Genomic DNA, 121,896 nt, shown 5'->3' with positions numbered 1-121,896 from the left:
TTCAAGATTATGATATCTGGGAATAGGCTGGCCAAGTGTTTTGGCTTTGTTTTTACACCAGGATATATTTTGCTTCCCAGTATATAGATTGAGTTGAGATCAACCTGCACGTAAGTGATATGTTCTGGAGAGTTGTATCACTACTGATTTTCATTTGAGAAGCACAGAAAAACTAGATTTTATATAATGTATCTGTGCGTATATGTATTATATATGTGTGTTTTTAAACATATGGTATATGTATATGTAAGTGTATCGATAGTATATATCACACATATATATACACATAGTTTATATACATATATTATAAATGTAAGTACATACATAGTATATACACATATATACGATTCAAATGTATACTTATGACATGTGTATACATATTAATATATGTACATTTTGTGTGTATATATATTATACCATAACACTACTTTATTAAACATCCCCTTTAAAGATATTTCTTGTACTCACAATCATGGCTTCTCCTCTTGCCACAGCCATTTTTTGCCTTATTTTTGGAGCATGTTCCTTCACTCCTGCTTAGTACCGGTCCCAGCTGCATAAAACAGCTTTTCACAGTGAGGACCTGATGTTTTTTATGGTCGCCTGAGACAGGGAACTTTCCCCATGAACTCGCCCCTCTGAACAGGTTTTGTAAGACTCTGTCGGTGTTGTTCAATCAGCTGTGGAGCCCAGCATGCAGGCAAAGCCCTGGTGAAGCAGAACAGGCCTGACGACACCTCGGCAGCATGTGGTGGGCGCAGGGTGGACGTTGGGCTGCTGGAAGGCCAGCGCTGGTGTCCAGCACAGACCTGAACGTGCACAGCTCTGCGGGTCAGGGCCTGGCCAGGGGGACGTTCGGGAAGGCCGCGGCCACACGTTGTGCACTGTTTGGGCCGAGAGTTGGGTAGAAAAGGCCATTTTTTCTCTACAATGAAGAGCAAGGAAAAGCTGAGAGTAGCTCCAGCTTCAGGCCGGTGCTGTTACGGAGCCCGCTGGGGGCAGGATTGGCTGTCCTGTTTCGGGGCGCCAGCGCAAGTACACGGGCAGAACAGGTGATATCTAGGAAAGCAAACAAGATCTGGTAACTTCTGCGCGTCTCTCCAAGATAGGTATGCAGATAGCTGTTGGTTTGCTTTGGGTGACTTCCTGGCTGCCTTACAGCTGTTCCTGCTCCAGCAGGCTCCCAGCGCTGGTGGAGAGCCGGAGGGAGCTCCTCCATCCTCCTGCTCCCCGGGCCCTCCTGCTCCAAATATGGCCCCGGAGAGCACCCGTATCTAGCAGGCTGGTGAATCACAGTCTCACCCACAACATGACCATCTGAGCGTAGTGTATGAGCTCTTTGATTCTAGCAAGGCAACAAAGCAGGGAAAGGCATGGGGGAGATGTATGCGTGGCCAGCTCGGCTTGTCGTGCAGCATGGAGGTGAGCCTTCAACACCTCAGGACATCCACGGAGACATCGCCAGTGCCTACGCTCATTTCCCTCTCACACCATTGTAGGATGGCAAATGCAGGGGACCTAAGCAGCCATTTATCTTGACGGTAGATCTTTCACGTGCTAAACACTGAGAAAGCCGAGCTGCTGCGAGCTGCCTCTCTTGTAATTTAAATGTCTCTGACCTCTGGCGTGCCTGCGCTTTCTCCCTCTGTGCAGGGCACAGCCATCTCCTTCCTGCTGCCCTTCCCCTGCCCATGTAACTGGATGTTAATCATTTACCTGCCGTGAGCAGGTCAACCATTATTCCTGTCCTCCCGACCCAATGCTTAGGATTACCTTTGCTCCTCACCGAAGGCGAGGCCGCTTGCTCTCGTTATCAGGCCCTGAAGAGAGCAGTAGCAGCAGTTGTTCCTAACACTGCTGGCATCAAAAGTGCCGGAGCTTCTTGTTTGCATCTGGTAATTGCTGTCAATATATTATTATTATTTTTTTTTTCCATTAATGGCAGCAACCTTGTATCTGGAAGTCTCCAGGTGACCTACTTACTTTTTATTATTGTGTACCACAGTGTCCCATTTTGCCACAGCCAGGGCAGCCCTATCAGGCATGGGAAAATAGATATTACAACACATGAGGAATATTAGTTGCTTGCTGAGCCATATAGCCGCATCCCTCTGGACAAGTCAAGACTTATTAGTCATAACGCACCCAAAAGCTCTGCCTGAGCTGGGACATACTGGTTCCTAAGGTCTGTTTGTAGTTTTTCTTGGCTGATGTCTTAGAAAAGAAAAAGTTTTGAACCAAAAAATCAAAGAAATCTTTCCAAGTTCTGAACATTAAGGGATGGAGGAGGGGGGCTGTTTAATTTGGTTTTGAGATTTTCCCCTCCTAGGTGAGACATGTAGTATTGCTCAATGGACTGTCATATTTCTACATAACCCTTTTAGCCAAACCCAACGAACTTATTATGATGCCCTCTCAAAAGTGCCAGGATTTCCTCACTCGTCATAATCTTAACAATTCCAATAGGAGCATGAAGTAAACCCAAAACCTCAAGGTCTTCCTCTTAATCTCCAGCCTAATCAACTGCTCAGCAATGCAAAGCTCTCGTAGGATCTGTTACGAGCTGTTTCTCCATCTCCACATCAGCACCTGGTTTTAGCCTTAGTGTTTCCACAATTGCAAAAGGCTTCCTATGCTGGTTCTGCTTTTTGCTGCCTCAGACGTCTAGTTTTGAATTGTTTGGCGTCCCCCAACTCAGAGGCCACTTCTGCACTTATAGACTGTACTAGTTTCACACCATCAACTCTCAGCCCCTTCCTTTTATGCTTTTCCACAAGTTGCAAAAGGTGTTTGCCTCTTTTCTTCAATTTCGCCTTTATATCCTCTCCTTCCTCCTTGATTTTGCTTCTTCTTTTCACTCAAGCTATTACATCCTTGCTAACCACCTCGAAACCTGTCGTTTACAGGTTTCTGTGGGCTGAATGACAGAAAAAAAAAAAAAAGAGGATCACCTACTTACACCCTGGAAATTCCTCATCACCTCCCATTTTGCCCTTTACATCTGCGGATGGAAGTCATCGGGGAGCATCATCTTCATCCTAAATAGGTCCTGAGAGAGGAAAATCTCTGTGTACCACAATATTTTGGGGGATGAAGATGTGGCTTGAGGTATCAGGCTGAAGCTGGGCAGTTTGTCTTAATTATTATTATTATTGTTATTTTTAATGCTCTGTCTTCCCAGACTTCCTACTGGTCTCTCGACATCCCGCTGCTTGCAGAAACGGGGGGGTCCGGGGCGGCCGGGGCCGAGGGAGGGGGCGCGGGGCGTGACCTGGGCGTGGCCTGGGCGTGGCCTGGGCGTGTCCGGGGCGTGCCCGGGGCGTGCCCCCGCCGCGCGCCCTGTGGCGGCCCGTGTCCCGCGGCGCCCCGCAGTCCCGTCCGGCGGTGCGGGGACAGGTGGGGCCGCGCCGCTGCCGGGTGAGTGCGGGGGGCTCGGGGGTTTTGGGGGGTGGGTTTGGAGGGCTTGAGGGGAGCCCCTCCGGCTCCGTGCTGGGGGCGGGGCGGGACACGGGGTGGCTCCTACCCGCCCCAAAGTCACTGCCCCCAAATCACTGCTCGCTTCTCTCCCTCCCTCCGTCTGTCCGTCCCGGCTCCCCCAAGCCTTCCCCGAGCCTCTCCCCACGCTGTGCCTTCCCCTCCTGCCTCCCCCCCGCGGTGCCTGTGCCCCCTGAGGCTCATCCTCACCCCCAGCCCCCCAGATTTCCCGGCCGTGCCCCCCGCTCCGAGCTCTTCGCCCCGTCTTGAGGAAGGAGCCGCGCCGGAGGTGAGACAGGAGCACGGCCTCCGCCTCGCTCAGGAGGCTGCTCCGGGGCTGTTTTCCCCCCAAAGTGGCCTTTTCCTACCCACCCCCCGAGCCACGAGCGGTGCCGGGCATCAAGGAATTGAGGACCCCCGCTCCGCAGGAGCAGCCCCGGGGGAGAGGTGTGCTCCACGTGCTCGGGAGGATCCCAAAATGTAGGGCTGGGAGGACGGCGTCCAGCCGCTTGGGAGTGGGGCGGCTCTGTCTGTCTGTCCTTCTGTCCCGCTGCCTTCCCCCCGCGGAGGGGGCTCTCCGGGAGGTGAGGGAGCGGGGCAGGGGGCTGCCGCCTCTCGGGCTGTGGGGTGGGCGACGTTTCGGCCCGGTTTCGGGCCCCCCCAGCCGCGGGGATGGAGCCGGGCGGCGGTGGAAAAAGCGCGGAGAGGCAGCGGAGCGGCTCTTGCTGTGCGGGAGGGGGGTCGAGACGAGTCGGCTGAGGCTGTTTGGGCAAACCGGGAACCTTCCTCCCCGCTTGGCGCCCCAGACCCGCGAGCGGCTCTCCCCGTGGGGCAGCCCGGGCGGGTTTTTCTGGCTGCCGGCGCACGGCCGCCGCTCGTTTTCGTGTGCGAGGTGCTCCCGGGGAGCGGGAGCGCCCTGCACTTGCTTGTTGGCTCGGAGAAAGTGCGAGGAAAGACCCGAGGTGAGAAAACCCGGCTTAAAGTCCTCCTGGGCAGCCCCTCTGCCGCCCGGGCGGGGAACAGCAGGCCTTTTTGCGGCGTTTCGTTGCGGGGTGCCCGCCAGCTTCCCACTAGGGGCTCGTTTTCGGGAGGAGGGAGGCAGGTTAGGGTGCGGGAAGAGATACTCATACTCGCGGGATGTGCCGGGGGAGCTGCCGCGGCGTTAGCCAAGGAAAACGCGTGACAAATAGGATTTGACTCGTTAACGCAGCTCCCCGAATGCCACGAAATGTCTATCAACTAATTGCATACCGGCAAAATTGCTAATCAGGTACGTTTCTCTATCCTGACGTGACTCGGCTGCCTTTGCTGACTGTGCCGTGCCCTTCCTGGCTTTGTTTCGCTCAGCCGCAGCAAACCAGGAAACTGGGAAACTTTTTGTCTCTCTCTCTCTTTTTTTTTTTTTTTTTTTCCTCCTACCCTGTACTTTTGCTGCGCCGCTCCCACGCCCGGCGGCGGGGAGGCGAAGGGAGCCGGATCCTGCCCTGCACCTTCCCCATCTCCCCTTCCCCATCTGCCGGCCAAATCCCCAAATCCCGGCCGTGCCAGGGCAGGGTCTGTGCCAGCTCCCCGCCGGCTTGTCCCGGAGCGGACAGAGGACAGGACCTCTCGTAAAACACGTATGGCGAGTGCCTGTGGCAGGCGGGGATGAATGGAAGGGCTGGCGTCGTCCTCAGGGGCGCAGCCTGATTCTGCAAAGATAATTTCACAGCCTGGCGTTAGTATCGGTTTCAGGCTAGTAGATGTCTGCAGCACTGAGCCGCTTCCCAGATCCTATGCAGCTGGGAAGGGAGACGTGCCCCTTCCCTCTTGCTACCCCCTTGTCCCTCGCAGCAGCTTTTGTCCTGCTCTTCTCTCCTGAACTCACAGCAGGTGATATGCACAGGTGCACTTTCTCATTTCTTTCCCCATTGCCCAAAAACACTTTGAGTTTGAAGGGCTGATAGGCTTGGTTACCTTTTTCTCTGTTACAATTTATACTTCAAAAAGCAGTTCTGAATATAAGGAGGAAGCTGATCTGTTTGGGAGCCCCGCACCGAGAGACTTGCAGAGAACCTATACCTTAAAAAGAGTTAAAGTATATAAGAAAAGGAAAAGCTTCATGGTTTGCTTTGAGATTTAATGTTCAGCGCTTTCTGCTCACTTGATTTTACTTTAAATACTCTTTCAGAGGTTGGTGGTTGCTCTCAGTGGTTGTGCAGGGCCACGGAGCCCCTGCAGGTGCCCGGCGGCCTCCCCCTGGTACCCAGGCTAAGTGCTGCAGCTACAGAGGGCAAATGCAGCCTAAATGGTGAAAAGTGAACCTTTTCCTACTTGAAAATGTTGGAATGTTTGAACAAAAACATTAAGAAAATAAATAATTCATTTTTTAGGCTTGATTGTACTTTAAAAAAAAAAAGTAGTTCCTTTAAAAAGCAAGACAATGAAAGCTAAAAAGGGATACACAGTGCAATTTTCTGGAGCCTGTTCAATTGCCATGTTCAATTTACAGGAATTTTTGCAAAGTTGCAGGTGATGTAGCAATTACAAGTTTTTCTATCTTTCTGATACTTGGGTGAAATCCCAGAAGTAATCGGGATTACTTCAGCTGATATTAAATATGAAAGTCTAGCCTAATGACACACCAGAGGAACTCAGACGTCTCTCTTCTTTACCTGTCTTTGGTTTCAGTGTTAAATGCTGGTCATTGAACAGGAAACACTGAATAGTGCAGGGTTCCCCCCCACACTAAAATCATGTAGTAAAATGCTTACCATGTGTCTGTCGATGTGTCTTGATTTTTTTTTCGTGTCTTCTGCTACTTATGCTCTGTTTATGGTGGTTACAGAAAACGCTTTATTACTTAAGATGTTGACTAGAGGAGACCTGTAAGCAGTTCATAGATTGGATAATGTGAACAGAATACTGAATTTAGAGCAGCGCAGGTGTAAACAGGGCTTTGGTTGTTATCTTGGTACTGTGTGAGAATCAGAGGAACCAGATTTTTAGCTTTGAAATCCAGAGCTTACACACAAATCTCATCTCTTGTAAACTACCACTTATACAGCCTATCCAGCCCAAAGTAAGCTCCGGGTGCCACTCACGGAGTAGCACGGATGTCACAGGGAGGATGAATTCAGGTGGCAATAAATAAACTCATTGAGTCATCGTATTTGCCAGGAGCAATGGTATTTGGATTGCTCCTCTCCGCCGTGTCAGGGCCACGTTACTCATCACGGTAAAAGCAGCGAACCCTGACTCTTATCTCCCTTCACCTAACCATACCACCTCCGCCTCCTGCTGCAGTTCCACCATCCGTTCTCCTATCCTAAGTGCTTTTGCCCTTGTGCTGCTTTTTCTTCTTTTTTATTATTATTATTATTTTTTTTATTTTCTATTGTGCTGGTGTGGACCCTTGGAGAGGACCAGTGCTGAACTATTCTGATGATCTCTTCTGGGTTAAAAATACCTTTTTATTTTTTATTTTTTTTTCCTGTGGCCTTGTCCCCCCCCTGCCCTTGATGTGCTTCCCAGTCTGTTTTATTCAACAGTGAGAAAAACAGTTGTTCCAGCATGAGTAAAGGGTGAAGTGGGATTAGGAGTGAATAATGGGGGGAGAAGTTGATTAAGATGACATCGGTCCCATTAAAACCACTCTTTAATTGTAAACTTACCCTGTAAATAGCCAGAGTTGCTGTGCTCAAGAGAAGCTTCTTGTAGAAGCTTTGTGAATTCCTGTGTGTTCCCTGTGGGCGTTTAATTGTATTGTGAGTTCTTTGTAGTCCGGATTATCTTTTATATTGATACGGTGCCTTGCACATTGGGCCCTGTGCCTGGAGCCTCTATTCAAAATCTTTTTTTTTTAAAGCAGTACCTCACCAAAAGGGTGTGAATGTGGTTATAAATCTGTACAGTGTGCTTTTAAAACACATGCAGACAAATACCATGTACAGTGCAAAAAGTTAGTAACTTTCTCTAGGCTTCTCCTGGATGGAAGTTGAAGACGCCTGCTATCCCAGGGGCTGTATGCCGGACTTACGGGTATGTCTGAGATAAAAACATAGCTCACCAAGAATAACTCCGTTCCTTTTATTCTTTTGTCGCCCAACAAAAGAAGGGGACAACTTCTGCTGGGGTTTGAAACACAAAGATCTGTTTGTTGATTTGGAAATAATTTGTATTGTATCATCAATCCCAAAATGGCTTAAAACAAAGTCACAAAAGCCTGATTCAATGCTTCTCTGTATGCTCTTAGAGTATGGGTACATTTAACGTTGGTACTGTTCCCTTTCTTTCAGGAAAGTTATCTGAGGTGACAATTTTTTTTTTAATTTTTATTTTTTGATTGTTTTTGTGCCTGATCAGTTACAAAGTAAAGTGCCTGGAACGTGTTACTAGTGTTTGAAGCTGATGTTTTGTGATGTGTACCAGAGCAGAGTGCAAGGTGACCAGAAAGTAGAAAGTCCTTGATTTAGAGCTACTGCTGCTGCTGGAGGAGAAAATATCTTTTGGAGTGGGGAAACATGTTTCTGCTCCGTAAAGTTTTGAAATACAATCTTTTTTAATATATCTGTCTTTTTGTGGTAAGGACTTAACAGACAATATTTTCACTTGTTTTCTTTTGGTAAAATGTTTCCAGTTTTCTCTTTAATTAAAAGGTATTGGCTGAAGTGTCAAGAGTATCAGGGTTGTAGGTCAGATATGCTCATTTATTCTGTTAAGCAAATACTGTGGTATTTGTTTGCCATGTGGTGTTACGAATAGATAGGGATGGACTACATAGACACTACACAGATAATGTCTATTGTCTGTTCAAAGCAGTAGTATCTCATAATTTTGCCTTCTCCTGTAAAGGTGAAAATTACTTAAATCCAGATACACTGCAGTAGAATAGTGTATTTTACAGTGTTTGCATTTACATCATCCATGACAATCCCTTTTTTATTTGCTTGGATGTACAGTTGGAAATATCTGGATTGAATTACATTCTTTAATCGCTTTTGTACTCAGAGTTCTGTGGCTTGTCTTTCTGTACTGAAATAAAAGGCTCATTTTTGAGACTTTTAACTGTACAGAATGGGCCTGACAAGCTTTTAATTAAATTACTGTAATGCATTTAGGACGTGCCTTGTCCACCCTTATCACTCATGACAAGATGTATGAAAGACTATGTACAAAAGCCAAAAGACTGGTGTAGTAAGTGAGGTGTTGACCACCAACTTTGAAATTAAACCTTTCACAGAACTGTTTTTGAGCCATGTTTCATGGAACTTTATTATAGATGCTAATTTCTTCTGCCTCTTGTATTACTACTATGGTGCCAACAACTTTGTTTCTGTAGCACCTTTTGTTCTGCAATAAGCTAAGTTGTTAGAGGAGGCTGAGTTTGTTTTTTCATGAAGAAGTAATAAAACTGTAAAGAAAGGCTGTAAATTGTTTCACGCATAGCTCTGGCAGTCAAGAAGTCCGCTCATTTTAAGTTTTAACCAAGAACACAACTCCTACGTTTTGGAGAAGGGAGAAAGCTGGGAGGAGGGAGTGCAGAAGTTATAAGCTGTTAAAGGTCTCCTTGACTCCCTTCAACAACTTCTTTCATGAATGCTTGAAATGTCACAGAGTAAGAAGTTCCCCATCCAAGCTTCATGTTATCCTGAAACTGCTCCCCAAAATCTAATCAGTGCATTGGCCTGAGGGAGTTCTGGGTTGATCTGGAGTTCTTCCCGATTCATTGAAAGGAAGCTGCTACTCTGTTTTAAAACTAAACAGCTTAGGTGCTCCATTTGACCTACATTTAAAGTTATTGAATGGAAAACTGCCTCTGGACCTGTGGAAATTGTGCAGTATGGTGTTCTGTGGACACTTCATATGTGTCCTTGAGGAGCTTAATTTCATGTCATCCAAGGTGTCGGAGCATCAGACAAAACATAACTGAACCAAGACAGGCTTGTGATAAGAAAGGGAGCTGCTTTTACAGATGATGAAGTTGTATGACCTTGGCTCGTCTGTTGAGACAACAGTTGTGGGAAGAGGTCCAGTCCTCCACCCGTCAGAGGGAAAGCATCTTACTGTTTGGACCCAGTCAGCTGAATGAACCTGCAGCTGCATCGTGTGTGTGGAGGACAGTGAGCGTGGGTGAAAGCAAATTCCTTGGTCTGAGTGTGAACAGTGAAATCATCTGGAGGTGAGGTAGAAGAGACAAACCGCTGTGTTTAGAAACCTGCTTGGGTGACGAGGGTTGTGGTGTTGCTCTAGGTTCAGACAGTGGTGTGTGGCCTGGTAGTTTTGCATAGAAATTGGAATACTGAGCTGGCACCAACACTCTGGTTTTGTTCACAGCTTTGCTGTGCCGAGTGCGAAAAGTGCTGCTTTTTCTCTAGTGACCTGCCCTCTGCTCTGCACAGAGAATAAACCAAACATGCTGACCTCCTCCACAGAACGCTGAAACCTGTACCTGAAAAATGCCATCTCAGACTTTTTTTGGTAACAGAAATGTGTAGATATAAGCTCAGTCTTTCTACTGGAGACATTCCAGCTTTCCTCTCCTTTCCTGCTGTTGCATGCTGAGTGTTTCTCGTGTGCTGTTGTTTTACAGGAACGTCAGTATTAGTCTGAGTACTCTGCTTCTTGCCAAGCTTCTGCACTGAAAGTATTATCGTCTCCTGCGTTATTCTAATGTGGCACGTCCACTGCCTAATGCACTTTGTTGATGGATTTTTTTTATTTTATTTTTTTTTTTTCTTGAGCTATTTGTATTTGGCAATCTTTCAGGATCAGAAACGGGAAAAATAAGTGTGGTTGATATGGCCTGGTTCATCCCTACACACTGTCTAGCTGAGCTGATCTATTTTAAACTGGGGCCATGTGTTGTGGTCCTGGGTGGTCTCTGAGTGTTTGGGAAGACGATAAAAACTGCATTCTGCTGTGGTAGTGGAAAATGCTGATAGAAGGTGGAAAATATTCAGTATCTCTCCCAGGTGGAATTGTGCATTACAGCACACCTGTGATAAACCTGTCCGGTAACGTGGTGTGTTTCATTCTGTTCTTTTGTGAAGTTATTAATCAGTGTTAAACTAATTTAAAGACACCCCAGCCTGCACAATGGTGTTTCATACACTCTTCTTGAAAGTGCAATGTACTGAAGACTTTTTAAAATTCCTATTAGCACAGCAACTAAGATCTAAGTAACCAGATCTGGGGCAAAAGTCACCTGTCACAACTCTGTCATGTCATTAACATATTTTGTCCATAATATCAACCTCTACTTGACATTTGGTGTTGTGCAAACTACTGCATATTTTTTGCTCGGAAGTGGAACAAAAAGCTCATATCCATCCATGAACCTGAATTTTATTAATAAGGTCTGATTTCTAAAAATGTTTTAAGATTCCCTTAGCTAACAAAGCCAGTTAATATTCTTAGCTGATGGAGAGACTTGTTTCTGTGTAAACTTTTGAGGGTAGGTTGTCTTCTGGCTGCTGTCCCACACAGCATCGCTTTGCCCTTTTCCTTTTGTCTCCATAGGCTGTCCACTTCTCTGATTCATCTGGACTGGATGTTTCCTCTCTGTAATACTTGTAGGCAGCTGTGAATGTCTATGGTCCATACTTCTAATTGAGTCCTGACCAACAGCTCTTTCACAGGAACCCTTTGGATGCCCAACACATCTGTAGTCCTTTGAAAGGTACCTGCACAACAAGTGCAAAAGTTTTTCTGGAATTGCTCTTAATGCCAAGCCAAAGTGAAGGTGCTCCCTTTCTTTTATGCATGTCTCATGTCCAAGCTCTGGGAAACTGGACCACCTTACAAGGGGTGCAGTCACCTCAAAAGGGAAAGGTGCTGTGGAAAGCTATTGACCAAGCCGTACTGCAAGCAGCATCCAAGACTGCCTGGGTGGAACCCAGAAGCTTATTCAGATTTCAAATGGTATCAAGTGGGAGTTTATAAAATACTAGTTTCTGTCTTTTCACCCCTGGACTCAAAGTATAAACACAATGCTATCTTGACAGTGTATATCTTGACTATAGGGTGAGTCTGCAGGGTCACTTCCTCCAGCTGTCCCTGACATTTGGGCATCCCTTTGCCTTCTGTTCTCCACCCCTCTGTGATTCCTCCCTTGAGGACAGAATACAGCAAGCACTGGCTGGGAAACATCTGGCTTTTTTGTAAGGCATTTCCACGTCAACTCAATTTCTAAAGCTGCATTGGACTTATGCGTTAACTCTGGTCAAGTGTAAACCAATTCCTATTTTTTTTTTTTCCCCAAGTGGAGATCTTTGGGGTGTAGATGAAAAACAGGGCTGCTAGGAGAAATTAGAAGTCTATTCATGTTCTTATTACTTTGCTTGGTTATTCTGACTGAGAGGCCTGAATCTCCAAGCAACAGTATAATGTGTCTTCGTGGGTTGCCTGACACTAATACTCCTGATTGTTTTGTACTGATTAACTAGACCTTTCATCATGCTGAAGAATGTTGATTTAAAAAACAAATGAAAAAAACAGAAGGCCTTTATATCCAGCTGCACATCCCTTGATGATCTGGGACTGCATCCCTATAAATTATCACCTCTGCACTGGAAAGATTTAGGATGTGGCCATACAGCAACTTCCTGGAGCACTCCAGAAAGCACATTCACAACATCAGCCGATGTGCCAAGACTGAACTTGTGAGCAGCAGTTTTTTTTTTTAATGACAATGACAGCAGACTTCCGTGTTCCAATACTTTAGCTTAAAAACAATGCTGAGCACAGATTTCCTTTAAAGTGGCTCCTCCGAAAATGGCCCTAAAATCCCTGCCATCTCCTCTCAGTGCTCAGCAGCCTGTGTTGCACTTCCCAGGGCTGGCGGCTGTGCTGCGTGCATTGCAGCCGAAGGTTGTGGACACAGCTGGTCCCAGCTTTCTTTTGAAAGAGCCTGCTAGGGAGGATGCAGTTGCTGATGTTTACAGTGTGCAACAGCATGTCCGCTATGCACTATAGTATCTTAAAAAAAAAAAAAAAAAAAAAGGTGGGTGGATAGGGAGGGTGTCAGTTCTAGGTCATACGCCTTTAAAATTTATGCCTGCCTAGTGCAGTGCAAGCAACATTGGAGCAAAAGGAATGCATTATTTTGCTGCCGAGGATATCAGCTTAGGACCCGAGGGTGGGTAAGTTGAGCAAGTGTAAGGCGGCGGGAAACAATGGTAAAGGAAATTAGCCCATGTCAGCATGAGTGAGTGGTGTGGGAGCAGCTCAGCTTCTGAAAATTGCTGCATTAAAGGATGAGCAAAATAATGTGTTGCAATTCCACACCGGTGTTATCAGTGTTGCTGCTTACTAATATTTTGAACCCAGCAAGATTGCAGGCGGTGCAATAAAAGTTCCATAAATCGGCAGTGACTCTGCATCACGTCATCTGAGGTGACAGTAACTGAGCTGAGTGTGTGCTATAGGCAAGATATGACTGTAGAAAAATACTTCTTCATTCAGTATTGATGAATATTTTTCACTTTCTTTGCTCACTTCTTTCTTAAGTACTGTGCTCTTAAGGTAACTATATATATACAGGTATATATTTGTCTCCTCTTCCCATGAATCTCCTTTCTGCTGTATTTTCATATTACAAAAGACAGCACAGTGTCCCCATCTTTGCCTACCATGGATGGAAATTTATAGTCTTTTTTTTTTTTCCTCTATTGATTTTCAATTTCTGCATTGTTGAATAGCTACAGGTACATTGCCATTGATTATTTGGTTACAAAATGTCAATGGAAACAAGAAGTCTTGTTTGCTTTTATTTTCCATTGGTATTAGCTAGATTCACAGTATGTTACCTGTGTAACAAATCTCGTTCCCAGATGTTTTAAGGAGTCTGCTCTGCAAGATGAACTCTTGCTACACCTCTTATCTCTTTTTGTTCAGCTTCTGTGGAGTGCCCCCCGCAATGACTACTTAATGTCAATATACGCCATTGTTCTGTTAAATAATGGGTGAACGTAAACTAAGTTCTCTACCCATTCTTGGTAGCAAACTGTTTATATTTTAATTAATTGGATATATAAGATTCTCATGTGATTCACCTGTTAACTCTTAATGAGGATAGATGATGTGGTGGAGCCAACCCAGTGGCTCAGCTTGCAGCTGAAGGAAAGGGATGGTCTCACTCTTATCTCTCTTCATATTTTCACAAGTACCTTTAAGGTAGGTACAACCAATTTTGCTCATAACAGGAGCAAATTCTAAACCATCCTACATGGAGGTGTAAGAATGATGCAGACTTTGTGCAATGGTATCACACAGGAGAAGTAGGGAGAATTTTAGGCTGAACACAAATGTGACATCATTAGATGAGTCTGTTTTGCTTATGGCCTGCCCATTCTCGGGGTATACCAATAAAGGTATTGAGGACTGTTACGAGGATGCTTCTACCTACTTTGTCTATGCTTTTCCCTAAAAATAGGTGTCCTGTAGAAAGCTGAAAAGGTTCTTACCAAAGCAATCAAATAACTATGGTGTATACTTAAAACAAGGAATTTTTATCATCACAATGAGAGAAAATTAAATGCCATTAATTCTGTTTTGTGGATGCATCCACAAAGCCCTTTCATTCTTAGTCTTCTAAAATGTGAACTTTTGATGTCATGAGACATCATTTTCATTCTTGGTATTCAGCTAGCACTTCCACTCCCACTACCTTTATAGAACTCATCTGTGAATTGCTTATTGAAAGTAAAGTATTTCCTGTACAGGCTAAAAACAAACAAAAACCCACTGCAGCTTAAATATCACTTCTTAGCCCTCTAGATCAGCACAGTTTTACACTGTGGTTTGCTTGGTTGCTAACAATGTGTATACGCTTTAGAAATACCACACTTAAAAATACTTTCACATATCTGTCAGAATTATCCCTGCTCCAGAACAAAGAAGTCCAGAAGGGGTAAAAGCTGCGTGTTATGAAGACACTGACTTGTAGAGGAATGAATGGGTTGCACAGGGCGCATGCCTGTGATGCTCATCTGAACATACCAGATTGCCTTACTGCTGCCTTGTCCCCTGGTTCTCACTTTGTGAAAGCTTGCTCAAAGTGACACAAAGACTAGCTGATCTTGAAATAAAAATTAAGACACTGCAGAAAGTTTTCTGTTTGTATAGTTAGAAAGGAGGAAAAAGGAGGAGCTATTAAGTCTTTTGGATAAGCAGAAGATTAACCTGAGTCGGATATGGCCCAAATACTAAATGAATAATTTGCCAGAGGTTTTTGATAAGGGTAATGATGTGTCATAATCTAATGGAAATGCGGTTGCATTAATACAAATATTACATCATAGGCAAACCTTATTTTGACTTCTAGGTGAAAGTTGTCATGGGATGTGTGTCATGGGGCTCACTGTGCAGGCGGGATTAGGTGACTTTGTGAGCTGCTGTCACCCCACTGGCATGAAACCCAAGGGAGCCAAGTGCAAGTCATGCACTGGCAGACCAACGAGAAGAGCTCTTGCGGTAATCCAGGCTCAGGAGCCTCTCAGCAGCACACAGGTAGGCAGGTGAGGCTAGCTGAAGGCAGGGTGGCTGACATACCAGTGCTGAAGGGGGTTTGGTAAAGGCAGGGGAGTACTGATAACTAGTTAAAATTCTAGCAGCTTTACACCCAGTTTATGTTTTCGCCTTTCTCTGAAACAATGGGAATATGAGGATTAAAAAACGGGTAGGTATGTAGTTTATGGTGGTTGTTTCCGAAGTGAAACTGGGAATTCTTTCAGGGACCAGCCCAGTGTCTTTCTCATACTTGAGTTAAATTGATAATTGAGTTCAGACTTTTAAGGAAACTTCTTCCCAGGCTACGTTTGCATGGGCTCTTTGGTCCTGGAGGGCCTAGGATTAGTACCTAGGATTGCTTTCAGTTGCTTCACTAGGTAATTTAACGTATCGGTGATGCCCAATACTTTGCTGCCAGGTTGTAGCACAAAGGCGTTTTTGTGGCTTCGGTTCTTGTGTTGTGAAGTACTCCTCGTGCATGTGATGGACAGAGTGACGGCTTGCCGAGGCGCGGTGTGTGCACGTCTTAACTAACGATCTGGCACATGATTGTCTATGGCTACGCAGGCAGGACCAGACATGATGATTCTGTGTCCTCACTACATGATTTCATCATCAGCTTAAACGTCTATGACAGGGCTGCTACTCCCACCTTTCCACCTTCCTGCAGCATCCCAGCTCAGGTGTCTTGCTGCTTCCTTTGCATGAGCTCCCTCAGGTGCAGCCACTGTGCTGACTGAAAAAGGAACTCTTTCTGCAAGATTATTATTTCAGTTGGGTCATTGAGCTGCTGTGGCTTATCCTGCAGCTGCCTGAGGACCAGACCCATCAGTAGGGCTGCCATGGGACTACACGCTGGGGGTTCCCTATTCAGCAGTCACTGGTCATTGGATCAGTGTATGTGGACCAGGAGGATGCCTGTTTGACATCAGCTGGAAGCAGGGCAAAAGTGGGGCTGTACTCATGCTCAGTGAAGAACCTGAAACAGTTCCCATAGGGAGGAGCTTTTCTGTGCCCATTAGCAATCAGCCTTGCTTGAAGTCTGCAGTATCCATTCTTTTAACAAATTGTGTGTGAGCATGGAAGGAAATACAAATTGGTTTTTATTTTACCCAGCATCAGAATGGGAAATCTACTAGGCTGACAGGACAAAAAAAAAAAAAAAGTATGTAATGTGGTTGAAATGAATTGTTTTCACTAGTTCTGCTGCCTACAGACTACTTTACTTGTGTAGGTAAATGGTAGTTTTGGTGCTAGTTTAAAAAGCAAAGCATTAAATAATGAGGTGCCATACAACAAATTCAATAAAGGTGACAATACAGGGTAAGTATTAGGTCTCTTACTGAATACTGCTGGTGTGGGAATTTATAAGCAGACATTCTAATGCAGTTTCTAAACCTCCTTCATCTATTTTTAAGATGTCCACATTCTTTCCAAAGGGATTTACATTTATTTGGAAATGTGCTATTCCCTCACCAATGTCTACTGGAGGTGGTTGATGCACACTAAGGAGTAATTTTTATTTTAAAATTGGCTGGCTTCAGAGACAAAGTTTGAAATTTAATCAAGGTAACATTTAACTAATACATCTCTTAAAAACTTGGAAATTTCCTCAAATCCCTCTGTTACAGAGTTGTAACTCGAGCACTGACATCTGACAGGAACAGTGCTTACAAGCAATATTAACAACAGCAATAAAAAAGCCACCTAATGCTAAGCAGGATGTTGCCAGCCTACATGTGAGATGAAACTTCCCCAAAATGCACTGTTTAGTTGAGAGAAGACATACAGGATCAGGAAGGTCACAGAAACTTTTCTCAGGCAAACCTATAACACCAGGTGATATCCAACTTTGTGGCAGAATATAGGTGAGTAACCAATCTGATGTAATAGGCATTTTGTACTTGTTTGCAGCCTGGCATAAGGGAGTAAAGTAGTTAAAATAACTGCAATTATGTAACAACACAACCTTGGGAAATAGGAAGGGCAGAGCTGATATTTCCCAGGTAAAGCCAAAGATATGATCTGTGAAATGTTCTGATTTAATTACCCTGTGAACTTCAAAAGCAAAATTAACAATGGTATATTAAGTGATTCTGAAGCATTAATGTTTCATAATTGTGCCTGAATGTGTCACAAAGTATTACTGTCACTTCTCGTGCTATCGTTTTGAAATCAGACCGGCATGGGTCAATGTTCTTCCCATCTTCCTGCAGGATGGGGGGGGGGTCCTTCCCTCATAACCTGCTGGATATGTCAGAGGGGTAACATTCCAGAAACTTTGCTTCTGGCATCTGACTTGGGTGAAAATTACCCCACTGAAGCTTGTACGTTATCATATTTTACTGTCTTTTGCTAAGAGGTCCCTGTAAAACTAGGGCCCTTTTTACTGGAGCCTGTAGGACAAGGGACTTTAAACTAAAAGAGGGTAGGTTTAGATTAGATACAAGGAGGAAATTCTTCATTCAGAGGGTGGTGAGGCGCTGGCACAGGCTGCCCAGAGAAGCTGTGGATGCCCCATCCCTGGAGGTGCTCAAGGCCAGGCTGGATGGGGCTTTGGGCAACCTGGTCTGGTGGGAGGTGTCCCTGCCCATGGTGCAGGGTTGGAATAAGATGATCTTTAAGGTTCCTTCCAACCCAAATGATTCTGTGATTAGTATCTCCACCTTTCTAATAGCAAGCTTTTCTCTGTGAAGAGAAAGTCTTGCCTTAATATTAATTAATTACATTAATTAAGAAGTTGGTTTCTAGAGTGACAAAGCTGATGTTGGATTCCCAGTGGTATTGTTTCATTTTGCTTGGTTCTGTCACGCTCTTCTGCTTGCTTCCTTTGTTTAGTAGCCATCAATGTAAAACATTGCTTTTTAAATTACTATTTAAAAGCAGATTTCGATACGTTTTAATATTTAAAAACTACGTGGGGGGAATAAATAAGCACAAAGAATGGCAAATATCTTTCATGTGGGTTAAGCCAAGGAATGCTAGAAGCTTGTTGTTCTCATTTAAAGATAAAGAATGTGTGAGGCATACCAGTAATTCCTATTACAAGAATCACTAATGTTTTTTGCATAGTAACAGAACTTGTAACAGCTTAATACCTACCACTTGTCATCTTGTGGCATTCTCGTATAGTTTGCTGATGTGGCATTTTTGGGTGGAAAATGCACATTCTTGGCTGATGTAAATGATCTTATGTACCTCTCCCTCTCCGGTAAAGGTAATGGTCACATTTGAAATTGGTTCTGCAAAGCTGTGGGCCTTAGCTCAGCTGCAGCTATTTCAGCTGTCTGCTGAGCTGTAGGGAACCAGGGGCCAGCAAATGGCTTTACTCTTTTGACACAGCCCATTCTATCATTTGGCTCACTTACACCCCTATATTTACAATGACAGAGGTACATTTGTTTAAAGGTGTCTTTAGAAATGTTAGCGCAGCTGGCCTGAACAGAGGTACACAGGATGACTCCCATTGACATTTTTAAATAAAAAGAAAAATAGCGCTCATTTCTTTCTAAGAGCTGAGTACCTTGCCTCAGTTTTTCATAGGTGATTTCACAGGTTTCATAGACATAATTTCAGTTCTTGTTTTCCAAATGTATGTGCTTCAGGGGGCTGCATATATGTTCTTTAGAATTTTTTGGACTGGGCAGACTGAATGTAAATGACTTTTTTTTTAAATTTATGTTAATTGCTTCTCTTGCATCATTTAAAGTAACCCAATTTTGAAAATCAGTCTGCTAGTGTGCCTTCTGTAATTTTGGGAAAGTTTACTACAGTCTAGATGTCATTTTTAAAATAAATTTCCCTGTTGCTAGCACATTCTAGTTGCTTTTTGTAATACTGTTACAAGCAGAAAGTAGAACATTGGAAATAAAAGTGCTGATGTGCTGATTCTGTAAATATGTTAACATTTATGCAAATTAAATGTACATTATTCTGACTGAACTGTGGCTAAACAAATGCTTCATGTGTGGATGGCTTTATAGCATGAAGAACTGAAGCTGCGTGTTAACAAATGGCTTTCTCTGCCCACAGGTCTTTGCCCCTTCAGTCTAAACATTTCCAAATTCATGTTTAGAGGATAAGTTCTGTAGGCTTCAAAAGTGCCAAACACTATGGAAAACTGTATTAAGCCAGAGCATCTTTGGGTTTTTTCCCAATGATATGGTTGTACTCTGAAAGAGCAGTCCTTCAAAATGATTTTATTTATTTATTTTGCTGAAGCACAATCTAGTTGCTTATCTTGTGTGTGTTTTTTTTTTCAGTCTTGTATTAAAAACAAACTAAAGAAACCCACAAAATCAACAGTAACAAAACACAAGAGGCCTTGATCATATTTTTCCCTGTATGTGAGACCTTGTGTGTGAAGTAAATGTAATGGGATAAGACCAAATACCTCCCTTGCTGTCACTAATTCTACTTGGAGATAGTTAACAAAGGAACAAAAAAATCCTGACATAGTTATGTAAATGCAAAAAATTCTTCATAAAAGTAGACTTGCAAAGAAAAAACTAGGTAGCTAGTTAAGTTAAAAAAAAAAAAAGTAGAGCTGTAAAACACTTCGAAAATAAAGTATTTGTGTTGTATGCAAAAGTTGATATCAAGTCTTTTAACTGTAGAAAAGTTATAAATGGCTTTATCTTCTTTCCTGACATTACTCCCACTCTTAGAGTAATAAGTTTTGTCTATTGTGCTTTGCTTATTTTCAGATTAGGAGTAATTTCTCAGTCAGTATCTCTGTGTCCTTAGGCTGAGCTAAGCTGTCTGCTCTGACTGGCGCATCCTTCTCTCAAGGATGAAAGAACTGCAAAACTTAACTGCAAAACTTTCAAAATAAGTTTAGCAGCTGTTGTGGACTTGAACATAGAAACTCTGAAGACTAAGGGGCTCCGATGCATCAGTTCTTATCAAATCTTTTACATGGAGAAGAACTGTGAGTTCTGGGGTCAGGAGGGGTAGATAAGTGTTTTTCCAGCAGCATGGGAAAAGTGAGAACATGCCATTTTGTCTGCTGCATTTCTACCATGAGCAAAAGCAACGTATTGGAAGTAGTCTAGTTCCAGATACAATGATAGTGTTTGGTCCAAATGGCCAACTACCCTAAGAGTGCTTATTAAATACCAACAGCACATTTATCTGACTCCTAATACAAAACTGAACTGGTGTTGACATGTCAAATGGATAAATGCAAAGAACTGTGAATTTGTGAGGTTGCAATCTGCAGGCTGAGCAGTTCGCACCATAAGGAGGAGAAGTCAATCAACACCCCCAAACTTGTAATAAATGGCAATGCATTTTAAGCCAACTACCACAGCATTTCTGGTTTTTGGAAAGCACGTTTTGAAACAGTAGGCTGCTCATTTGACATGGGTCTTGGTCAGCGTGTTGAACTAGCCAGTCTGAGTTACATTAAGATCTTCATCAGGTTGAGAGAAGGAAGACTGACTGGCAGTGAATTCAATAAGCTATTTTTCTTTATTGAAGTGCTGATTAAATATCATGTGGTTATTTGTCTTCAGTGAATATATGTGTATGTATATATATATTTATATTTTATATTATTGAAATATTGAGCCTTTCTGTGCACAAGGTGTTTGTAGGTTTTAGTGGAATATTGTTAGAACTCTTGAACTAGGTATCTTGTTTGACATGCCTTGTCTCTTAATTTACTATTCTCAGGAGACGGAAATAGGAAGAATCCTGCATTTTAAGTATAACTTATTGTAATCAATCTATTTTAATAGTTATTTATACATAAAATACAGATTTATAATACTTCCCCCCACAGTGCCAGCTACCTTCAGTTGGGTTTCTCAGTTGTCACTGTTGTACAATCTGAAGTACGTGGTGTTCAAGACAGGGTGGGGTTTACTTCATTTGACATCATCCATGGTTTGGTTTATTGAGCAAGATGGCAGCAATACTTATCTGTTCCTAACCATTTTCAGCTAGTGTCAAAAAGAATAGGGCCACTCAGGTTTCCATTAGAATAGGAAGGAGATGTTCCCTGCATCTACTGTTTTTTCCTTTATAAACCTTTATAAACACGGAGTTTTATAACACATTGGTGTTCTTTGTAGCAAATGCTGCGATACTTCTGTAAGAATGGACATGGATTTCTTTCACATTGAGCTTTGTTAAAAGTGTGCATGTGCCTACATGTGCTCACTGAGCTCCAGCATGATTGTGTGTGTGCGGGGGGATGGGGGGGTGGGGTGGAGTAATGCAATTGCTATGGGCTTATGGCCACAGTTATTGCTGAGGAACGCGTGGACAATAGTTTGTTGGTTACAGTAAGTGCCCTTGATCTTCATCAAAGTGAGATAGTGAGATGGATAGAGCAAGGCACCACTGGATTTAATTAAAAAAAAAAAAAAAAGAAGAAGAAACTGAAGCTTCTACAGAAATCTAGCTCCTGATGTGTTATTCTAAGCTATATAGATTGAATTATGTTTGCTTGTTTAAATGGAAAAGGGGGCAGAAAGGGGGTATTCATACGTGATTTAGATTAAAAAGAAGTATTTGATCACTTGAAATTGGTCGCTGTACTGTGGACTTCATTGCTCATGTGTCTGAACCACACTCATGATGTTGGAATAGTACGGTTAGTAATTCAGAGCAATCAAATTAATCTATGTAGGTAGAAATTGGCTGTTGTGCAGTTACATATTAAAATCAGAAATACTCTGATGGCTTTCAGTAAGACTTTGAATGTCAATGAATGTTTAGAGCTGTCTCAGCAGCACCCTGTACCCACTGGGTATGTGGTAGAGAGTCCGACTTAGTAGGAAGAGTTCAATACAGCAAAATAACACTTCTGTGAAGTGAGCATTGCAGTTAGCAGATTGTGTGGAGGATGGGATTGTCCTCTCCTTTTTAGAGGCTTTGTGTATCTTTTTCTGCTGTTGAGCATTAGGGAGTAATTTTGCATTTATGTAAAATGTTTGTTAGCTTAATGTATTGCTTGTTACAATGATGTGTGTGATGGTTGCCTAGAAATCGTTTGGTGAAAGATGACAGGCTTGCTGGATCAATGTTGACTTTTTTTGGTATTCACAAAAATAGCTTTGCAGCATCTGTAGAGAGGAAGAAGTAGTTATGATGATATATCTTAAAAAAGATGGCTATGAAGAAATAAGAAGCCTGCCCTCTTTGTTGTACTGAAGATGCTTTGTGCAGCAATTTGAATTGATATGGTGCTGTCTAAATCAAGGTAGCAGTGGGCATGTGAGGGTGGTCAGCATAAAGGCACTGACATTGAGCTGGGAAGTGCTGATGCTGGAAAATTGTATTTCTGGAAGACGTGAGCAGAGGGAACACTTTCTGTACAAGAAATAGTTTCAGATGCACAGGTGCATATAGCAGAAGTGCAAGCAGGAAAAAGCGGGTAGGAAAATGAGAATTGGGAAGAGGTAAATCATGTGAAAACTAATAAAGGCAGGCTTGTCAGTGTTGCATTTTGTGATGAAGGGTGTGGGATATAGTGTTCTTTGAGGTGTCTAAATACTATGAAATGGCAGTGAACAGCTTTAGAACTAGAAATATGGGGGAAATTATTGTGTAGGCTTGCTAAGGTGAGCACAAATGAGAAGAAGACAGTGGGGAGATCTAGGGAGTGAGCAGAGATGCATTGCAGCATCATGGGGTGCAGAACTGGCTCCCAAAAGCTGCAGCTGGCTTAGACTGAAGGAGGCTGAGATGGCTCTCTGAGAAGGCCGTCTTCTCCTCCAGAAGAAAGGAGCTGATTGTCGAGGTGTGCAGCCTGGACTAAGAGGTGGATATTGTGTGAAGATTATGTGGAGGTATTGAGAGAAATCATATAGCACAGTGAAACGCCGAGTGGGAATAGGAGAAGCACCAGTCAAACATATATATATATATATATTTTTTTTTTTTTTTAAAAGAAACAATAGTATTTTCTGGGGGAAATGTGGTAAAGCAAAGGGCTGGTGAGTATTTGATGTTGGAGCAAAAATCAGTATTCATACAAGCATACTTCTTGGTTTTACGTATGCGGGTGGTGCTGCAGGCAAACTGGAAGTGCTGGAAATTTTTTGTGAGTTAATGGTATTACCGGTGGTACTATGATGCTTCATAATCCTGGTGTGGAAACAGTTGATTCATCAGTGTGTGATTTGCATACTAATTATAACATAGCTAATTATTGTATTTAAAACAAGTGTGCAGACATTGGCACCTCTTCTCCCTCCCACCTACCTTAGAAATACTTCTTAGTTAGAAAATTACTTTTTCAGCAGTAAATGCTGCAAAGCTGAACTTTACATTATCAGTGTGGACTTCTAAAGGAGATGACAATAAAACCGATTTTTAGCAGCTGCTCTTTATTTATATTTTTCCCTTAACTGTAACGGTTAACCACAGCATGGTTTCTTGAGATAACGCCTTATGGCATGGAAGCACCTTGTTTGGCATGGAGAGATTACAAAATCATTGTTTTGCATAACAGCTCAGCTATAAATCAACATCACGTGTAGTGTGATCTGTCCAGCTAACACTACCTGATCTGTATTTCACGTTGTGCTCTGTTAACCTCCTCCATTTCTTTCCATTCTGTTTGTTGATTTGTTTTTCCAAAACACTTTATTCACCTTTGTTTTATTAATTACTGAAATCCATATTTGTGTTTTTTATTTTTTTTTTTTCCCTGCAGGCAGCATCATAAAATCTTAATCAAGTGAAAATGGCCTTCAGCAATCTGACATCAAAGGCTGTGCTGCTGTATGATGAATGGATCAAAGATGCTGGTGAGTCATTAAAGTCTAAAACTTATTAACTTTCAATAAGTTTGAAAAGCAGCATGTAGCTAGTGTAGATGTACTAATATCAGCTTCAAGTAGCCTAGTCTTCCTGTATATGTTTAATAGACTTGCCAGGCTACCTACTGACATTTTTAACTATAAAGAACAAATTATTTTTTGAATTTAAAAAAAGGAAAAAAACAAAACTCAGGTAACTTCTGGCTATAACCTCAGACTAATAGAGTGCCAACAGTGATTACTTTGTAAGAGTCTCTGGCTCGCCTTGAATATATAGTTTAATTATTTTTTCTGTTCTACTGAATGTAAAGCTCTGTTTTTTCATTAACTAACAATGTTATGATATCAGTTGAGTTAGGTGTGCGGTGTTGCTCTATTTTCCCCTTGCAAAGTAAAAGGAAATACAAACCCTGGTGAGTTGTAGTGTATTGAAATTTGCCCTCAGAGTAATTCATTCTCACAGCCCTGTTCCAGAAAAGAATTGTAGTCTCTTGGTGCACCTCTTACAAGGAGGACATTGAGCACTGAACATTAACGTAATCTTAAAATGTTCCTCATCATGGTAGTCACGTAATGAACAGGATTAGTCGATTCCTGGGGAAAGCTTAAGAAGCAGTTAAGGTTTGATCACTACAATTAGTAACATCTTTTCCAGTATAGCTGAAAACCATTTCTCTTGTTCTGTAGCATCAGAGCATGCACGTGAAAAGGGAGCTTTGTGAGTATGACTCAGTGGATGAAGAGGATTGGGACGGGTGATGGAATATTGCTGCTGCCCTGTCCACGAATTCACAATTTCAGTTGCTCATCTCTCTGCCTACCAGTGCTTGCATTTGGCATAGCATATTGTACCGTTAGTGCCCGAACATGTTTTTTCTCAGAATCAAGCTGGGAGAACCAGCAGGAAGGTTTTGGTTGTATCAGTGCAAGGGGTGAATGCAAAAAAGCAGTCAGTTGTGGAGAGCGGGTTCTTCTCTTGCAGTGCTACACAGACAGATGTAATTTTTTTTAAATCTAATGTGCAGCGTTTCGCAATACTTGTTGGCCCATGGGCAGCAGCATGGGGCACCTAACAGGCTGCAAATGGCATTATAATTTGCTTTCCTCAACCTTTTTTAAAAAACAAACAAACAATAAAGATGGCTGTAAACAACACCAGAGTGCCTCAAGACATGTTGCTTGAATGCCATGGGTTGAACATCACTAACTTAAGACATTTGGCCATGATTTTAACACTTAACAAAAATTGCAATGATGTAATTTCAAGCCCAACATACAGCAGCAGACCATGAAAGCAGCCGTTTGCTGACTCAACAGGAAGGTTAGGGGTCCTTCAGAAACGAAACTTCCAAAAGTCAGGTTAGAAAAAAATTGTTCTATTTATCCTGGTTATGGAGAAATGTTGAAGTTTTTTGAGCTGAGACTTGGTGATGAATGACAAATGGGTGCAATGGGATCAAGGTGAAGTTTAAAGGGTAGGTCTGTCAGTCCCAGCTGTGAAGAGAGGTAACAGCAGCATGAGCAGGAGAAGGACTCTCTGCAATAGCTGAAATCAGTATGGGATAACTGGAGAGGAACTTGCAACATATTTGCTGTTTGGAGATCTGCAATATAAAATTATGAGTTTTAAGGTACTGTGAGTGGTGACGTGTCAGGACTTCTTAGGAACAATCTGTGAATGTCAACCAATGAGAGGGTGTTTTCTCAGTCTGAATTCCCCATGGTTATTACATCTAACACCATACTGCTTATAAGGCTTGAGGATCTTGAAAAGTGGGGCTACTGCCTGTCTGTGCCTTCACCTGTGAGACAAAACACATGCTTTTCCAGGGTAATGAAGTCTCACTTGGACATGCAGGCTCTGTGACCTGCTTGTGCATTGCTTTCCTATATGCCTTCTGAGCCACAGCAGTGTATGAAGATGCAGGCTTTTCATGGAGGAGGGCTCTGGACTGAAAATCCCATTTCCTGTGATTCTTTGTGTGAAGAATTAATGACTTATGAGGAACACCTGAAGGAACTGGGGCTGTTTAGTCTGGAGATGAGGAGCCTGAGGGCAGACCTCATTGCTATGTACGACTACCTGAAAGGAGATTGTAGTGAGGTGGGTGTCAGTCTCTTTTCTCAGGTGACAGGATGTGAGGACATGGCCTCAAGTTGTGCCAGTGGAAGTTTAGATCCTTTTTATCATGAAGAATTTCTTTATGGTGAGGGTGGTTAGGCATTGCAGCACACTGCTCAGGGAAGTGGTGGGGTCACCATCCCTGTGGATGTGTCGCTCAGGGACATGGTTTAGTGATGGGACCCCGTAGGTCAGGTCGATGGATGGACTTGGTGATCTTCTAGGTCTTTTCCAACCTAGATGATTCTATGATGCAGGAAGACGTAATCTGACAGGTGCTAAATCTTGTTATCCAGTCAGCGCAGATTTGAGGTAAATGTTTTCTTGATTAGTGAAAACAAAACCCAAACTGTTAGGAATTAAGTACTTTTCAGCAGCCTCTTTAGGATTTAATGAGTACTGGAAAGATCTGACTTATTTTTTTTTCTTCCCCTCCTCTAGATCCAAGACTGGAAGGCTGGCCACTAATGTCTTCACCTTTTCCAACGACCTTTATCATTGGAACCTACATCTATTTTGTCACTTCTCTGGGACCCAAACTCATGGAAAATAAAAAACCTTTTGAACTCAGGCAGATAATGGCATTTTATAACTTTAGTGTGGTAATCCTTTCTTTGTACATGACTTACGAAGTAAGTACTACTTTTATAGGCAGCACACATATATTTTATGTCTCTAAAAACCCTCATACATTTTAATAAATTTATTAATACAATTTCCACTTTTCAATTCTCAAAACTATTATTCTGATTGTTGTAATTATATTTCTGTGATCCATACAACAAAATTATTGAGCTGATACTCGATAAAAAAGGAGTAAGTCATACCTAGAGAGAACCATGGTAAAATACTTAATGTTCCGTTATATATAATGCACAAAATTAAAAATCTTTGTAACTTATTTAATTTCCCTGGGTTGTAGCAGGTAAAGTAGACTATATGTTTTTCTTAATCTGTTGTAATTGTTTTACCCTACTATTTGATAGTCAGCTCTGATGTTTCAAACACTGTATGTTTACTAAACAATAATCTTCAGTTAGGTCAGCCTTATAAATCGCAAATGTTAATGATATCTACTTAGGTGACCTTCATCTTCTAAAACACTTAAACAAACAAAAAAGTGAACAGTTTTAGCCTGTTTTTTCAGAAACAGGAAGTCTTTTTTTTTTGAGTGTTGAGATTTTGCTGTAGTCTGTAGCAAGTGTTTAAGCAAATGTTAGACTTTAAAACAGCAAAGCCTGGCATTGTGTAAGATTATGGGTTGATAGAGCAAAAAATCCGTAAGAATGAATGGTATAGACTATGTAGAAGTTTTAGAACCAGTTTTTAAACCTTAAGATACATGACGCCTGCTTCAATTAAAATATATGTGTGTGTGTGTGTGTAACAATAGTATTATGTGAGTGATAGCTGTCTACATTTGCCTGGTTAAATATCACTATGCCAGTACTGATGCTTTTCATATTAAGTCTGGTTATGTGGTTATGTTTGGCAAATTGGTAATGTTGCAATATAATCCCATAAAATTGGCAATGTTTCTGTTAGCTCAAATTGCATAAATTTCATCATGAGTTACAGTGAACTGCTTGACATTTCTTTTAACAGCACTTAAATGACAGTGCAGCAGCAGCTACTTCATGTAATAGCTGCGATGAATGTTGTAAGTGTTGGGACAAAATGCTTACATTTTTTTTGCTCTTTTTTTCTGAAAAATCACCAAACACATCTGTTTGTAATTTGGTGATAAGCTTAGTTTGATTATAAGCCCTCAGAAACTTAAATAAATTAAATTAAACTTCTAGCAGTGTCTCTTACTAACACAGTACTCAATCTGCTGTCATGACTTCTATCTTAAAATTTCATGAAAGGGTGCATAGATGCTGTATAACAGAGAGACAATAGCAGGGATTCAGACTCTCAGCAAAAAGCTGATTCTTTCCCTCTTTGGACCCAAGCCATTTTGTGGGTGTTTTAGTGTTAAGATATCTTGATGGCGTTTTAAATCTTGTTTTATTTAAGCAACTGATTCTTCAAGAAGTTAAAACATCTAATGCGCCATAGACTAAAAACCTTCATCTGTTAAGAGCTGAACCTCATATCATGCATGAGTGGGTTATGATCAATTGATGACAAGTTTTTTTTTTTTTAACTGATATAAGATACAGTTGTCCTAATGGCTGGTAGGAGAATGAGCCAAGTGCAATATTAACAATGTGGCTCTTGTCTTGAGTTCTAATATAGTCCAGGAGAAAAGATCAAAAGATCAAAAGAAATGATTAAATGATGATACATATAGTCCTGCCCTGTACATGTGCTCTTGATTGTAAAAACAGTAGCTTCTCATCCATCGTATTAGTGAAAGTCTCATTAAATCATGCAGTTCAACTAAGCAAGATTTTAGGAACTAGGATACTAAAAATATAGTGCATATTGATTTGTTTTTTGTCTTTAAAGTATTAAGGTCTACTTTTATGTTGTTATGTTGTGATGGTTTTCTTGAGTAGTAAGATATTTGGCTGTGATAACTTCCAAAAATTTCTAAAAGGTTCACTTGTTTTTGTGTTCTGATTTACACAATAAGTTGCTTAGCCAGCATGTGTGTTGAGATGCAGCTGTTTCTCCTCTTCATTTACTAATGCTGACATAATGGGTGTAGAAAGAAGCTTCTTGTCCATAGGTGTGGTCACGGAATTATAAATTAATCAATCTGTAGCAGCAAATGATCTTGTGGTAGCTAGTAGACACAGAGGTAGATGATTGACAAGGTTGCTGATCCAACAAGTTTATAATGTTGTTTTCCCCTCATGCTTAGTGATTGCAATAGTAATCTGAATTTAATGAATTTTTCATAAGACACAAAGTAATCCGTGCCCTTTTCTTTTTCTCTGCTCCAGTTTCTTATGTCGGGTTGGGCCACCGGGTACTCATTCCGGTGTGATATTGTTGACTACTCAAGGTCACCTACAGCTCTAAGAGTAAGTTGCCAAATGCATGGTCAAATTGTTATGCTACACTGACTTTATTTTTGGAAATTCTTTTTGAACAACCAAATGTATTGCTGTTGAGCGGAATGCTCTAAAGAAAAATGCCTTACTGTATAATATAAAGCATTCACATATTTAGGGGCTAACTGTAGGGGTTTACTGTTTGGAAAAAAAAAAAGGCAGCCTATTTGTTGGCTTGTTCCTCTTGGTTTTAAAATTCTCTAACAATTAAAGAATATCGTTTTTTTTATTTTTTTTAAGGAAAAAAAAACCACCACAACAACAAACTATACATCGTCAAGACACCACTTACTTCTCTCTCTATTTTCCTTTTATACTCTTACTTTTCTTGCAGCTTCTTAATTTTAATTATCACTATTAGGATTTAACAATGTCTGTTTTTCACTCTTGCAGATGGTACGAACTTGTTGGTTGTACTACTTTTCCAAGTTCATTGAACTATTAGACACTGTAAGTATTTGTAGCCTAATAAACAATGTAGTGATGTTTCCCTTTCACAGTAGAAGAACCACTGCTGTTGAGGGCTGACAGCATAAATTGCTTTTTCATTATTACTCCAGCCTTCACTATTAGAATACCACCAGGTCGTTTACCCTTACTATCTTATTCTACCCTTACACTGTCACTCCTTATTTATCAGGGAAAATATTAGAGAACATATCATAAAAAAAAATTGGAAGCCCTGATAACTTAGCTATTTATCAGCCAAATACACTAACCTGTTGTGCTGCAGCAATGCTTGTCTCAACATGGCAGGTTAAAAAAAAAAAATCAGTGTTGATTACATTGAATTTTTTTTCCATGTCATCTTCAGATTTTATCTTCCACTTTCGGAATATTTGCATCAACAGAACTGAATACAGCATAATTTATCATAACCACCTGCTCTAAACTCCTGTGAATACCTTGCTGGCCATAGATGTGTTTGGTACTTGGCCTGCACTCTGAACAGTTTTAAAGGAAGTCTGAGCTGCAGTGCATTAAAGCAGAATGCAGACCTTGCTCACCACCACCAGCCATCTGCCTTCCCCTTTTCCTGAGGCTGGCACCTACTAGGGATGGTGGAGCTGTGTCGGGCACAATAGTGGTGATTCAGGAGCTGACTCATGAGCAGCTGGGATGTTCTATACCCCGCAAGCAAAGTTAGACATCTAACTTTCATCTACAGTCATGATTCAACATCTTACTGACTGGGCCAAATGGAATGGTAATGTAAGTGCCAGGAATGCTAAAACTGGAAAAGCCTGACTGGCTTAGTCTTCTCTACTACCCTCTTGTTAGATTGCCCCTTTTTAATTAGCCCTGGGCTTGAAATTTTTGTTTATTATTATTTGTTTTATTTGAATCTATTCAATCAGGTACCTGGTTCTCAGCAGCTTTTTGGTATTATTGCAGAAGTTATTTATTAACTGTATTTAAGTCATCTGTTTCCAAATGTTTTCCATAGCATGCCAGACTTCTCTCTGTATTACTTTCTTTGCCATCTGATACCACCCTTCTCATGACCTGACTTCTTCTTATACAATTTTCTTGCTCTGTCTTCCCTTAACATTTCTCACAATATCTGTCCTTTTAAGTGTGGCCTGTCAATATCTGTTTAGAGTAGTTACATTTATACTTCCCAATGTTGCCTTTTTCCAAGGCTAGCTAAGTCAGTATTAATGAGAAAGGCTACTTCTCTAAATTAATATTTTCTCCTGTCTGTATCTTTTGTTAGTCCTTCACTTCGTTTTCTCAAATGTGTTTCCTTTAGAAGTTCAGGGGACTTAAAATCTGATGCTTCTAAATACTTCTCAGCCCAAGCAAGCCCATCTTACATTGTCCATTGCACCCATTGCTCAGCTGTGGGTATTTGCTTTTTGAAGCTTGCTTTGGCTTCACTCCACAGGTGGGTTTTAATACTGGTTTTATTTTTTTTCAAAAATCAGTCAGATGTTTCCCATCTTTTCTCTAGACTGCAGCTGTGAAGAATTTTTAAGTGTATAGTAGTGAGCAACCAGCATAGATGCATACAGTTTTCTTTTAGTATGTTGGGCTTGAGTGTTCTATAACATTCTGTTTGTTAAAATCTGTTTCAGATATTTTTTGTGCTACGTAAGAAAAACAACCAAGTTACATTCCTGCATGTCTTTCATCATTCCATCATGCCATGGACCTGGTGGTTTGGAGTCAAATTTGCTGCAGGTAGTGAAGAGACAGTTCAACTTTTACATATCTTCTGGTACCAAAAACATGCTAGACAAATACTTGAAGAACAGATTAAAAATTCCTGCAAACACCAACATTTTTAGATTTGTATGTCTTCAGAATTTTTTGTACCATCTGAGATCACCATACACGACAACTATCTAAATGGGTGGGGAGCACTAATTTTTCTTACTTGATGTCATTTTGTGCAGTGTTGAGGGAAAAAGGTGCACAGGAGAGAGACACAAACAAAGAGCAATATTACATGAAAAAGAAATGTGATTGCAAAATTAGAAGTGGTATGGAAGAAGTTTCAGAGTATCTACCTTATACTTCTTCAAAGACATTTTTTCTTCAATCCATAAGAATTGAATTGGAGGGGAGGACTACATTCTCATCGTTTTTTACTATCCTTAAAGTGCTGTTTTAGCAGTCATTTTTACTGTCTTTAAGCCACAGAACAAGTGGGGCTTACTTACACCTAATACTTTATTTAGCTTTCAGAAAACTACAGACATATTTTTTTGACCTTATGTGTTATAGAAAGTTAGGCTCTACCTGTATTTGTATTGTGATGAACTAAGAGTTTCTGTCCACTCCAGAATAGCTCCACTTGTCTCCTTCCCTGCTCTATGTGCATGCATCTTTCTATGCTACAGAACTAGTGTACAACACTAATAAATATAGCATGCCATGAGAATAGCCTGGTAAGCACAATGGAGAGTCCTTTAGTAGTACAGGGTATGTTTTGTAGGAGGGTACGTTTTTGTTTTTGTTTTTTCCCCATACATGTTTCTTCACCCATACTCTCTGGCATGTTATTTTTATAGCAAACTGAAGAATAGAACCATGGTAGTTACATCTGATCTATTAGTTTTTGTTTTATGAATGTGAAAATAAGCCCCAAAAGCAGTCCAGGATATCTGTAGATTGGGTCTTTTGAAGTCTAGTGTGCAGATTTTGCTCGTGTATGAAAGGCTATACTTCTGCTGCATTTGTTGAGTTTCTGTTATTAGGAAGCTTGATCGTGTCTTTCTCAAATGTTGATGAATAACTGGTATTTTAAGTTAATGAGGAAACTGAAAGTAGATTTTTCAGCATGCAGTTCAGTTTGTTTATAGATCTGCAAAGAATTCCAGCAACTAACACTCTCTCCTCTTCAACCTTGAAAAGTTTCCACTTATAGGTGATTAACTTTCTGCCTTTTATCTGGAGATTGGATCAGTATACCAGATACAGGCTTCTGATTTTGCATCAGATTCAAATTTCCCATGTAATAATTTGACATATATTTCAAAAAATTGTGCAAGGTCTGTTTTATCCTCTGCTCATAATAGTCATACTGAGCCTTGAAGAGCTATATCTATTCCTGCAGCTCTTTTGCTTATCTTTATACTGATCTTTCCAAATATTGTTCTGTTTGACAACTTATTTTTTTTCCAAGAATTTCAATCCTGCTGATGATTATCTTATATTCAGTTCCATCACTGCTTGTCCTTCCTTCTAAATAGTGGCACTACGGTCTCTACTGACCAAGCTTTGGAACCTGTGTTTAAAAAAAAATGGGTTTGTGAAAGGAGATGCTGATTTTTCTTCTGATAAATAGAGAACTGTAAGATGTTGTTTATATACGGTGTTGCTTTTTGAAGCATATTCTTGTACTGTTGCCTCTCTCTCTGCTTTAACTATTTATTTTTTCTTTTGAATATTCACTGTGCAGGCCAAAAAAAAGTATGTACTTTTGGACTGTGAGAACACTCAAATTATTTTCAAAAAGACAAGTAATTTTCAAAGAAAGTTTGCAATCACAGGTGGAAGAGTTATGATCTATCAAGCTGGAAGACTAGTGTGAGCTACTAAAATCACAAAATAAGCTTTATTTTTAACTTAAGTGATTCTTAATGGCAAATTGGCTTTTGGATAAGAAATATTTCTCACTAAGTGTCTGCTTTTCGTAACATTTTGTTTTCTTCCTGATGCTCAACATTTTCATGTTCATATTTATCTTCAAAATACTTTATCAGACACCTCTTGTATCATTTTTAACCTATAATTTATTATGTTCTTTAAAACAAAATTACCTTGAGCAACATCATCTAACTCCACTGTTGATCCGTGGAGGGGGAAAAAAAAACAACAAACGAACAAACAAACAAAAAATTTCCTCACTCACTCTGTTTAATATCTCACCAGTTTCAGTCATGAGTTTGTCCCAAAGAAGGTCATTAGTTGGCCTTAAATTTCCTTTCCATTGTACGTGTGCTTTTGAGATGGAACGTGGATTTTTGAGGCCTTCACTTACATCATGATTCCAGAAACTTACTGTCTGAAACTGCGATTCTTTCTCTGGAAATCTGTTGGGGAATTACTTATCCTCTAAAACTTTGCAAAGTTCGTCGTGATGCTCAGAAAATAGGTGTAAAACAGGAGGAATGCTGCTTCTACTAAATTCTTTCTGCCTCCTTCATGTATATATGTCACTTTGAGAAGTTATAGTGATTTTTTTTTTTAAGGTCATTAGATCAGACCAATTTACTGCTGTTTTGGGATAGCTAAGATAAACCTGTGTGATAAGATCCTTCAGAATCGGTGTCAACCCAATTCTGGTTAAATACTTTGATTAACCAAAATCTATAATTTTTGTCGTCTTTTTTGGTTGGTTGGTTGTTTTCCTCTGAATCAAAACAAACTACTAGGACCTCAGGTGGCTTTTAGATGACCTAAATAAACCTGATGCAATAATACTACCTTATTATCTTCCTTCTACAGGTGGTTTAGGGACGTTTCATGCTTTGTTGAACTGCATTGTACATGTTGTCATGTATACTTACTACGGCATCTGTTCTTTGGGACCAGCCTATCATAAATACTTGTGGTGGAAAAAATACATGACAACTATACAACTTGTGAGTAATTTTCTATTTGACTTGAACATCTCTCAGAAAGCTGATTGTGGCTAATGCAAACAGTGCAATAGATTTGTACTTTTTAATGTTGATCTATATGGTCAGTACAGTTGGTACAGTTTTTACTCATGTTTTAAATGAGTAAAACAAAAGTTGTGAGCCCCCATTGAGTTATTTACTTAAATCTGCTGACTTCAACATTCACCATAAAATCATAGACAACATTCACCATAAAATCATAGACACAAGCTTTTCAGTTAAATGTATTCACTGAATACTACATGCAAAACTCATTGGCTGTATAAAAATAATTAGAATATAAATTTACACCAAGAAAACATATCTAATGTACAGAGTCTACATGTAAATAGTAATGACTGCAGGGAAAAAGAAGTATTTCCTAATGTCATGTCCCTTCTTTCATAGAAATTGTGTGTAGAGAATTTACATTAAGTGTTTTATTAGCATTAGATCACTCTGAAATGGTTATTGCTCAGGGTGCTTTTTGATGCCCAGTTTCCTTAATAGAAATTTTAAAAATTCAGCTTCTGGCTACACAATCAGTTTGGCCTGTTCACAGATGAGCAAAAGAAGCAGAGAGAAGCAGCCATGGCTGTAACTGCTTGCACCAGGTCTGGTGTTCGTTTACGTAACCCTGTGTAACTAGGAATGACTTAGCTTGAATATTTATAAGTTTAGAGGCTTTTTGTCTTGGCGGTATTACCTGTCGATTATTAACTTAGAATTCATGTGGAATTTTTTTAAATCCTCCCTTAAATTGCTTTTTTGGGACTTGCAGACCTTTGTGTCACATGAATTTCCCCTCACCTCTGACCTGCATACTATCATGTTCACAGATCCTAATGTGTATTTTTTTTTGCAGGCTTTTTTTTTTTTCCAGAGCAATATCCCATTTGTCACTGGTCAAACGTGTCAAATTACTTCTTTCTTTACTGAACTGGCTAGTGCAGACTCCCTTTCTTCTAGTAGGGGTTCCTCATTGCTGCTTGTAATTCGTATTGTCCTTGGACAATATGTCTTTCTTTACTCTTTGGAAGTGCTTTTCAATGCAGTAACAATCTGGGAGAGGGTCAATAATGGTGACCCTATCTATAGCTGAAAAAGCCCGTGCCCTCAACTTTTTGTGAATGCAAGTTCTGCTAAATCTTTTAAAAGGTCTGTAGAAAGTTTGTCTTTCTTTTAAAATTAATAATTTTCCTTATCTTTTCCCTCCAGGTCCAGTTCATTATGATTACAGTCCATATAGGACAAATCTACATCATGGATGATTGTCCATACCAGTATCCAATTTTCATGTTTATTATTTGGCTATATGGTTCTATGTTTTTAGTCTTGTTTCTGCACTTCTGGTACCATGCTTACACAAAGGGACAACGACTACCAAAGACGACACGAAATGGCATCAGCAAAGATCAGTGAAACAAACTCTTGTCTACAAGAAAGAAGAAAAAAATGTATACATCAGAGTGAAAACTTGAGCTACTTGACAATCAAGATATTTAGGTGCACACGCTACACTGTGTATATTTTGTATGTTTTCTTCCAAAGCAGAACTTGTATTTTTACCATAAGTTATTTGGGTTTCAGAATTTGGGGGGTGGGGTAGAACAGCATGTATCTCTGAATTAAAAAGAAAAAAAAAGTGTTTTCAACAACTTCCTCATGTCTTTCCTGCAAGAAATGAATGGATAGATGATCTCTATCTAGAAGATGCAGGAAAATAAAGATACTTGTTGAGAAAATTAGTGTGTATGACAAGTACAAAGTACTTTGAACATTGAGGAAAAAAATGACCTTAATTGTTATAAGTTGTTGAGAATGTCAGCTACAATTTATTAAAAGAATGAATCTTCAATAAATACTATATTTGAATATAAATCTTATTCTTAATATAACTAATACATATAAGCATTATGTGTTTAAAAACAATATTACTTTAAAGAAAGGAATGTATGTTAATCTGTCGAAGTATGGCATTTAGTTTGAAGATAGACTTTTATATGTACCCTCTTTGATTGAGATAACTTAATTCATTTTACGTAGGAAACTTGTATTCATTTAAAAATTATCCTAAATGCAAGAAACCTACTAATTTGAGGGTCATCCAAACTGTCTTGTAGTGTAATGATCAAAACAGCCTAGTGATTTGTTCACCGAAGTGTTATAATAATCTTAATCTATGAGTGTGTTTTTATATATGTAGGATAGACTGCTTAGTGGGGATAAATATGTAATTCAGCAGTCAAAATCTTAGTCCTTATATATCTTTTAAAGAAACACATTTTTTGATTGAAGCCTAAATGTTAGATACCATGACTGTACTGTGCTCTGTTTTCTTCCATTCCCATTATCTATTGAAATACATGCCTCAAAAGACTTTCTGGGGTTTTCTTATTATTGTTTATTATTATTACTGTTTGTTTTTAACAACTCAAGTTTAAAGTTTTCTCTGTTAAGTAGCACTGGTTACCTTGTCTCTGTTCTGTCAAACTAGAGAAAAAGATACAAGACATTCTCTGAACTCCTGAGACTGGGGCTGGCCAAGGTGGTAGGGCATGTGTGGAGTCCATATCGGATTGACCAGTATGTTTTTTTCCATGTTAGGAAACATGGAAACATGGCAGATTGTTAAGGGCACACACGTAGAGAAATTAAAGAGCCTAGCTATTTGCACATAAGCTGCATTTGTATTGTATGAGGTTATTAAGGAAAAGATTCATGCATCAGACCTGTAACTGAGGAGGTAGAGGTGTTTAAATTAACATGTTACCTTTAAATGTACTGTTTTCTATTACGTTCGCTACTGACAGAGAAGAAGCTTGTCGTTTTTGCTTTGTGCTTGACCTGATCTGTGGGATTTTCAAATATCCAAAATGTTGGTGCAGGTTTCAATTGCTTCCCTGTTGTAAAATTCCAAGAAAATAAGTTTTGTTACCTCAATATATTTATAGGCATAGCAACATTTATGGTGTATTGTTAATGCTAAAAGAATTTAAACTTTATCATGGACATGTGTTGCATATAATTCTTATGAAATTGCATACAAGTCATCTTTATAAAACAAATAAAAAGTAATTTATGTTTTATCTTTCCCCTATTTTAATCCCCGCAGCTATCAACTCTCATGGCAGATTGAAATCCGATTATCATGACTGTTGCAGTTTTTAGGTTCTTAATCACGGAATCCTCTGTGCTGAGTTTCAGCTCCCTGGCAGTGCACAGGGAGGGAGAGAGGTGCTTTAGCACAGAACCCAGAACAGCCAGGATGCTGACTGGGGGTCACATGTATTTTCAGTGGGAAATCTGATCACTGACTCCAAGTCTCAAATCCTTCCAGCCTCCAACCTGTGTGTACACGCTTAGCTTCCAAAGGAGGGGGGGGGTCATTTCCTGACAGTAGGGGCCTAGTGCTGTGTTGTTTTTTTTTTTTTTTTTTCAAGCAGCTGAAAAGGGTTTGTCTCTTCTTAAAGCTTGAGTGGCACCTATTTTTGCATATTTTTTTAACTAGGTACTGATGAAGAAAGACTACTCTGTAGTTTTGCATTGCTGGTGCGGAAGTCCTAGTTTTGGCCCACTATTTTGTAGTTATTCCACCCACTGCAGCAATAGAAAATGCATAAATATGCAGAGGTCAGAACCACTTGGAAGTAAGAGAAAGGGTGTATGCAGCTGCATTGTAAAAGGAGTGCATCCTACTGCTGAGTGTGAGGGGCCAGACAGTAGTTTGTTGGTCTGCGACCTAGATCAGCACCTACTTCTTCAAACTCTCTGAAGCTTAAGTAGGGTCTGAGAATACACATGGTCAAAACTGAGCTGCTCAGGCCTCCTATAAGGAGCCAGGAAAAATGTCCAAGTCTGGCACTTGTGCAGCAGCCAACTGCTTCCATAATTTGAGATTAAGTTTTAATAAGCAGGAGCAGAAACTGGAGATGCTGATCAGTCTGTGGGCTGTCAGCAAGTACTACTTCACTGTCCTGCTACGTTTCTTGCACAATGGTTTAGTTTTCTCTGTGTTACGAAGCATTTGAAGAAAGAAAATGCGTTCTTTCAGTGTGGTGTACGGGTGTATCGTAAGAGGCTGCATATAGTAGTACAGTTACCTGAGTGGCTTCAATAGAAAAGATTTCTGTGATGTAGCCTGTGAGAATCATGCGGTGTGCACCTGGACAGTTACATTTTTTCCTACCTAAAAATTGTGTTATTACAGGGGAAAGTGGAGTGCATCATTCAATTAAACCACTAAGTTTACAGTGAACACTGAGAGATAATGAGGGGAAGTGGGTTGGGATGTTGTGTTCCTTAGGTTTGGTGGAGGACAAATGCTGGTATTACTAGCTACTCCTGAGAAACTGAGTCCTGAAATTATCACTTTTTCTTTTTCTGTGAATTAGTGAAAGGACTGTGGTACATTACAATTCTTTATCAAGGTGCTAATTAAACAGATGAACTGATGGATAAATCCATCTTCCATTGCTACCGTTTGAGCGTTTGCCAAGCCAACGCCTGGGCCCCTGTCCTGAACCATTTTCTGCTCAGCCACAGAAATGAAAACCGGCAGTTAATGCCCGTTTTGAGAAAAACAAGCCTCTCGTGGGAAGCCGAACCGCCCCACCGACGGGCGCTGTGAGAAGCCACCACTCCCAGCAACCGCCATTTCCCCTCCCTGTGCCTGTGTGTGGGGACGGACCCGTTACGCCCAGCCCCGCCCCCTCACCGGGCTCTACAAGGGGAGGGGGGGGGGGGCAAGGTAGGGTCCGCCTCCACCAATCCGAGGCGGCGGCGCTTTGGTCACGTGGACAAGTGGCTGCCCAATGGGAAAAGGCGGCTCCCGGCAGGCCGGGATTCAAACGGTCGGCGGGCGCGGCGCGTGCGGCCTTGGTTTCCCTGGGGACGGCGCTGCCCGGCCCGGCCGCCCCCATGTCGGCTCGGCTGGTGGGCCCCGGGCCCTACCGCGCCACGCAGCTGGTGAGTGCGGGAGTGCGGGAGTGCGGGAGTGAGGGCCCACCCGGGATCCACTCGGTGCTCGCTCCTCCGCTGGGGGCCCCGGGTTGCCTCTGAGGGGTCTACCTCCCCGCCCGGGGGTGTGTGGGGGGGTCTCCCGGTAGCGGCCGGGAGGAGATTTAAAGCCATAAGGGGGGGGATTTAAAGCATTAGCTGTGGCTGTGGGTAGCACAAGGCTGTAGATTCCCCTGTTCCCCATCTTATGTTCTCACATCTCAGCTATTTAAGCCATAGCTTCACGTTTCAGAGTGCTTGCCAGCACAGGTGATCCAAAAGTATGCGCCTCTGTATTCACATCCATCTGAATTTTCAGTTCCTTTCGTACAACCAAAATGTTTCCCGTGCAACATTCCCCTTAACGGTTTCCTTTGTTCCCCTTTCCCAGTGGAACGAGATAATTGAACTGTTTCGTGCCGCGATGCCTTTACGGAAGCATCGGTGCCGCTTCAAAAGCTACGAGCGTTGCTTCAAAGCCTCAGAGGCCGTGGACTGTTTACATGAACTACTCGGCTCCAATCAAAACTTTGGCCCTGAAGTGACTCGCAGTCAAACGGTTAAGCTGCTTAAAAAGTTCCTGAAAAATCATGTTATTGAAGATATTAAAGGAAGATGGGGTAAAGAGGACTTTCAAGATGACGGCCATTTGTATAGGTAAGTCTATATATGATGTCTCTGCAAAACTTAAGTTTTATGAATACACTAATAACTTTTGTTAGTCTTGCAAATATTTTTGTGAAATGCTGTTGGAATGGTATCAATGTTTTTTTTCCTTTTCCTTCCTGTTAAAGGCATTCGTCTTTCTAGTGATGACAAGGGTCGGGTTTAACGTTTGATTTTTATTTTTTAAATAGTTTTAGGGAACTTTTAACTTGACTTCAATTTGATGAATACTAGCAAAAGCTTTTACAGCTTTTAGAAGGTAGTGACTTCTGTTTGCTGTTGATAGACATCAGGTTTGTTGGTGACTGAAACTGTGTGAAAAAGGTGCTGCTTAAAGTCAGGATGGCACTGAGCACCCAACCCCACCCACTGCTACTCTGTTCTACATTTCCATTTCTTCTAAGAGAAGAGAAAGACATCTGCATTTAACAGTTATTCATAACAATGTTTTTTTTTTTATGCCTTGGGTCATCAATGTATCCTTTAGATAAGATATTTGTTGAAACTGAGAAATTTTTATTTGCTCATGTTCAAAGGAGATTGTTTAACCTTGTTACTTGTGGTTTGTCAACAGAGGAAAACAATTTTATTTGTGATGAAAGCTTAGCATTGGAGGCTGTTCTCTGACCTCTTACGACTTCAGTTAAGGCTTGGGTGTTAAGAAGTTACAGGTTCCAAATTTGTACCTTCTGGTGTTGTCCTGTTTAGTAGCGTTAAAATTAGCATTAGCCCGAGCATGGGTGTGTCACTTAAATTGTGATGAGTCTTCTTTTGAGGTAGTAGGAGCTCTATTCATGCAGATCTATAAGGAAAATAGGTAAGCAATAATGATACGCTTCTACTTGTTAGTCCTCTTCTTACAGAATTTTTGTATTGATATTTTGTAATGAATTTTTTATACCCATTTCTTTTAACCTAATACATGGAAAAACAAGTCTTTCATTTCATGTAAAGACAGATTCTTGTTTGATTTGCGATCTTAACTAATCTTTTCACAAAATGATGCCTAAGCTTTTTTGCTTTGCTGTACAGCTGTGCTGTGCCATTGTTCATGACATTGTTCATTTAGCTCCAAAAAGGGGAATTCAATGTAGTCAATAATAAAGGGAAATGTTAAATTCTGAAATTTGACATTCAATTTCTAAGGACCCGGTGACTTGTAAATGGAAAATATTTTAACAAGTTCATCCAAGAAAGTCTCTGCCTAAGTATCTACAAATGATACGCTGCTCATGAAGGTTATGAGCTGAGAATGACTGCAGGCTGGGTGAGGACTCTGTTAAGTACTGTGTGTTGTCCTCTTCTTAAACTCTCTTCTGGCCAGCTGTTTATGGCTCCTGTAGGAGGGATGGTGCAGGTAATCATTGACTAGTTGGGGTTGGAAGACAGGCATAGAGAACAAGCTGTAGAGACTCTTAGATCTGAACTTCAAGCTGGAGTCAAAGGTTAAATGTGAAGGTGTGGGCTTCTAGCTGGTTTAAATAGAAATGGAAAAACATCTGTCTCTTCTCTTAAGCTACAGATCATCTTCTGCTGGGAAGATGATCAGAGGGTAGTAGCATAAAAATGCTGAGAGTGACAGAGAACAGAGATTGATATCACATCTGTCAGCGTACTGGTTTGGTGGTTGTAGGGATTATGTTCATGAAATGGAATAGAAAGACTGCAAACTTGGTTCTAAGGATAATTTCAGGTGTCTGTTTGAGCAGCAGTGCTGAGGAAGGAGAGGGGGTTTTGAAGAAACACAGAAGAGGAGAGTAAGGGGAGGGCACAGGTTGCTGGTTGTACAAACTGTTGTTGCTTGTACAAACAATCCTTTGGTTGTTTGTACAAACAATTCTTATTGGTTGTACAAACAATCCTTTAGAAGAATGGAAAACTTTCATTTAAAGCCACATTTGATGTGGAAACAGTAGGACAAATGAATAATAATTGATGTCCTCTGGTGTTTTATATTGGTACTGGGCGATAGACTGATTCTAAGCTTATCTTAGATCTTATGAATTCGAGCTTTAGCTTTTATTTTCTCAGAGAGCTTTCACAAGCTTTGCTTTACTGGACTTGTCAGTCTCCTGTTACTTCTAACACTTGCTCCCAGGTAATGACATAATCTGTGAAGATGCACTCTAATCCTTTCAATGTCCTCCAGTCCATTCTACATAGGAGCCATATTGCTTCTGGATTTTATCCTACAGGTGAGGACTGTTGGTTAGCCACCAACACTCAAACTGTCCTCAAATTGGAAGAAGCTCAGGGAAAGCAGTGTACAAATAAAACTTTAACTTAAAACACTCAAATATAAGTCTGCTTGCAGATGAAGAAATAAAAGAACTACCTATTTATTCTGTTTATGCTAGTATTCTGGCAGGTTTCCTTCCAAGATTAGGTCTTTATGCAAGCTGTGCAGGGAAGATCTTTTCTCATGCAGTACAATGTACCTTCCATTTTTTCTGAAACTTTTGAGGGTTCTGTTCCTATTTGTTTTTGCTACCCTGAGTAAATTAGGAACAAGCAAATTGCGAGGAAGAAGTTTAGAGACTACTGTGAACCTATGGGTTGTACCATGTGGGGGGTGCAAATAGAGGTTTTGTAGACCTGGTGGCTTCTTTTGATCTTTTTACCACAGCATAGGTTTCATCTACTGATAGCTTATGTTTTGGTGTGAAGTGTGTTTTATTCTTCCTACCAGTGTTCTGTATCAGATTCTGTAAACTGATAAATGTGTGACACAAACAGAACATTCTCATACTTGTGTTGGACATTACTAGCTTTTCATTCAAAATTGAAAAGGTGGCAGTCTGACATTTTGAATATTAAGGTGTCCTGCAAACACAAACTCAGGGTTTTCACTGACCATCACTTCCTTTTCCTTCTACCATCCCCCAGTCTTTGAAGAACAGAAAAGCAGTGTGTTCTGAAATATTATTAAAATGATTAGTCACTGATAGAGCTCATTCTGATAAGTCTGGTACTGGTTTGGTGTACTTCCTAGCCTAGTCCTGCTCTCTGTTCTTTATCTGCACGGAGGTGTTGTGTTTTATCTTCTAAAAAAAAAAAATGATGCCATACATGTTGAATATTGTTTCCTTTCTTCCCGGACTTTGACTCCCTTTTGTCAAAAAAATCATTTTTTTCTGAATTTAATTATATTTATATATACAACTGTATTTTGCTACATATCTACATTCTGTATAATGGTTGGTGGTGTTTTTTGTAATATAATCATGACTTACTCAAATTTTGTTCATTTCTCCTTTGTATTTTCAGCCATGACTTCTATGAGCTGGCTGTAGGAGTTGGGTGAATTATCTCTATGCCTTTCATTTTATTTTATATTCTGCTATTAGACTAAACTCTATAGAGAGAGCTCTTTGGTGATAACTACCTTAACTTTTTTCTCCTCAGAAGGCAACTAAGTGACTAAATGAACAGTTAGATATTTTTAAAATAAATTTGTATACCTTTCATGCATTTTGAATAGAAGCCAGCTTTTTCTCCACTGTCCATGATGCATAAATAAAATACGTAGGATACTCATATTTTTGATCTTTGTGTGTTTAAGTATTAAAACGTGCTTTTTTCCTATTTTTGGAGCTAAACATCAGTCTTCCAGAATGCTTTTACTCATGTATTAAATGTCCTGGCAGCTCCCTCTGGTGGACATCCCCAATGTTAATTTTTTAAATGCATGTCTCACCATGTTCTAAGTAGAAATGCAAGGAGCTTTCAGTTCTGTTGGTAATCCTTACTCTTTAAAGCTTGATGTGCTCAGCATCTTTTCTATAAATTTCTATGGTAATTGACTGTAACTGCAATTGTACTCTGATGCAGAGTTGTCATTGGAAACAAGGTAGTTGAATCTGTCCTTAATTTCTTGTGTAACTGTAGTTGTCCTCTATTATTCACTCCATAGAAAACATAAAACAGATGTTGCCAAATGTTTGTTTGCGTGAGAATGTTAGAAAACTATTAGATTTGAGTGAGAAAAGTATTATGGCTTCTAAAATAAGTGAAGGCTGTCTGTGAGTCTGACCTACTGGCTCAGTGTAGTCTATAACAATGATATGTTACAGTTTTGGACGCTTTCAGGCTTTACATGTCTTGAAATCAGAGCAATTGTATTGAAATCAAAAGGGTCAGTACATGTGCACTACTAGTAAACCTCTGGGAATTCATCTGTGGCGTTTGTTACACCATCAATTCAAGGTTAGTTGACATTGCCTTTACTCTAGATTTAAACAAGTAGCTTTATTTCTTCCTTCTCTAGACTTACAAAACTACTATTGCTGGTTGAAAAACATGACAGTCTTGGAATGCTCCCCAGGTATTAGCTCTTATCTAATGTTCTTTTATTAAACATAAAACCAGAGGCTTTTCATTGGGCGTCCAAAAGCTTGGCTCTATCTGCACCTTGCTGTCATACCTGAAAAGGAGGAATGTACATACTTTTCTGGTTGTAAGAACTCGTTCCTTTACTGATGATTCTTTGAGGAATCGGAGTAGAAAGTGACAAAGCTAGAAGTTAAAATGAACTTGAAGGGAAAGTGGAAACTACTGAGAATACTGTAAAGCAAAAGATGAAGACAACAGATGTTATAGCCTTAAACTCTAACAAATAATTGTTGAAAAAATAGTTAACGCAGCTGAACATCTTCTGCAATGTACTTTTAAAAGACAAAGTAAATTTCCAGGATTGGCATAAGATGCTTCCTACCCTCCCTCAGGGTTTGTTGTAAGTGATACCTCCCTGTGATACAGAGATTTTCTTGAAGAGCTTAGTTGAACATAGCAAATGGGCTCAGTGTTGTGTAGTCAAAACCATGAAGAGTTTAACCCATGCAGTATATTGCTACTGGACTAATAAAACTACAAGACAAATCTAATTGGAAAACTAATAGAATGTTGGAACTGCCTTGAGAGGTGGGGTTAAACTTTAGAGAGAATTTGAGCATTTCTTGAGCATGGGAAGCTTTCTTTTAGGATATGAATGTATGCTACGCAGTGGTGTACAGTCTCTTGTTGCCTTAAGCATCCTTTACATTCTGATCAAGGGAATGAGGGAGGCAGAAGCAATTTGTTGAAGCACAAGGAAACTCAGGATCTAAAACGTATAAGTGCAGGTAAATGAGATCTGCTTATGAAGAATGTTATGAAACAGATTTTTCTTTCTGATGTGTTGCCATTTATTACTTTGTATGTGCTCTGGCCTAGTTTTGCAGGTAATTTAATTCTGGTCAAGTTCAAGATGTGCCTGAGTTTAATGTGATTTGGAGTTTTGTTTTCTAATATCTGCAAGAGCTAGCTTAGGTTTTTCTGCCAATTTCAAGGCATTTCTTGAATTGCCTTTAATGGTGAATGAGCTTCCTGCACAAACAGCTGGAAAAATACTCCAGAACTGCTGGATATGGTCGTTGCATAGAAAGCATGTAGACACAGAAGGACATGGTAATGTGGACAAAACTTTGTGTAGGCACTTGCATGCATTCTAATTAAATCAAAGTGTTAATCCGGTGACTTAATTATCACAAAATGGTTTGGGTTGGAAGGGACTTTAAAGACCATGTAATTTCAATCCCCCTGCCATGGGCAGGGACACCTCCCACTAGACCAGGTTGCACAAAGCCCCATCCAGCCTGGCCTTTACTTACGTGCGTTAGGACATGCATGCTAGCAGTGCACATGACATGAGGGAAATCTATCTACAGCTTTTTCAGCAGAATCAACAACTTCTAGTGAAGACCAGGGTCAGTTGTTGAGTATAGGCAGCTGGTGCTATTTGAGACACGCTGGGATATCAAATGTCCACCCAAGTCTTTCAGGTATGTCATGGGCTGTACAAAGGACTTGAACTACTCTGGAGCAGCACAAGGAGGCCAAATGAGACATCTTAAGATGTCTGAACTTTTATTCAACACCTGTCTTCAGGCAACTAAGTTGCATTGTGCATCTCTAAGGCTTTTGCTGTGTTTACTCATGTGAAGGTCTAGTACATGGTTTTGCATTAATAAATACTGAATAGTGTGGAGTTCAGAAGCTTTAAGAGTGTTCTCCAATTACAGATTTCCTCCTTCCTCACCTCTGAAGCCATACCCAAAGAAGCCTTCATTTGGAAAGGAAGTCATTAAATTTCCAGACTGGAATGAAACAAAGGTTGGCGTTTCCCAAGAACACATCCCGGTGAAATCTGTCACAATGGTAAGATATCCAGTTTTCATTTCCCCAGACATATGCATGTCTGGAAAGCAATTTCAACCAATGATTTCTTCATTGTGGCACAAAATATTTGCTTATAGATTTAAATGTAAAATGCTTTTATTTTAAATGTATGTGAAGTGAAGTTGTTCTTAATTATTTGCTGAGGATGTTGGTTTTAAGTTTTCTTTCAGCTACAGACTGTAATATCCTTGGCATCCTAAATTCAGCATGGTTCCATTTGCCAATGTGTTTACCTCTGTTTGCTCTAATTCCAGTAACACATCTAAGCATCTGTTATACTACAAGACAAAATAGTTCCTTTAATGTCACCTACAATGTAACTCCTATTCAAATTCTTCATGTAGCAGAATATATACAGTATTAATCCCTTTCTAGCTACTGTGAAGTTGTTGGTGATTCAATTTCCTTTTTTTTTTTTTCCAAGGAGTATATTGTGGCTATAAGGAGAAGTCGCCCTAGCTTTGTTGTCAGCCTTTTTTGAGCTTGGAGAATCATTGTACTCTGTATTCATTTAGTTTGATCCAGCTTTTGCAAAGTTATTGGAAAAAAATGTGCTTTTATAAGTAAAATAAAATTGTATCACTTCTTACTAATTTGACATCCTAAAAGTATAGGCCTCCTGAGTTACCTTTGCTCTGAACTTTTGTTCCAGTGTACATTGAGTATTCACATCCTTCTTGTAAACTGCTGGGACATCTTCGATAACTTTGGCCTTTTTATTAATGCTGTCCAGTGCAGGGCTTTAGCTTTGGTATTTTTCTTGGAGATCTGTTTGGAAAAGTAGTTCCTACCATTCTGCTGGACATCTAGAGGTCCTGAATAAACGTCTGTTCCCTGAAAAGGATTATTGCCCTGATAAGAGTTAGCAAAGGTCTGCCAATCTACATCTGTCTCGGATATGACAGCATGAAATCTGGCATAGCTCAAAAGCATATTCTTTGGCAGATTTGGTTAATACACAGGACTTTAAGAAATTGTGGCAAAGGAATAAGGTTGCTTCTGCTGGCTGCCTTATAAAAAAAGGTGTAGCTTCCAGTAGAAGGGTGAAGTGGACAGGTAATTGAAAGTGGTTTAAGCAAACCATAAATTGCTGCAGCATCGATCAGAGCACTTATTGTCTACGTGTGAATTGATAGATGCGGACCTGAGTACTGAAATACTGGTATGGAAAGCCAGATATTAATTTCAGAGGGTGTTCTTTCAAACTAGACAGACAAGAGACAGCTCTTGTCTGTTACTTCATGACATGACTAGTGGTTGGAGTAATTAGGCGTGTTCCTGGAGTGCATTTTGTGGCTTAGCTGTAATCACAAGGAATACTGTTAATGTGATCTAGGATGGTTGTGATGCAAGTCTAAGCACAGTAACTGGGAATGATCCAGAGCACTGCTTTAGAGTATGTTGCTGACACAACTTGTATTGTATGTGTACACATTGACACACCAATGACAATCTTCAAGCTGGGATCTGAATGCTGAATAAAGGACAAGTAGTCACACAGGCTTTCGTTCTTGTTTTTACATTCCTGTTATAATGGCGGAATGGTAGTTGAAAACAAGTGACTTGAACTAGTTTTAATCAGGGCCAGGTTCTGAAGAAAGGACTAGGTGCTATTGACTCCTGAGTTTTAATGGTCAGTGATGTGATTTTTCAGCTTTGGAGAAGTTATATAAAAGAGAAAAGACGTTGCACATCTATGAAACCTAAATACTTGCATTCTGGAGGTTTTGCTAGAACTTAAGAATAACTAGATCACTAGTAATAGGAAACATGCTCTACCACAAATGTTATACTGTTTAATATTTGAGAAATCATCAGCTAATGAGAAGTGTTTTTTTCTGATTGTAGAACTCTGAAATGTGGTACAAGCGTCACAGTATAGCTATAGGGGAAGTACCAGCATGCAAACTTGTTCTCCGCAGGGAGTTAACACAAGCAAATATAGAAGAGATATGGAAGTCCATGACTTTGTCACGGTGAGCATTTGTAGAGTAGGACTGTATAGTATGTGATAGTCTTGTCTGTCTTCTCTAGCAGTACTTATAATTTCATCCACTGACATTTCATTAATGCCATTAAAGTCACAGTGGCTAGACTAACTATACCACCTGTTATTTGTCTATCAAATTCAGCAGATAACTTCCGCAAGGAAACTGTTTAATACCTTCTGAATTTTTCTTTCCTGTTGTAGTATATGTCCTTTTACTGTGTGGGGTTGTTTTGTTTAATCACATTTTTGTTAATCTTTTTCTTTTCATGAAACTGAATCACTTTTGTATGGGTATGATACCATGACACCATTTAATGACAAGTATAATACTTAATATAAGAAACATAATATCTGAGTACAGAAGGCTTTGAGATATTTGTTACACTCTTCAGAACGAATATCTTATGCAAAATTGAGGGCTTTAATTTAGAATATTTTTTTCCTCCTACAAAAATATACATTAGCTATTTTTATACCACAGTTGAGTCTTTACTAATGTGTTCTTTTTATCTAGGCTTGGCACACCATCTCTGTAACAAACCTGATCTGGTGCAGTAGCATAGAAATTTAAATGATTGGAGAATAGATGTCTAAATTCTCTATCCTCTGTGTTTGGGACTAAGACAATTACTGGAAAGAATACCCTTTCAAAACTATATATTGTAATACTTCGTTTACCTCTTTCAGATCAGATGATGTACATACTGTGTGTTTATGTATTTTTGCAGACTACAAAAGGTCTTGGGTTTGAATTCTCTGGATGAAGTGTTGGACACAAAGCTTGTGAATTCAAAGCATATTGTCCAAAATGCATACAATGTCAATAAGCAAGGCATTGTCATTTTAGAAGATAAGTCAAGTGAGTATTTTAGAAATTTTCACCTTTTTTATATTGTAGCTTATTGGTTTAAGGAAAGAAACAACATTCATTCTACTCTATACTAACATGTAGCATCTTTAGATGTGGTCATACAAACATACTAGAGTTTTTACTGACTATGCTATTGTCCAAATAACAAGGATCAGTGTTTATTCTTCCATATTTACTCCTGAACATATCCCTGCTTTAGTAATTGTATTAGATTTATGTGGCAATGCATTGGTAGCAGAGGAGCTACCAGGGTGGCCGGTGAGAGCACAGCCCAGCAGCTGCCCCATGTTAGACAAGAGCTGGCTCCAAAAGGTTCCTGCTGCCGGCCAGAGCCGATCCAGTGAGTGACACCGGTTGGGCCTCTGGGAGAACAGATTTAGGAAAGAAAAAATTTAGGAGAGGAAAAAAAAACACTGCTGTGCTACAGCAGCTTGGAGAGTGGAGTGAGAACCAGTAAAACAACCCCACAGACACCAAGGAGAAGGCGTAGTTGCTCCAGGTTCTGTAGCAGAATTTCTCTGGCAGCCTGTTGTGGAGAGGCCCACGGTGGAGCAGGCTGTCCTCCTGCCCACCATGGTGTACCACAGTGGAAGAGATTTCCACCCTGCAGCCCATGGAGGTGGCCTTGGTGGAGCATGAGGTCTAGTGGGAGCGGCTGCCTATGGGGGACCCATGCTGTAGTAGTCCATTACTGAAAGATGGACCCTGTGGCACAGCCCGTATTGAAACAGTTCTTTAAGAGCTGCTGCTTGTGGGAAGCCCACATTGGATCAGTCTGGGTAGGACAGCATGCCTTGTGAGGGACCCCATGGTGGAGCAGAAGGAGAGTCAGGGGCAAGGAGCGGCAGAGACAAAGCACGATGGACTGACTGTTGTCCCTGTTCCCCTGCCCCGCTGTGTGTGTGGGGGGGGGGGAGAAGAGGTACGAAAAGGTAGGTGGATGGGGAGAAAAGTGTTTTTGACTTTTCACTGCTCTAGTCTGTTATTAGCAATAGACAATAAATCACATTAATCTCCCTTACTCTGAGTCTGTTTTGCCTGTGATGGTAATCCATGAGCAATCTCCCTGTCCTTATTTCAACCCTTGATCCCTTTTCCATTGTATTTTTTCCTCCTTTTCCTTTGAGGAGGGGGAGTTAGAGAGCCATGTGGCGAGCTTAGCTACTTACCAGTGTGAAACCACCACATCAGCATCGAAAGAAGATGAAAGAGCAGTGAGTTTTCACTTTCAAGGGTAGGGATATTTTTCATCTGAAGCTGGCTTTGTCAAGTTAGGCTGAAGAACACTAACCTCGTATGGAGTGTATGAAGTCTAACCTGAATTGGAGTGTCTACATGAAGGCAATACTTAGTAAAAACTGAGAAAGCATCAAAATACACACAGAGGAGCTTAGAACTTTTCATTTTTGAGCTTTCAGTCAACATGTTTTGAAACTAGTACCAAGTTTAAAACTACTTTGCTCATCAGGGAGAGATGAAAGCACTTCTGCTGTGATAGGTTATTGAAAATATTACCACCTTGTTTTCCACAAGATCTGTAGCGAAGTGACGTATCACGTAGGAATCTGACTTGGTTTGTGGAAGTAAACGACTCTAGAGCATATACACGTCCATTTTCCAAACAATTGGCGCAATTCAAGATATTACCTTCCCCCTGTCAGGAATGACAGAACTGAATGTGAGAGTGCTATTCATCATCTTCAGTGCTAAATAAGCAATTTATTATAATGCAGCAGTGAAGGTGTGGTTTGAAGGTGCTTGGCTAACTTTTTACAAGGCACAGTAAAGACTTGCTATGTGATTGGTTTTGCTAATTGAGCTGTACAAGCAGTAGTGTAACTGATACTGAGTACTGAAAGTTCTATAGTATAGATCCAATTCAAACTGTATGATGGAGATATTCATGAATAATATGCTTTTGCAATCAATCTACTTATAGAAGTAACTTAATGAATTTTCAGTTTCACTGTTATCTTAGAATTTTTTAACAAGTGTCTCAGATTTATTTAACCTTTTCATTTCTCTGTGCTTTTCCCCTATGCAGAGGACCTACCTCACTGGATATTGTCAGCAATGAAATGCCTAGCAAATTGTAAGTAAATGGGAAAATTGTAAGTAAAACGGAAAAATATTAAAAGCCCATTAAAAAAATCAACTGAACTGACTGTTTCTTTACCACTTCATCATATATAATTTATATTCACAGTCAATATTTTTTCTGATCCTGGCCTTGAAAGCAAAGCTGGAAAAGAATACTGAGCATATTTTCTCCTGACAATGCAGTTTATTTCCATGAAATGTATAAAGATTCTATTCATGTTATTTCATACCTACTCATATTTTTTGTGTACTTTCACTAGATCTATTGGAAATATATGGAAAAAATTATTTTGAATAGTTTGTCTAAGCTTTTGTTTTGTTTTTCTGATAGAATTTGCATTTACATGGTCTGGAATAGAAAATACTGACCTGGTTGGTAGCTGCAAATTAACTGTCTTTTTCTCTTTTTTTATTTAGGGCCAAGCTGCTCAGATTTGAAGCAGCCTACATATTCAGGATTTGAAAGAGATGTCTTCAAAACTATAGTGGACTACTTTGGCCAGATGAAAGAACCGCTTCTTACATTTAATTTTTTTGATATTTTTGTCTGTGTGTTAGGTAAGTGGTCTTGGATTTAACAAAAATATATTCTTTTGAATTAACACCCTAAGCCCCCTGAGATACAGTAAGTATGAAAATATTAAATTACATTTTATGTTTGTGTTTCAGGAAAGAACAAATTCTGAGTTCAAAAGTAAACATACTTTGTAGCATGCCATTTTTTCTGAACTTTTATAGTAATTGGGGGATAACATTGCATTTAATGAACTTTGGTGTTGAAAAAAGAATTCAGAATAATTACATTGACTAATTGCTAAGGTGATATACCACTCTTTCAATAAGTACAGAGACTTGTCAGTTACTGTTAAAGTGGTTTGCTTTTTTGAATTTAGTATTTTAATACTTCGTTAGTATCTAGTTGACAATCTCGCTTCAAATTGAATACAGTTTCTTTTCTTTGACTTTCATCTTAGACAATAGATACTCTTGGTAATATCCTTAAAAATTCTTTCTGGCCTGCTTTCAGAATCACAGAATCGTCTAGGTTGGAAGAGACCTCCAAGATCACCCAGTCCAACCTCCGTCCTAACACTAACAAGTCCTCCACTAAACCATATCACTAAACTCTACATCTAAACGTCTCTTAAAGACCTCCAGGGATGGTGACTCAACCACTTCCCTGGGCAGCCTATTCCAATGCCTAACAACCCTTTCAGTAAAGTTCTTCCTAATATCCAAACTAAACCTCCCCTGCCGCAACTTTAGCCCATTCCCCCTCGTCCTGTCACCAGGCACGTGGGAGAATAGACCAACCCCCACCTCGCTACAGCCTCCTTTAGGGTACCTGTAGAGAGCGATAAGGTCGCCCCTTAGCCGCCTCTTCTCCAGGCTGAACAATCCCAGCTCCCCCAGCCGCTCCTCGTAAGAGTCGTTCTCCGGACCCCTCACCAGCCTCGTCGCCCTTCTCTGGACTCTCTCGAGCACCTCGACATCCTTCTTGTAGCGAGGGGCCCAAAACTGAACACAGTACTCGAGGTGCGGCCTCACCAGAGCCGAGTACAGGGGGACAATCACTTCCCTAGCCCTGCTGGCCATGCTGCTTCTTATACAAGCCAGGATGCTGTTGGCCTTCTTGGCCACCTGAGCACGCTGCTGGCTCATATTCAGCCGACTATCAACCAATACTCCCAGGTCCTTCTTGGCCAGGCAGCTTTCCAACCACTCATCTCCCAGCCTGCAGCACTGCTTGGGGTTGTTGCGCCCCAGGTGCAGGACCCGGCACTTGGCCTTGTTGAACTTCATACAGTTGGCCTCAGCCCATCGGTCCAGCCTATCCAGATCCTCCTGCAGAGCCTTCCTACCCTCGAGCAGATCGACACATGCACCTAACTTGGTGTCGTCTGCAAACTTACTGAGGGTGCACTCAATCCCCTCATGCAGATCATCGATAAAGATATTAAAGAGGACCGGCCCCAGTACCGAGCCCTGGTGGACTCCACTAGTGACCGGCCTCCAACTGGATTTGACTCCATTCACCACAACTCTTTGGGCCTGGCTATCCAGCCAGTTTTTAACCCAACGAAGCGTACGCCAGTCCAAGCCAAGAGCAGCCAGTTTTTTGAGGAGAATGTTGTGGGAAACATATTTTTTTTTGTTTGCTTTGTTGAGGCTTCTTATTTAGCCAACAGAGGGAGGTCAAGAAGACAACTTGGCTTCCTGTCATGGAGCCTAACTCTCCTTTTTGCACTCAAAACTGTTTGGAATTAGCAGTAAGAATGCAAATAAGGGGCCCAACTTAAATGCCTCTATGCAAATGCATATTCTGGAGCTTCCAGCACAAGAAGGATGAGTTAGACCCACTGTTCGAGTGGGTCCAGAGGAGGGCCACAAAGATGATCAGAGGGCTGGAGAACCTCTCCTACAAATAAAGGCTGAGAGAGCTGGGGCTGTTCAGCCTACAGAAGTGAAAGTTCCAGGGTGACCTCTCTGAAATTTTTCAGTTTGAAGGGACTTATAAAAAAGATGGAGATCAACTCTTTGCTCAATCAGATAATGATAGGACAAGGGAGAATCGTTTTAAACTAATAGAGGGGAGATTTAGATTAGAGGTTAGGAGGAAATTCTTCCCTCAGAGGGTGGTGAGGCACTAGAACAGGTTGCCCGGGGAGGTTGTGGATGCCCCATCCCTGGAAGTGTTCAAGGCCAGGTTAGATGAGGCCCTGGGCAACCTGATCTAGTGGGTGGTATCCCTCCCTATGGCAGGGGAGTTGAAACTTGGTGATCTTTGAGGTCCCTTCCAAACAAAGCCGTTTAGTTCTATGAAATGCACATAGTATGGGCAGTAAATAAGATGAACTGGAGGTGTGCATATAATCGCTGGGCTGTGATCTTACTGGCATCGGAGATGCGGTGTTATGGCTCCCATGACTGGATTGTTTGAATGGAAGGATACAGACTTTCGGAAAGACAGGCAGGGGAGATGAGGAGGGGGTGTTATCCTCTGTCAGTGACCAGATGGAGCTCATGGAGCTCTTCCTGGGGATGGATAAGGATCTGCAGAGAATTTATGGGTCAGGATTAAAGGGAGGGCAGGGACAGGTGATGTTATAGGGGGTGTCTGCTACAGGCCACCTGACAAGGAAGAAAAGGTGGATGAGGCCCTCTATAGACAGATAAGAGCAGCCTCACATGCAAAAAGCCAGGGCCTTATGTGGGGAACTTGAAAAACTGTTATCTGTTGGAGGTGCAACACGACAGGGCTTAAATGATCCAGGATGTCCCTGGAATATGTTGATGACAGCTTCCTTTTCCAAGTTATAGAGGAGCCAGTGAGGAGAGGTGCTATGCTGGACCTTGTTCTCACCAACAGGGAGGGACTTGTGGGAATGCAATGATCAAAGGCAGCTTAGGCTGCTATGACCATGAAATGTTGGAGTCCAAAGTCCTTAGGGCAGTGAGGAGTACGCAGAGAAAGCCTACAACCCTGGAGTTTGGGAGAGCAGACTTTGGCCTCTACAGGGGTCTACTTGCTTGAGTACTGTTGGATAAAGCACTGGAAGGAAGAGGGGCACAAGAAAACTGGTTAATAGTTAAGAATCACCTCCTCCAAATTCAGGAACAATGCATCCCAACACAGTGGAAGTCAGGCAAAAATGCTAGGAAGCCTGTATGGATGAAGAAGGAGCTCCTGGCCAAACCCAAACACAGAAAGAAAGCTTACAGAGGGTGGAAGCAAGGACAGAGTCCGGGAGGAATACAGAGGTATTATCTGAGCAGACAGGGATAAGGTTAGGAAAGATGAAGCAGTGATGTTAAATCTGGCCAGGGCTGTCAAAGGTAACAAGAAAATCATCTATAGGTATGTCAGGAAAGGAAGACTAGTGAAAATGTGGGCACTCAAGAAGGAAACAGGAGACTGGGTTACATGGGACGTGGTTACCTGTGATGTGGAGAATACTGAGGTACTGAATGACTTCTTTGCCTCAGTCTTTGCTTACAGGTTATCTAGCCACACTATCCAAGTCACAGAATTCAAAGGCAGGGACTGGGGGAATGAAGAACTGCCCACTGTAGGAGAAGTTCATGTTCAGGATGAGATAAGGAACTTAAAGGTGCACAAGTGCATGGGACCTGATGAGATGCATCTGAGGGAACTGATGGGTGTAGTGGCTAAGCCTCTGTCCATCATATTTGAGAAGTTGTGGCAGTCTGGTGAAGTTCTCAGGGATTGGAAAAGGCAAAACATAACTCCCATTTTTAAAAAGGGAAAAATAAGACTCAGGGAACTATAGGCCTGTCAGTCTCGCCTCTGTGCCAGGCAAGATCATGGAGTAGATCCTCCTGGAAACTGTGCTAAAGGACACTGAGAACAGAGGTCACCGGACAGCCAGCATGGCTTCATGTCAGCAACGGCAAATCATGTCTAATAAATTTGGTGACCTTCTGTGACAGGATTACAGCATTGGTGGATAGGGGAAGAGCAACTGATGTCATTTACCTGGACTGTGCAAAGAATTTGGTACTGTCTTATACAACATCCGTGTCCCCAAATGGGGGAGAGATGCATTTGACAGATGGAACACTGTGGATAAAAAGAATTGGCTGGATGGTCACACTCTGAGTTCTGCTCAACAGCTTGATATTCAAGTGGAGACCAATGACAAATGGTGTTCCTCAGGGGTCTGTGGTGGGACTGGTATTATCTTTGTCAGTGATGTGGACAGTGGGATTGAGGATATCCTCACCAGGTTTGCCAATGACACAAAGTTGTGTGGTGCGGTCAACACGCTGGAGGAAAGGGACGTCATTCATAGGTACCTGGACAGACTTGAGAGGTGGGCATGTGAGAACCTCATGAGGTTCAACAAGGCCAACTGCAAGATTCTGCAGCAGGTCCAGGCAATCTCAAGCACAAATAGAGGCTGGATGGAAAATGGGTTGAGAGCAGCCCTGAGAAGGGCTTGGGGTTATTGGTTGATAGGAAAAATGAACATGAGCTAGCAATGTCTACTTGCAGCCCAGGGTACAGATGGCTTTCTGGACTGCATCAAAAGAACCGTGGACAGCAGGGAGAAGGACGTGATTGTCCCCTTCCTCTGCTCTTGTGAGACCCTAGCTAGAGCACTGTGTTGAGCTCTGAGGCCCCAGCAAAACAAGGACATGGACTCATTGGAGTGAGTCCAGAAGCAGGGCCATGAAGATGATCAGAGGGCTGGAGCGCCTCTCCTGTGAAGACAGGCTGAGGGACTTGGGGTGGTTCAGCCTGGAGAAGAGAAGGCTTTCCAGGGAAACATTACAGCAGCCATCCAGTACCTAAAAAAGGGCCTACAGGAAAGCTGGGGAGGGACTCTCTGTCAGGGAGTGGAGTGACAGGACAAGGGGGAATGGCTTTAAACTAACAGAGGGTTGGCTTAGATTAGATCTAAGGAAGAGATTCTTTACTCAGAAGGTGGTGAGACAGTGGCATAGATTGCCCAAGAAGCTGTGGATGCCACATCCCTGGAAGTGTTCAAGGCCAGGCTGGAAGGGGCCTTGAGCAACCTGGTGTGAATGGAGGTGTCCCTGCCCATGGGAGGTTGGAACTGGGCAATCTTAATGGTCCCTTCAAACCCAAACCATTCTATGAAGTAAAAGATGAAAATGCATGATTTATTTTGCTAGTAAGGTTATCTCTAATCACTTGCATTATTTCTTCTGAGACTAGACCTGGGTTTCTTGGTTGGGGGAGGAGGGGTATTCTTTCTGAGCTCAGCTGAGAGAAAGAGGAGAGTTTGGGTTTCAGCCTAATGTATAATACAGTCTTCACTTAGCAGTAAGCCAAAGTACAGACTGTTATGAAGCTTTAGGGGGATGTAAAGGATAATGCGTACTGCACAGTACTCCTGTGTAAGTGTTATTGGTGGCTTGCTAGTACTGAGTGCTGCCTCTGAAGCAGTATTTGCTTAGCAACCTGTGCATTTACAAATCATGGAAAAACAGGTCTGTATCTGTGACTGTACTTTTTAATGTAGCATGACTTTCAAAACCAGCAATAATTCTCAGTCGTAAATCTATGTGCAAGAAAGAAAAAACAACTGCTGCACAACAGCAGCTGGGAAAGAGCAGTGAGAACCAGCCCTGCAGCCCCCCAGGTCAGTGCAGAGGAGGGCAGGAGGTGCTCCAGGCAGGCAGCAGCAGTTCCCCTGCGGCCTGTGGAGAGGCCCCTGGTGGAGCAGGCTGTCCCCCTGCAGCCCACGGGTCCCACACGGAGCAGATCTCCACGCTGCAGCCCGTGGAGGAGCCCCCGGTGGAGCAGGTGGATGTGGCCTGGAGGAGGCTGCGGCCCATGGAGAGCCCCCGCAGGAGCAGGCCCCGGGCCGGAGCTGCAGCCCGTGGAGAGGAGCCCCCGCAGGAGCAGGGGGCCTGGGGGGAGCTGCCGCCCGTGGGGGACCCGTGCTGGAGCAGTTTGCTCCTGGGGGATGGACCCCGTGGTACGGAGCCGTGTGGGAGCAGGTCTTGAAGAGCTGCTGCCTGTGGGCAGCCCCCGCAGGCTCAGTTCGGGAGGAACAGCATCCTGTGGGAGGGACCCCACATGGAGCAGGGGCAGAGAGTGACTGTGAGGGAGCGGTGGAGCAGAAGCATCAGGGACTGACTGCAGCCACCATTCCGCTGGACTGCTTAGGGGAAAGACATAGAGGAGAATGGATAGAGGGGCAGGGAAATGTTTTTGGTTTGCTTTTAGTTCTCACTGCTCTAGGCTGTTAGTAGTAGGCAATAAATTGCATTAATCTTCCTTATGCTGAGTATGTTTTGCCTGTGACAGTAATTCATAAGTGATCTTCCTGTCCTTATTTAAAGTCTTATCTTTCCATTGTATTTTCTCTTCCTCTTCCTTTGAGGAGGGGGAGTGAGAGAGCTATGTGGTGGAGCTTAGCTAGCCATCAGTGTGGAACCACACAGTCAATCAGATGTTTTTCTCCTGACAGCTGTTCTAATCTGATACTAGTTCTATTTAAGCAAATATCTAGTAGATGCTTCCTTCACTGAGCCTTGGAATGAGCCTTAGAAACCCAAAAGAGGATGATATTTTGAAGTTAAGACCTATTTATAGGTGCATAAACTACCTCCAGATTTTACTATGTGTATCCAATCTTCAAATTTATCTCGTGTGCTTACATTCTATGTTTTTCTCAAGAGTTTAAGTAGAATTAGAACACAAATTTAACTTATACAGGTCTGGGGGACATATCATCATTGGTGTTAATGAAGCATGAGCACATGTTTTGTTTGGGTTCGCAGGTTGTTGCACCAGACAACTATTTTTATACAGTTGCTACATCTGTGCATGTATCTCAGCCATCTTCAGATCTCAGTGTCATAAATAAGCAAAGGATGAACTAAAATATTGTAGCTCATATCTGCTAGTATCTACGGCTTTGGATTATGATAATTAATATTTTCTAGTGTATCGGAATGTAGTCTTGTAAATACTTAAAGTGAGTAGTGTGAAGTGAGTCCAGTTCTAGGAATATATTTCTAGACTCTTTGGGGAGTGGAGTTGTGAATATGTGGGGAAGGAATTTAGAGATGGATTTGAAAGTGCTGTATTAAATTTTATGGAAAATCATAATTGAGAAATGTTGCCATATTTCCTGATCCTGATAAACCAGGTCTGTTGCAAAAACACAGCAAGGCTGTAGAAGCTCTTCAAATATCTTGTCTCCTGCTGCCACCAGAAAATCGGAGGAAACTACAGCTGTTAGTGAGGATGATGGCAAGAATTAGCTTTAACCAAGATTTGCCACCTCTTTCTGAATCAGTGAGGACCAGAACCTTGGTAAGTATAGTGAAAGGCAAAAAGTTGGACAAGGCTTTTGAAATAGCACAGACAAAACATTCTTACTAGAGAGCATGTACAAAATACAGCTTGCTTATTTGATGAATAGTTTTTCTAGTCTTTCTGGCTAACTTTCAAGTCTTCTGCGTGGAGTAGGACAACAAAACTTGGTTGGAGAGCCAGTCCTTAAAAATCCTATAGTAGCATTCATAAATCCAAATTTGCTTCATAGCAATTAAGAGTTTAATAATGAATGGTATTTGATTAAAATAATTACATTATAATCTAAATGTTATTTTTAGAAGTGAATCCTTTACAGTCCTTTACAAGTACTTTGTATTAAGTTTTAATTTAGTGGTGTCATCTATGACACAAGACAGAGCAACTTGTGTGCTGGCTGTGCTTAAAACATTAAGTGACTGGTGCATAGCCAGAAGACTTGTAACTGAACACTTTGGTATGAGATTACATGTACTAAGCTGGATGTGAAGTTTGGATTTGAAAATAATGGCATCAAGTCTTCCTTCTGGTGTGCAACTTCTATTCAATTGCTGTGTTAAAATCTTGAAAGTATCGTTGCCCTATCTAAATGGAAAAGCCACGTGGAATGCCTGTTTGATGAAGTCATGAGAATAAAATGGAATTCAGCCATTGTATGCCAAAAATCAAGAGTTAAATTATGTTTATGGGGCAAGAGCCATTTTCAGTCCACTCAGCATCTCAGTACATAATGCTCTTTTTTTTACTGATGCATTGGAAGTATGGTAAGTATAGTGCTGTTAATCTTTTTTAAAAAGATCTCTTTTTTTAAAACAAACTATTTTTCTCTATAAACAGAAAAATATACAATAATGATGTTTTTTTCCAGATGGTTCAGGCATTTTCCCGTTGCATTCTTTGCTCTAAAGATGAAATGGACTTGGATGAACTGCTTGCTGCTAAACTAGTATCTTTTCTCATGGACAATTATCAAGAGATCTTAAATGTTCCTTCTTCCTTGAAATCGTCTATAGAGGAACATGTTGTACATGTCCAAAGAGTCCAAGTAGGTGTCAAGTAGAAAAAATAAAAAAAATCTTGTCTCTGTGCTTCTGTGCTTACGCTTTCTGGTCTTCAGTTGATCTTACAGATCAACAAGACACATCTAACACTTTATTCTGTCTCTGCTAACATTTGAAGAGCTAATTAATTCAGACTGCTGATACTCAATCATAACAACATATTTAAATGAAACTATGCTGATCCTGAATGACTCGATGACTAAAGGACAAGAACTCTTAAATATGTTCCCATCTTGGTGGTCTTGGTCTGCATCATCTTCTCCAGGAATGGAATCCCAATCTTCTGGAGCCATCCATACTTGCTCGACTTTTGTATAACTTTATTTCTTTTTCCTGATACCATATTTTTTGTTTAAATCTGCTTTTTAGTTCAGCCTTCCAAGTTTTCTTAATGAAATAGTTTTTTGTAACTTTTTCAGAGTTACGTGGACTTCCTTTGTATCTTGTTTTTTTGACTTGCTAGCACTTGATCAAATAGTGCAGGAGATAAGTACAGTTTGTTGTCTCTTCTCCTTTTCCGTTTAATGTCTGTGAATAACATTTAATGACTTTAATGGCCATATATGACTTTAATGACCAGAATGACTTTAATAGTCCGTAAATGATGGACAACTTGATTAGGCCGGTTTTTGCAAATTTGTTGCAGAAAACAGCTCTTTTCCCTCTTTTTACAGATAAAATACACTGGGGCTGACACTGATGCAACTTTTCCTGCTCCATCTTTTTGTCACCAAATCAGCACAGATGAGTTTGAATACCAAAGGGCTACTGGCTCTCAAGAACCACTGGCAGCTTTATTGGAAGAAATAGCAATGAACAAAGAAATATCTGTGAAAGACAAGAAGAAGAAGCTCAAACAAGTAAATAATTCCTCCTCAGTCTTTACAGAATTTTTAAAATTTCTTTATCAAGACTTAGGTGTAAAGTATTCAAGACAAATATTGAGGCTTAAAATAATAGATAATCTTGGGCAATTACTGCTGTTTAATTGTTTTGAATAGAGGTACTGTAATGAATCAAGCCATATTGGAAAATATCAGTTAATTTTCCGTATAGAGAGTCTGACAGAGGAATTTTCTTGCTCTGTAAATGGAGGTGACATTGTTTAATATGCCAAGTGTGAATGAATTTTTCATTTTAAATTAATGTGTTTTTCTAGTTTCAGAAATCTTACCCTGAGGTGTACAGAGAACGATTTCCTACCCCTGAAACTGAAGCAGTACTATTTCCTGAAAAATCTAAACAGAAACCACCAATTCTGATGTGGGCCTTAAAAAAGCCTTTTCAACCATTTCACAGAACCAGAAGTTTTCGGATGTGAACGGTTTGTAATACATCATCGGACTGCGTCAGAACATATCAATTGATCTTATGCATGTAGTTAACTCATAAAAAAAAAAAAGTACTGGGGATACTATTGAGACTTTTTAAAAAAAAAAAAAGGTCAAAAGAAGAGGAAAGTATTGAGGAGTTAGGAATGTGAACCAATATCAGTATTTTTGTAAAACACTTTAAAAATATTTTGTATTTTTTTAAAAACTTGATGATTAACTTACATGGGTGATAAGGTACACTTGCTGTAGTTTGACCATTTCAAGGTCTAAATGTATTTGTGTAATGTTGTTAGTGAGCAGCATTTTTTCCTGAAAATGAATCTTATGTAAATTAGTTTGCTTTTGTTCACGCGTAGCTTGAGAAATTCATATTCTGTACAGAAATGAATAAGTATGAAACACTGGATTTTTTGATAATGTGTATGCTAGCCTAGTGTTCTTAATATGTAAGGTTTATTTCAGAAAACTGTAAAGACTCGTTATTAATTTTAATTCTTATGCATTATAGCTTGACCCAACTCTTGTTGAAGTTCCATGGATTTCACTATTGCAGACCTAGTCTGTTAATCAACCCAGTCCTTTAACTATTTTCCATAACTCTTACTAAATATTGCTGGACAAAATTGGATGCCAGTCCAACAGAACACATTTTATGAGAAAAATCTGAAGCCTTACATTTCTTAGTTTAATGATTTCATTTGTTTTACATTATGAAACCTACTGTACTGTGTATACCTTGATTGTGACAGCATCTCTGAGCTATTAAAGCATTAATGTTTTCAGGTATTTACTTAGTGATAGTTTCAGGTTATCCATTAGAGTTCTAAAGAACAATATTTCATACCTTACTGAATGTCACAAAGTTTATGCAGTAGAGAAGATAGCTGACATCTCAACAATTATGTCTGAAATTCTAATAAGTGGCAAGGTGATTATCGTGGAATGAAACAGTGAGTATTTTCTCTTTGCTAACCCCCTAACCAGTCAATAAGCTTTAAGATGTATATTGTGAGGTTGCTGACTTAGCAGACTGCAATATTTCTCAGGTATAGTGCTTTTGACGAACAGTGTGTGTCTCCATGATCTGCCTTCATACTTGGACTTCATATCAGTAATCATTGTTTAAACAAAAGTGATACAAAGTAACTTTGTTCTTGTTTGATATTAAGAAAATATTAATATTAAAAGTAGCCTGAGGCCACTTCTTACCTTTTGTTCTAGGTCTCTGAAGGTGACGTAACTTCATAAATTTGTGATAGCGTGCTGTATGTGCTTATCTGCAATTATCTTAGACTGACTAGACTACTCGTATAATCATTTGGTTACAACAGTAATGCATGAAGCATAAGAACGGCTATTAGGAAAGTGTCTTGCTTAAAAATGAGGAAGCCAACCCTAAGTCACCTGACATTTGCTCTTAACTGCGGAGGAGAGGTAGGAAGTAATCTCACTGCTTGCTGATAAGCCTTCTAGTGTCACATTGAATGGTTTCCCCACTGCTCCACTCCTACTATTCATATAGCCATCTTTAGCCTGTTTTAAACAGCAATTAGTGTTCACTTATTAGTTTCCAGTATTAGAAGTTGAAGATATGACACATTTCTGTGGGTCAACTGCACTTGTGTAGAAGGCTGCTTGAAAGCTAGCTGAGAGAAGACTGACCTTGATTCACTGTCTAAGAAAAAAACACAACACTTTATCTCCCTAAGCTATAGTCAATAGAAACTTCAGTTTTCGTATTAACGTTCTCAGGAATTTAACTTTTACTGCTGTATTAAAACCCTTCAGTGTCTTGATGTTGCCAAGACTGAACAACCTGGTATCTATTAGGTTTATTTCCCTTAAACTGTGAGGCCAGACATTCTTTTGCTTATCTCAGTGGCTGTTTACTGAAGAGGCTCACTAAATTAAGTCTTAGCAGGCACCCTTTTTAAACATAGCAGGTGGAAGACTCAAAGGTAGATGTTGTTGGTTTAGTTGCTTTTTCTTCCTATTTAAGGATGATAAATTCATGTTTGTCATCTAAGAGCATTATCTTAAATATCCACTTGTAAGTTCATACGTAAAGAGGAGCTAATTTGTCATTAGATTTGGACAATGTACAAAAAAAATTAGATTTGGACAGTACTAAAACTTATACTGTAACGAAATTAGGTGTCAAGTTACTGTTAGGATTTTTGGACAAGAACCAGAATCTTGAGTTTAAAGGTTTTATTTTATTTCATATTTTGGTTTGGTTTTGTATTTATTCTTTAGCTATGCTAAGTTTTGCCCCAGCAGAGGAATCCCTTTTCTTCCAGCATCACCTTGACCATAACTTTTTTCCTGACCTATTACTTCCTAGTGATTCTACAGCTGTGAAAGCTCTGCTCAATCATTTCCTAAAAGAGGTAAGAAAGTATTGATCTTCCTTTCTTGGGAGGGGAGCTGGGACTTTGCTCAACATTCCTCTTTCTTGATATTTGTTACATTGCTTTCTTTCCTTCGACAAACACAGCTGACTCCAGCTCCTAAGGTAATTATCAGTCATCTGAAAAATCTTTTGGTTTGCTTATCTCTGTTTCTGCTCAGATCCTCTGATGTTAGTCACTCTTGGAGTATTAGCATTGTTAGCAGCTAATCACGGAACAGTTTGGTCTGGAAGGGACCTTAAAGACCACCCAGTTCCAACCTCCCCTGCCATGGGCAGGGACACCTCCATTCACATCAGGTTGCTCAAAGCTCCATCCCACCTGGCCTTGAACACTTCCAGGGATGCGGCATTCACAGCTTTGGACAACCTGTGCCAGTGTCTCACCACCTTCTGAGTAAAGAATCTCTTCCTTAGATCTAATCTAAGCCAACCCTCTGTTAGTTTAAAGCCATTCCCCCTTGTCCTATCACTCCACTCCCTGACAGAGAGTCCCTCCCCAGCTTTCCTGTAGGCCCTTTTTTAGGTACTGGATGGCTGCTGTAATGTTTCCCTGGAAAGCCTTCTCTTCTCCAGGCTGAACCACCCCAACTCCCTCAGCCTGTCTTCACAGGAGAGGTACTCCAGCCCTCTGATCATCTTCATGGCCCTGCTTCTGGACTCACTCCAATGAGTCCTTGTTTTGTTGGGGCTCCAGAGCTGAATGCAGAACTCCAGGTATTGTCTCTTGAGAGCAGAGCAGAGGTGCAAAATCACCTCCCTCCTTCCACCTGCTGGCCATGCTTCTTTTGATGCATCCCAGGGTACAGTTGGCTTTCAGGGCTGCAAGTGCACGTTGCCAGCTCATATTCAACTCCTTGTCAACCAACACTCCCAAGTCCTTCTCCTCAGGGCAGCTCTAAATCCTTTCTCCACCCAGCCTGTATTTGTGCTTGCGATTACCCAGACCCAGATCCACTATCTACTTGGCCTTGTTGATCATCGTGAGGTTCACATGGGCCCACCTCTCAAGCCTGCCCAGGCATCCTTTCCCTCCAGCGTTTTTGACTGCTTGGTGTCATCGGCAAACTTGGTGAGGGTGCACTTGATCCCACTGTCCATGTCACTGGCAAAGATGTTGTATAGTGTCATTCCTGATACTGACTCCCTGAGGAACACCGCTCGTTACTGATCTCCACCTGGACATCGAGCCATTGACCACAATTCTTAGTGTGTCTATCCAGCCAATTCCTTACCCACTGAGTGTTCTATCCATTAAATCCATTTCCCTCCAAATTAGAGACAGGGATATCATGGGGGATGGTGTCAAATGCTTTGCACAAGTCCAGGTAGACTGGATTTATCTTTCAATGTGAGTCATACTTGAGAAATTGGTGTTGCACTCTGCTGTCTGTAAAAGGAGTTGGCAAGTTTAATGATAAACAGGTGAATTTAGATGAAGTAAGTCCCTATTCATGAGTTTATGTTTGGGTGCCTGACTCTCGTGTGATTTTACTGACATAATTATGTAACATGAAAGATATGCTTACATCTCTTTAAAAGAGAGGAAACTGATACATGTATGTGAAGTCCTTTCTAGAAGAAATTAAAAGAGGTAGGATTTTTAAACTATTTTTTTAGGGGCTGTCATTTTCAAATTCATTGCTTTTTGGGGGAACTTTGGATAGCCAAGGCTGCATAGAGAAATTTCTTGCTCATTCTGGCAGAAGTGGAAGACTAGAAGAGTACCAAATACACTTTTCTTATTCAAGAGAATGTGGGATTGCATCTGACAGCAAATCTGGGTAAAAGAATGAGAAAACTGATACAGAATTTCAGTGGTAAAAATCTAATGCTGAGTAATATAGCTAATGTTTAGTCAATATGTTGTTTTTAATTCTTTATGGAAAGTACGCTGTCTTGGATGGTGAACTTGGTTTTATTAGGGTTGGAGTCTGCAGGTTTATTAAAGAGTGTGTTTCAGCTTTTAATTCTGAAACTTTTGCCGTGGGGGGTAAAATAGCAGTATGTCAGATTTAGGTAAATTGACAAGAGATCTATTTTTTATTTGTTTTACTATGGATTCCTCATAAGTAGTTATGGAGCCACAGATATGGCTGAAAATTTTGGATGCGTTAGGCTTTTTATGGCATGTCGTTAAGTAGCATCTGATCAAATACTGACATTAGCCAGTAATAGTTTAAGTGATTAAGAACTGCATAAATACAAGTTCAAGGGTATAGTAACTGATGGAGATGCTCTTAATGATTTTTGCAGGAAATCAGTACTAGGTTCTTCTGTCAGTGTTTTCACTGGAAAGGAAACAGGATATGAAAATATATATTAAAAAAAAGCTGTTGGTAGTGTAGGTAATCTCATTGGTGTTTTCAGAATGCTCAGTAATAATAGAGGCATTAATATGGAACAGTGCAGGTTAAAAATTAATTCAAGCATGGTCATATCAAAATTATCTGAAAGGGGAAAGTGTAGGTCATTTAAAAGAAGAAAAAAGGTGAGGAGAGATTGTGTTCTGGAGAACTAAAACTGTGTAAGGGTTTACTCCCACAGTGAACAAGGCTTTCCAACATTATGCTGAGGCAAAAGGCTAATGTGATTCTTGGAGGTCTAAATTGGAGGATGTTACATAAGATCAGCTGACTCATCTTTCGTGTGACCTCTGCGCTCAGTACTGAGTGACTGACACTGAAACATTGCAGGTTTTGCAGGCATTTGAAAAACTGTATATGATGCAAGATGAGAATTCAAAATAACTTTCCTTAAAGTGAGGATTTACGTTATTTCAGTCTTTTCCATTCATGAGAAACAGGAACAAGAGGTCACTTGATTAGCTCGTGGAAGTACATTCACGTAAAGAAGTACATATATTGGTAAGGAATAAAGACATGAGTTGAGAAGGGAGCAATACTCAGTGGTTGGAAGATGGAGCTAGATATGTTTAAATAGGGAGGGGGGGGTTGTGGTTTTGTTTTGACATTGAGGGTACTGAATGATTGGAATGTGGTGAATTTTAACTTTTTCTTAGTTTCTCAGAGGTGTTCTTTTTGGTGTATGTTTACTGAAAACATTGAGCTGAGGGCATGGGTAGCAAAGGAGAAGCATAATGACTTAATATATGGGAGACCAGGCAAAATCTCAGGGCTCATCAGTCCTTGTGTGAGTGCTAAGGAGTTTTACAGGAGTCCCCCATCTGTTCAAAGTCATCAGCTTCACCGAGTGACTTTGTGTTCAGGAAATGATGTAAAACAGTTAACTCTCTTGATTTATTTTTTAATTTTATTTAATGCAACTAAAGAAAACAGTACTTTTAACTTTTGGTTTTCAGCCAAACTGCAGTGAATATAGGCAAAGAGGCATCACCTTTTGTGTTGTTGGGGCACAGCTGCTTATGGGGATATTGAAAATCAGCTCTGCTCTGTACAGCACTCTGGTCAGGGAGACTGAGGTATGTCTCTGATGTACTGCAGTTGCTTTCACTGGGAATGAGAGAGGATAAGATGCATAGAAATGTGGTCTGGTGGCTGGTATGAATTCCAGTAATACAGTCATTGTTGCTTTGTGATCTAAGTAGGCATTCTAAAATGCATGTCTTAGTCTTGTATTTTTCAACGTGGTATTTATATGGTGCTGAACTGATCAAATTCATGTTTAGGGAAGACAACTCTTGAACATCCAAAGCAACCTGAAGTGTCTTTTGTCTTAGCACTAACCTATAGCTGTCTATAGCTAACTCTTCTTGTGAATTTTTTTACACTGTTTCTATAATTGTGGTTTGAAATAATGCAAGGTTCCCTGAAATTTTAACAATGTAAGAGAAGCTTCTGGCAGTGTTTCCTGAGCTTGCCTGCTGAAGAGAGGATGGACTGACCTTGGCACTTCGAGACTGATTCTGACGGTGAATAAAAAGCATAATTTAATGCATTTACATGTTTGCAGATCTTTTGTTTCCTTGCTTAAGTGCTTATCTGCATGAGGATCTGGCCTTGTGCATGACTAAGATTTGCTATGTTGTTTCAAAGCTGATGTGCAGTGCTAGCTTTTAAATTTGATCTCATGAAATGCAGTCCTTTCTGTAGATGATTTTGTGTTCAAATAGTGGTGAGAGAATGAGTAGTGGGTTTGCTAGTTTCTTGTCTGATACAATGGCTTGGAGAATATTAGCTTTCTTGTTTCAAGAAACTGTGTGAAGAATGTCTTTTTCATGTTGGAATCTATGCAGACTATTTGGGGATCCTATGAAAAATTTCTTACTTTTCTCTTTTAACTGTATAGAGTTTAATGTATTGTGTATCCTTCTAGATGCTTGGTAATTTATGACCCAGCAGAGGTCAGCCTTGTGACAGTTTTCAAGGCGTATAGTCAAAGAAAAGGAGTATAAGTAAAGTTATTATAAAAGCCTTTGGAATTTTATTAAATATATTCCTGCTAATTAGAATTGAGTGATGTTACTCTGTTGTAGCTAGATATGGCTTCTTAAATACCTCATTGTAAATTGTCTTTACATACTAGGACTCTTTATTGTTTTGTAGAATTGTTACCTCTCAAATGTTAGCCTTGTTAGTGTACTAATATACCTTCTTACTGATTTGACTAAATAACAGAATTATATTTTCAGAGTTGGTTGTGTTCCCTCTTGATATTGTTTCACTGAACTACACTTGGAACTGTTGTTTGAATATTGCATGCTTCATGATGATGTCTTCAAGCGGTATTTCTGGACAACATTAATGGTGAAAGCAGGTGTGAAGAAAAGTTGGGGAAGGAGGTGGGAAGAATAGGCAGATATTGTCACTTCTTTCTAACTGTGCATAGGAATAAAAGGTTTTCCTTCCTTTCCATAAAAAATCTTGTTTTCATTTTTGATGCTTAAAAAAAAGTTAGGGGAAAGATAGGATGAAAAGGAGGGGTTCCACCCCTAGGACCAGTTCTGAAGCCTAAAGGTTTTGTTCACCCTGTAAAACGCTATTCCTATTTTTTATCACAATGCTAGAATACACACTGGTAGTTTCTTTGGTATTAATAAGCATAACACTCTAATTGCATGTAGCGTTGGCAATTCACATTTTAGTCCTCATCAGTAGTAGTGGCAATCTTGTCTTAAATTGTCTGACTACCTGATTTATAAGTTCAGTTTCAACTGGCAGAGTCAACAACGGCTGATAAAATTGCTCTGCCTAGCTTGAACACAATTTTCTGTGTAACTTGAGAGAGGTCCAAGGTAGTTTTATCCAGTTAGGCAGCAGAAGTGAATATGCAATAACAGGCTTGTCAAAGCTGCAGCTGAGTCTTCTGCAATGGAACTTGCTTTAATGACTAGAGCATGACATTGGAAACTGAGAAAACATGTTGCCTTTTTCATACATCCTGTTTGTTTTCTGAATGTCACAAAGATGTTTTATTCCCTTATTGTTACTGTACAATTTTTTTAATCTGTGAAATAGGGCTACTAATGCTCTGGAGTTGTTTTTTAAACATTAAAAACACTGAGAAGGGAACAATATTCTGAGTTTCTGGAATAGCTAATAAAAATATATTCAGTGTCTCTTTAGCAGCAAGGCTGCAAGTCAAAATCAGCCTCAGGAATAGAGACTGCTTTTTAATGCTTTCTTTTTTCCTTTTTTTCTTTAATTTGCCTTCAAGGAGGTGAGATTAGCTTGGTGCAACAGCAGCTATTACATTTTTCTTTCTCTTTTGCAAAAGATGGTTACAAACCCTCCAAGAAACTGCCAGCCAGAGAGCATTATTTTATCTCTATTTCAAGAATATTTTTATAAAATAACTGTGTTAAAATGGAAGCTTTTCCTGAAATGGAAGCTCTTATTAGTGTGCTGTGACCAGAACTCTGTAGTGTGTTCTTTTTGGACAGGTTATTGAGGACACTTAATGTTTGTTATTAGTTGGAGAATAAGAAAGCCAAGGTCTGAAGACAAAGAACTCTATTTAATCAGCCACAGTGTGTGTTACTGTTCTTGTGCCTGTCCACTCATTCCATGGAAATGAAAACAGTGTTGTATGATTTGGGCATCCTATGGACTCTGATAATGTGCTTATGTAATTAGGCCCTAACCTAATAGAAAGATTTTGTGAATGTTGCACAAGTAACTATCACTATATCATGCACCCCATCTCTTGAGTTCTTGCCTCTGTTTTCTTAATCTTTTATTTGAAAGCATAGTTTGTGCTCTGCACACTGGCTTTTTCCAACCACTTTTTGTTATATAGAAAACCCAGGCGTGTAAGCAACTCTTTGATTCAAAATAACAAGCCTTCCTTAAACATGGAGAAGCAAAAGCAGGTGCAGAGACAGGTTCTCTGAATTGAATCAGCTTGGGTCCAGGTGTGCTGAAACTGATTAACCCAACAGAACATAGACTATTGAAGCAAAAATCACTGAGATGTTTGCACTGTGCTCTGTACCACACTTGCATTTGAGAATACAGCACAGGAATATCTGGTCTAGTTTTGGCAGAGAAACCTGCTTTTCAAAGTTTCACACAGGTATGTAAGCCTCAGCTAAAAACCTCTTCGGACTTCAGACATCTGTATCTGTAAGGATGCATAAACTTTCATCAAAGAAATAATTTGGGCAAATGGAAGTACACAGCAATGCTCAGGTTCTTCTGGGATGCTGTCTACAAATCTCATGAGTCTTTAAAAGATCTAAGTGCTTTTACCCAGGATGTGTTACTCCTTAAATTCCACACATCTGAATTAAACAGGAACAAACAGGCAATTTCTGTCCTTTCAAAATGAGGATAGTGGTTTATAAGGCAAATTAGCAACATGAATATTTAAAACAAAAACAAAACAAAAATTCTGGTAACACTTCCTTTTTTTCCCAGCTAGGGGTGAGGAAAGACTTACATAACTCAAAAAAATTGCAAGAGTAAATGTGTAAATCTGTATGGAAAAGCTGCACCACATGCTGCTGAATGTGGGACACTAGATTCCAGACACCTCAGCCTGGGAGAACAGCATGCGCTATGATATTTAACTAGTGTGCACTTCAAAATTTATGAAGGCTTGAATTTCTTTTTTTCTTTAAATAAAAAAAAAAAACAACCTAGGAAAATGCAGTGAACTAGACAAATCAGATTTGAATTCCCTAGGCTACATGCTCACCTGTGAAGTGTTTTAATAGGCTCATCTGGGAAACAGCCACCTGAGTTTCTTTAACTCAAGCTCATTACAAGACAGGCTATGAAGTTTTTTTTCCTCTCCATTGCTTAAGAGTCAAAAAGGCTCAAATTTTAATTGCTTCACTTACTCTCATGACTTCTTTTCAGTTAGAACAACTGTTTTTCTGTTCATCTGTTGCCAGGTTCATCTGCTATTTTGTGATGACGTGTAGATTCATCTGTGTGCAGAATAATAATGTTTGTACCACAATAGTGTCTCTTTTCTTAACATAAGGAAAGAAGAAGAAAAGAGTCAAGGTTTGAAGCTGGCACCCTCCTTTACTGCCTGATTTGCCAAGTTTTTCCATATATATGATCGGTATTGTATATGAACGTGCTCAAAATATCTGCAAAATATTGACTGATAAGAGATAATTAAGGATATGTTCCAGACAGCCTATTTGTTCATTTCACAGGTATCTGAAACCACCAATTATTTTTCTGTGGAATTTCATTGCGTCAGGAAATAGAATCAAAGCAAATGAAGTTTTATAGTCTTCAATGCCAAATATGTAAGTAAAGGCAAGAATGAACTTAGGAAAATAAAATTTCTTCACAATTTATAAACTATCTAGAAAGCTTTATTTTACCAAATCTACTTATTTATTTTGAAAAGCACTGCAGCATAAAGAAAACATCTTTATTTAGACATTTGAATCTAGATTTGAATAAAACTCAGGTGTAACATTAATTCTGTAATATTGGCATAATATATGATTTGTTTTTCTACCTTGAGATTTGGTTGGAAGTCAAGCTTTCAATATCCAGACTCATACCAAATATTGCAGTCTTCTTTGTACATCTCACCTCATTTTTGTCAATAATTTTTGAGATTCGTATTAAAGAAAGCAATTATTGCCTCAAACCATGAAACCCTGAAAATGAATTTTAAATTTGAAAGCAGAGTGATACAGAAAGCTTGGCCAACTTATTATTATTATTTAAGATGGGAGTTGTTATATGCAAGTTCAGCTACATAAACAATAAATCCCAACTGGATCATGTTTTATTGCTGTTTTCAGTAAATTTCAGCACTTACTTCCTGCCTTTTGAACTAAAATGTATTGTTTTCAGAAAGTCTCTCTCTTGCTCCATGTAATAAAAATGCAAGATGAACTTTATCATCCAAAAAAAATCAACCTGCTATTTTTTCCCTCAAGTTCGTGAAGCCAAATGTAGGTGAGATTGCAGCATTCTATAACATGATGAATTTAATTTGATGTGGTAACATGGATGCTAATAGTGAAGAAACAGCTTTCAGTGCAGCTTGCAAACCTGTCCGGAGCCATGGAGATGTGCTCTGGTCTCTGGCCTACTCAGAAGTCCTTGCTGTCATGACCTTTGTTAGGACTGTTAGTGCCAGCTTAATTCAAAGCTATGACTGTGTCCTCATCAGAGGTGTGTTGAATATATATTTGGGAGAATACCTGAAGAGCACATGAATCCAAATACAGGTTTAACAAAGTATTGTATAATATATAGATTAAATGAGCTAACTTGCATAGTTAAATATCATACAGGTTAGTAAAATTGAACTGTAAATATATATTTAAAGAAAAGCGATTACAATCTTGCATGAGTTACAAGACAAAGAATGAAAAAATCTGGCTTCTATCAAATAGTGTTATGCTGAGTGATAACCTTATATTTGGAAAGAAATTACATATGCTGATTTTTTTCTGATTTCCAGTATTTAACTAAGAAAAAAAGTTCATGCATAACACATTTTTTTCAAGGTAATTAGTGGGAAAGCAACTTGACATAGGATCATCATAAGATGGATACCTAGGCAAGAAATAAGAATAAAGTAAAAATAATAAATTAAAAAAAGGTAAATATTGTATATCAACTCTGTGGAAACAGGCAACGTTAAAAGCCAAAGAGACAAGAGAGGCATTTCTCTAACCATCAGTTTGATTCATCATTCAAGAATTTTTCAGGCCAGAGACAGAGCCGCTTTGCCCTGAGAGGGTAGGGATATGTCACCCCAAGAGGACAGGGAAATCATAAGGACTTTAATTTTCTTGCCCTCCATGGACAATAAATGGATAAGAAAATGGCATGTGGATCTCTTTTGCATTATCTCTGGTGTGTTACTTGAAGAATTTGTCATACTTAATTTACATTTTTATTTAGAAAGCAGAGAAGAATATTGTCTCTTGCCATCTGCTGTGGATAAATAAATCACCCTAAGGCTTGTGGAGTCAGGTATCTTGATAATGATGCTGTAGGATGTCATGGAGCATAACAGAAAAAAAAATGGCCACTACTATCAATACAGATGGGTTGTCTCAATGACTGGATAAAAGTATGCCTACTTACACAGTTCTAAAGGCTTAACACAAAACAGCATTTCTCTTGAGACCTGAATTGAGCAAACTTGAGGCTGAATGCTATCCACATTAGTAAGATACAAACTGAATAATCCCATTTTATGAAAGGCATTTTGCTTGTTTGTTTTTATACACTTATTCTCCAAGGTATTTGCTTTCAGTGGGAAAGACTTTTCAACATATATCTTTGCTCAGAGAAGAACAGCCTCTATTAAGACAAGATTCTGTCAGTTAATTTTCTATGGCAAGGTAAGCATTAAGCAAGATGAGGTCACAGTCAGCTTCCTGTGTCTTTAGTCCTTGCCCTAACACAGTTGACAATTGGTTGGAAATTACATTAGCAGAGCACCTGCAGAGGCTTGTCTTTTCACACATTTTTTACTAATGCTGATATATCAAATTTAAACATGTTCTGCTACCAAAGTAAGGACCAGGTTTTGTATATGACCTCTACAAACCTAGCTCCACACAGGACTCATGAACCCTGTTCTCCAACTGGGGTCATAACTGCACTTGTAATCACATCCAAGAGTGGCAAGACTCTTAGTGTTAGCCTACAACAAGACCAGTATGCAAGTTTTTGGCAGAATAAGAGAAGTTCAATTGTAGAGGGTAGAAAAAAAGGAGGATGTGGTAAAAAAGCAGATGAGTGAAGAATGGTGAGCCATGACATTAGGCATTTTTTGGACAAAATCAATGGAGTGATGTTGTTAGAAGGAGGTGGAACCTTCTCTGGTTGTCAAGATGCCTGTTATAGCCACCCATGAATTGTCTGGCACAATTATTAATTAATATGGTTTCATTCAGCTTTGTACATGAACAAATGAACAACAGAAAAGAATATAATGCACAGGAGGGTAATCAAAATGATTCAGTAATGAGACTATCTTAGCCTGATACTCTCTTCAGGAAAATTGAATTTAGAGAAGACTTAGAAATTAGAGACGGTTACCTCTGGGTAGGCAGGGATTTAGCAGGGAGGAGGAAAGCCCATCTTCTACTTTCTGGAGACTGCTTTGAGGGCTTGTAGTTGGCTGAGTTATTTTCCACTGAAGACATGTTCCTATTTCACCAAAATGGAATATAAAAGCATGGGAGAAAAAATGCATTCAGCATTTGTGAAGAAATGCTGAAAGCTAATGTGTGCTCAGGAGGCAGGAAAGGATCTTTCAGACAGCTTTTTAAAGGATTGTTAATTTGCAATAAATGGTAAGAGTGTTCTGTATTCAGAAAACCCTGTGCAGGTTTACTGGAAGAGAGAAACAGAAGTACCACTAAGCAGCTTCAGGAGCGAAGAATGAAACTGTGAATGGTTATATATTGTCTTTTGGAGTGAGAGGCATATCTCCACTGTTGCAACTTTGCTTTGGTCTCACCATTGTTACAGACATTTTCCTATGTAAATAACATGAGGAAACCTGAAATATGTCATCAAGAACGCTTTTAGCCTCTTAGTATTTTCCTCCCTCTGCGTTCCAGACAACATTTTTTCCATACAGATGCTTGCTTCACAGTACAGTGCAGTATAAACTGCAGTTAACTGCTATGGGTTTCAAGAAAGAGACTGATGGGTAAGCTTCTGCATCTGCAGTGCTTCCATAAACACAGAGATACTCTTTTATCTTGGTCCCTCATGAGCATAGGACTCTTCAGAGTAGTAGGACTGATCTTTCCTTATATTGCCTTGAAAACTTAGCAGGTGTTAATTGTAATCTTGGTGTCGATTATTTGTGTTCAGTTAAGTTATTTTTTGATTATATCCTTGGGAGGTACAAACTGGTAGGTTAAGTTAGGATCTTTGTCACCATTTATTTGCTCATAGCTGCCCTTTGGTGTCTGGGGAGTATGTGGGCAGGCTTGTTTTGGTGTTACTGCATAGCTGCATCAAAAAAAGTATAGAGACTAAATACTCTATCATGTAGATAATGCAAGGCACATTCCTAAGGTCTAAACAAGGTCATTATAGTCTTTGTTTGAAAAGCTTTAAGGTGTTGAGACCTATAATTGTAGCTGGTGATTACAAATTCTTGTATGCAAACAAAAATCAATCCAGTCTCTAATTGCCATTCCTTTGCAAAGAACACATGAGGATGATGTTTTATTACTGGTAGTTCAAACTATATGAAATAACAGTATTTTTTTTTCATTTTTATGAAAAATTATCAGTAGAATGATCTGTATATATATAATAAATTGCATGGGTTTTGTGCTTTAGTGCTTTTGTCATTCTTTAAAGTATGCTACTTTGCTAACTATAGCAACGTAGCGTACTTTAAAGAATGACATACTACTAGCATACTATTAGCATACTACTTTAGTATGTAGTAGTAGTATTCTACTACTATGCTAGTGCAATTTGTTAGGATCGTAGACTTTTATTTTTTTAAACACACCCTCTTGCACCTTCTCTTTCCCTCTGTCAGCAAGCCAGTTTCACTGCCTGTGCTTTGGGAGGACCATGGAAAGCTTCTGATGCTTAGTGCAGCCCTAGTCCCTTTGATGTTGCTGGAATACATTATATTTGGAATTCCCTTTCATCGAGTCTCCTTCCTTTAGGGTAACTTTGAAGATATGATGCCCCCTTCTAGAGGGCCCCTGTGTCTGGAGCCTGGTACTTGAATAAAGGGATAGGAAAGCTATAATTTTGCTGCGCTGTATGTTGTCCTTATGCTGCAGAAAGTTCTTCTGAGGCATTGCCCCAGACAGTGAAGAAGCATAATGTTTTTGTCTTATACACATTACTAGTAATGCTTGAAAAGCCTCAAATTAATCATCCTTTGGGTTTCCACTGAAAAATTAGTTTTCCTCTGCTTGGAGCAGTTGCCCACGAATCTCACTAAATTGGCACGATTCACCATGCTGCAGTTGCCTTTGCAGGGCTGCCAGCCCTCCAGTATGTGAGAGGCTTGCCAATCAGCCACACCTCTTGAAACCACACGAATGCATTTCCAGGTTCTGCTTTCTACTACATCTCTTTCAGTTAATAAGTGAGCTTTTCACCAGAGCCTTACATCCAGTGTGGTCCAAACTTCTAGGCAAATGTTCAGGCATCATAGCTTACACCAGCTGCAGCTATGCAGCATTAACTTTCGCGTGCCACACCACTCACCTTGCAGTGTCCAATGCTGACCTGCCAGCTCATGGATTCCTCGCCTCCACCATCTCAAAAGCCAAAGCCATCTTTGCTTCTCTGACTGCAGTTTCTTGAATTATTTAATCCTTTCTGTTTTCCTGTGAACACTTTCGCCTTCAGCTACTGTATTTCTTGATAGCTGTTTCCTAATTGCTGCCTTGTTTAACACCTTTCTTGGCAAGCAGTCTTAAGAATGCCAACAAATTGCCATAGATAAGGTCGGGCATATTTACAGAGTTTCAGATTCTCTGACTTCAGCCTAGGTAGCTTGTCCAAGAACTTGAAGCGTTTGTTCTTTGAGCTGAAACATCAAAAAAATGCTTATTTTCTGTATTATATGAGGGTTGGTATTTTCATTTACTGTGCCTAATCATTATGGCTTCAGACAGGACACGTCTTTTAATTTGTTGCCATAGTTAGTAATGATGTCCCCAGCAAAAGAGTTGCATAATGTTCAGAGGATTTTAAGACATTACTCTGTCAGTAAGTAGAGATAAAATTTATTAATAGAAACTTCATCGTCTACTGGATGAAACACAACAGACAAAAGCAACTAGAAACTGAATTCTGACAAATCTGAACTAGAAATTAGGAGCCACTAATTTATTATAGTAGCAGAAAAAAATAAACTTAAAACTGCTTACAAAGTTCTTACAGTGGATTTTCAGTCAGAATATTAAAATTTGTGTAGAATAGTATTTGAAAAGTCTGTGAAGTTTTAGTCTTCATACCTCAAATTCCTCTCACTTTACTGTTCAGGAGACAGGTGACCATTCTCCTTTACTAAAACAAGATTTGTTTTATTTAAATTAGATCTTGTTTTCTATACAGGACTATCTAGCAGCCTTTTGCATGGCTCATTACTATAATTCAATGGTCCAATATGAGACGTTTTGTTTCACAGACTGTACAGCAATCAATACATCAATAAATATACTTGATATATAAGCATTTAAACGTTTGCCTACAATGTTTATGAACAATCACTTTCAGATATTGTTTTTATTTACAAAGTGGAGTAAGTGGCTCTTTATTTAGACCACCTACAATATTAACCCTTTCAGCGTTACTGACTTCCCAAACTCTCCCTGCAATGCATACTCTAACACTGGCTTAGCAGGCCAAGACAAGTTTGAGCTATTAAATCCTTTTGAGGGAAAAGACACACAAAGAAAGTTCAAAAGAGTGGTACCAGCTCTTTGTTAGCCTGGTGAAATGAAGGACTCCTTTGTGTTGATGTTTGCTGGCATTAAGGTGGGACACAGGAAACTCAGTAACTGGAAAGCTGTGGTTCAGCTATTGACAAAAGCTACTTTGTACGTTGTTGATTTTTTTCCTCTTTAATAGCTCTTTGAACTCCATCATATGCATTATGAAAATAGGAATTATGCAAGAATGTGACTAGTGCCAGATCCATACTTATTAAAAACTGCTTGATAGCCAAACATACATTCTAAAGGTCAGCTAGCTAAAATAAAGACTAACTTTTTTGTTGTCAACTGACTTGAACAACTATTTTTTTTTTAAGAGGAAAAGAATTAGTGCTGTTCCATTGTGACACCTAAAAAGGTTACAGTATTCATCTCATGTAAATACTCAGAAGCATATTGGACACTGCTGCTCTTGCATACCTTTTTTTTTTTAAAGTAGTAGGTGATGCCAATGAAAAAAACAAAACAAAACAAAACAAAAAACAACTACTCTATACCAGAAATGAAAGGTATTTTCAAATAGGCTGCCAGTGTGATTCATATATTGAGGTATATATTAACGGGAGTCTCTTTCTTACCTGGGTAATCAATTGACTTGAAATATCATTTTCCTGAATATAAAAAATGGAAAGTAGTGTAAATTTTTACTTTGGGCATAAGATAACTTTACTGATATTTATTAAATTTGAATATGTAATAGTAATATACTAAAACCACTTTTGTCAGTTTATTGCCCTTTAATTTCAGTGCATGTCCACTGCTTCTGGTATTTTTGAGGCAAATTAAGTGTCTTCTATTTTCTAAGGAGAATTCTTGTCATGATTTCTCTGAATCACTTTTTTTTCGGCACTTCTGAACTCTTTGGTTGTCCTTTCCCATTTCCCATTTATGCTGTGTCCTCCCGGGTAGCAAGTGACCACAATTAAGAGAAGAGTAAGCATAATGGTGTTATAACATTTTCAGTTCTTACCCTGTCCTTTTCTAAAAGCAACTTTCTGCCACTTGACAGCTTACTCGTTTTGTGCCAATTATTTCATTAAGTTGTCACAACGTTAACTTTTTAGGATACACAGATGTGACCATGAGCTTTTTCATGACAGGCTGAGCCTACAGACTGTTGCTTGGGCAATGTGGGCCTGAGTGAACTGTGAACCATTTTGAACTATAATATGAAATTTATCAGGTAACTTTAAACCTTACTGGATTTTTTTTTTAATTATTATTATTATTTATTTTTAGCTAACTATCACAAAACTTAATTTGGCTTGCAGTGTTTCACTAGTATTTATCTCAGCTTGGTGCCATGGAAGTACAGCTTTCTTAGAAACACAGAACAGTGAATCAACTTTCTTTTTTGGAAAACTTTTCAAAACTTGTCCTAGTGTTTTTCACTTTTTAAAAATATATGGCTTTGTTCCTGTTAGCTTGGGGTGAGTACTGGTTGTCCTAGACTATCCATTTGTCACTTCTTGACTGTTCAAATGAATCTACACGGCAAGTGAATCTGCTTAAAAATAAAAATCTAGATCATGCAATTTTTTTTTTAATTTTTTTTTTTTTTTTTTTTTGTGATGCAGGACTTCTGTAATCTTCTCTTATTATAATCTTCCACTCCAGCCCTCCCCAGTGAGCTTCTTCCCCAGGATTCCCTGAAACTGTTTGTTAGTGATGTAACAAAAATGACTAAATGACTAGACTACTACTATATGCAGCTTGATGTGTTTAGTCAACCTAAATAATTGTCTAGCTGCTTACGAGTCGTGTTCTGTGTCTGCACTAATATGTGTGAGTTAATGGAAAGAAAACTGAAGAAATAATTACCAGATGACAGATCTCCGAGGCATTTCTCAAGAGTGATTGGAACCTGTTTTCTTTGTAGCTCAAAAAATATGAATGCCTGAAGACAGGAAGGAAATACTGTCTTGGCTTTTGAATATATGTTCCAAATATCAGTAGCTTTCATTGCTGCAGGTAGTGGATTAAAAAGTATTATGAATTCTGCATCTAATTTAAGTATTCAATTTGAGTAGTCAGACTAGGAAGGACTGTTACTTTTTACCTAGTCACACAGAAACTGTAGGTATTGTAGCTGAAGTGCTTGAAGCACTGCCTGAGGGCACTCAGGTGACATTCTCCACACTGTACCCATTTATTTTTAAGGAGACTACGGCAGCGCTCTTCTGTTTTCTCTTGCTGTAACATAAACATGTCACAGAAAGATGGTTGATCACGCTTGGTGATTACTGAAATTGATGTTTTAGTAGTATATGATAATTAACACTGATAGAACAGTATGAGTATTTCAGCTCACATTCAGACCTTAGAAATGACAGTATCCCTTAATATTTCTATGTCTGTGTCTATGTAGCACGTTTTTTGTTAGGAGGAAAAATTAGGAGCTAGTGTTTTGTAACAAGACTGAATGGCTGTTCAGTTTATGTACATAATCTTCACGCTTTGTTGCTTCACCCTTTGTAGGTAGTTTGCCAAAAACCTCACAACACCTAAAAGGTCACTATAAATTTTAGTTTATTTGCAACTTTACCCAAGGTCTGAGTTTAGTTAATTGCTGCTCCACATTCATTGACTAAATAGCTAAATCTCTGAATGCCAGCTGCAGGACTCTGTGGAACTGCTTTTAAATCTTAGATGCTTCATCTGACACTGAAATATATTTTCAGCCTAGAAGTCAGGTCATTTTACTTTTCCAATACAGTATTTATTGGCTACACCTTCCCCAGTTCTCTAGATATAAATTGGGTTGAGAGGACTGTCCCAATATGAAATGATTTAAAAATGAGAGGAAAAAAATAAAGGAAAAGAAAAAGGAAATTATATTGGCATTATGATAATATATGAAAATAAATATTTCTTCCTCTTCTCCAGCTGTAACAATACTGCTGGCAGACTTGATATGATTAAATTAGAATGGCTGCTTTGTCTTCTAACATGTTTGATCACTTTTGCTTCATAGATCTGACATAGCATAATAAGAAATAATTTCACAGGAATTTCTCAAACACTTTCATGAAGCTAAAAATGTGCATAAGAAAATGGTACCTATTCCAAAAGTATCATCATTTTCTCAAGAAATAAAAGCTATTTACACATATTTACCTAGGAGAGAGAAGTTGCAATGGAGAGAGGCCATTTTGAACAAGTCAGGCAGATATACTTTAAAGAACAACCAATTATTTAAACAAGAGCTGATTCTTAGAAACTAACTTAGTTTTTAATGAATATGTGTGGATTTATGGTATTTTCATAAATTGAGCTGTATGCCTTGTGTTAATTATGTGAAATTGAAAAGGTTTTCATCACGTCTCAACTTGTTTACTCTTCCAGTAAGGGAGACTGAACTAGTAATTCTTTCATTTGTACCACCTTTTAAAGGTCAAACCGGTGTCTGCTCTTTTAATGCTTGCTGCCAAAGAGCTTATCATGCATGTGGATGTGAAATACGGTTAACTATTTAGCACTAGACTTAAACAATAGTCTCCCTTACTACTAAAGCTCCAGATTTCATTAAGGGCTTGAATACACAGATGCCCTGAAGAATAATTTCTTCCACTCAACATGTGCTTAAAAGCAAAGGTCAAGTTCTCATTGTATGTGACAGTAAAACAAAACTAGTCATTATTCTGTGTCTCAAATGATATGAACAAATTTCATTTCCAACAATGAGGTAAGTAAATCTCAGGGAATATAACACTTTTCCAGAAGTTTAGCAAGTACAATATCTCAAAATGAACAATGCTGGAGCCAGGAGCTAATAATCTTTGATAAGTTTAATAACATTTAAAAACAAAACGGTGCACATGAATGGTTGAGAAATAGATAGCACAAGGAAGATAACTCTTATGCTCATTGCCTTGCCTGCCAAAGCAACTTCTGCTAATAGGAAAAATAATAAAAATACTGGAAATTACTTAAACAATACTTAAATATCAGATTCAGCAACAGTATTAACAACATGATGTAACTTTTTAAGGACTTAACAAATGCAAGCTTAAAAAAAGGGGAATAAAAGAAATTACTGAAAGAAACTACCTTCAGCAGAGATGAAAACCATCAATGATTCACATTTTTGGTCTTCTAAAGCACATAGAAAGTTCTTAGTCATACAATGCAGCAAGAGGCTTTTGCATTATTGCATTACTGTATGAGAATCTTGAATCTCTCCCTCTCTGCAATGAGGTAGAAGAGAAGGAGAACGGACAGTGCTAGGAACTTTTCCAGTTCTGCACAGAGTCCAGTAATGACATGACAGTTGTTTGACAGGTAGGGTACTTGCTGTCACTATAGAATATATAGAAATTACATAATTACATTACAACGTCAAGGTTATGTTTTTATGCCAGTGTAGAAGTTGTTTCTATAGCTGTATACAGAATACTGGAAGGGCTTCCACATAAGAAATGAATAAATAGACCAGGAATCTGCAGCCTGGAGAAAAGGCGATAGAGGGTAAAACTGATGTCTGTGATATAATGAGAGAAAAAAAGAATAGGAATCAGTTACTTGTATTATCAAATACAAAATCTTGGAATCATCAAACAAACCTAGGACAGGTTTCAGGTTTGGAACTAAAGGATGTGGTTTTTATAGTCTGTCTAGTTGAGCTATGGGTTTCTTTCTAGCAGGTTTCTATGAATATTGAAGTCTTACATGGGTTCAAGAAGTGACTGGAAATTAATGGAAGAAAAGAATTAGTTGGGAGTTGTTATAAAATAAGATACCAACTTTGTCTCAGTATGTTGCTGATCCACAGGTCACTAAAGTTTGCAAGTGCATTCTGTAGAGGCTTTTTTTTTATGCATTTGCTCTTTGATTGGCATCTTCTGGTTGCCAATGTGAGAAAATCCCAGAGTTTGTGAAGCTTAGACTTGACCCGTGTCACATTTTTACCATGTGGTTGCCCATTGTTGGTAATATTTCAGTACAATACAAGGATATTTATTAATTTATTATGATTTATGAAGACAGAAAGGTATGGCCCCTGTTTGGGATAGAGGTAAGAAGATATGGGACGTTCAAGTGTCCACTGCAAGCTGTTCCTGTTCTGTAAAGAGTGGAAAACCTTTGACAAGAAATGGCTGTAATTAACCTGTACCTGGATGGAGGGTAGACTTTGACTTTACAGAAGGCGAATTGGACAGAAATATGACTCAAACAATTGCTCAGCTTCCAGGCTAGCTTACTACGAGAAGAGCAACAGGAAAGAGAGTGTAAAAGGAAGAGTCAACGTGGTTTATCCTGTAGCAACGTTATACAAGTTGGTTGTGGTCTAGAGATGACACTGACAGTTCTTAAAAGGCTATTTCATATTCTTAAGAGTATTTCAGTTGGCATTTTGCAACCAAAATTGTGACCAACTCTGCTTATAGCTTGGTTGCTTAACAATTCCTACCAGAGGAAAAGAAAAGGTCATCTCCGCACCCCCCCCCCCCAAAAAAAAAACCAAAAAACAAAAAAAACCAACAACTCTTTCCTCTTAAATCTCTTGTGCCTTTGTTCACAACAGTTTGAGAAAAAGAGTTTCAGGACTGAAAGAACTGTCTTGTTTAGGGCTTTTTTTCTCTACTGAGTGAGATCCTATCCAGGTCTAGCTGAACTATCCAAAGTATTAAATTGCCAGATTTTTTTTCTGAGAAGAAAGAAAAAGGCAATGTGCTAAAATAACTGCACATATGAACTCAGCTGGGCTCACACTGCTGCTGCCAGAGTGACAGCTGCTGCTTCACTAAGAACATCTGAGACTGCCAGAGGGGGTGAGAGGGAAGATCGGGGCAAGAGTCCAGCCCCACACAGATCCATCACTACCATTGAACTTATGGAGCTCCCTGAAAAAGGTAAAGTGCAGGCTCAGTGGTGTTTTTTTTTTTTTAATTGCTCTTTGTTTGTTGTTGTTTGGTTTTGTTTTTTAATCCTCCTCTTCCTAACAGCCTTGCACTCTCCTCCCTTTCCTAGTAATTCGGTGTGTGTGTGTGTGTCTCACCAAATGCCTTGTTTTTTTTCCTGCTGTTAATATCACTCTGCACAGATCTCTTGACTCACAGCACCTCTGAGAATTTCACTAGGCAGGAAACGTGTTGTTTTAATCTTCCCCACTCTGTTTTCTCTGTTTTGTACCTGGTTCTATTTATAGGAGACCAAGATCCAATAAATAGTTTGAATATGTCTCCTTTTTGCAACTGGGAGCAATGAAAGAAGAGCCTGAGCTTCCCAGGTTAGGATGGGGAGAAGTAATGGGAGGATCCACTCGTTCTCACTCCTTGGGAGCCAGTGCTCGGCACACCAGCAGGCTACTAAGTTTGTGGGCTTGTCAGTAACATGTTTAAATAGTGAGTGCTTAATATGTTTTATAGGCCATCAAGCATCAGATCCCCCCAGCCACCACTGAAGCCTTCGAGTGACAGATACCATGCGTACACTTTTTCTCAATATAAATGTGTATCGACATTTCCCCCCTCCAGAAAAACTTCCCTTGCAAATCCTCTGCAAAATGCTACACTTTTTCTGAAATCTAGTGTTCAGAATTTGGTAATGCCAGGCTTTATAGATAGTTTCTACCACAGTTGCTGTCTATGCTCAAAGAACTCCAAAATTACTGCTGTGACTGAATGCATCAATTTTGTGTGCAACTGCAGAGCTAGCATTTTTAAAATTTCTAATGATTGTGTCTGCAATGCAAACAACTTTTATTTTTATTTTTATTTTTTATCTTTATTTTTATTTTTATCTTTATTTTTATTTTTATCTTTATTTTATTTTTAATACAATCAGATTTTTCTAGAAACAAAACTGTAAGCCTTGTAAGGCTTCCCCAGCTAGGCGCTTAGTAGGTTTATTGATAGGGTTGTAAATGCATTGAGTTTATAGCTTCTGAACTTGATGGTTCCTTTCTTAGCTTATCTGGCATGTCTGAGTGTAAGGTTTATCATCCTTTTAAAGGCATGCTGTCTTAGGCTGTCAGAGATTGTTTCATTCCTGACCAGATGTCAGTAGTTCCTATGGAACACAGGAGCCCCTTCTTATGAAGACTTATCCAGATCAAGGAGTCTCTCTTCCTCCTATTCATCTGTATTTCTTACCTCTCTGGGAGAGGCAATACATTTTGTATTTTGATATGTTTGTCTCCTGTGATGCCATCCCTTGGATCAAGCTTCCTATAAATATATATATCTTGTTAATGGACTCATAGTGATGTCCCAATATCTTGTGCTATCTTGTGCTGGAATAATTCTATTATCTTTCTCCATTTATGGACCAGACTGTGTGGGTAGACTGATTTCCCTCGACTTTGGACTTTTCTTAGTCTAAACATGACTTTGTTTTGTAGAAGACCACTGAGATTTAACAATTCTCCATCACTGCTGGCCTGGGATCTAGGTAGTACAACGCAGCATTAAGCTGGTTGTACAAATGCAGGATGCTCAGTCATATAGTAGCAGTTTAAATAACCTCCTGGCTTCACTGGTAGTTTAAAAGCTATAACTCACTGCAGTAAATAGTGATGGAGATGGGCAGTTTGTAGCTTAAATCCTGGAGTGAGTCTTGGAAGAAATGGATTCCTTTCCATAGTCAGTGATCATGGGAAAGTTGCTTAATATAGTGTAATCCCTTGGCATGTGTGAAACAGGAATTCTGTACTCCCATTTTTTTTTTTTTAATAAGTGCTGTATAGGTTTTTCCTTTCTATGTACACGAAAAAGAGTCCTAGAGAGTCTGACTGAGATCTAGGCTTTATATATTAAAAAAAAAAAAAAAAAAAAAAAAGCTAATAAGTAAGCCTATCTTTATCCTTTTTCTATTCCTTCCTCACCCACCTCTCCCCACCACCTATTTGTTTTTTGTGGTGATGGTGGTGGGAATGTTTTCCACTAAGCATCCAGTACAGCTTACTTTCAAATATGGGACACTGGGCTGAATTAATTTTCAGTCTGACTAGGTACAGCAGTTCTATTACCAAAATTAATATTAGGTAGGTTTTTTTTAACTGCAAAAATAAAAATATTTATTAAATATTATGTTGTCTTAGAAGTTCTTTGGTGACTTCAAGCAATTCCATTTGAAGCACAATACCAGCAAGTCCATACAATACAACATAATACTGAGCTGGCTTACATACTAAGGTGCAAGTGGTACAGACAACCTATACAGCACTGTTCTTTCTCTATGCAAAGCTGATTATCTATGAAAATTGCTTGCATTACTTCTGTGTTAAAGTTGTCAGTTAACCCTGCATCTAATAGTGAGTTTAGCACTGGCTGGGCTTGTGAACTTGTTCACTGGCTCTGAACCACCAGTACAAATGACTGCTTGAGATACTAAATTACTATATGTATATAGGATTTTTTTCCCCCCTAAAAAAATCTGCCAAGTGAATTCTCTCTTCTGCTTGTTTTTGTAGCTACACAGTGTAATCTTAACTAGAGGTTACTTTTGTTTACTGTAAGCAGGAGTTTCAAATTCTTTTATGTACTGTTTTGCTAAATCATCACAATTACATGTTGGATGAGGTCCTTCTGCTTCTGACGTAGGCAGTGTATTCATGGATCATATGTTCCATTCCTTGCATATTTTCCATGTTTTTTTTTGTGCACTGTTCAAAAGATTTCCTGCACAAAACTACCATATAGAGTACAATTATCTTTTATGATCTATTTGTTGACGTTGCTGCTGTTTTAAGTAAAATAAGTGTCTGTAGACGTGAATAAGTTTTGTTTATTAAACTATTGTATGTTTGTTTATACCTCAAGTTACACTTGTTTCCTAATATTATCAGAGTAACCTTATTCTTCAAATTACATTCAATAGTGTATTATACCTGATGATTAATCAGATGAGTAAACACAGTTTCTTCTGTAGACTGGCTGCAGATCACTGCTTGCGTTGTTCATACCTTCTGTTTTCAATGCTCTCCCATTTTGTAGAATTTCCCTGCCGTCTCTAGAGCTGGGTATAATAGTAATAAGCCTTTCTCTCCATATATTTTTTAAGTTTGAATGGCAAGGGATGATTTTATAGCTACTTCCTTCTATATAGTTACTGTATATATAGCTGCTCCATGCAGAGAAATAGTTACCATCACATTCATATGAACTTCATGGATTGCAAGTAATCCTAGTAAAGCTAAGCACAAATACTTTCTGCAGAACCAAGTGAATGCTGTGGATGTTCCAGCTTGTATGTATCAGTTCACCTAAAGTTCAGACACTCTTGGAACTGCAGGGATAATGGAATGTGAAACTTAAAGGATGAGCAGCATGACCAACAGTGAGGTTGGAAGTATGCTGAGAAAACTAAAACACATTTAATATATATAATATATAATTTTGCACTCTTCTCCTGGACAACCTAATCGCCGATGATATGAGTAGCCTTTTTTCACAGGTTCCAGCTTAGCTGAGGAGAGAGGAGGAAGGAAGCAGACGCAGTGAATACTTTCCCATGCAGCCAGCTGCAATTGTCAAGCTGCCTCATGCACACTTTAGGTGTTCCTGCCTCTTCCAATCAGTTAAGCATTGAAAGTCTACTGTGCCTAGACACTTCCATGTATGAAAATGGGATTTCCCTTCAGTCTGCCAGAAAGACTAACCTCCAGGCAGATAAGTGTTGAAGCTCCTACTTGATATGCTTTCCTTTCAAGCTGCGTGCTATAGTGTTTAAAAAGTTTTCAGCTAACAGAAGTATTTTAAATATTGACAAAGAGAAATGGCTTATGGGTGAACCATTAAAAAAAAAAAAGGCAGAGGCATGAATTATTTTCAAGGTTGCTGACTTTCTGAGTAGATATGACATTAATGCCAGTGTGGCAGGCCCAGAAGCCCAATAAATCAGCGAGTTCTGACAGACAGGAAGAATTACACACAGAAAGCACCTATTATGGAGGTGAATAATTTAACAAGATAGGAAAAAATGAAATGCCAAGGATATGATATCTTAAGTAGGGAAGGATTAACTTCATTGCCCTAGCTCTCCCATTCCAGTTATTCAGTGAAAGTTTTTTCTTTGCTGCAGATTTCATTTCAGTAAATTATTTGGTTATAAATGTAACTACAGAAAACCGGCAATGTGATACTCTGTAGAGTTACACAGTAAATAAGGGATCGGTACCAATATATTTTGGTACTGCAGTGGATTTTGTTTTCAAAACACTGAGTGTGGGTGTCAGGCTGTACATCTCCTGCACTGGTGGAAATGGAGGTAATGCTTTTTGTGAACTTGAATTCTCTTGAACCATTGAACTTGAATTCTCTTGAACCATTCTCTTAAGGTGTAGGTGAGAGTATGTTTTTTTTTGTTTTGTTTTGTTTTGTTTTTTTGAGAGAGAGAGAGGGAGAACTGGAGCTAGCACCTTCACTTTTGAAGTGGGGGGAAGCAGAAGGTGTAAGAGGGGTGTTTTTGGCAGGGAGGTGTGGGAAGAGGTGTGGGAAGAACGGTTCCTCCTCCCTGCAGAGGATGGTCTCAGTGGATGGTGGGGTAGAAGGGGGGACTATGAAGTCTATATGTGTGAGAAAGGCAGTGCTCTATTTGAATTAGCCTGAAAACAAGCAAACAAACAAACAAAAAGCAAAAAGAAACCAAAAAAAAAAGAAACCCTTTGCATATGTCTCTCTCTATATTCACCTATCTGTTTGGTTAGTGAATCCTTTTCTTTGGAAAAGATGGTAATTGCTTTATTTTCCTCATGTTATGGGGCCAGAAAGCTGAAACTGAAACTTAATGTTTCTGTTTCCTTTTTTCTTTCTTTTTCTTTTTTTTTTCCTTTTCCTTTTCCAACTAGATACCTGGCTTGCAAAGGTGGTCATCTCAAATTCCAAGCCTGAGAAGCCCTTATAAATTTTTAACACTTGTTTAATTTGTTAAATGTTGAATTTCACCTTGTGGTTTTTTTTTTTTTTAATAGTAATTTTTCATCAAGAGCTATTTAAAAGGATGCAGTGCTAAAATAGCTCATGATTATTACATGTAGTGATATACTGGAGACCTGGGGAGGAGACTGCTTAGGTATGCAAAAAGACCTGATTCATGAGATTAAAGGCTTCCATTTCTCTAATTCAAGTAATGATGCCCAGCAGGACAAGGGGGTCCAGATGGTCATCTGCAGCTACTAGCTGTTTCCTGGGTAGATATCTAAAGCTGCAAAATATGTGTAGAAACTGTCAAATTTGATGTCATGACTGCAAACATTGGAGTGGATTTTATCAAAGATGTCTTGCCTAGCAGATTTCTGAAATGATTATAAAGCATGGATTACAAGAAGAAGGAGAAAAGGGAAGAAATGTGAAGAATAACTGTACGTAAAAAGGATTTATACATGAAACAAGCAAACATACACGACTTCTACCCTTGTAAAGTTCATGCTAACTCATCCCAAGGTATCTCTGTTTTCATTCAACATTACTAGGATTTCTGTGTAAACAGCCTGACAGCTCCTTTAAAAAAATGTAGCTTTCCCTGTATTAAAATATTTCTCATGCTTCTTTGAGAGTAAGTAGAAATTAATCAACTTGAAGAATTCAGTGGGCTTGTGTACAGGAAGATAGTTCTGTAAGGACAAAATTTGATTCTTGTCTTGTCAGATCCCTAAGTATTTTTCCTTAGGTGAAACCATATATATGTATGTATATATAAAATAATAATAATATATAATATATATATAATATACATAATATATATTTTTTTTTTATAAAATTGGAATTGAAAACAAAATGTTTTATGTTAGCTTGAAACACTCAAGAAAAGTTATTCAGTAGAAAACGTTAAAGTGTTGTGTGTTTATTTCAAATTGGTCATCCCCCCTTTTCAAAACCATGGAATTTCCCAGGAGGGACAACTTGGTCTGCATATGCTGTAGTGTGTAAATCCTGGCCTGTCCTAGATTGCTTCAAATGTTTCTGTTTTCGGTTATTTATTGAAGACATTCTTGTTTCTTTTCTTATCTCTCTGTAAAATGACAGTCTTTTAAATCTTAAGCCCTTCATTTCTTTAAACTAGGAGCATGCAGATGGCTTTCCGGTGAGGGCTGCTCATTAATGCACTGAACAGCCACCTGTGGTCTGAAAAAAAATCTTACTCTAATCAGATTTTATGGAAGGACATTTCATATTAAGCAGTAACATTATATTTAAATTAAGAGCAGGAGAGCACTGAAACAATTGCATAGGAAATATGAATTCTGTTTGCATAGCTTTCTGTCAATAATGTTAGAAAAGAAAAAAAAAAACAGCTCATAAGGAGGATGGTTCTCTTCTGAAATGCTTTAGCTGATATCACAAGTGTCTGAATATAATACTAGACATCTGATTTTAATGGAAGATTTGCCCATTGATTGAAATTTATCCTGTTGTTTCAACAGCAAAACTGTGATTTTCCTCTTCCCCCCCGTCCCTTGTTTCATGCTCCCCTCTCTCTACACAGAAAGCAATCCTAGATAAGCAGATTAATACGTGGGATAGCTCCTCTTCATTGTTCTGTGCCGCACTTCCAGCTTTTTGTAGCCAGTTGGACTTGTTAGGAGGAGCTAACTGATTGGTTGTTTCCTGGGCTCCGTTTCATAAATTATAGCCCAGCAAGCATGAGCATGATTCCTACAGTTGCAGTAATCCAGAGGCCTGTCAGTTCCTGACTTTATGCATGTTTATTTCTACTTGTTTTATAATATTGCCCTGGAATTTCCTGTCTTAGATAGCTTGCTATTGCATCTTCAGGACTCTGTGAGTAATTTTGACTTTCTCAACTTTGTTAATTAAGTACTGTAAACAAGAATGCTTGTGTTTGGGAAGTAGTTCATTAGTAGCTAGCCTTTGAGACTCTGTGCTGTATCAGCTCAGGTACAGTTAACTTTGTAGCTCTTCTCCTGCCAGGGCTAACGGAGCTTCACGATGCTATGCGTGGTCAGTGCTGTTGGGGTTCATTCATTTCTGAAACCAGCTGTGTTTGATCTTCATGTTTTTGTGCTCCTGTAGTCAAATATAACGATGTTGCTTTACCTAATCAATGCGTATAACATGTCTTCAGCTGCTGTCATGTTTCTATACTGTTTGTACGTTGTACAGTAGCAATTGTAGTCAAACTATTGAAGGAATGCACAATATTCTCAGCGTACTATATAAATACCCCCCCCCCCCCAATATTCTCTAAATAAGAACAGATGTACTGGTAAAAAAGCTGTGTTGACAACTAGTATATTAAACAACTGTATAGCTTAATTAACCCCTTTTTCACATGGTGCTATAGTGCTTTTCCTAATCTGTAGGGGTTGTTTCTGTAGCAAGCTAAATGCCAGCATGTTAGAGTTCACACATTTTAAAAACAAAAACTACTCACAGTGAATTAGAAACCAGTGGGAAATGCTGTTCAGGATCTGCAGTTTAATCAGATGGAGTTATCACAATGACTCCCTCGTTGGTTTCCTGAGATAGCCGGGTGTTACCTCTGTGCGACTGGGGTTTAAAACAATGGAGCAGCAGATTGAAATCAGAAATCAGAAAGCTACCAAGCTAGTGCACTACACCTCTCTGGTAAATGCTACAAGGTCATATTCATTGCTATAAATGCATTAGTTCATGCAAAGGACTTTCCACATTGCTTGTTTTTCCACTGGAAACATCATTTCATTGTGTGGTGTAATAAAGCTAGCGTTTGTGGGTAAATAGCTTGGTTTATACTAAGAAGTGCATACTTTCTGCAAGCAGGATATAAGCCTACGCTGTTCCTTAATAGCTTTCCTTCTTGAAGCTGTAGCTTTTCAGATGGATTTGTGTGAGTAAAGAATTTTAAAATACTAGAAGTTCTTCAGATAGGTGACTTGCTCTTTGCACTGAATATTATAGCTTCCAGGGGTATAAAATGCATTTGCAAAACTTCTGTAAAATCATTTCATCAGCAAAGACATTATCTTTTGAACCTGAAAAATAAGAATGAAATTTTGAAATTTCATTTATCCTTATTGTAAAATTCTAATTTCACGTAGTGTTTGGCTACATTTTCGACTTTCAAAGCAGTTAGAAAAGAATTAACTGTTAAATGTGTGTTTAACATTGAAGTAAAACAATTTAATAGTGGTTTTATGCTTATAGAACCACTTTTTGTAAAGAATGTGTGTTTGTGTGTGTATTACTTCAATGGGTCAGTTATAAATACCGTGTCCTGGGGTGAATGCAGTATTGTTGTTTGTACCTCTTGCATTGTAATGCATAGAATCAAGCAGACGATCACAAAATGAAAGTTAATTCTGCTGTGATACTGTTGAAAGTACTTTTGTTAGAAGTGGATCAGCAAAACAAACTGTTTAGTTCCTCTAAATTGCTTTATGAAGTTGAACAAAAATGTATTTTGTTCATGCAGGTAATATTTGAGATAATTTCTGCCAGCTCTGCCGTAGTGGTCAGGTATAGTAAAAACATACGCTATTTATATATGTAATATAAAACCTAAACCACAGTGAAATTCATTTGACTGAGAAGGTATTCATTTAGTGAGTCAATGAATTATAGTATGAATTACTACTTTCTATGGATATTTCTAAAATAAGAAATCCAAAGTAGTTCTCTCAGAAGGGAAAAGCTGGACCAGCATAGTTTCTCTGTGACATATGCAAAACAGAGGGAAACAACTTGGTGAGGCATTTAACTTGGAGAATGTGGTGCTGTGGTCTGAACAGCCATGTGACTTGTCACTTCTCGTTTGAATGAATGTTATCTCTGCCATGAAAGTTTAATTTATTTATTTTTAAATCTTGTCTGGTTGCTTAACTCTGAGTATTGCTACTTTATCTGAGCTCAAAAAAGTGAGAGACACCAACTTACGGATAAAAAAAAATGCAAGTTTTAAAGTGAGTTTCTTAAAGCAACCTGTACACTGTGATCTCAAGAGGAGTAACGTGGAAAATCAGTCTTCTGCTGTAGCTGAGTACATGCACTGTTTCAATACTGTTAATACCATGTTTCCAGGAACTGGACCTTTACTGATACAGAATTCTATAGGTGAGATTTGGAATCTAATGTACTGCAAGCAGTGCCTACAGGCTGGATCAAAGCCCTATTGTGCTGGATGCTGTTCAAACAAGTATTAAAAGGTTGTCCCTGCCCCTCTGAGATTATAAACCAAACAGGATGGTAGGCACAGGATGGAAGCACACACAGTTTAAACATAACCTTGGGCAAGTCACGGCAGGTCAGCAACTCAAGAAGGAATGAAATCCTGGGATATATCTGTGATATGATGTTTTATTAGACATACCTGTAGCAAAGAATTGGGGCACTGGGGGGTCCGTGACAGAACATCTTCTTGATCCTAGAAGCAGCAAAGGTATGTTGTGAGAAGGGTAATTAGGGTTTTTCTGGACTAGGATCGAACATTGTACTACTTCCTGCATAGAGGCTTCCTTAATTCAGAGTTCAGTGCCTCCTGGACTATACAGACTCTTCTCAAGGGAAACGTTTTTTACCCTATTACATTAAATATTCCAATATTTTGCATCCATTTTAGGAAATCTGGACAGATGGATTTTTCAGAAATTTTTTAAGTTTTTCACAATTGTTTAGCAGAGTCTCATATTTGCATTCATATTTAGAACATGCCAGAGGCTTTTCTGTATAAATTAAAGGAAAGGTGGCCCAAGTTATAGCTTGTATATAGCCCCTACCTTGAGTCCTACTGCTTGTGTTGTATGCATTGGTATTTGACCTAGGCGGATAAAATTCATGCATGTTTGTCTGCTTAAATGTAAGACTGATATGAAGAAATGCTTTTGTACGTAATTTGGATGAGCTTATAAAAAGAACTAAAATCTTCTTTAAAGCTTGAAGGTCTGACGCTTTGCTGGTTAACTATCAGTGTAAAGCTCAGGTGTCCTTTGCAGCAACATATTTATGTGAAAACTCTGATATGCTTTGGAAAATACTTTGCTAAACATTTTGGTTATAAATTTTCAGAACTATCTGCTCAGTCCTGCACTAGAGTCCTGCTCTGCTTCTGTGTCAAAGCGTCCTGATGGGCAGTTAATTCTAAGCCATTTGCAGCCAGTAGAAGCATTTCTTCCACCTGTGTCTCTGTGTGCCAGATGTCAGCTGTGGGAAAAAATCCCCACCCCCAAATTAAAATCAAACCAATCCAAAACAAAACAAAACAAAAACCTTCCTTTTGTCTTCTAAAAACAATGTGCCCATCTTAGCCACTGCCCTTCATGCAAACGACTGACAGAAGTGATCCTACAAAACCACAGAAAGGCATGAACATTGCTTAGTAGGGCAGTTAGTGCAAGCCCTTGATTCTGCTGATAATTCATGGCAGGTTTGGGAATTAAGCAGAGGTTTGCTTAAGTAGAGGATCTGACAGGGCCTTATGCCACTGTGGCTGTCTAGTATCACTTGAATTACAACATAAAGGAACTTTAAGTCTGGCACTGCTTATGCTAGAAATATTCTGGTGTTCCTCAGTTTTAGAGATCTAAAATACTGTGGTTTTACAGAAGAAACATATTGACATGGCTGGGTTGTTGTGGTTTAATGTTATAATCTTTCATGCAAAACACACAAAGTTCACAGGAAAAAAAATTGCTTTGTCCAAAGTGTACTGCACTTCTCATTTTTTTGTGGTGGTCAGTATACATTTCTGAATTACCTCTGCATAATATAAAGATTATTCTAGAGCTTGAAAAAAAATAAATAGCTGAAGATTTTTTTTTTTTCTTTTTAAATGGGACAACTGTGGCTTCCTTCCTGGCTGATCATTTAGAGTTACAACAATATTGGAAAAGAGAAAAATGTAATAACATCAGTACGATAATGTATTATATCCTCTTTAGACAGCATAGAAATGTATTCGTGGTATGTGTCTGTTGAGAGATCTCTTGTCACATTCAAAGCTGTAGAACATGTGAAGAGTGAAGAGGAGGAGAAGAAAATCTACAAGGGAAAAAAAAAGAGTTTGTTAGGAGGAACCAGAAGGGAAGAAGTGGGAAATTTAAAGATAAAATTAGCTGTTCAAATGAAGATCTCCAAACTATCTCAAAAAAAATAAAAATTATATACTCTTAAATGAAGCATGTGATGCAATTTAGCCCAGAGGGGAATAAGAAAATCTTCAGGAGTATTATTAATGAGGCAGCTCTTGGCAACCTTGTATAATTTGATCATTACAGTTGCTTTCTGTAAACAGTCATGCAGTGCATGTACTAAAATACAATTCAAAGTTGCACGGCTGGGTGTTCATAACAGGTGAGCATTTACAGTTTTTATATATGAGGAAAATGCCTGAAGCAAAAAGGGTACAGGTTCTCTGCATCTATTTACAGTCTCAGGGTCAAGGATAGCGTTGCTTTAGCTTCCTTTTGTGTACCTGAAAGAGTAATAATCTGTTCTTGTGTCCCAGCTTGCTTTCCCTGAATGAAAGTATTGCTGCACAAAGGAGAATACAGATATATTTCAGTTTTCAGGCAGCAACACAAATATTCTCCCCAAGTACCAGTGCTCCTGGCTGCTGCGCAGAGAACTTGCTGTTCCTTCAGGGGCTCACTGGATCTTGCTGTTCACCATACTAGAAATGAGTGTCTTCTGCATTAAATAACCTGCCAAGGAGCTTTACCTGCCAGAACGACTCGGATAGCTAGCAAAGATCAGGTCTGCTATAGCCTAGGATCTAAATTATAGGACACACATATTCTGTTAGCTTTCTTAATGCATCACGTTCTCATTTCTCTCTCCAGTTCTGCTAAACCAATACAAACCAAAACTCGAATTTTCATTATCAGAGGCACTCTGAGGACTGCAAGCATAACGTATGGAGGCTGCCAAACACAAAAATGAAATGATTCCACCTCAGCAATAGATTTGGAAAGATGATGAAAGAAGAGAAATGGCTTTGTGTATTATCTGTATGGAATTTGTTGTGTATACAACCAGCTGTGGATTCATGTGTGAAGGGTTGATGTGTGTTTGGAAGTTGGCAGAAGGCAAGTTAGAAGCTGAAGCGGAGGACCAAAAAAAAGGTGGCTTTATGGCCTGCAACAGAAAAGGATCTAGATGGAGACCTCCTAGGACCTGCAGTGCTGCTGAACTGTTTGTTGAACTGAGCTGGCACAGCCTGAAAAATATTTAGTACTCAGTTTCACCAGAAAAACAGAGTTTATAAGGGATGTGAATGCCACAAAAACAGATTAATCAAATACACTCTTGTCTGTGTCTGTGTTTATCCCAAATAACTCTCTTATATCTTAAACTTTATGATTATTGTTTAAAAAGAGAAGAGAAGAGAAGAATTGCAATTGACCACTGTATGTAGCTATCTTACTCAATAGGAGAGAGGAATACAATTGATCTTGCTTGAATAGCTGAATTTTGATATGTGACCAAAGAAGTTTTCAGTGAGAGTTGTATTTCCCCTATTTGCTTATTCTGTCTTACAATTTTGAAAATGTAGGCCCTTACTTAGCATTAAGCTCCTTAGCATAGTTATTTCTACAGCATAAATGTTTTATTTTGCATGTGTTATTTGTAATGACACACACCCAAAACAGAGTTAGTGTGGTGTTGTACACATGTAAAAAAATATATGCACAGCTTAAAATTGAATTTTGATGCTGACTTTGTTTACAGTTTTTAAATTTTAAATGTAAGATCTCTTTCAATGCATACCAAAATGTTTTAGTATTTTAAAATTAATCTTTAATAGTTAAGAAGTTGAAATGTAATCTTTCTATTCTTTATTTAATTATCTAGGGATCTGATCCTTCCCAAGCTCTTTGAGATCTGGGTATTGATGTGAAGGGTTGTAGATTCATTAATTTACAGATAACGAGTCTGTGTTAATTTCTATCCTTCTGCCTGTTCTTTCCTGCCTCATGAGTAAAGCAATATGGAAGATAAGATATATGTGTATGAGAAAGTGTTTTTTCCTTTAGTCTGTCATGGTTTTGGCTGAGATAGAGTTAATTTTCTTCCTAGAGGCTTCTCTGATGCTGTGTTTTGGACATTTGATGAAAATATTGATGATAACACCTTGATATATTTAATTGTTGCAGAGCAGTGCTTGCACAGAGTCCAGGACATTTCAGCTCCTCGTGCTGCCCTGCCAGCAAGGAGGCTGGGGGTGCCCCAGGAGCTGGGAGGGGACACAGCCAGGACAGCTGGCCCAGGATGGCCAAAGGGGTGTCCCACACCAGGTGGTGTCTTGCTCAGCAATAAAAACTGTCGTTAAAAAAGGAAGAAGGAGGGGTGATGGCGTTTGTCTTCCCAAGAAACCATCACATGTGACGAGCCCTGCTTTCCCGGGAGTGGCTGAACACCTGCCTGCCAGTGGGAAGTAGTAAATGGATTCCTTGTTTTGCTTTGCTTGCACACATGGATTTTGCTTTACCTCACAAGCTGTCTTTATCTCAACCCATGAGTTCTTGCATTTTTACTTTTCTGATTCTCTCCCCCATCCCACCTGGGGAGGGTGAGCAAGTGGCTGGGTGGTGCTGAGCCAGGGCCAAACCACAACAGCCTGTGATGCATACACAGACATAAAATTACTGTTAGATCCCTACGTGTATAAATCTTCATTACACAGAGAAACGCTATAAAATCCAAATTAGATGCGTAACTGGTCTTAAAATTAAATTGAGGGCTTGCTTTTTAATATTCCACTTTTCAGAATCTGAATACTTTATACAGCTTCTGGAGTGAACTCACATGGAAGCTTGAACATCTGTGGCCCATCCATTTAAACAGATGGCAAGATCTGTTATGTCCCAGGCCTTTGCAGCGTCTGGCACAAGTGTGTTTATACATCTACCTATCTTTGGCCATTAAAAAGTCTGGCCTTGTTCCAGCCATTTGGTATATGAAATTTCTAGCTGCATGCTTCCCTTAGACTTGAGGGACGTGAAATCTGTTATTTGCCTCTGTTATCTCCACATTGATGTTTCCTATGAAGATATTTAATTATGGACAGGGGGGTATTTGTTAATTACTGGCTTGTTTTATGAGGAATTCTCATATAGTGGATATAGCACAGCATGTGTGTATATAGTAAATAAAACAATTAGCTGAGACCTGAAAAGACCAGTTATTGATAAGCTGTGTATTTAATTAAAATGAAAAGGTATCAGATCATCTACCTGATGCCTTGCTAATCAACATTTTTTATTTTTATTTTTAAAAAATTTAAACATAAGACTGTGTTTGAAAAACATCTGTTGCTCTGAATCATCTGTCCAAGTTTATTTGGATAAAGCCAGCTACTCCTGATGGCAAAACAGAGTTTGAGAACATAAACCTCAGTCATTACAGCCATTTCCTGAAGTGTTCTCACAGAAATAATATTAAGGTCCTTTATGAAAACATTCACATTCAATTGCCTGGTCATGTGTCGAGCTGTGGGGATATTGATACGTAGGGTAACCCACAGGAAGAGAGTGATACTGTTGGCATTCCTCTCAAAGCAACAATCTTCTAGTAATATTTCTGTGCAAGAGAAATTATGAAAGATAGCATTTAAAATTCACAAAAAAAAGGTAGCACTAGAAAATAGCTTTATCAATGCAATGGGGCTATAGGGCCTTCTATTTCCAGCTTTGGAGTGTAATAGGAAAAAAAAGCAATAGCAGAAAGAAGGAAAACAACAACAACAACGAAAAAACTATTTTTCTGCAGGGCATTTAGCAACATTTATTGGTGTAGTTGGTAGTATGGGGAAAAGAGTCTGGAAAAATGCATACAACAACCCTTTCAGAAGCCATTAATTGAAAAGCCAGGAAATGTCTTCCTCACTTAAGAATGCATTTAGCAATTGGACTGAGAGATTTGAAGGCAATGCTTTATGGCCTGAAAATTTTTCTGGATGTCTTGTTCTAGCTTCTCTCTGAAATTCTGCACTTACATGCTGTTTTTAACAGAAGAAGAATTTCATAGCTTTGGCTTTTATTTTCCCCTAGCTTCAACTACTGTCTCTTAATTCCCTTAGTGAGTCTTATTGCAGCTTAAGAGCAAAATATCACCTTCTAATTCTGTTATTAATCTGTGATAAAATCATTATAAACATTTTCCAGTGCTGGCTAAGATTCTAAGGTTTTTAACGTAATCCCTGGTTTCAGATAGTCTTGATCCGTCTCAGCTATGTGAAGCATTTCTTTAAAATTTCTCTCTTCATTTGAAGCTTTTCACCCTCAGAAGGTTTTCATGGCTCATCGCAGTTGTCACATTCAGAAATATTAAGCAATTTACCATGTGTCTGTGTGTTAGGATGGTCTGTTCTGGAAAAAAAATACACTTATTTTCTTCTATATTTGTTCTCCCTCGAATCTGTTTTTTCATGATATTTCTAAGATCAAAATTCACTGCAAGGTGACCACTAAAAGTTATAAATGTGCTTTTCTGATAGTAAGCAAAGTCTGTGTTGTTATTGGGATTTATATATTTGTTTATTTATTTGAAAAGGTAGCTGTTTGCAAGACTGCTGTGTCAGAATCCTTAATAAACTAGGGATGAAGTACACACTGGTCCTGAGTCTATGCACTCATCTTATGCAGCTCCAGGTCCCGTGGCTCTAAAATATAATTCAGGCTTTTTGTAGGGTAAAATATTTATATACATATATATATATATATTTACCTCTCTCTGTCTCTGGAGGAAAACATTTGAAATGATGTTAAAATTATGATTTCTTGCAGAAAATTTCCTGCAGGTGAATTTTTTTTAGTACAAAATGTGATGTGTCTACTGTGCTCCGGAGTCTGGCAGGAGAACTTGATGGTGTATCTGAGGGTATGAAGCCAGCTGAAAGGTTAAGGGAGACAGACGTGGTGAACCCTTGTCCTTTCCTCCTGATGGGAATGACTCCTGTGACGTGCCACCCTTCCAGTCGTGCCTGGCTGTCATCCCACCATGCGAGCCGGCACAGTCAGTACCATGCCAGCAAACTGTTTGCTGTTCCCATGGAAGATGAGTGGCCCAGGATTCAAGCTTGCACCCCAGCCACATTTTGTTTGGCCTTCAGGAGTACAGGTCTATCCGCTGTTTCCTCTTCATTTTACAGTCGTATTTTGTTTGGGTGACTTCTCAGCCTATACTGACTGACCGGCTCCCTGACAGGCTCTCTGCTCTCACCAACCAACTGCCCTCTGTTTGCCTAATGCAGTTGCACAAAGAAAACCTGGCAGGTAAGAGGAATTCCTCTTTTCAGATTAGGGACTGTGTGCGCTTTCCCTCTTGTTGGATGCATGCTCTCTGCAGCACCCGGTGCCAGTGGCTTTGTGACTGTAGCTTTCAAATGGCCATTACTAAGTGATCCTGAGGGCGCAGATCTAGACCAGCTTCCCTTTCCTGCTTCAGTTGTGTTGCTCTCAAGTGCTCTGGGAGTTTTTTTTACAAAAAGACTTGAGAAAACTTCAAGTTGAACAGCACAAATTGAGGCTTTTCCACAGGAGCTTGTGTCTAGGCTCATTGAGAGGTTTATATTTACAGTGTATTGACATCCCAAAGAAAGAACACAATGTTTTAAAGCATGAAAGAAGTTAAGCTAATGATTTCAGTGGAAGTATGTGCTTGAAATTAGGCAATAATGCAACACCTTGCTGTCTTCCGTTAAAAACGCATTTCAGAGATTCACAATGAAAAGGTTGAGAATGTAACTTTCCCCCTACTTTGTAGTTTGCACTTTTTATATTAAAGGTCACTAGTTTTTGTTGTTCATCAGGATAATCCACAGCCAGCTTAAAAGGCAGGGATTTTTTTTTAAGCATTTTGTATTTGCGTAGAGTGTTTTCATTGATTTGCTTTACACCACAGTGTCTGACATCAGTATATCCAGTAGTACACAAGTACTTTAATTTGGATCAAGTTTCTGCCTTCTTGGTCAAAAAATAAAAATAAAAAATCTTACTGTGCTGCTTCAGGGAGTTGATTGATATGCATATAAAGTCAAATGTCCAAATTTTCGATCGATGGTTCCTAGGGAAATCTGAAGTAACATATTGATGTTGCTTCTGGGAGTTAATTCATGAACAGACATTCTGTGAATAGAAAATAGTTTCTGACTGATAACATGTATAATACATATATAATATGCATTATATATATACATGTCACCAGGCAAAATAATTCTGGCCCTGAAGCTACTATTGAACAACAAAGATTTACAGGTGCTGCTTTGTGTGTAAAATCTTGCTGACACATGCACTAAACACTTTAGTGTGCTATACTCTATGATGATCAGATATTGACTAATGACTGAACTAAGACAGCTGAACTGAGAGGCAAATCATACAATTATGATAGAATGGCAATTTATAATAAAATATTTGTTTTATCATTATTCCTTTTTTCCCTCCTAGTTGCTACTTAAATTCATTTTCTCATCAGATTTGTAAGTGATCAGCTGTCAAACAGTAATTTTGGAATTCAATTACACTTTTTATTAATAAAAGTCAGTGAAATATCTTATATAAGACCATGTAAATCAAGCAGCAAATAGCTTATTTTAAAAGCAGCATAGTGCTAGAAGCATTTATAATATTAATCCATTCATGAAATTGCATTTTAAGCCTGATCATTCCAAAAGCCCTAGATTTAAAGCCATGGCAAGAATTTACACCATACTCAATTCAAAGGAAACAAATATAAATCACCATTGCGTTGTGACATGTGTTGTGCACCTGGTCCCTGATTTTGGTTCAGATCTCTGAAACCAAAGTGCAGGTCACATAAAACATGCAACTATAGGAAGATTTTAGAGCTAGTACTGCCAGTCCCTACTGTGCAGATGACTCAATAAGGGAAAGAGTACAGGCCTGGGCAGCAGTTTCAGCTGCATTTTCTGCCTCAGGGGCAGTCCCCTGCAGAATTCTGGGTTTAATTTCATCTTTTCTATGGGATTTTAATCTGCTGGTTATGGCTATCTCTGTGTGTCCACGTATCTCTCTTCCTCCTGTACTCTAATCCAGTCCTCACCTTTGGCAACATCTCCTATACTTCCTTTTGTCAACCTACCACAGCTTTTTCACTCTCTTATCTCAATAGCCATGCTGATTTCCATTCTGACTGTCTTCCATTTCCCCTTCCTGTTAACTTCCCTGTGTCAGTCCTTCTCTCTTCTCTGCAGGCACTTTGACTCCCTGATGCATTGCTGTGGCTGCTTATGCCTTAGTACTCACTATGCCTCAAAATCAGTATCAATCTTGGAGAGGAGAGTCCTGGTGGTTACGGAAATATATACCTGGTCTGTACTTGGGATGTCAGTCCATTATAACTCTGTCTGTACATGTGTCAACTGCATATCCTTCTTAGTCTTTTTGTGATACAGTGATGTCATATCTACAGAAGTTGAGATAGGACAGAAGATGATCACTTAATCCAAGTATTCTGAAAATTCAGCAGCAGGACTCGGTCCCTATAGTGCATATGGCAAGTTATCTGTTATTCCTCCCTGACCTGCCAAGGTTTTATTACTTTGAAATATTTACAGGGCTAGCTGAAAGCACATCTCTGATGTGTTTTATTTATCCAAATTTTCCTTTCATTGCATTTTCCAGATTCGCTGAACTCTATGGCCAACCTGTGTCCCAAAATTCAGTTTGAAGTAACAATCAAAAAGAGGTGTAGTTTGAGGGTAGTTAGTAGCCTTTATCTCATGTGCCATTTTTCTGTAATGATGATGAGACAGGTGCTCACTTCAGAGATCTTTGAGAAGAGGAGGTCCTGGTGTCACTCAGACATGATGGCACTAGGCTTGTTGGCAGCCAGTTTCACAGTGATGAAATGATGGCCTCTGTGCTTTGCTCCCTCTTGTAGATGAGAGCTGGTTTACGTATTTGCCCCTAAACCACTACAGGTGTGCTGTCATCTGAAAAAGCACATCTGCGTACCACCAGCATTAGCCTGGCTTGAGATACAGCTGACAATCTGGACCCTGAATTTCTCTATGATTCTGTCCAAATAAGGCTTAGAATTCCCCTCTGCTTCATAGTCATCTGGTTTTAAGCCCATTTTTGGAGAAATATGTTGCTGATATGTACAGAGCAGATTCTGTGCAAAGAACAACTTTTTACCTTTAGTGTAAAGTTATTTTAGATTTTTTTTTTTTAATCTTGGTTTTGTTTTAGAGATTTGCTGGACAAGCTCATGTAAAAACATAGTGCTTCCTACTCAGATGTGTACTGAAAGCATTTTGCAAGACTTTGGACAAGCATTTCAGAGAAAATGGAAGGTTTAGGGCATTATTACACCAAATTTCTTAAGGTAATGTTATGCAAATTATGTAAATGTTAAGTATTATTAATTTGATATTTCAATTTGAAATTAGTTTTTTAGTGAATTTGAATTAGTTTTTGTTTGTTTAAAAAAAAAAAGCTAAAAAAAAAAACCACATGGAAAGATTTTTTATTTCCTGCTTCAGTACCTGCTTCAATATGGTGAAAGACAATGGAATAGTTTGGTTAAACAAAGACAGAGTTCTTTTAATTGCTTAAGAGAATATCTGTGTTGTTGAACACCTGACCAGTCCTTATGACACTACAAAGTTGTATGTGCAACTTAAATTCAGAAAAAAAGATCATATTCTGTGTCTAACAGTCTTCTGTTTCTTTTTAATTACAGTAGATAAAATCACAGAATGTTAAGTTTGGAAGGGACCTCTGGAGGTCATCTGGTCCAACCTGCTCAAAGGAGAGTCACCTAGAGCAGCTTGTCCAGGACCATGCCAAGTCGGTCCAATAATGTTTCTGAATACTTTCCTTAGTTTCTTTCACTGTTTTTCTATTATAATATTTTTCCCATTTAAGACAAGCAACTGATGAAAGTATCTACCGTTATCTGTTTGACAGAGGTAATTCCCTTGGATGGAAAAATATTTTTCCAGATGATTGTGCCCTTTAAAAAAAAGAAAAGTTCCTTATAATAAAGAAGGACAAAAATCTCTCACACTGTGGATATGATAAAGTTGGAAAATTCTTATAGAAATAAGTTTGGAAAAAACATAAGTATGTCTGGGCTTTCCCAATTATCACAAACACGCAGGCCTGAGAAAAGCACTATGCCTACAAAATAAGGTGTTTTAGAACAAATAACAAGGATGTCTTCACTCCAGCCAGTAAAAGATGGGTAAAACAGGAAAGAAAAACAGTATGTGTCTGAGTTTATCCCTAAACAGTTTGTAGAGTAAAGGTTATTTTCATTAAACCATGTATCTCTAGAATGAGCAGACTCACTATTTGTTGACCAAAAGATAAAAGCTCTGCAGATCTTTGTATATACTCCTATAGTAAAAATACACATTGCCACATTGAGAAGAATGTAGCAGTAAATACTTGGATATTTACCTATGGTGGAGTATGGGAACTGCCTACCCTACTTTGTTCTTTACTTTTGTTGTTCTTCCTTTACTGAATGTTTGTGTATTGCACAGCTGTTAGCATTTGTAATTTCCAAATAAGTCTTCATATGTCCTTTGTATAGATACTTCATTATGCAAAAGAACAGAGATCTAAACCTAAGAATTAATAGGAAAAAAAAAATCTCTTTCAAAATAGTAGATAAATTAGGTATCATAACATGTTCTTTATGTGATTACACTAAAAATTACAGGCATTTAGAAGTTGCTATAGAGTAAAATAGAAAAACCAAATGAGGGACATGTCTAAGAATAGTGATTTACTTAGAAGTCTTTCTCATGAGAAAACAATTTTAAGTAGGAAATGAAAAATGTGTGAAGCTCAACACAAGCTTTCCTGGGGAAGGCCCAAAGGTAGAGCACAGCAGGATGGGCAAGAAGGCAGTGCTGAGTAGAGACGAATCACCTGCCTCAGGGTGCTGGCAGCACCCCTCCTAATGCAGGCCAGGGAGCTGGCAGACGTCTTTGCTGATAGCCTTCTTGTCCTTCTTCTTGGTGTCCACAAGGAGCACCAGGTGGGCTTCTGCAGAGCTGGGAGGGGTCAGCTGCAGCAGCTGTGTGTGGGGGCCTCGCAGGCTGCAAGGGGTCGCTGCGTCCAGGGCTGTGGGAGACCTGACAGGCTACGGGGCAAGAGCATTTGCGGGTGGCGAAACACTGTGAGGGGCCGCTGTTCAGAGGCTGGTGGAAATGTGTGAGGCCCTGTGAGCGTTCTTGGGGAAGGCCCAAAGGCGGGACTGTGGGATGGACATAGCTGGATGGGGAAGGAAGCAGAGGGCTCAGTGAGCCCGCTTCTCTCCGTGCCCATGTATCTCAGAGAGCTCCACGGAGTGCCGTTGTGATCATTGAAAGGGTTCCGTTTGTGCTTGGATGGCTGACGTCTGCGTCGCTAGAAGAGCCACAGCGGCCAGTGCTCCAGCTCAGCTGAAGCCCAGGTAGAAGGAGGTGCTTGGTTGTCGTGGAAATTATTAGGTCGTGGGGAGAGCTTGATCAAATGTCCGACTTTTGTATGAAATGACTGTGATCAAACTGGTCCCTGCTTTCTGACTTCAGTGGTAGTTTTATTGGTGTGTTGGAAAATAACTAAAAAGCCACAGAATGGTTGAGGTTGGAAGGGTCCTCTGGAGGTCTTGTTGTCCCACCCTCCCGCTCAAGCAGGCAGACCCAGAACAGGTGTCTCAGGACCGTGCTGAGATGGCTTTGAGGTATCTGCAAGCACGGAGACTACGCAGCTGCTTGGCAGTGCAGTTCTGCTCGCTGTTGCAGGGGGTGGTTCTTGTGCAGAGCTGCTGCAGGACGAGCCTGGCTTTGGGAAGGAGAGGAACTCCCTCTGGGCCAGTGCTGCTGCTGGGCCAGATGAAATTTGGGTGTGGAGGCAGCGGCGGGGAGCCAGGGAGGCCAGGGCTGTCCTGGCAGAAGGAGCGGCAGGCCTTGAGGACCCGCAGCCCGGCTGTTGGTGGATGGGCTTGGAGGCCGCCGCCCTGGTGCTTGTCAGGCCCCTGCTGTTCAGCGGCTGGTCCTGTCGGGGAGCTGGATGCGCAGAGTCCAACCTAACACTGCCAAGTCCACCACAAAACCATGTCCCTAAGCGCCGCATCGTACGTGTCTCAAGTACTTCAGGGTACATGCTGACTCCGCCACTTCCCCGTGCAATGCCACTGTTCCCCAAGCCTGTACGGCTGCAAGGGGTCGTTATGCCCCAAGTGTTGTACCCAGCATTTAGCCCTGTTGAACGCCATACAGCTGGACATGGCCCATCGATCTAGCCTATCGAGATCCCTCTGCAGGGCCTTCCTAGCCTCAAGCAGATCAACAATCCCGCCCAAGCTGGTGTCATGGGCAAACTCGGTGAGGGTGCACTTGATCCCCTCCTGTGGTGATTTTACCTCGCTAGGCAGCTGAACTCCACCACAAGCGCTCTGTCCCTCTCTTCAGCAGAGGAGAGGAAGAAGAAAGGGAGAGAAACAACTCACGGGTTGAGATAAGGATAATTTATTTAAAGGAAAAGTAATTATTAAGGGAAAATCATTATTAATTAAATAATTTAACTAAAGGGAAAAGCAGGGCCTCAATGCACGTAGCCGTTGTTCGGGAGGACAGATGTTTTCACAGTGAGAGCCCTCCCGTCCCACATGGGTGCTTGTCAGGCCCCTGCTGTTCATCGGCCGCTCGTGTCGGGGAGCTGGATGCGCAGAGGCCGCAGCAGCAGCGAGCCGATGCGGAGGATGGGTCCGTTGGTGGGGCTGGTGGGGCGCTGCCCTGCAGCCTGCTGGGGGGCAGCGTTGATGGGCCCTGGAGCTGCGCCAGCCCCGTCTGCTTGTCCGATCCCCTGCGGCGCCCTTCTCCCAGCTGCGGGGCCGTTGTTGCTGGGCCGTGGGCGCAGGTCGTAGCGGCGCTGAGGGGATCTGCTGCGGACCCTCTCCCTGGCGGCGTTCCTGCGGCCGCGAGCGGACGATCTGCACACGTACTGCTGGTAGTCGTCGTCCGCTCGCACCGTGTGCAGGATGCGGTCGATGGGCTGCCTGCAGAGCGGGCACGTGGATCTCGTGGCGGCCCACCGCCGGATGCAGCGGAAGCAGAAGGTGTGGAAACAGGTGGAGACGTAGGCGGTGTTTCTGGTGGTGCCCAGGCAGATGGGGCACCGTTCTCCTGCAGCTTCCTCCGATGGCCCCGCCTGCTGCATCTGGCCCCCGCTGGCTGTTCCTGCAGAACCGCTCTGCTTCAGGTCCTCCTCGGCACGGGATGGAGTGTCCTGCCTGCCAAGAGAGCCCAAGAGAGTGGAGGTAGCGGGGAGGTGAGGGCCTCCTGACGGGCCTTCTTGTGGGCTGGAATTCTTCTTCTTCCTCATCATCATCATTGGGTTCAGCCATGTGGGCCACCCATCACAAGGGCTGCTCTCGGCACCTGCCTTGGCTCCCTAATCCCAGCCCCCCATTCACTCTCCCAGGCCAGCAGCACGGCTGGAGTTAGCAGAGGGTACCTGAAGGAGGAGGTCAGAGAAGGCGGAGGAGCTGGCTGGGTGCTGTTGATGGTGCCAAGCACCCTGGCACCTTCGTTGTGCCTGCAGCCCCGGGACGGGTGCTGTGGGGACCAGCAGTACCCCACCACACAAGAACGCACAAAGGTGCAACTCAGTGAAGGCCGGGATGCTCCTGGAGCCTGCACGCCACGCGTCTGAACTCACAGGAGTCCTGAACCAAATGCACCTCGCGGCAGAGCGGTGAGGTTGGAGAAGTCACGGGTGCTGCTCTGTGACATCACAGAGGCCTCTGGGGCTGCCCCCAAGTGCTGCCCAGTGGGGACAGCAGCCCCTCCACAGGGGAAAGCCTGCTGCTTTGCAGGGCATTTGCCATCTTGTCACAGCCTAGCGGCGGTGTTTGACCTCCGACATGCTGGGTCCTGTGGTGGCAGGCTGCTGAGCTCCGTGCTCCAGCAATGCAAGCAGGGAACCCTGGTGATGCCCTGGGTACAAACAGAGCGCCCTGACTCGGCTCCTCTGAGGGCTGTCAGAGGGACTCGCCAGAAGGGCTCATCCCTTGTTGCTGGTGGGAAAGCCTCTGTGGGCAAGTTGTTCTGTTGCTCAGTCACCCGCACAGTAAAGAAACATTTGCTGATGTTCAGACAGAACCTGTCGTGTTCCAGTTGTGATCCCTGGCTCTCCTTCTGTCACCACTGAAAAGGGCCGGGCTCTGTCCTGTATGCACCCTCCATTTGTACACCTTGATGGGATCCCCTGAGCCTTCTGCTCTTCCAGCTGAACAGCGCCAGCTCTCTCAGCCTTTCCTCAGAGGAGATAACGCTCCAGTTCCTGCCTCCCCTTTGCGGCCTTTTCACAGAATGACGTAGGTTGGAAAAGACCCTGAAGATCATCAAGTCCAGCCATTGACCTAACACTGCCAAGTCCACCACAAAACCATGTCCCTAAGCACCACATCCTACATGTCTCAAGTACTTCCAGGGATGGTGACTCTACCGCCGCCTAAGCAGCCCGTCTGTGAAGAAATTCTTCCTGATACCCAATGTGAACCTCCCCTAGAGAACCTTGAGGCTGTCACCTCACATCCTATCACTTGTCACCTGAGAGAAGAACCTGACTCCCACCTTGCTACCACTCCCTTTCAGGTAGTTGACGAAAGGTGTGCCTTCAGCCTCCTTTTCAGCAGACGAGACAACCCCTGTTCCGTCAGCCTCTCCTCATAGGTCTTGTTCTCTAGGCCCTTCAGCAGCTTTGCTGCTCTTCTCTCAATATATTCCAGCAACTCAATGTCCTTCTTGTAGCGAGGGACGCCAAAGTGAACAGAGAACGCAAGGTGCGGTCTGTGTCACCAGTGCTGCGGACAAGGGGACGACCACTTTCCTCCTCCTGCTGGCCAGACTGCTTCTGGTGCAGGCCAGGGGGCTGTTGGCTCTCTTGGCCAGCCAGCCACACAGCTGTCTCATGTCCATCGGGCTGTTGACCAGCACCCCCAGGTCCTTTTCTGCCAGGCAACTTTCCAGCCACTGTTCCCCAAGCCTGTACGGCTGCAAGGGGTCGTTATGCCCCAAGTGTTGTACCCAGCATTTAGCCCTGTTGAATGCCATACAGCTGGACATGGCCCATCGATCTAGCCTATCGAGATCCCTCTGCAGGGTCTTCCTAGCCTCAACCAGATCAGCAGTCCTGCCCAAGCTGGTGTCATGGGCAAACTCAGTGAGGGTGCACTTGTTCCCTTCATCGGGATGGTTGATTGAAATGTTAAACAAAAGCATCCCCAGTGGTGAGCCCTGGAGAACACTGCTTGGGACCGGTCACCAGCTGGATTTAACTCCATTCACAAAGACCCTTTGGGCCCGGCCTTCCAGCCACTTTTTCCCAAGTGAAGAGCACATCGCGCAAGCCATGAGCAGTCAGCTTCTCCAGGACAATGCTGTGAGAAATAGCGTTAGCTGCTTGTGTAAGTCCAAGTAAAGAACATTCAGAGCCTTTCCCTCATTCCTGCCTTTCATAAACCTGTGCTGACTGGGTTTGGTCACCTGGTTGTCCTGTATGTGCCACGTGACGGCGCGAGAGAGGATCTGCTCTGTGACGTTGCTTGGCACCGAGGCCAGAGTGCCAGGCGTGTAATTCCCTGGATCCTCCTTCCTGCCCTTCCTTGTAGATGGCATCACGTGCACTAACCTCCAGATGCCTGGGACCTCCCTGGTTAGCCAGGACTGTTGGTAAATGATTTCAAGTGTCTTGGTGAGCACTTCTGCCAGCTCCTTTGGTACCTTGGGTGGATGCCGTCAGCCCCCATATGATATGTGTGTGTGTTCAGGTGGCGTAGTAGCTCACTAAGCATGTCCCCTTGGACTCGAAGTCTTCGCTGTGCAAGGCTCTCTGTGTGTTGCTAGACTCTGTGCAATAGCTCTCCATCTGTGCACTACGGACCGCTCTTCTGAACTGGATACAGAACTCATCCAGGTGTGCCATCCCCAGTGCTGAGTAGGGGAGAATCTCCTGCCTCAGCGTGCTGGCAGCACCCTTCCTAATGCAGGCCAGGGAGCTGGCAGACGTCTTTGCTGATAGCCTTCTTGTCCTTCTTCTTGGTGTCCACAAGGAGCACCAGGTGGGCTTCTGCAGAGCTGGGAGGGGTCAGCTGCAGCAGCTGTGTGTGGGGGCCTCGCAGGCTGCAAGGGGTCGCTGCGTCCAGGGCTGTGGGAGACCTGACAGGCTACGGGGCAAGAGCATTTGCGGGTGGTGAAACACTGTGAGGGGCCGCTGTTCAGAGGCTGGTGGAAATGTGTGAGGCCCTGTGAGCGTTCTTGGGGAAGGCCCAAAGGCGGGACTGTGGGATGGACATAGCTGGATGGGGAAGGAAGCAGAGGGCTCAGTGAGCCCGCTTCTCTCCGTGCCCATGTATCTCAGAGAGCTCCACGGAGTGCCGTTGTGATCATTGAAAGGGTTCCGTTTGTGCTTGGATGGCTGACGTCTGCGTCGCTAGAAGAGCCACAGCGGCCAGTGCTCCAGCTCAGCTGAAGCCCAGGTAGAAGGAGGTGCTTGGTTGTCGTGGAAATTATTAGGTCGTGGGGAGAGCTTGATCAAATGTCCGACTTTTGTATGAAATGACTGTGATCAAACTGGTCCCTGCTTTCTGACTTCAGTGGTAGTTTTATTGGTGTGTTGGAAAATAACTAAAAAGCCACAGAATGGTTGAGGTTGGAAGGGTCCTCTGGAGGTCTTGTTGTCCCACCCTCCCGCTCAAGCAGGCAGACCCAGAACAGGTGTCTCAGGACCGTGCTGAGATGGCTTTGAGGTATCTGCAAGCACGGAGACTACGCAGCTGCTTGGCAGTGCAGTTCTGCTCGCTGTTGCAGGGGGTGGTTCTTGTGCAGAGCTGCTGCAGGACGAGCCTGGCTTTGGGAAGGAGAGGAACTCCCTCTGGGCCAGTGCTGCTGCTGGGCCAGATGAAATTTGGGTGTGGAGGCAGCGGCGGGGAGCCAGGGAGGCCAGGGCTGTCCTGGCAGAAGGAGCGGCAGGCCTTGAGGACCCGCAGCCCGGCTGTTGGTGGATGGGCTTGGAGGCCGCCGCCCTGGTGCTTGTCAGGCCCCTGCTGTTCAGCGGCTGGTCCTGTCGGGGAGCTGGATGCGCAGAGTCCAACCTAACACTGCCAAGTCCACCACAAAACCGTGTCCCTAAGCGCCGCATCGTACGTGTCTCAAGTACTTCAGGGTACATGCTGACTCCGCCACTTCCCCGTGCAATGCCACTGTTCCCCAAGCCTGTACAGCTGCAAGGGGTCGTTATGGTCCAAGTGTTGTACCCAGCATTTAGCCCTGTTGAACGCCATACAGCTGGACATGGCCCATCGATCTAGCCTATCGAGATCCCTCTGCAGGGCCTTCCTAGCCTCAAGCAGATCAACAATCCCGCCCAAGCTGGTGTCATGGGCAAACTCGGTGAGGGTGCACTTGATCCCCTCATGTGGTGATTTTACCTCGCTAGGCAGCTGAACTCCACCACAAGCGCTCTGTCCCTCTCTTCAGCAGAGGAGAGGAAGAAGAAAGGGAGAGAAACAACTCACGGGTTGAGATAAGGATAATTTATTTAAAGGAAAAGTAATTATTAAGGGAAAATCATTATTAATTAAATAATTTAACTAAAGGGAAAAGCAGGGCCTCAATGCACGTAGCCGTTGTTCGGGAGGACAGATGTTTTCACAGTGAGAGCCCTCCCGTCCCACATGGGTGCTTGTCAGGCCCCTGCTGTTCATCGGCCGCTCGTGTCGGGGAGCTGGATGCGCAGAGGCCGCAGCAGCAGCGAGCCGATGCGGAGGATGGGTCCGTTGGTGGGGCTGGTGGGGCGCTGCCCTGCAGCCTGCTGGGGGGCAGCGTTGATGGGCCCTGGAGCTGCGCCAGCCCCGTCTGCTTGTCCGATCCCCTGCGGCGCCCTTCTCCCAGCTGCGGGGCCGTTGTTGCTGGGCCGTGGGCGCAGGTCGTAGCGGCGCTGAGGGGATCTGCTGCGGACCCTCTCCCTGGCGGCGTTCCTGCGGCCGCGAGCGGACGATCTGCACACGTACTGCTGGTAGTCGTCGTCCGCTCGCACCGTGTGCAGGATGCGGTCGATGGGCTGCCTGCAGAGCGGGCACGTGGATCTCGTGGCGGCCCACCGCCGGATGCAGCGGAAGCAGAAGGTGTGGAAACAGGTGGAGACGTAGGCGGTGTTTCTGGTGGTGCCCAGGCAGATGGGGCACTGTTTCCCTGCCGCTGCCTCCGATGGCCCCGCCTGCTGCATCTGGCCCCCGCTGGCTGTTCCTGCAGAACCGCTCTGCTTCAGGTCCTCCTCGGCACGGGATGGAGTGTCCTGCCTGCCAAGAGAGCCCAAGAGAGTGGAGGTAGCGGGGAGGTGAGGGCCTCCTGACGGGCCTTCTTGTGGGCTGGAATTCTTCTTCTTCCTCATCATCATCATTGGGTTCAGCCATGTGGGCCACCCATCACAAGGGCTGCTCTCGGCACCTGCCTTGGCTCCCTAATCCCAGCCCCCCATTCACTCTCCCAGGCCAGCAGCACGGCTGGAGTTAGCAGAGGGTACCTGAAGGAGTAGGTCAGAGAAGGCGGAGGAGCTGGCTGGGTGCTGTTGATGGTGCCAAGCACCCTGGCACCTTCGTTGTGCCTGCAGCTCCGGGACAGGTGCTGTGGGGACCAGCAGTACCCCACCACACAAGAACGCACAAAGGTGCAACTCAGTGAAGGCCGGGCTGCTCCTGGAGCCTGCACGCCACGCGTCTGAACTCACAGGAGTCCTGAACCAAATGCACCTCGCGGCAGAGCGGTGAGGTTGGAGAAGTCACGGGTGCTGCTCTGTGACATCACAGAGGTCTCTGGGGCTGCCCCCAAGTGCTGCCCAGTGGGGACAGCAGCCCCTCCACAGGGGAAAGCCTGCTGCTTTGCAGGGCATTTGCCATCTCGTCACAGCCTAGCGGCGGTGTTTGACCTCCGACATGCTGGGTCCTGTGGTGGCAGGCTGCTGAGCTCCGTGCTCCAGCAATGCAGGCAGGGAACCCTGGTGATGCCCTGGGTACAAACAGAGCGCCCTGACTCGGCTCCTCTGAGGGCTGTCAGAGGGACTCGCCAGAAGGGCTCGTCCCTTGTTGCTGGCGGGAAAGCCTCTGTGGGCAAGTTGTTCTGTTGCTCAGTCACCCGCACAGTAAAGAAACATTTGCTGATGTTCAGACAGAACCTGTCGTGTTCCAGTTGTGACCACTGGCCCTCCTTCTGTCACTGGGCACCACTGAAAAGGGCCTGGCTGGGTCCTCTTTGCAGCCTCCATTCAGATATTCGTACACCTTGATGAGATTCCCTGAGCTTTCTGCTCTTTGGTTGAACAGTCCCAGCCCTCTCATCCTTTCCTCCGCTGAGAGGCTCCTTGGTGTCTGGACACTATGAGGATATGATAAGTCCTTGACTTAGTGTATTTACTCTCTAGAAGAACTCAAATATTAATTTATTATCCTCGTTATTCACATCTTAAGTAAAAAAGTTAGCATCATACCAGCTTCTAAGGCAATAATAATATCTATCCCAACACAGTCAAGGATGATATCCACCCCTTATTCTATACCGTCTATGCCATGTTCAGGTCCCATGCTTTCCAATAAATCCTAATTAATCAACACCACATTTCTTATCTTCTGATATTTGTACACATTCACAGATATAATTCCCTTAGTCTATTGGCCATTCCCCTAAAATTTCTATTGTTTTTATTTAGTCCATGAGTTTGGGTTCCATCTGTAATAATAGTTCTTTACAGCAGGAGAGATGGTGTGTGTTGTTGGATTGTTGCATGTTGAAGCCAGTTCTGGTTCCATCACCACTGCGATTGTCATACTCCGTCATCACTGCACTTTAGCATTACCCTTCTTTGTCTGAAAGACACACTGCTAGCTTATGTTCTATTTGTTGCTTACCCAGCCTCTAATGTGCTTTTCTAACAGGTGTTTTGCAATAGGGTGTCTGCCTGCTTGTGTTGGTGCCTGGGTTTGTTCTTTCTGCGGTGCATGACTTTGCATTTCTCCTTTTTATATGTTATGAGATGCCTGTCAGACCATTTCTCCAACCTGTCCAATTCCCCTGTAATGACAGCATGACCCTCTGGGATGTCAGCCACTCCTACCAGTTTTGTTTTGTTGGCATGTTGTTGCTGGTACTCTCTACCCCATCTTCCACATCATTAATGAAGATGTTAGATAGGACTGGTATTGACTCCTCAGGTATACCCCTACTTACTGGCCTCCAGCTAGGGCACTTATCACTTGCTGCTCCTTGCCATTGAACCAGATTTCAATCCACCCTACTGTCTGCTCATTCAGCCCACTCTTCATTAGATTCTTTATGAGGGTCTTGTAGGAAACTGTGCTTGAGGACTTACTGAAGTCTAGGGAGACAGAATATCCACTGCTTCCCCCTCGTCTCTGTAGCCAGTTACTTTATGATAGAAAAACTGTTTTTGACTGACTAATAAATAATTAAGATAAAGAATATATCTGCAATTATGGAATGTCATTGGGATTAAGGATGTCTGAGTTCTCTAGTTATGTTGTTAGATTTCCTATAAGGGAGTCTAAATCCTGTGCTCAGGTGACTGTGTACAGTTACACTTGCTGAGCAAAGTAATTGTTGGGCCATGGGGGGAAAGCATATTTTTCATTTTGTAGAGAATTTCATACATAAAAGATAAGAAAAAACGTTTTAGCTCCATTGGTGTATTTATTTATTTATTTATTTTCACTTTAAAACATGAGATTTGGTTTGATCATGAAGAGATCACCACCACCAGTGGCAGAGGGCATCTTGTGGACCGTCAGAAACACCTGTCCATTGTCTGTGCTCTTCTGCTTAATGGAACTGGTGCGGTAGTATACAGCATAGTTCAATTTCTGATGGAGAAAAATTGTTGCCTGTGTTTCCAGTAGAAGAAAATATCAGCAGAAAGATTTGTACTAGAATGCTAGTAACTTCGAATGACTGTTATTAGTATGAATGTACAAGTTTTATGTTTACATAGAAAAAAAATATTTTAACAGTCAGTATTCAGCAATGATTCACTCCCGTTTTGCTTGGTGTATTTACATACAGTGAGATCTAAAGGTAATTGAGAGACAGTAGATTGCATGTGAGATGATAATGTTTAGAAGAGGCTATGTAATGCAGGTGTGACAGCAGGGTCTTGACTTTGGACAGATAATTTATTTTTTATTTTTTAGAAATGAGGGGAAAAAAGTAGTATCTGTAATTACTTACCTTCATTACAAAGTAATAAGGGTGTCCTTGATAAAGTAATATGAGAGGAAATAACTCCTTGAAGGCATAATTTTCTATGATTTTGCTATATATTTTATAGAATATTTTCCAGTTTTAATAATTCATAAGAAAGCAAACAAGTGAAGTTTAATAATAAAATTAATCATTTATATAGACTAAAGTCATAATTCTTTTTTGTGGTTATTGTGTTATATCTGATAGATTGCACAGTTATGTTTTTATTTTGCTAGCATCAAATTCATGTCTCCTGATGTAATCTCAATTTGCTTTTTAAATTACCATTTTTCTTATGTTTAAGTGTTAATTATTATGTTTTCAAAGGTACAATTTAAAAAACACGTTGCAAAAAAAAATCATAAGTCAATACAGAAAGTGTGTATTTGTGTTTTCTGGCTAATTTCTTTATCATTTCTGTTATACTAATGTAACTGAATTAATCAGTAACTTCAGTTTGCAAAGACTTTTCAAGTCTACACTACCACAAAATGAACATGAATCATTTGGATAAATGTTCAACCCAGCAGGCAGCTAAGCACGATACAGATTTTAGCTCGCTCTTCACTGAGAGGGTGATTGTGTGCTGGAAGAGGCTCCCTAGGGACGTAGTCATGGCACCAAGCCTGTTGGAGTTTAAGAAGCATTTGGACTATTCTCTTAGTTGTATGGTCTGAATTTTTGGGTAGATCTCTGTGGAGCCAGGAGTTGGACTCTATGATCCTTGTGGGTCCCTTTCAACTCGGGATGTTCTACAGTTCTGTGATTCTATGATTCACTCATCCCACTTCACAAAGAGAATTGAAAAAAAGAAAGGTAAAAAAACGTGCATTGAGATAAAGACAGTTTAATAGGACAGAAAAAGAAGGTAAAATAATTATAATAAAAATAAACAATAACAATAAAAGAATATGCAAAGCAAGTGATGCATAGTGTGATTGCTCACCACCCACTGACTGAAGCCCGACCAGTCCATGAGAAGGAGCAGCCCCACCCCAGCCAACAACTCCTAGTTATTGTTTGTCAGCCATATGGTGTGGGACATCTCTTTGGCCAGTTTGGGCCAGCTGCCCTGGCTGTGTTCCCTCCCTGCTCCTTGTGCACCCCCGGCCTCTTCGCTGGCAGGATGGCATAAGAAGCTGCAAAGTCCTTGATTCAATGTAAGCACTGCTCTGCAACAACTCAGCGTGTTGTCAACATTATTGTAATTCTAAATCCAAAACACAGCACCATACCAGCTACTAGGAAGAAAATTAACTCTATCCCAGCCCAAATCAGGATGATAAATTAGTTTAATTTCTGATAAACTTAGTAGAGTTCTAGTCTTCTAAATTAATTTCTGGCTTATTGTTAATGCTGTTTGCTAACATGAAGAATGCAAACATTCATGATTTCCTGAGAAATTTGAAATGAAGTTAAGATTCATGTTTAAGAGAAAAAGAGCAGCCAGAAAGAAAAGCACACTTGGTTGGGTAACACTTGGTCTGTTATGAGAGGAGAATACATTTTGTAATGTTTTTCATGGCTAGCTGCAAGGAAAATTTACTTGCTACTTATATGTAAATTAATTATATTAGCTATTTTAAATTAGCTTAACACAATACTGAATGACATACAGTGGAAAATGTACTCTTTGCCTCAAAAATCCATAATTAAAAACCTTAAAAAACAAGAATAGTGTTTTATAAACCCAGAACACATGTAGACGTAATTGGTAATCTGTTCTTAAAAATTATAGAAAAGTAGAAGTGGACAGAAGAACTGCTTGGAAGCAAGTTTTCTTGACAAAGTTGTGAAGGTATAATGGCCATCGCTTATGAGAACCACCCTTAATCTATTTTAGTTGGAATAGATTGACACACAAATCACAAACTAATTGAAAGCAGCAAAAGAATCCTGGAACTATATAGTATTAAACATTGCCATTGGTTTGTACTTATATTAACAATGGCAAGATTTCAGTTTCAAGTATAGGAGTAAGTCAGACAGATATGTGATTTTGTATTCATGTAGACTGTCGTGCAGGGTTGATTGGATTAGAGTATTTCTAGACTGGCAAGCAGTGATTGGAGTCCCCAATTTTACTTTCCATTTTTCAGAACTGGGACGGAGGGCAAATTACATTTAAAAAAAAATAAATCTTTGGTATAAAAAAATCATAAAATGATTCATGTCTGGTTGTATTCTCTAATCAGTGCTGAGAACTCCATACAATTTAGCTGTGAGCTGGCTTTTAGACTTCAACAGGACAGTAAAAAGTAATGAGGTAACTGTTGATCTTTATGAGCAATTAATTTGTCTCTAGGTCTCTGCACGAGAGTTTTCCATAACATAGGTAGGAAGTTTCCACAACTATATTCAGCATGTATACTTATAAATCTGCTAAGACTATGGTGTTTGATATGTTAGAAAATGGTGAGGAAGTTGATGAAATCAATCTTTCTGGGAATCTTTAAATGCTCTGGGATTTTTTCTATTAGAGCATATCATGTTTTCCATAACTTCCATTTAATTATTCTTTGATACAAATAATACTCATAAATTAATGCTGAAATATCAGAAAATCATATAAATGGAATATGTTCAGATTAGGAATTTCAATGTGTTATTTCCTTCATGAGGAATGATATAAACTGTGCATGTATCTTTCTAAATGAAGGCATTTGTGACAATTTATAGTATGATTTTATTTTTAAAGTTTGCTCCAAAGTTGCTTTATATTTTGAGCAGGGAAGTTTCAGAGGTAACTGCAACTCTTGCAGCTTCCATTTATTATTTTTAAAGGTTGTATTTGGAAGAATAGTAGATTATATATTCTTATTTTCAAGTATCCGTTTGAAGCTGGTTCTGTTCCTGCACTGTAAAATGATAGATGTAAAACATAAGATAATATCTATCAAGGTGAGGTTGCTTTATAGAGGTAAATATAAACCAAAAGAATAACTGTCATCTTATATTGGTAAGTGTTGAAGTATGTTTGGTTTTTATTCAAATCTCAGTTTATGGAGGCAGGTGGCAATATAAGGATTATTGTTATCTATAATTTTTTAACCTTTGTCATTATAAAGTTGAAATGAGAAGTAAATTGAGTCTAAGGGAAAAAATAATGTATTACCTTCTAAAAATATATTTTTTTGCCAAGATTTTGGTGATCCCTGCGCAGTGTTTTTATAAGCTTTTATGAACTCAAACATCTGCCAGCCTTGAGTAAATATTTCCAATAATTTTTCTATTCAAATACCTGCTTTCACTGGGATTACATTAAAGTCAGGCTGTATGGAGCAGGGCAGTCTACCATTTTGCAGGATCTAAGATATTCTGAGTTTTAATTTGGGATAACATCTTTGTGTCACAACATACATTTGTCTGATGGTTTTCTGGCCATTATTCTGGCTATCTATCACAACTGTGATAAATATAGTCTGTAAGGTAAAGAGATTTTTCTGAAAATGTGTGCACTTCTTTTCAGTTTTGCCATGCACATCGTGCACAGAAGGGCATGTTTGCTTCAACTACAAAATTCCTTGGTTGGCACAAGTGGAGCATTTCTGTTATGGAGCCCAGATAAGGAAAAAGCAATGTCACCTACTACCGTAATCAGGTTACTGGGCAACAGAATCACAACATCCAATCTGGCAGCTTCACTGCTAATTCATAAATGTGGAATATGACCTGATTTAATGTAAGCCCTGACACTGTACTTTGTGGTGCAGAAGTATCTCATAACCAATAAAGCATGATGTGAAACAAATTAAGAAGGCTTATGTTCTCCAGTGTCATAACAGACCTAACAGACCTTTCATATCAAATCTCATTCTTATATCTTGTTCGAATAGAAACTGAAACCATTTGGTAGCTAGCAAGTGTACAGGCGTCTTTGTCACTGTGGAGTTCTAGAAACTACTTATTATAGTTGCAGACACATAGATATGAGAACATCTGCTTGCAGCAACACAAAAGAATTTAAAACAGCTATATCAGAGTATGGACCAGTCTTTTGGAGTAATTTCATTAGCTGAGCATAGAGCTTGTTTTTTTTTTTCATAGCATATAATGCTTGAGTGCATATTTTACATAACTATGGAATACAATTGTGTTCTGGTGACCTTTGTTTAAGCACAGAAACACAGGCAAGAAATTCACAGTTTGGTAATTCCAATGAGTTACGAAATTTCTCTTTTTAAAAGAAAAAAAAACAAACAAACACTCAACTTGAAAATAGGCGACTGCCTCATAATTTAAAGATATGAAATGAATTTAAAGGACAAAGGTTAATCATGTTTATCTACTCTCCATTATATGTCACGTGACTGAGTATTTGAGGACCATTCTTTTGGCCTGATTATTGATTAATTTTGTGAAGTTGGCCAAGTCAATAATGTTTTTGTTTGTTTGTTTGTTTGTTTTGTTTTTCTGTAAAGGTGGGCAGTATGTGATTTAAGAGTCAGACCCGTGAATAAAATTTTTTATTTAGTACTAAATACTTATAATATTGGAACTTTTTTTTTTTTTTTTTGTGCAGTGATATTAAAACTAGTTAAAATTGCAGAATAGCATTATCTAAAACTAAAAGCATAAAGCAAAAATGATAAGCTCTTGCTCTTTTTGATAATCTGTTTAGGAAGAAAAAATAATCCTCCATGGAATTCCTCCAGCTGTTATTGCATTATTATTATTATTTTTAACTAAAAGTTTATATTTTTTGTATTGTAGCTGATTCTTAATATTTGAAGGTAGGGTAGGTAGCAAGACTTGGCAAATCTTTTTAGACATTAAAATTGGTGATTTCTGAAAATAAAGAAGGAAGAAATAAAAAAATATCTATGAGCAGGCTGATGTGAGAATCTTTTTAAAGTATCTATAACTGTATGTGGCCAATGGCATAAAAAGATTTTGAAATCCAGGAATATGTTTTGACTGGAACTTTTTGTAGCAGTGAATACAATATTTTGATCCTCTGACATATTTTAAAAAGCTAAAATGTACATGTGTATAGATATCTAAGTTTGTTTTCTGTTTGCTTTCTTTATAGGTAAGTAACATTAATGAAGAAGTGCATAGTCTGGTGAGTGTTTGTGTTGTGCCCTTCCATGAATTCAAATGTTTAGTGAGTACGCACAAAATATTTTGGTATTTTTAAATTGTCCTGTCATGAATTGCTATTATCTATACTGAAGTCTTCCTGCAGAGTCCTCTGGATTTGGGAATATCTGTAGGAATACATCATTAACTCTACTCTTGTCCTTTTCTGTGAAACACATGCTGATTTAGGTGATGGCAAATCTAGACAACACTCATAGCGCTTATGCAGAATTTCTGGGTGTTTAGAACTTTTCTGAGAAAATCTGTAGATGGTTTACTTACAGTGTTTTCAACTAGTGATAGTACTGATGTATTATTCACAGATGACAGAACATACTGCAGATATTCACAGAACATACTGCAAATATAGTCAGACATATTACATTGAACACTGTCATTGCAGACTTGTATCAACATTTATAGCATCAAATTGATAAATAGATATTGGGTTTCTGTGATCTTTCCCTAAGAGATCTCGAAGCTTGTATGCAAACGAGATTTTTAAGCAACATACCTGTGACAGAATGTGAAATATTTTCTTGGTGATCACATGGGTGTAAAAATGTATTTGGGACTGCCTGAAATTTGTAGAAATTTATATTCTGATCTCTGGTGCCGTGTTCTAGCAACTATATCGAGTTTTTTAAAGAAAACAGTCTATGACTGTAATATTGGAGGCTATTGATGTCTAATGTACAAGGTTAAGTTACACATTTGAATTAACTGATGCTGTAAAAAACTTTAATATTCTTAGATGGTTGGATATGTGTAATTTCATCCTTCTTATGAATACTTGTGTTCTAAAGCATAGATCCAGTAATATCTTTAAATTCATACTCTTGTGACCAAAATGATAGACAGAAACCTTGTTTACTGATGAAATTTCTGTGGTCTTTACTAACTACAGTACCCATAGACTTGACTGAAAGCTGAAATACTCAGCATAACACCAAGCAAATTCTGGGAATTCTGACGAATCATTCTCTGGACTATATGTAGGTACAAGAGCTGCTTAAACATTTATGTAAAATAATTATATATTGTCAGTTATTACATTTTTACTTTGTACTAGGAAACACAGAGAAAAATAAGTAAATATAATGGGTGCAGGACTGAAAATGACAATTTTCCATCTCCGTTTGCAATCGATAGATACATGTCTGACTATGCACATCCTGCTTTAGGAAGCAGCACAACATTCAGAGACCGACAGATGTATATTAACTACACAGATAAATTTTTGTATGTTGGAGATCTGTATCGCTGAGGCCAGACCTACTGCTCTTTTCTAGGGCAAGGTCACTTCTTTTCTGTTCATCCCAACATTCACCCTGGCCAAGATCCCTGAACATTTATTGTGGAACAGGTTCCATGCTAGGAATTCGTAGACCCAGGCATCACGTAGGAACTTGTTTCTACGTTCATGTCTTCAGAGCATGATCTACCCTCCCTGGAAAGAGTGGAAGAAGGAGATTATATCTAGATATCTCTGAGTGTTCCAGGTTTGTTTTAGAGGAAGACTAGAAAATTCACTTCATGCAGTATAGGTATTACGGACTTTTCTGTAAAAGTCTGTTGACCTCCAGAATGATGGTATATGCTAAAACACAAGTTTACCAGTGACTTCTGCAGTGCTACCATATACATCCTGAATGTCAGAATTTTGCTCAGAGGAACTGTTATCTTCAAAGACCACTCTGGTAGTATCTTAACTGGCAAGTAAGGTATTGTAATGAGGAGTTTACTACACAATGAAGCAGCACTAAGAAAACAATGTCCACACTGCTTGCGTTTCAAGGGTTCTATTTCAGATTAGCTCTAGTTAGGTCCTAATGATCACAGTGTACTGTGTACATAGTACTGGTACGTACCTTCTGGGTTCATTTCGTTTGCAAAGACAAATGTTTGGTTTGTGCTTCAGGACTTCTCTGCTATGCAAACTAAAGTGTGGTAAATGTGAGCTAACTTCAAAATGCAGTCCCGAGCCAAACTAAAATATGAGTATAGATGCATTGTTAAACTGTAGGAATATAACCAGCATTTGTGGCTGCTAATTTTGCCATCCTGTTTTACGGATTCAGAATAAGTTTGCATTCCTTACCGATTGGTCCAATAACATGAGCCTTATCTTGAAGAACACTGAGATGAATGAAAAATTGAAATGAATGAAAGTCAGGAATGTAAAATTTGGTCAGCAATATATAAAAATAAGCTGTGTCTATTTTTAAGATATCTGTTGTCATCCTGAATGGCCCTATAGACCAATTAAATAAATAAGCCATTTCATACTCTGCAGTTTTATTTACAGATTTCTTCATAATTGATATTTTGTTACTTACATGGAAAAACAGATGAGGTTTATAGTATAACTGCTT

At 40.3% G+C, this 121,896-nt stretch overlaps 2 protein-coding genes and 1 long non-coding RNA gene across 10 annotated transcripts; all 3 read left to right on the top strand.

The window, feature by feature from the left end:
- The first annotated feature begins 3,273 nt into the window (after positions 1–3,273).
- Positions 3,274–37,076, top strand: ELOVL7 (ELOVL fatty acid elongase 7). 6 transcript variants are annotated; one of them, XM_080572906.1, is made up of 9 exons: positions 3,376–3,417; positions 10,975–11,134; positions 23,633–23,726; positions 26,302–26,492; positions 28,755–28,835; positions 29,259–29,315; positions 30,944–31,049; positions 33,822–33,958; positions 35,195–37,076. In XM_080572906.1, the coding sequence occupies exons 3-9, from the start codon at positions 23,663–23,665 to the stop codon at positions 35,396–35,398; spliced, it is 840 nt and encodes a 279-aa protein (XP_080429032.1). In that variant the 5' UTR covers positions 3,376–3,417; positions 10,975–11,134; positions 23,633–23,662; the 3' UTR covers positions 35,399–37,076. The 6 variants fall into 6 exon arrangements, with proteins under 6 accessions (XP_080429034.1, XP_080429031.1, XP_080429032.1 ...); XM_080572908.1 differs by lacking the exon at positions 10,975–11,134 and having other exon boundaries at positions 3,274–3,396; XM_080572905.1 differs by lacking the exon at positions 10,975–11,134 and having other exon boundaries at positions 3,295–3,417.
- Positions 37,077–38,774: 1,698 nt separating this feature from the next.
- DEPDC1B (DEP domain containing 1B) lies at positions 38,775–61,531 on the top strand. Of its 2 annotated transcripts, none has more exons than XM_080572903.1 (11): positions 38,775–38,944; positions 39,366–39,631; positions 45,700–45,835; positions 47,705–47,832; positions 48,575–48,705; positions 50,762–50,809; positions 51,235–51,375; positions 58,467–58,633; positions 59,502–59,678; positions 60,369–60,554; positions 60,854–61,531. In XM_080572903.1, the coding sequence occupies exons 1-11, from the start codon at positions 38,897–38,899 to the stop codon at positions 61,013–61,015; spliced, it is 1,590 nt and encodes a 529-aa protein (XP_080429029.1). In that variant the 5' UTR covers positions 38,775–38,896; the 3' UTR covers positions 61,016–61,531. The 2 variants fall into 2 exon arrangements, with proteins under 2 accessions (XP_080429029.1, XP_080429030.1); XM_080572904.1 differs by lacking the exon at positions 38,775–38,944 and adding an exon at positions 39,111–39,255.
- Positions 61,532–90,022: 28,491 nt separating this feature from the next.
- On the top strand, positions 90,023–98,770 carry LOC308185142. Of its 2 annotated transcripts, none has more exons than XR_013943151.1 (3): positions 90,023–90,819; positions 94,673–94,920; positions 95,007–98,770. It is a non-coding gene; the product is annotated as an uncharacterized lncRNA (long non-coding RNA). The 2 variants fall into 2 exon arrangements; XR_013943152.1 differs by lacking the exon at positions 90,023–90,819 and adding an exon at positions 90,874–91,060 and having other exon boundaries at positions 94,730–94,920.
- The last annotated feature ends 23,126 nt before the right edge of the window (positions 98,771–121,896 follow it).

Source organism: Anser brachyrhynchus (genome assembly GCF_964034855.1).
Source record: "Anser brachyrhynchus genome assembly, chromosome: Z".
Classification (NCBI taxonomy): domain Eukaryota; kingdom Metazoa; phylum Chordata; class Aves; order Anseriformes; family Anatidae; genus Anser; species Anser brachyrhynchus.
This window is presented reverse-complemented; position numbering and strand designations above follow the sequence as displayed.

Bases quoted from the DNA above. Each gene is read 5' to 3' on its own strand.
- DEPDC1B (XM_080572903.1), top strand. From the start codon at position 38,897: ATGTCGGCTCGGCTGGTGGGCCCCGGGCCCTACCGCGCCACGCAGCTG. The intron at 47,833-48,574 runs GTGAGCATTTGT...GTATTTTTGCAG, and splicing joins AAGTCCATGACTTTGTCACG to ACTACAAAAGGTCTTGGGTT. The intron at 60,555-60,853 runs GTAAATAATTCC...GTGTTTTTCTAG, and splicing joins AGAAGAAGAAGCTCAAACAA to TTTCAGAAATCTTACCCTGA.
- ELOVL7 (XM_080572908.1), top strand. From the start codon at position 23,663: ATGGCCTTCAGCAATCTGACATCAAAGGCTGTGCTGCTGTATGATGAA. The intron at 28,836-29,258 runs GTAAGTTGCCAA...TCACTCTTGCAG, and splicing joins GGTCACCTACAGCTCTAAGA to ATGGTACGAACTTGTTGGTT. The intron at 33,959-35,194 runs GTGAGTAATTTT...TTTTCCCTCCAG, and splicing joins ACATGACAACTATACAACTT to GTCCAGTTCATTATGATTAC.